Here is a 144179-nt window from a genome sequence, read left to right on the forward strand (position 1 = left end):
CACTTCTCAGGACAGCTGACATTGTAGTTGCTGGTACTAGGGGGCGATTCACCTTTCAACTTTAAATGGTGTGACTGATTACATGTGAGTCTGATTTGTTAACTCTATATGTACTCAAATTTTCTGCAGGTGTTAAATCTACTAAGAGCCACTTTTGTACTACATGTAGTCCCATTTTATAAAAATTGCAGGCAAAAGCTTTATAAAAAACATTAAAAATAATTAATGGGTTGGTTTTGGGCTTGTAGTTTTTACTAATGGAATAACATTTTCTTTTTTCCATAAACAGGGCACTTTCCGTATATCCAAAGACATCTTAAACAAGGAGTTGAATATTTGTCAGAGTTTCTGTAGATAGGAGTGAAGTACACCTCCACTTGTACTATATGGACCCAAACTTTTTTTTCTCTTTTGTTCCCTACCTTACACTCAGTGGTGTAAGTATAGTCTGACTCACAGAAACCTATACAGAAAGTAGCAGGGTCATAAATAAATGAATGGTTCTAAATGCAAGTTAGTGTCTCAACATTTTTGAAACTGAGATAAAAATAATTAACTATGTTTGAGTGTGCATTGTGATGGATGGCTGGGTATCATGCCCTACTGGGAGACATGGAGGAGCAGAGAACCAGGAAAAGGGCAATTTATACCCTGGGACATGAGAAGACAGCCCCCCTGGGTTGCATCAGGTCCACTGGCTTGGGGCTCTGAAGCTCAAACCTGTTGGGCTCCGTGGACACGGCCTGGGGGCGCCTGGACAGCTCAGGAAACAAGATCTGCAGCACCTCCGACACACCCGGTTAATCAGGAAGCACCTTGAGCACTTCCGGGTATACTACAGAAGGAGCCACCTCATTATATTCAGGGAGCCAGAGTTGGATGGAACAGGAAGAAGAGGCAGAAGACTTTAAGAAGAAAAGGGACTGAGATTAATTGAGGGTTGGTGCATTGTGTGTTGTGTGCTAAAAGAACTGTAAATAAATAGAGTGTGCATTTGAACATTGTGCGTTCCTGGTGTCTGTCTGCCATATTATACAACTGGAATACTACAGATGAAAATGTGTTTTGAACAGTATATGTTTTGACCGAAATGCTGCAATTTACTTTATGGTAAATCAGAGCAGGTACTAGTTAAAAAACTGTCCACCCACACATTTTACCTGAACCGAAAACCACAGTGAATATGGTTCCAAACAATTACTGGGATTGATGTAGAGCACTGCAATTTCGACAAACAACTCAGGGGTGCAGTGGATTTGTTGGAAGAAGGTTGTGTAAACATATTGTATGAAATAAACACATTTTATTTTCTTTGCTGCCTAACATTGCTCCACTTCATCCAAACTAGTTTGGTGTTGAGGTGTCACCCATTGCACAACTGCTCTGGGGACCTAATTTGGGATCCTGAGGTGCAGCAACGAGCTGTATCAGCACATGCCCCAACCTCTCCTTTTCATCAGATGGTCTTGACTAGTTTTCTTCTGCATACAAAAGGAGTCTACATCAAATACTTTATTATCATTTAAAAATGTTTTAGATTTCTAAGCATATTTACATTTCTGCTGCACAGTGGATATTCCAGGGACATGACTGCTATATATGTTGGCCTTGGAACAAATATTTATTGAGTTATTGAGCAGATACCGGTGTTAGGGTTTGTTTGCATCTAGCTGACAAGCTACTTATCAACATATGTTGACTGAAATGAAAACAGGTCTGCTTTTCAAAAAATCCTTTACTATAATAAGACATGGCCAGGGTTAACATGTAATATATCAGCACTGAGTTTACTGAGCAGTCTTATAGCCTGACAGATATTCTCCTGTGTCACACTTGTAGGACTCATCTGGTCTTGGATTCAAACTGGCATAAATAAAAATAATAATACAGCCTCCATTTTCATTTTTGGGATTATAAAATTAAGATAGGAGGTCTCCAGGGAAGCCCCTTTTAATGTCCCTTATGTGAAAAGGCATAAAAAATAAAAATAAAATCAAGAAGAAAGCATTATTCATCGGTCATAAACAATACATAGGCCTTTGTCTTAGGTCAGGGTTCTGTCCTTGATGCCAGCAGTGTCCCAAATGAATGCCAACTTCTGGTGAGTGATAGGTTTATATAAGGCAGGAACCAGAAGGAGAAGAACTTAAGAAAGTTCAGAAGAGTTGAGAAAGGTCAAAAGAGGCATCAGGTACTTTCTGTCAGCCTCTCCCCCATTCTAAATAAGGAAATGGATGTGATGCTAGTGGCTGTGCATTACCTTTATTCTTCTCCCCATTTATCAGTTTACCCGTGATATACTCCCTATGCTTGTGTGTGGGATAGTACTTAACTTGGAATGTGTTCAAACTACTGAATGACTCTGTGGAAGTTTATAAACCCATGCAGGTAAATTTTTGTAACAATGCAAAACTAAATAAACCGCCTGAATGCTGAGTTTAATTAATTTTTTGAAATATGTTATTGTATTTGATTTTTTGGTTAAAATGGATTGTAGTTTGATTCTTAAATTCAACAAAATCAAATAAATCAATTAACATTAACACAGTAAAATATTTTTTTCTACATAAGAATGAAACAACAAAATTTTAAGATGGACTATTCTTTTAAATATCCACCTAAATGTAGTTAATTAATATACCAGCATTACATCTGATTTAATTTTGATATCATTATGTGGAATCACTCCTTGTGGTCTTTTAAAAATTAAATCAGAAAATGTGAAAATGAGGTTTTCACATTTTGATTAATTAATATTGATGTAGACTTCTAATTATGACTATTGTAGTTATTAATGGCGCCATCATTTTATACAGCGTAAGATTCAGAAATCCCAGCTTACACTTTAATTATTTTTATCTCCTTCATTTCCTGAATTTATTCTAAGGTCTATTGCAGCTCCGCATTTCACACAATTTTGACCCCTCTACAAATAACTTAGAATGGGAGGTGAAGCCCAGTTATTTCTATCATTCGGAGCTGATCTTTAGTTTTGAATTACCACATACAGAACAGTGTACAGCTCATCTGCAGAAAACTCAGCACAGATCATTCAGCTTTACATTTCTGAATCAATGAGAAAGTTAATCCTTTCCAAATATTATTGGTCTCTGCAATGAGCCTTTCAAATACAGAGATGAAGATAAGGAAAATGATCTGGAGGTCTTCTAAGAAAAAATATTGCAAAAATCAAGATGTCTCTTTAAAACTCATGACTGGACCAGAAAAATGCTACAAAGACATGGCAACCTTAGATTGTTGTACCAATTTAAGCCAGCAACAGGTCACTATCAGGATTTATTTGGTTCTCAGCCCCTAACCACTCCTTTTGCCTGCAGATTGCTTTTGGGTCTTTACATCAATGTTTTCTGTTATATAGTAGTATACAGTATAACAAGCACCATTTACTAGATGAAAGTTATAGCATAATGAAAATTGCATAATTAGATCTGGACTACCCTATAGGTTTATTATTGCTGTCACATTTACAGGCTACAGTGAAACTTTTCTTTGCATGTGCTGATGTAAAAGCCTGACGTTGAGCTCCTTGAATGTTGATGAGATATTTCTGTTTTCTACTGGTTTTGATCTTTTTTCCCATTTTGTGCATTTTACTGTTGCTTCATATTTTAGTATCTGTGCCAATTCTTATTTAGCCACTTTATTGTACTGACAGAAAGATGGGGCATTGCAGGTCAGTAGAACAAGTATAAGAGGCCAGAAGATGAGCATATAACAACCTTTCCTAAGTATTAATACCAATAATCTAACTATGCAAAAGAATTTAGTTTCAGAGTATCCAAAATCTTGGACACAGTGTATTGTGCATGAGAGTCTTATAAGAACTCCAAGAAATGGTGATTTGCTCTTAACGAAACCAAGAAACCACTCAATTACCAAAGATTCTAATACTCTGACATTCAAAAGACCAATCCCATTTATATATATTGTGGCGGACGGATGGGGCCCTTGCCCATCTGGGAGGCCCCTGTGATGGAAGGACTGGGGGAAAGGGTATATTCAGAGCAATACCTCCTCCAGAACACTAGAGGGCAAACCCCCTGGCTCACAGTGGAGCCATGGGTTTGGAGCATAGAAGTTCAACCCTACTGTGGCCTGCAGCTACCACCAGGGCATGTCTAAATAGTTGCTGAGCCCTGGGTTGCAGCACTTAATAATAATAAATAATAATAGATTTTATTTATATTGCGCTTAATATTTAAGAATCTCAAAGTGCTACAAAAGAAGAATAAAATTAACAAACAAAAAAATCTATAGAAATAATTTAACAGAAAGCCTTTCTAAAAAGATAAGTTTTTAGGCTTCGTTTGAAGGCATCAATCGACTGTGGGGCTCTCAAGTAGTCGGGGAGGGAATTCCACAGCCTCGGCGCCACCGAAGAAAAGGCTCTATCACTCATACTGCTAAGTTTAGTTCTGGGAACTTGAAGAGTGTTGGTATGCACAGAGTGGAGGGTGCGTGAGGAAGTATGAGGGATAAGGAGTTCCTGTAAATACAGGGGAGCAGATCCATAAATGCACTGATGGGTAAGGAGGGAAACCTTGTACTCAATTCTAAGTGGTACAGGGAGCCAGTGAAGGGTTTTCAAGATAGGAGTGATGTGGTCATGCTTTCGCACCCTCATCAGGATCCTGGCAGCGCTGTTCTGAATGTACTGGAGTCTCTGGATACTCTTGCCAGGAATCCCAATGAGGAGCGCATTACAGTAATCCAGCCTGGACGAGACAAAGGCATGGACAAGCCTCTCTGCATCTGCCAGGGTAATTGTTGGACGGAGTTTAGCAATGTTCCTGAGATGGTGAAAAGATGACTTACAGAGATGTTTAATGTGGGTGTCAAAAGTTAGTTGAGAATCCATTTTAACACCCAAGTTTGTAACAAATGTAGAAAGAGGTATCTTTTTTCCAGAGAAGGTGATACTGGTGATGGTAGTGGAACGAAGCTGGTGTGGTGTGCCAACTAAAATGGCTTCTGTTTTAGATGTGTTTAGCTGAAGAAAGTTGAGCCTCATCCATGCCTCTATTTCCTCCTTTAACCCTCCAAACAAATAGTCAGTGCAGATGTTGGCAGAGGAGCAGTAGAGGAGGTGGGAGTAGTCCTAAGATAAAGCTGAGTGTCATCGGCATAACAATGAAAAGAAACCATGTCTGCTAATGACACTTCCAAGGGGGAGCATATAAATGTTGAAAAGGATGGGGCCCAACACAGAGCCCTGTGGAACACCACAGGTAACATTATGGGTGTGAGATTTTGCGCTGCCAAGTCGACATACTCAGTTCTACCGGTCAAATAAGATGTAAACCAATTTTGAACAGTTCCTGAAAGTCCAAGGGTGTATTGCAGACGGTGAAGAAGAATATCATGATCAATTGTATCAAAAGCAGCTGTCAGGTCAAGGAGAATGAGTAAAGAAGGAGAACCAGTATCTGCTGACATCAGAAGGTCATTTGTGACCCTGACCAGGGCTGTTTCGGTGCTATGGCCAGGGCGAAAACCAGACTGAAACTTTTCAAACAGATTATTCAGTTTGAGATGATCACGAAGTTGTACTGCAACTATTTTTTCCAGAACTTTAGAAAGAAATGGAAGATTAGAGATGGGTCTATAGTTAGACAGAACTTCAGGATCCAGGGTGGGTTTTTTTAGTAGAGGTCTGATGACAGCAGTTTTTAGTGCTGAAGGAATATGGCCAACCAAAAGGGATTGGTTTATAATCCTGGTGATAAGTGTAGAAATAGCAGAAATGTTGGCCTTCAGCAAGGCTGAGGGAAAAGGGTCCAGGGAACTGGTAGACGGTTTCATTTTCCTGATGGCGTCCTCCACCTCTTCCCGTGTGGCAACAGAGAAGGAGCAAAGGGGCTGGACAGTCTCAGGCAGCAGGTCGACAGTTGAGGTTAACAGAAAATCCATGGTAGAGAGGTTTAAGCGAATGTTATAAACCTTTTGTCTGAAAAAAATTGATATGCAGATTACACCTCTCATCAGTGGCCTCGGAATGAGCACATGAAGGAGGTTTAAGAAGATGATTTATAGTAGAAAAAAGTTTTTTTGGATCCCTGGAGCTATTTGTAATGATGGTAGAATAGAATCTGGACCGTGCAACCTTCAAAGCTTCCGCATAAGCCCTCCTATGTTCCCTATAGGCCTGTTTGTGAACAGTCAACCCAGAAGCCTTGAGCCGTCGCTCAAGGACACGTAACCGCCTTCATTTTTCGCAGCTCGCAGGTGTACCATGGTGCTGAGCACGAAAATGAGACGGACCTAGGCGTTAAAGGGGCATGAAAGTCAAGGAGACTGCTTAGAGACTGGTTGTAGAGATCAACGAGGTCATCAACAGAGCTGGAACTGGTAAGATCAGTAGAAAGAAGTTTAAGGTCCAGGGCCAAGGCATCCACATTGATGTTCTTCAAATTTCTAAAATGAATCTGCCGTTTGGTTTGGTACGAGGGAGAAAAAGGGTAGCTCCATTGACACTACTTTGTGGTCTGAAATACCAAGATCATAAACCTGTAACTTACTAATTAAAGCAAAGTTTGAAATAACCAAGTCAAGTGTATGACCCTAGAGTGTGTGGGGACATCAACATATTGTTGTAAGTTGAGGGAATCTAACAACTCAAGAAAATCAACAGTGAGATAACCTTTAGGATTATCAATATGAATATTTATATCTCCCAGGATTATGATGTTGGCAGAGGTGGCACACAATGTTGTGAGAAGATCAGTCATTTCCGGAATAAAAGCAGAGTTAGGTTTTGGAGGTCGATAGATAAGAAGAACAGTCATGGGAAAAGGGGGCTTGCATTTAAATGCAAGACACTGCAGGAAGATGTTACAGGTAACGAAATAGGGGACACCCCCATTACCTGACGATAGATGATGGCTAAACCACCACACGCCCAGTGCTGCGAGCTGCTTCCAAATAACTGTAGCCAGATGGACATGCTTCATTTAAGGCAGAGTAAGCCTCTGACTGGTGCCAGGTTTCTGTTAGACACATGAAGTCAAGTCCCTTCTCCTGATGTGTTCTTCAATCAGTGCGGATTTATTGCTGATGGATTGAGTATTAAACAATTCAAATTTGACCAGCGATTTTGGATTAAATCTCAGTACAGGTCTTAAAACATTAAAATCCACTCCACGCAGCATGGAATCCGCTCCACAAAATAAATCCAGCCGGGGATGTAAGGATCTCGCGGTATTTCTCACAGTGGCTCGGTTGTTTCCCGCAAGAGTGAAGAGATCTCGCGATACTTCTAATGTTTATAGTATTTGAAACAACGGTGCTCTGATGACGCATCACACGTGCGACAAGTGACCAAAAGGATGGAATGTTAGTAGCAGAGCACTTTTGCTGTTTATTGAAAATGAACTTCCGACCAGAGCCTCTATGAATGTAACGAGGACGGCGAAGAAGTCCAAGTTCTTTAATGATGTGGATGTTAATTCCAGGAGTGGTTACAGGATTTAGTCGACGAAGTTGTAAACTGGAATAGCTGAGCACCATTCCAACTGAAGAGGGAGAAAAAGATACCATCCAGATAATGCCGCAAAATCCACAACAAACGGTAAAGCAGAATTTCCCGACGGCAGGTGAGTAGACACAAAATCTTGATAAAAATCCGTAGAATCCACGGCAAACAATAAAAACAGAAAGTCCAGACAACAGGTGAATAGACAACAAAAATTTGATAAAAATCGTAAAATCCACGACAAACAATACTACAAACTCAGACTCAGAGGGAGAAGCGGAATATTCAACACCAGCGTCCTCTCCGTCCTCTCCAAACTAACTCCAATCCAACCGGAAGTGCTGGTGGAATAAGATCTGGGAGCACCTGCAGCACTTCAAGACCATTCAAGACCAGAGTTGGGAGGAAAAGGACAAAGCCTATAGGGAGTACTAAGGGGATGGTGAAAAAACTGTGCTTGCCTTGTGTGCTGTGGAAGGCAGCTGTGTAAATAAATCAGGTGCTATGTGGACTAGAATTAGTATCCTGCTTGTCTGTGTTGGGGTTGGCTTGGCTGTACACACCCAGGCATCACAATATATTGTGACATGCGTGCACTTGGGGAACAACTTACAGGCTTAGTTGATGACAATTTTACCCCGGGTTACCTGAGAGCACTAAGTGGTAACAGTATCTCTTCTTTTGCCTCTGTAGAAAGGAAAACTGATGTGCCACCATCTATGATGTTGCTTCTGGGAACAACCCAGCTGTATCTGCCTCTTCCTTCCAGGAAACATCATAATTGGAGCCATCACAATCTTGGGGCAGACAACAAGACTAGTCTCAGTTTAAGCACCTACCACACATTTTCTTTTGCACCTTTTGTGCCCAATAAATATATGGGGTTTTATGAGCCTCTTTGTGTTCTCTTTACAGTGGCATAGTCTATAGGATCCACATTGCCAAAATGTTCCAACAGATGGCAGTAAAGATATAATAACTACAAGTACAGCTGGGACAACAGCAAACCCAGATTGCAGAAGTGGAGGTACGTAGCCAAATTTCCCTCCAACGAGATCTACAAATGGTACCCTTTCAGGGATTGTTACCTTTACACCATTATTGAAACTTATTTTTTAATTTTTGAGAGAACTGCTGCCCGTCATCACTGGAATCACACTGAGTGGGCAAACATATTGGCGCCATTCTTATGGGGAACAGCTCAGTGTGCTTTTAATGACCTGTAGGCGACAGAAAAATCGCCCATTTCAGTTAAGATTTGAGGACGCTGATTGGCTAAATTTTATGTCACATCTTGAATATATTTATATCTTGAATCAGCATTTGACTAAATTCTACAAAGACCCGCCTCCTTTGGCGATATCTCGATCGCCTCAGCTGAAATTGAGACGTGCTGACAGGCAGAGAAGTTATATGGTGATGGTGAAAACATTTATTTTTACAGAAGATTTTCTAATATATCACATCATATAATTATACATTTAAATAATTTATATAATTATTATTTTGTGTGTGTGGTTCAGGAGGGCGGCGCCTAGCGCCTCTATTGGCCAGCCGCCACTGCTCTGCATCTGCCAGGGTAATTGTTGGACGGAGTTTAGCAATGTTCCTGAGATGGTGAAAAGATGACTTACAGAGATGTTTAATGTGGGTGTCAAAAGTTAGTTGAGAATCCATTTTAACACCCAAGTTTGTAACAAATGTAGAAAGAGGTATCTTTTTCCAGAGAAGGTGATACTGGTGATGGTAGTGGAACGAAGCTGGTGTGGTGTGCCAACTAAAATGGCTTCTGTTTTAGATGTGTTTAGCTGAAGAAAGTTGAGCCTCATCCATGCCTCTATTTCCTCCTTTAACCCTCCAAACAAATAGTCAGTGCAGATGTTGGCAGAGGAGCAGTAGAGGAGGTGGGAGTAGTCCTAAGATAAAGCTGAGTGTCATCGGCATAACAATGAAAAGAAAAACCATGTCTGCTAATGACACTTCCAAGGGGGAGCATATAAATGTTGAAAAGGATGGGGCCCAACACAGAGCCCTGTGGAACACCACAGGTAACATTATGGGTGTGAGATTTTGCGCTGCCAAGTGCGACATACTTAGTTCTACCGGTCAAATAAGATGTAAACCAATTTTGAACAGCTCCTGAAAGTCCAAGGGTGTATTGCAGACGGTGAAGAAGAATATCATGATCAATTGTATCAAAAGCAGCTGTCAGGTCAAGGAGAATAAGTAAAGAAGGAGAACCAGTGTCTGCTGACATCAGAAGGTCATTTGTGACCCTGACCAGGGCTGTTTCGGTGCTATGGCCAGGGCTTAAAACCAGACTGAAACTTTTCAAACAGATTATTCAGTTTGAGATGATCACGAAGTTGTACTGCAACTATTTTTTCCAGAACTTTAGAAAGAAATGGAAGGTTAGAGATGGGTCTATAGTTAGACAGAACTTCAGGATCCAGGGTGGGTTTTTTAGTAGAGGTCTGATGACAGCAGTTTTTAGTGCTGAAGGAATATGGCCAACCAAAAGGGATTGGTTTATAATCCTGGTGATAAGTGTAGAAATAGCAGAAATGTTGGCCTTCAGCAAGGCTGAGGGAAAAGGGTCCAGGGAACTGGTAGACGGTTTCATTTTCCTGATGACGTCCTCCACCTCTTCCCGTGTGGCAACAGAGAAGGAGCAAAGGGGCTGGACAGTCTCAGGCAGCAGGTCGACAGTTGAGGTTAACAGAAAATCCATGGTAGAGAGGTTTAAGCGAATGTTATAAACCTTTTGTCTGAAAAAATTGATATGCAGATTACACCTCTCATCAGTGGCCTCGGAATGAGCACATGAAGGAGGTTTAAGAAGATGATTTATAGTAGAAAAAAGTTTTTTTGGATCCCTGGAGCTATTTGTAATGATGGTTTAATAGAATCTGGACCGTGCAACCTTCAAAGCTTCCGCATATGCCCTCCTATGTTCCCTATAGGCCTGTTTGTGAACAGTCAACCCAGAAGCCTTGAGCCGTCGCTCAAGGACCGTAAGCCGCCTTCATTTTTCGCAGCTCGCAGGTGTACCATGGTGCTGAGCACGAAAATGAGACGGACCTAGACGTTAAAGGGGAATGAAAGTCAAGGAGACTGCTTAGAGACTGGTTGTAGAGATCAACGAGGTCATCAACAGAGCTGGAACTGGTAAGATCAGTAGAAAGAAGTTTAAGGTCCAGGGCCAAGGCATCCACATTGATGTTCTTCAAATTTCTAAAATGAATCTGCCGTTTTGGTTTGGTACGAGGGAGAAAAAGGGTAGCTCCATTGACACTACTTTGTGGTCTGAAATACCAAGATCATAAACCTGTAACTTACTAATTAAAGCAAAGTTTGAAATAACCAAGTCAAGTGTATGACCCCTAGAGTGTGTGGGGACATCAACATATTGTTGTAAGTTGAGGGAATCTAACAACTCAAGAAAATCAACAGTGAGATAACCTTTAGGATTATCAATATGAATATTTATATCTCTCAGGATTATGATGTTGGCAGAGGTGGCACACAATGTTGTGAGAAGATCAGTCATTTCCGGAATAAAAGCAGAGTTAGGTTTTGGAGGTCGATAGATAAGAAGAACAGTCATGGGAAAAGGGGGCTTGCATTTAAATGCAAGACACTCGCAGGAAGATGTTACAGGTAACGAAATAGGGGACACCCCCATTACCTGACGATAGATGATGGCTAAACCACCAGCACGCCCAGTGCTGCGAGCTGCTTCCAAATAACTGTAGCCAGATGGACATGCTTCATTTAAGGCAGAGTAAGCCTCTGACTGGTGCCAGGTTTCTGTTAGACACATGAAGTCAAGTCCCTTCTCCCTGATGTGTTCTTCAATCAGTGCGGATTTATTGCTGATGGATTGAGTATTAAACAATTCAAATTTGACCAGCGATTTTGGATTAAATCTCAGTACAGGTCTTAAAACATTAAAATCCACTCCACGCAGCATGGAATCCGCTCCACAAAATAAATCCAGCCGGGGATGTAAGGATCTCGCGGTATTTCTCACAGTGGCTCGGTTGTTTCCCACGCAAGAGTGAAGAGATCTCGCGATACTTCTAATGTTTATAGTATTTAAAACAACGGTGCTCTGATGACGCATCACACGTGCGACAAGTGACCAAAAGGATTGAATGTTAGTAGCAGAGCACTTTTGCTGTTTATTGAAAATGAACTTCCGACCAGAGCCTCTATGAATGTAACGAGGACGGCGAAGAAGTCCAAGGTCTTTAATGATGTGGATGTTAATTCCAGGAGTGGTTACAGGATTTAGTCGAAGTTGTAAACTGGAATAGCTGAGCACCATTCCAACTGAAGAGGGAGAAAAAGATACCATCCAGATAATGCCGCAAAATCCACAACAAACGGTAAAGCAGAATTTCCCGACGGCAGGTGAGTAGACACAAAATCTTGATAAAAATCCGTAGAATCCACGGCAAACAATAAAAACAGAAAGTCCAGACAACAGGTGAATAGACAACAAAAATTTGATAAAAAATGCGTAAAATCCACGACAAACAATACTACAAACTCAGACTCAGAGGGAGAAGCGGCGAATATTCAACACCAGCGTCCTCTCCCGTCCTCTCCAAACTAACTCCAATCCAACCGGAAGTGCTGGTGGAATAAGATCTGGGAGCACCTGCAGCACTTCAAGACCATTCAAGACCAGAGTTGGGAGGAAAAGGACAAAGCCTATAGGGAGTACTAAGGGGATGGTGAAAAAACTGTGCTTGCCTTGTGTGCTGTGGAAGGCAGCTGTGTAAATAAATCAGGTGCTATGTGGACTAGAATTAGTATCCTGCTTGTCTGTGTTGGGGTTGGCTTGGCTGTACACACCCAGGCATCACAATATATTGTGACATGCGTGCACTTGGGGAACAACTTACAGGCTTAGTTGATGACAATTTTACCCCGGGTTACCTGAGAGCACTAAGTGGTAACAGTATCTCTTCTTTTGCCTCTGTAGAAAGGAAAACTGATGTGCCACCATCTATGATGTTGCTTCTGGGAACAACCCAGCTGTATCTGCCTCTTCCTTCCAGGAAACATCATAATTGGAGCCATCACAATCTTGGGGCAGACAACAAGACTAGTCTCAGTTTAAGCACCTACCACACATTTTCTTTTGCACCTTTTGTGCCCAATAAATATATGGGGTTTTATGAGCCTCTTTGTGTTCTCTTTACAGTGGCATAGTCTATAGGATCCACATTGCCAAAATGTTCCAACAGATGGCAGTAAAGATATAATAACTACAAGTACAGCTGGGACAACAGCAAACCCAGATTGCAGAAGTGGAGGTACGTAGCCAAATTTCCCTCCAACGAGATCTACAAATGGTACCCTTTCAGGGATTGTTACCTTTACACCATTATTGAAACTTATTTTTTAATTTTTGAGAGAACTGCTGCCCGTCATCACTGGAATCACACTGAGTGGGCAAACATATTGGCGCCATTCTTATGGGGAACAGCTCAGTGTGCTTTTAATGACCTGTAGGAGAACAGTGGCGACTACTATGATAAATTGAAGGCTGAGGTACCCCTGCAATATGGCATCACTCCAGATCAGCAGGTCACTTTGACCCCAAAAAATGAACTAGATCGCAGGGTTATGAAATCTCCAGTCATGTGGGTTGTTGGTTAAAACCCAAAGTTAATACCAGTAAGGAGATCACCAAATTGGTCGCTTGTTATTTCCTAGTTCGGTCCCCACAAGAGCATTTAGCCAGGTCGGTGTGGAGGCAGGAGTACAAATCTATGGATAGTCTCATATATCAGCCATCGAGTGTCACTTGGTCACCTCCCAGGTTGAAAAAACAACTCAGCACACTGAACATTATAAGCTACCCACATAGAGAACCCTCTGCGCGAATCAAAGCATGCAGTCTGACCCAAATAGAAGCGCTCATATCCACCTTGCTGCTATAAGTGTGGAGAGCTTGGACATACTATGCCCAACTGCCCCCACATTGGCGAACCCATGGACTGTAGCTGGGCAAAGGGAAAGAAGTACTGTTTATTTGCTAATCCTTTATCTTTAAACTAGGATGAGGTGGTGAAGGTGGTAAATGGCTTATTTGATTATGACTGCAACATTTCCATTGTCGGTCGTGACAGTGGGAAAAAGGCATGATTAGCCTGACCTGTATTCACGGTGAAACATTAAATATTACCAAGAAAATTATGGTGGCTAAAATACGCAGCCCCCCCTACCTGATGATCCTCAGACGGGACTGGTCAGAAAGTATAAGCGAGATTACGAACACCACCTCTAAAAAAACTCTAAGCCTGGTTATTGAGGGAAAAAATCTATCATAAGTTGTTCCCACACCGTGTATGCAACCAGAAGAAAGCCATGTTAGTACAGATTCCCAATGGGAGGAGACTGACATAACTGTGTTGTGGTCTGATGAAGTAATCAAGGCAGATGACGGGACAGTCAGTGACGTAACTCCATCCTTTGAGGTCACATCAGACCCTCTCTGAGAAATGCATTTTTAATAAAGACAAACTCCGGGCTCCGTTAAACAGGAGCGATGGAGCAATGATTCCTAGAAATTTACTCTGAATGTAGTCACTCTGATTGATGGACAACATACCAATTATCCCTTGCCATAGGGACCACAATTTGTTTTAAAAAATTATTTACTTTATCGGGTAGCTGAGCATGAGGTGATTTTGCAGTGACTTCCAGCAGCTTATTTTTTTACCTTACGTAAACACTATGTTTTTATCCTAGGACATACAAGAAGATTTGAAATACATTTGTCACTTGTTGTCAGACTTAAAAAGTAAAATAAAATGTGAATAATGTATCCTGTAACTTCTCAACATATGTTTTGGCATAAATGTGGAGTGTATGAACAAAACAATTCTGAGAGGAAGAGACTTGTTGACAAAAAAGCTTTCATGCTCGTCATTGTTAAAAAAATGAATTTGGCAGACCATCACAATAGTGGTCTTGTGTTCTTGAGTGGAATCATTTTAAACTAGTGACAGAAAGAAATAAAGAAAGAAAGAAGAAGAAATTTGTGTACTGGGTATGCTGTGCAAAGGACTGTGTAAAGGAAGAACTGAAAATACATTGTGTGTGCTTTTGGACATTGGGTGTCATGCGTCTGTCTGTTGTTGGGCTGATCTTCCACATCTTTTACCATGTTCATCATTGACTGCACTAAGATCAGTAAGTATGAAGTCCAAGTGTAAATGCAGAATATGAATCTTTGATGACATGTTGCACTTCATGGCTTTGCATGCTTGAAGCACGTTGTCAACCAGCTGGACATAGTTAGGCATTCTTCAAGGACTAAGAAAATTCTCACCAACATCCTTGAATGCCTTGAACATCATTTTCTCTGGCCCTACTAACAGATTTTCTAACTGCTTGCCATTGATGATATGTCTCATTTGTGAACCAATAAAAATACCATCCTTATTTATGGCATTGGTTATTCGTGGAAACATTTGCTTCAAATATCAAAGTCCTTCACCTTCTTGTTCATCGCTTTCACCAAATTTTTTTATCAGTCCAAATTTTTCATGAAAAGCAGGCAAAACAATCTTTGTTACGTTGACAAGTGGTATATATACCACACTTTTCTGCAATGGAACCAAATGCTTACAGAGTGGCCAGTACTTTTTGATGTAATGAGACTCTTAAGTACTGCTGTGTCATTTGCAGATTAGTTGGAATTGTTATACTGTATAGGTACATATGATATGAATGAAGATCACAAAAATAGATGATTGCTATAAAATGGTCCAATCCCTGGATTAAGTACCAGTCCACAGTTCATATTACTTATTACATGTTTTAATATTATGAGAGATATGCGAAATTGCTATGTTTCAGATTTAGGTGTCTGGAAAAACGCAGTGCAATTGTAAATCTTTTCTGTTTTGTGGTTGAGTTTATCTTGCTAGTTATGATTAAGTGAATAAAAAATAAAGCTTACTGCAATTCAGTATAATAGCCTGCTTTATGTAGATTATCATTAGAGGCAGTATTGTGTGTTATATGCAGTTGCTTAGGTAGCACAGTCATGTTAAATATGCAGATAAATGGCTCTTAGTTGCTACAGTTACCCTATTAGAATAATAGAGAAAACAAAGATCTGGCATGTTTAGCTTTATTCATTCAAACCTTTTGACAATATCGTTTTATAAATATAAGTTTCACCCTGTAGAATTAAGTAAATCAAATGAAAGTAAAGCTCATTGCAGAAGAACACAATAATCTGTCTCACTCAAAAGGAGTTTGTATCTGTAGCATGTCAGCTATATGTAATTTTGAGCATGCAGTTTTCTACCAGTTTTATGCTTCCTAGTTACTATGGTTACATTTTTATTAGATAAAGGGAAAGAAATGTTCTGGCATGCTTTTTATTTTTTGTTTCAAATCTTACATCACTCTAACTGCACATTTAATTATTGATATACAGATCTTGATATAATTTATCCATAAGATATCAGACAAATTTGGCATAAATGTCTTTGCAAGATTTAAGCAATACAAATCTCTATTAAGTTCGAGTTTAAGTTTTTTGTCATGTGTACATAGTACAATGAGATTATTACTTTCATGTCTACTCAGAACAGTTACAAAATACAAAACAAATAAAAAAATGCACATAGCATGAGACACATACTGTATATAAAATTGTATACATATACATATATATATATATATATATATATATATATATATATATATATATATATATATATATATATATATATATATATATATACATAGAAAAAGAGAGAGACTATTTTTGTGGTATTATTTTGTATTATATATTTTGTAATCTTGTGAACTGAAATGTAATGTTAATTAATTGTTAATGTTTTCCAAGCCATTATGTTTTATTAAACTCCTGCATTTAATTTGCACAACATGTTTGATGCTAGCTTCACTTTTATATAACTACTCAGCACTCACAAGTATGTTATTAAAGAATACCAGCACTTTGTTAACCTTTGATGCACTGCTTAATAAAGAAAAACAATGAAAAATAATTAATTGATCCTTATATATATATAGTCATGCATACGAGTCAGAGGGTCACCCTACAAGTTCCTCTCAGGTATACAGTGTGATGGACGGCTGGCAGCTCATCCTGGCCGATACATCCAGGATGCTAGATGGCGTCTTCCCTGCAGCTTAAAGGCGCCCCTGATTCCCGCAGGGCATTATGGAAGATGGAGTTCGGCTTCACAGCCCTGCTGGGTACCATGGGTTCCACAGTGTGATGCTGCAGGGAGAAGGAGGGATTTTTATTTTCCCTATAGCCCAGAAGTACTCCCAAGTCACAGAAGTACTTCCGGGCTGGAGAAAAATGTAATTCTCCATCTGACCCGGAAGTGCTGACAAGTTATGTGAACTGAAGAGGAGAAGCACTTCTAGGTTAAGGACTATATAAATAACTGGCAGAGACCCAGCAAGCGGAGCCAGAGTTGGGAGGGAGTGTGATGGAGCTGCTGGGAGGAGAGGAGGTGAATTATTGTATTTAGTATTGTGTGATTATTATAGAGTTTACTTATATATGGTGGTGGAGGTGGTTTTGGGCACTTTAAAGAAGAAAATTTAAATACTTCTGGTTGCTTTTAAACCTGTGTCAGCATCTGTCTGTTGGGTTTCAAGGGGCAACAGCGCCCTTAACTGTCCGTTGGCTGACAACAGTTATAATTCTGATCGAGGTGTGCTGCCACTAACTCTGTTGTCTTCATTTTCCACAGTGCTGAGAAACCACCCAGTGAGGGAAACTGATTACACTGTTTCTGGTAACTGGGCTGGTAACTTGGTCCATAAAAGCAGGATCACCCGGAGAGAGTCATCACTTCACAACTGAGTGATGAGAAAGATAAAGCCCAGAGCTAACAGGAGACTGCTATTTTGTTATATTCTGATGCCATCAAGCTTTTGTTTTCTCTTTTCTCTTTATATATATATACTAGCAGAATACCCGCGCTTCGCAGCGGCGAAGTAGTGTTTTAAAGAAGGTACGAAAAAGAAAAGGAAAAATTTTAAAAATAACGTAACATGATTGTTAATGTAATTGTTTTGTCATTGATATGAGTGTTGTTCTCATATCTATCTATCTATCTATCTATCTATCTATCTATCTATCTATCTATCTATCTATCTATGTTCTATCTATCTATCTATCTATATTGTTCTCATATCTATCTATATATATATATCTATCTATCTATATATATATCTCTATCTATCTATCTATATATCTATCTATCTATCTATCTATCTATCTATCTATCTATATATATATATATATATATATATATAGCAAAATACCAGCTTGGCAGCGAGAAGTAGTGTGTTAAAGAAGGAAAGAGAAAGAAAAGGAAACATTTTGAAAATAACGTAACATGATTGTCAATGTAATTGTTTTGTCACTGTTATGAGTGTTGCTGTGATATATATATATAGCAAAATACCGCGCTTCAGCGATGTCATGTGTTAAAGAAGTTATGAAAAAGAAAAGGAAACATTTTAAAAATAATGTAACATGATTGTCAAAGTAATTGTTTTGTGTATTTGGTGGCAGCGTCCAAAGTTGTTTTCGGTGGCTGCATCAGAAAATGTACCACAACGTCTGACACGCCTCCTTTTACTGTTTTCTCACAGCTTGGATTGCTGCTGTCATATATATATACACACACATACACACATACATACATATATATATAATATACATATATATATACACATACATATCTTCATATCTACATATCTATATACATATCTACACACACAAATTATATATATGTGTGTATGTATGTATGTATGTATGTATGTGTGTGTGTGTGTGTGTGTGTGTGTGTGTGTATATATATATATAATCTAGATAGGGGTGTGTGTACTTGTGTGTATGTTTGTATGTGTCTATATGTGTGTGTATAGCTTTGGTCACTGAGTGCAAGGGAAAAATAATGAAATATAGTCTATAAGTTATTAAACAGTAAAACATTAACGTTTTAAGAAGTACAGGTACATTGAGCACTACTGGAGTGGTTGCGGGTAAACTACATTTTAAAGACTGTGTAACAAAACAGGTAAGTAACTAACAGCAGCTAAAATGTATATGGATCATCTCTCGGTAGTAGATCCCTTTTGAAAGGCGCTACACGACGGCTGTGGTATAGAAATTACATTTTCTATGTGAACGTTCAAATTTGTGCCTCTGGTAATGTGCCTTACCGGCAATTAAAGAAAATTATTTTTGTGTCCTCTGCCGTGTTAAGAGAGAAAGGCTTTGGTTTGGGATAAAAGGAAAAAGGTGTAAAGAAAGGAAAGTTGCCTTTTCTTTTATATAGTATAGAGAGATGTGTTCGCTGACGTTATGATCGCCTTTTGGCGACAGTCGCGGTGGGTCTTGTGTAGACTGGTGAGACGTCCCCACCATTAATCGGCTGTGATGGCACTGTGAGTCCTCCACTCGTATGCGTGTGTTCATAATCCGAGCTGAGGACCTGATAATCGTATCGTGCAAAAGAAAGTGTGAATCGCCTTAATATTATTTTGCCGTGGTGTAGAAAAGGGGTCCCGTGTTTGCACTTGTCTGGGCTATAGCTCAGGGGGCGGATGAAAAAAATTAAAAGTGCTCACTTTGACTTAAGGCAGAAGCGCAGTCAGCGTCTCAAAGGCCGGCACAGCTATGCACGCGCTGGCTGCTCGACTTTTGCTGGGCAGGAGACCCCTTTTGTACACACGCTTCATGATATCAAAAGTCTCAGCGCTCTTTGGAGGTAATTCATATATTATATATATAGCAAAATGCCCGCGCCTCTGCAGCGGAGAAATAGTGTGTTAAAGAAGTAATGAAAAAGAAAAGGAAACATTTTAATAATAACGTAACATGATTGACATTGTCATGAGTGTTGCTGTCATATATATTCCTGCCTAAATAAGTCACCATCGCTTCGCTCTTACTTTTTTACCGTTTATTTAATCATGGCTAGTGGCGGAAAAATTATAAAATGGAAGGAGGATGGCTTTACCAAAACAATTATTGATGGCGAATCGATTATTCATAAAGCTTGAATTGGTGATCTGTTTTTCTGTGTTAACCTCATATTTTTCATACTTCTTCTCAAACTAAGGTGGTGCGAGGGTAAAATGAATCGGGATCGCTGATCAGTGTAATCGTTGTACCAGGAAATCATGCATTGACAAAAGCTCCCTTTGCTTGTAATGCAAAGTGTGATTAAATGCATTGTTTTTCAACGCGTTATGGAGCACATGCATCGAAGCTTCTCAGCTGTGCTTGTGCTAAGAAAAGGAAAGATTTTAAAAATAGCGTAACACGCTTGTCAATGTGACCTTTTGTAAGTAGTGTCTGGAGGATTCAGTGTGTTGAAACTCTAGAGACAGCGTGTGTATTAACTTGAGGTAAATGAGAGGAGAGATGATGACGTGACTCCCCCACCCGCCTTAACTGTCAATCCCCCACAAACACAGTCTCTTGGAATTTGCATAAGCACACCCCTTCACCTACAATTTTAACTTAGTTACAAAGTGATCAAAACTCTCGTTTATATCCTGCGTCCTCTCATTAAACTTGTATCCCGCATTACCTGTGGGCATGTGAAACGCCAGCGTAGCCTGTCTATGAACTTAATTTAAAGTTTAGGTTTACACCTTGCTTTCTTTCCGAGGTAGCAGCACTCATGAATATGGTAGTATATGCCTCTCGCCGCTTCTTATTGTTTCGCTGCCTTCTCAATTATATAATGCATGTTTTCTTAAGCGCTTTTTGTAGGTCTTCCTGGTTTTCTACGTACTGCGTTGACAGTCAGTTCACGTGATTACGTGGGAGGCGTGATGATGTCACACGAAACTCCGCCCCCTACGTCTTTGCAGCTTTACTCCATTACAGTTAATGGAGAAAAATACCTTCCAGATATGACCATTAGGCGTGGAATTTCGAAATGTAACCTGTCCAACTTTTGTAAGTAAGCTGTAAGGAATGAGCCTGCCAAATTTCAGCCTTCTACCTACACGGGAAGTTGGAGAATTAGTGATGAGTGAGTGAGTGAGTGAATGAGTGAGAGTGAGTGAGTGGCTTTGCCTTTTATTAGTATAGATATATATATATATATATATATAGTATATATATATATATATATATATACTAGGGGGCTCCACCCCCTGCTTGCTTCGCTCGTCTACCCCCGAGATTGTTATTTTCATGGGAATTGTTACATATGCATTATTTTCACTTTTACTTTTAAACTTTTATAAAGACAATATTTTTCCTTTATTTCCTGCCCTGGGCGTGGTTAAATCTTTTTCTTGCAGGACATATAACGTTGCTCTCGTTGTGAAGGGGGGGCTGAACGCACACTAAAGAGATGCGCTCGGATCATTTGCTGGCTTGCTGCAGCTGCTGCTCGCGAGCTGCGTGTTCTGTTTGTCATTGTTTTAAGAGCTGAGAGCACATGAAGTGTATCTGCCAAAACAGGTTAGATGTCCGTGAACTTGTTTTAAATTGTTTGTAAGTAGGGTGTGACATGCAAAAGTCACCGTTTCATGGGTCCTGCTTCCTAAGGTTGTAATGTCTAGTCTCACATGTCATCAAAGTGTCTCTCCGAGATGATCAGGTCTCATTCGCTTTGCAAATTCAAGCACCCCCCACCCCCTCTACCGGAGGTGTGCTATGGTCCTGCCACTTCGCTTTTCTCCTGCTCGCAATGTGAAGGGGGGAAGCTGAATGCACGCTAAGGACATGCGGATGGATCAGCTTCTGGCTTTGTTCTCCTGCTGCCAAGGTGGTGTTCTGCTTGTCGTGCTGCGCATCAATCATTTAAATGCTTGTACAGCAGCTGTCCTTTTATCTCACTGCCTTGTCTCGCGTGACGTTAAAGTGTCTCTCGCAGGATGTCAAATTGTATTCCGAGAAGATCATGTCTCATCACCATGGTAAGATTTTTTTTTTTACAATAGAGAGATAATCAAAACAAAACATTGTTTTGTTTGAATTATTTCCGGGCACATGTTGCCTGCCATCCACAGTAATAGCATAAGAAATTCAGAGTTTGTTGAATCAATTTACAGCCATGGGGGTCCAAAGTCTGTCATGGCAGTATCGGGTACATTATAGCATCCACCCATACACACACCCACACAAGACTGCCAGTTAAAATGCATATATTTGAACTGTGGGAAGAAAACCAAAGTACACAGAGAAAAACTCTGTGATGACCATAGGGAGAAAGTGTAAACTCCACACAGACAGGCACCGGGCTTAAACACAGAATGATGAATTTGGCATTGTTTGTTCATTAATGCACTGAATCCCACTTTGTTCAGAACTTCCCATAAGAATGACTAGCTTCAGTGTTCATGAGAAGAGGTGTCCAGAAACTCCAGAAACCATGTTAAGTCTTGAATTTAGATTCTTGGAGACGGTGGCATCCTTAATCATGTCAAACAGAGATGATAGTTACATTTAGCATGTTTCTAGGGAAGCACAAAAAAGTGTTAAATGCAGGAGAAATTTCAATTAAGCATGTTGTCTTTTGTAAGAGCCATTTTCCTAGTTATATAAGATTCATAAATATTTTACAAGATGACAAAGCATAATCTATGGGAGGTTCCTATAAACTCATAAGTTGTGTAAAATTGGCATATTTTAGCAATTTCTATCTGCTCTGAATAAACCTTATTCTTCAGTTAGTGACTAGCCTTGCCATGTGTAAGGTGTAGAAGGCATATGGTTTTAAACCGTGCTCGTACCAATGGGCCTACAGGCCTTTTGAGTGTGTAAAGTAACTCGTAAAACAGCACTTATTTAAGTGTTGAGCCGTATGTTTAAAGTGTACAGAAGAAGAAGCTAAGAATCTTTAAGTATATAAGAAGCTAAGAATCTTCAAGTAAAGGAGAAGTAAAGAACTTTTAAGTACAGAAATAACTAAAGTTTCTCAAGAAAAGCTACATAGAGAAGATACATTTTTCTTTTATTCTTATTTTCACTTATCACTTTTTTATTCTTGTGTGGATTATTTGCTTTTAACTTTCACTAAATTTTTTTAAAACAAACTTTTCGAATGAGAGATTTCTTTCGGCGTGCATTTTACCTGTGCTTGATTTCACCTTATACTTCGGTGGGTACATCTCTGATTTATTAGAGTGCCATTAGTACAGGTCTGTGTTTGTTGTTTTTAAATTTTTCTTATAGCTTTACTGCAATTATTTTATGATTACTAGTTTTGTTCTAGTTTGAATGTACCCTGATCTCTTTAATTTGTGGAATTATTATTCATCTTTTTGTTGTTTGTGGTGGGCTGGTGTCCTGTCCGGGGTTTGTTTCCTGCCCTGCACCCTGTGTTGGCTGGTATTGGCTCCAGCAGACCCCTGTAGACCCTTTAGTTAGGATATAGCGGGTTGGATAATGAATCTTTTTGTTGTTTCAGATTGTTACTCCTGTTCACGAGAAACCTTGTATTGGTGATAGCAACTTTGGAATCAATAAATCATGAGAGCCTTGACCTCAACTGCAGTGAGGCGTGTAATATCTTGCATTTGACTTTTGAAAACAAAACAAGGCTATGATTACTGTATACTACAACTTGATTACAACTTTTTACACTATGATTACATCTTTTTTTTTCTCATGACAGAGAGCTGTTCCCTTATTTATCAAGCATCTTAGAATTATTCCCCGGAAATACATTAAAAGTCTGACTAAGATAAGAATTTGTCCCACCCCAGAGTAGGACATGAGAAGTAGTTATGAAGCAACCTACGTGCACTCAAAGCAAGGAATAGGAGTTCAGGTGTGAGCATGAATGACCAGGAGCCTCATGCATAATGCCATGCATAGAATTCACACTAAAACATGGCGTAAGGATAAAAGCGTAAATATTCGTACACACAAAAAAAATCCAGATGCATAAATCTGTACATTTGACAACTTCCATGTTCTTCCGCTCCATAAATCCCAGTTAGCGTGAAAAGTAATGCACTTGCATGCTCCTGCTGCCACTCCTCAAACTCCTCCCAGAATTACACCTCTTTGAATATGCAAATCAATATAAATAGCCCTTAAGCTCAGTGTTCTATGAAAAGGCAATGGCAAAAGCACGGGGAAAATAGAATTTCAGCGAATACCAAGTGGAGGCAAGTAAAAACATACTATTTGTTGGTTTAAACAGTGGTATAAACAAGAAAAGGAAGTTGATCGAGTGACATAGCATTTCGGAGAAACTCGAAAGCTCAAGTTCATAAAGTTGCACAGTGCCCAAAATAAAAAAGAAGTTGTCAGATATCAAATTCGCAGTGAAAAGCCAAGGCATGAAATGTCAACTTTAATCTCGAAATTTCCACTTTAATCACGTAGTTTATTTTTTCATTAAAGTAAAACATCATAAACTTCATCTTAAAATCGTTTAATTTACTAGTGTCTCAAATCCCATCATAACTAAAGTAGCAAGTTAAATGCTCTGTTTTGTATTTGATCTTCTATGTGCTCTATGGAGTGCACTACGTGCTTCTTAAACGGGCTTTCTCTTCCTCTGACAGGACACAGAATCTATTACATTCATGTCATTACAATTATCTGAATAATTAAAATAATGAGATGTATATGTGATATCATTTTCATGATGATAGGACTTAAAGCATGTTATTAAACATGGGAACACGGTGGCGCAGTGATTGTTCATGCCTCACGCAAGATGCTTGCTGCGCCGTGTGTGACCTTCAATGAAATAATTTATTGCAGCAGTACTGTCTCTTTCAAACGTACTAACCCCCAATTCCTGTCCTTACTTATCTTTCTCCAAATACCCAATCGCTACACAATCAGCTCAGTAATAGATGTTAAGCCATCTGTAAGCTTAGAACGCCGATTCTTCAAAACTTTTAAGGAACATTGAAATATCTTCATAGTACGTTTTTAATTATTCTGTCCTTCCCAGCCCCTGCAAGAATACAGTACAAAGCAGGAACAATCCGTGAACGGGGCACCAGCGCTGCGACACCGTGTCCTCACATGTTTAATTATTAACAATATAGATTATTTAAATGAAGTTAAAGTTTTATCTCTATAATATGATAAACATATTTTGCTGCATTTATCTTAAAAATGAAATCATTATCATATTTAAATACGCGCTTTATAAAGTGGCTCAGGTCGTGGGAAAGAGGGGTCCGTTCATCGGATTAGTGCTATTTCAGCTGTGGAATGGCCAAATGGAGGAGGCAGCTTGATGGATGAGGTCTCCAGGACTCTAAAAAAATTCAAATCATATTACATGATATCATCTACTGTTAAATTCTACTCCATACTTCTAAAATTTTTATTTTTATACTCTATTGAAGATTTGTTCTGTTCTGTGTATTGTATTGTACTGTATTGTATTGCCCCCTTCTTTTTGACACCCACTGCATGCCCAACCTACCTGGAAAGGGGTCTCTCTTTGAACTGCCTTTCTCAACGTTTCTTCCATTTTTCCCCTACAAGGGTTTTTTTAGGGAGTTTTTCCTTGTCTTCTTAGAGAGTCAAGGCTGGGGGGCTGTCAAGAGGCAGGGCCTGTTAAACCTCATTGCAGCACTTCTTGTGTGATTTTGGACTATACAAAAAATACATTGTATTGTATTGTATTATTGTACAATATTATAACTGTATCGCAAGTTTACAGTGAGGTGATTGTACTAATAAGTACAAACAGTTCTATAAGGAGCACTTGATTGAGTGCGTTTATAGTTCTTGGGATGAAAAAAAATTGAACAAATGGTTGGTTTTGACATTTCCAAATGCTCACCATTGCAAGGCTGCATTTTGCCTGTGGACAAATAACATAATGTTACAAACACTTTCATTCCATGCCCACAGCACATGACCTCTCTGTGGAGATGGAGTGATCATGTAACATACAAGATGTGTTACAAATATTACTGCATCTCTGTCAAATCAATATCTTTTTACAAGTTTTTTGTTATCCAGTGTTTACAAAACATTTCACATTCTAGTAATGTGTGTGCCAGTCTCTGCATGAATGCTATCTTCTGGAAGCTCGTAGCGAGTTAGGACAGTTCATGAGTTCACATAAATCCTGTTGGAGGTAGGAGTAGTCGCCTAAATTAGGTAAATTGATAAATTGATGTTACTCCTATTCCTAAGAGTAGGACCAAATCAATATGAGATTTTTGCACCAATACTTTATAAATGCAGGCATTGATCTCTTTAGAAAAGTGTGATCATAAAAAATTACATAAGTGCACCTCTTATAGGAATTTACATTACTTTCGTAACTACTGTTTTGCATCTAAAACCTCAACATCCTACTGTCATCAATCTTTACTTCTCTGTTGCATCTACTGGTTTCAATGAACAGACTCACACTGTCATTTGAACACACAAAGAAAATGTGCTTAAAGCAATAGTTTTAAGCACATTTTCTGTTTCTCTTCCTTGCTGTAATGAGCTGAAAAAAACAGCTGTTCTGAACTGAAATAATGTGACATAGTACAGAAACTAGCATCTATTGGATCACATCAGTCTGACAAAATAGTTTCATTCATTTTGCACATGGATTGATATCACTACTTGTTTTGGATATGAACAGTCAGACAAACAAAAAATGTCAGATATAGGGCAAAATTAAGAATAGCGTCACTTTGCCTGCATTGTAAACATGGCCTTAAAAGAATCCTTTGATGAAGATACCTTTTCTATGTCATCAACAGCATCCAAAACAACATTAAATGCAGGAAAATACAAAATCTAGCAATGTTAAATCAAGGTTCTACTGTAATTTCTTCGCAAAGAGACAGAAAGAGAAAGACAGATTAAGCTGAGTGAAAGTCCTTCAAGCTGTGGAACCTTTTCTCCATTCGTGGATTCTAAAGGCTCTCTATTCAATTAAGGTGATAAGAGTATCCATGTTGGAAGCTTCCACCTTCATTAAACATGGAAGATGCAGACCTTTTAAAAATTATAAGGTGAATCACTGAACATTTAAAAAAATGGTTCTAATCATCATTCAGTCAGTAAGCATGAGATCTACATCTAAGGATGGTGGATATCAGAAGTTAGTAAATGGCACAAGAGCAACATCTATGAAGTGATAGAGAAGGAATTCTAGCGCACTCTTGAACCTTGACCAGAGTTCAGAGACCTAACGTTTCAATTATGTATCTGAACATTTGCCATAGTCAATATAAATGGTAAATAACAGAATACTATGGTGATAAAAAAGAGATAAACTAAAAAAATGCAATGTTGCAGACTGTAAACCTCCTGCACTGCAAAGTAAGCTGAAGAATCTGATTGGTTTAGCAAAAGCATACTTACTTACTTACTTACTAGCTAACTTCTGTCTGATACACAAAGTCCGCCAATTACAGCCTTTCAGATGCAAAACTCATTTAACCTTGTAATGGAATTATTGTATACTAGCTTTTACCTGTGACTTCGTCCGCTTGGGACACTGTTTTAACATACTTTTTTTCGGAAATATATATATGCAGTTATATTTATTGCCCGTGACTTTCTTCACATGGAACTTCTGACGCCGTGGGAGTGAATATATTTAATTGTTTTTTTAGAGGATTTCCTTATAAACAATATTTTTTGTTTCTTTATTGGGCGGCACTAAAATTACCAGGCTCATGCGTAAACTTACGCGTGAGCAAGCTACCTAAAACTGACCGTGGGAGAAACAATCTTCCCTTAAATCTACGCCAGCGTATTTCAAAGTTTGGCCCTAGGGCTTATTTATCGTCATGGTGAAACATACTTTGAGGGGAAATTGTAGTCTCTTAAAGTCAAAGGGGAGGTCAATGGATATTAGAGGAATGCGCGGCACAAACACTTTTTCTCCTTGAGCAAACCCGGTCAAAATAATTGCTTCGATTACATTTTTATGCAGGGCTTTGACATGCAGTCTAGTGCCATTACACAGTTTCGGTGGCTTTAAATTCCGAAGGAGCATTACGGGTGTGCCCTTCCGCAGAGTAAGCCTGTGGTATGGAAGACCCGGTGGTTTAAGGGAATTTAAAAACTCTACCGGAAAATTAACGGCTTCATCTGCATTACAGACAATGTCTATCGACTTGTAGACCATTTCTTCTCCGTCAAAGGACTTCAGCAACATGTCATTAATGAACGCAGCTTGATCGTTTTTTGGTGTCAAAATGGCCCGTTCACAATACCGTTCTATAGGCTTATTCTGTATTTGAGCATCCCCTTCCTCGTTTCACGCATGCGCGTCATGTCGTTCGCCCCTCTTCTCAGTGGCAAGAAATGTATTGGAGTGTCCCAATTCACCCCCTTAGAGATGGAATTTCAAAAAATCCTTTCTTAGCGGTTATCCATGCCATTATAGGAATGCACTGTCAAAATTTCAGCCCTTTAGGTCCAGCGGTGGGGTTTGTGCGTTGTCTGTCAGTCAGTCATGGAACTGTTTTATATATATATATAGATTAAACATCCTTTAATTTTACTGAAATTGTGTTTGGCTGAGTTGTGTCTGGTGTTCGAGGCTTTGGGGCGTTCCCTGGTTTGGCACAACTTAGCCAAAAACGTTTGCATAATTATTGCAAAACTGAATAGCACATAACCTGTGGCACATGTGTCACATTTTAAATAGATAATTTTATCGACCTGTAAAGCAGAAAAATACATATATAAGTAAATAGCAAACAGTAAAATTTAAATTTCACATTTAGTTAAGTAAGTCTTTATAAACAGTTTTAAATTATTTACACAAAGCATTTAATACATACATTAGTCTGATATATACTTTGGTTGCTTTTTTGTTCTTATGTGCCACAGCATCACTTTTAATACAACCAGCGATTCATACCTTTTCTAGAAATATTTTTGTAGTAATTAAATGACAGATGTTATGTGAAGAAATTTTAATTAATCTGGTAGAATTCTTTCAGTCTTTTCTGTACTACCTCACACTGTGCTGTAATATCTATATCTATTATTTATTTTATTACATATTTATTGACTATATTTATGTATCTAGATTGCACAATACCATACATTGCATCAATGTTCATATTGCTTTCTACACATTATATTGCTGCTACTTCTTTGTCTTGTCTTTGCTCAATGTTTTGTCTTGTTTGTGTTTTTATTTTCATTTTTAATTTTCATTCTAATTTTAATTTTTATTTGCACTTCATGTTGTTACACTGTGGACCCTGAGCTTCGCAATTTCATCTGTCTGTATAGTTGTATATGGTTGAGATGACAATAAAGTTCGCTTTGACTTTTGTAAACACATAATGTTGAGCTTCCTATGGTATTAGACAGATAGATACAGCACTCAGTTTTGTTTTCATTCTCTTCTTTTCTTCAACCTCCAGCGGTTCAACAGTGCATCCCATAGCTATATGGGATATAGAGGGTATAAGATATGCCCCTTCGGCTTTTAAATCCTGGTTGAAGACTCACTACCTCAGTTTAGCATATCCTGACTAGAGCTGTTGATTAATTGTACAGACTGCACCTCTGTTGTTAGTCATTAGCACTAAAACATAAGTAACATGATCGTTATAATTTGTTACTAACCCTCACCTATTCTGTTTCTCTTCTCGGTACTCAAATGTGGCACTTGGTGCCACGGCTCACCTGCTAAGTTGTTTTGCCTGCCTAAGGTAAAGTCATCACTGATGGAGGATTGCAGGAATCCTGGGGTAGATGGGTCCTTTCATCGGAGAGGCTGGCCCAGCACTGTTTCAGCTGTGGAATGACCAAATGGGGGAGGCAGCTTGATGGCTGAGGTCTCCAGGACTCTAAACAAATCCAGATCATATTATGTGATATCATCTACTGTTAAATTCTGCTCTGTACTTGTAAAATTTTTATTTTTATACTGTATTGAGGATTTGTTTTGTTCTGTGTATTGTATTGTATTGACACCCTTGTTTTTGACACCCACTGCACATCCAAACTACCTGGAAAGGGGTCTCTTTTTGAACTCCTTTTCCCAAGGTTTCTTCCAATTTTTTTTCCCATACAAGGGTTTGTTTAGGAGTTTTTCCTTGTCTTCTTAGAGTCAAGGCTTGCGGGGCTGTCAAGAGGCAGGGCCTGTTAAAGCCCATTACGGCACTTCTTGTGTGACTTTGGGCTATACAAAAAATAAATTGTATTGTATTGTATTGTATAGCTAAGCCTGCCTTTTAAATAGCGCACAACAGTGTATAGAAAATCACATTGGCCTGACTGTAGAATATGTGAATGATGTCACTACCCATAATAAAGGAGAGTAGTCTCCTAAGCAAAAAAAATTCTGCTCTGGTCTTCCTTCTAAAGTTCCTCTGTGTTACCAGACCAGTCCAGAATATCATTGTTGTGGACCCCCAAGTACTTAATCCAGTAAACCACTCCCACATCCACTTCTTATTTAATTTCTTCCTGTTTCATAATTACAGATTAATTCTCTGATTTTATTTTGAATTTTTTGTGCTGTCACTTCACATTAAGATTTTCCACATTTCTGAACATATTTTCAAACTAAATTAAAACAATCTTTTTGGTATTTACTTCTAGGCAATGCACTCTTTTTATTTTTGAAGATTTACAATTCAATAAAATTTATACTTATTAAATGTACATCCACTTAATAACCTAGGGTGTTGCACAATAATTACAAATGTAACATGGCAAATAGATATTTTAAAATATGTTATGTTTTGTGTAATTTATACTAAAAAACATAATGTTGAAACATAATGGAATATTATGCAATATATAAAGTGGTATACTTTAATTTTTTGATGTGGTTAGCATGTGGGTGTTTGGTCATATAATACAAAACTGTTACTAAAACAGAAAAGTACTAAAAGAATGTTTTTTCGAAGTTTAGCAATGAATGTTGTTTAAGTGTAGGAAAGTAAGGTTACTTCATTGAGTGAATTATGTAAAAAAGTGAACTTGAACTTCTTTTTCTGAGAAGCTTTTTCTGTCTGTGGTGATGATTTTAACTGTATGTATCTTTTTTATTTTTAAATATTCAGTATAATCCTTACCTTGCATCTCCAGATGGGGGCAATTAATTGAAATATATGCAAAAGTGTCTTGAATGATTTCATTCCTAAATTGGCAACTTGCAATCCTCTTATCTGTTCTTTGAGCGTTCCAGCAGCGTACCTGTGAGGTCCCTTGAACAGTATAATTAACGATGCTTATTTGCAAGCAGTTTTACCTTATATTTAATGAAAACAACCTTTAAGTCTTTTCAGTACTCTAGAATATCAAGCCAAAAATGTATCTTTTGATTAAAAAATAAATTTTAGTTTGATTTTAATATTGCATCCAATGAAATCACTCATATTTCACAGATTGCTTAGTATATTAAACATTTACAAAATACCGTGAATGCCTGTTAAAAATAAGATGTTTCCTTTCATTTTCATGCATATATTTTACCTGGGATTCATATTCTGTATTATTCATATGCAATTAGTAGTTTAGGACCCTTCATATAATTGACTAATTTCTGAATTAACTTATTTACAGTGATAATTGCTCACTTTTGTAATATTTGCATCCACAAGGTTTATTTATCCTGACTTGTAAACATCTGGTGTGATTGCAGGAAATACCTTATGTGATAACTGTCATAATCATTTTCTCATTGTGCTTGTTTGAGTAATTGAGCCAGCTTTGCTTTCCATTCTTGCTCAATTCATGTACTTTGTCTTGAGTGGTTTACAGCTTTTATAGTTTTAAATGATTATATAATAAGTTACTGTATTTTATCTGCAGAAATTAAAATGTATTTATGCTTGTGTTATTCATGGTTCTTCTCATTATCGCATCATATAACATCAAGTGCATCAAAGCCTATAATTAACATATGTTAAATGTAAAATCTCTATGTTTTGGATGTTCAGAGGCCACTAATAAAAACACCTAAGTAGAAAGCTTAGATTTTTTTGAGATTTTCCATAGCTGATTTTACACCACATCATATTTTAAGTATAGTTTTTAGTTATTTCCATTACATATTGAAACCATAATCTCAGCTTCTTCAAGATCAAGTCTAATGTAATTTTACAGTGTCAACAAGTTTTTCACTGTCAAAAAAACTACCGCATTTGTCAAGGTCACTAAGAGAATATTTCAAGTTAAAATACACTTTACTTGTAAAAAATTTACCAAAGATTTTAGGGTAAGCCTAGGTTGTGTTAAAGACACACAGTCATCATGCATTTTGATTATTGCTTTAATTTTGGACTTTCCAACATGGTAATTAGGGTAATTACTTCTTGCAAATTTACTAAATGCTGGAATTACACCTCAATTTCTCTTAACCTACAAAGCATATCATTTGGAATGATCTACTTTTCGGAAGACATATTTGCACTAATCAATGTCTCCTCTATATTAAAAAAATAAATCTTTTTTATTTTCTGAAGACATTCCCTCTGCAGTGATAATACCTAATTACTGTATATAATTACTGCCTGCGATGATTACAAAATGACTGCTGACCACAGGGTGTTTACCAGGAACAAATTCTGAAACAAAGCTTGATAGGGAAGAAAAAATGTTATGTGAGTGTCTATGCTAATTAGGGAACAAAATTAATGATATTAATTTTGTGCAAATGAGCATATGCATAGTTTTCGATAAATGTGGTTTACCGAGTGAAAAAAGCATAACAAAATGACATTTTTTAATCTAAAATAACTCCAGTTGAAATATAACAGAAATTGCAAGTGTTGCTCTTATATTGGGCTAAACAAGCCATAATTCATATACAGTATGTTTAGATGTACTGCAATATATCCATTTCTATTTCACTCTGTTGATATAGCTATTTTCTTTCTGAGTATCCTGTTTTCTTACATACACATGCTACAATGTACAATCAGAATTATATTGTTTATGTGTAGATGGCATTTATTTGCTTATACAGTAATTTGCATTGGTTTTTGCATTTTATGCCTGTACTATGAATGTGTAAACAAGTTGTGATGCTTTGCATCAAAAAGCTATTGGTTGATGTATAATCTGTATTAGTTGTTAGGGCAACACATTTCGTGTTTGTATGCTATTCATGTGTTGTGTACAGGAAGAACAATAAGCTTTGAGCAAATTTTAAGAATCTATTATAAAACAAGCAATTTTAAGCAAAGGAAATTAACCATAAGATTTAATGCCACAGGGTGGATTTACTTGCCCAGGAAATCAGAAGAAGCAATCATGTTGTTTCCAATGTAATCTGATCAAAATAAAGCTTTTATTCTCAGCATTATACTTTACTGGTTACATATAATGTATCCAGAAACTTACTAAAATTTACATTCGGTCACCTGACTTCCTCTTATGTATTTCCTATGTTGTCTTTAAAGTCTGTTATGTACTTGACTTATGTTTCATTCTGTCTTACTATTACATCTATTACATAGGCATGAAACAGCATTAAAACTGATGTCTAGTTTTAAACCAGTAATAACATAGATCATCCATCCATCCATTATCCGACCCGCTATATCCTAACTACAGGGTAACATTGGTCTGTTGGAGCCAATCCCAGCCAACACAGGGCGCAAGGCAGGAAACAAACCCCGGGCAGGGTGCCAGCCCACCGCAGGGTGCGCGCACACACACACCAAGCACACACTAGGGACAATTTAGTATTACCAATACACCTAAACTGCATGTCTTTGGAATGTGGGAGGAATCCGGAGCACCTGGAGAAAACCCATGCAGACACAGGAAGAACATGCAAACTCCACGCATGGAGGACCCAGGAAGCAAACCCACTGCGCCACCGTGCCGCCCAACATAGATCAATAATTGCAAATAAGATTTTCATAGACTTTGCAGAATTAATATAAGAAATTTGCTAACAACGGTTCTAAGAAATTACCCTATTTAGTATAACCTACACTGTTTATCATGTATATGCTTTTGGTGTTCTTATATAATAATTCAGAAATAGATGATTTTGCAGTAATCTTTTTATTTGCATATGTATCCTTTTTGTGTAAATGTTTTATCAAGAATATGTTTGCTGAAGCTATAGCATATCTCAGCATCAATGGAAATAAGAGGGCTGACAGCTCTTAACTGAACACCAAATTATCACAAGGCACTCATTCTAGTGCAATTCTTGCATTCTGTAATAAAACCTCTCCATTGCATGTCAGTTGCCTATGAACATACATTTAAACTGACTTGAATATCTAGATTTCAGTGTGGCTGTCTCTGGTGGAAAAATTAACTAACCCTTTTGTTAGCCTGTTTGTTTAGCTAAAAACTAAGCTGTCCCAATATCTCATCCAGATTTTTCTTAAAGGTTGTCAAGGTTTCTACTTCAACTAAATGTCTTGGTAGTTTGTTCCAGAGTCCCACAGCTCTTTGCATAAAGAAGTGCTTCCTGGTTTTGGTTTTAAATGAACTTACTCTTAACTTCCACTAACATTTTCAAGTACGTGATTGACCCTTAAGCTAAAAGAATGCTGCTTGATCTACTTTATCAATGCCTTAGAGAATTTTAAATACCTGGATTAGGTCCACTCACAGTCTCTACTACACTAGACTAAACAGGTATAATCCTCTGAGTCTGTCACAGTAGGACATGTCCTCAAGTTCTGGGATACAGTTGGTTGCTCTCCTCTGCACAGCTTCAAGTGCTGCTCTGTCTTTCTTGTAGCATGGTGACTTGAACTGCATACAATACTTCAGATACTGTCTTACTAGTGCATTATATTGTTTGAGCGCAATGTTCCTTAAATTCAATAGTTTTATGTTATAACTTAACACTTTATTAGATTTTTAGTTGCTTCTGTGAGTTGCTTACTCAATGCAATGTTGTGTCATTAGATACCCCAAATCCTTCTCATATGTTGCTTCCTGTATGATAGTGTCTCCCATCTTGTATTATTGATGTTCCTTTTGTCCACATGTAGCACTTCACATGTTTCTACATTAAACTGCATTTTTCAGGTGTTAACCCAGTTGTGAAAAACTGTCTACGTTTTTCTGAATTCTTTTTGCTGCTTCCTCAGTGTGTGCCATCCCTCCAATTTTAGTGTCATCTGCAAATTTGACAAGTTTACTAACTATAGCCAGAATCAATGTCATTAATGTAAATCAGAAAAAGTAATGGTCCAAGGACAGACCCTGAGGGACTCCACTGGTGACCTTGCTCCATGTGGGGCATTCTCCTCTTATGTGTACTCTTTGTCTCCTGCCAATTAACCAACTACAGATCCAGGTTTGTAGGTTAGGTCTGATGCGTATAACTTCTAGTTTTAGGATTAATCTTTGGTGTGTTACTGTATGAAATGATTTTTGAAAGTCAAGGTAGATTATTTTGTATGCTTTATTTTTGTAAACTATTCTGGTTGCTTCTTCAAAAAAATCTAAGAGATTGTTTTGGCAGAACCTTCATCTCATTAACCCATACTGGTTGCTTTTTAGAATATTATTTTCGTTTAGGTAAGTTCTAATTTATTTCTTATTGTAGTTTACATAATTTTGCATGGTGCAGAAGTGAGACTAATTGGTCTGTAGTTACTAGGGTACATTTTGTAATATGTTTAATATGTGTAATATTTGCAATAAACTTGTTTTGAGCTTGGAAGATCTCTGAAGTGACATGAACTGTCATTTATAATTACTGAGTTTTTGCTTTCCTATTTGATTTTTTGTATAGGGTGGTTCAGATCTAATTATGCAGTTTTCATTACACTATACCTTAATAAGTTTATTACATTGAAAATCACCCGAAAAATCCCAGACCATCAAGAAGTGTGCAAACTGATGACTTGAAGAATAGTCTTTGCGGCGACATGGAATTGTACCCACATAAATCAAAGTCATCCAGATGATCTAGATCTGCATAATTAGATCTGGACCACCCTGTATATACTTCCTTATCCTCATAAAGTCTGCTTTCCACAAATTATAATTGTTTGTTTTAGTGCACTTTTATTTTCAAAGATTATCTCAAATTTTACCATGTTGTGATCACTGTTCACTTAAAGTATCAGTAACTTCTGTTCTTGTTACTCTGTCTTTATTGTTTGATAAGATCAGAATTAGACAGGAGTCACCACGTGTTGGGCTTGAGACAAACTGGGTGAGAAAACATGTTTTTTACAGTTAAAATCACCCATGACTAATATGCCCTCTTTTTTGCACATAAACCTTATTTTGATTAAATGATAAGTTATTATATAGCATGCCAATATTTTGTGGCCTGTAGTAAACTCCAATAACCAGGGGTCTCACGAATAAATGGTGCATATACACAAAAATGTTGTGTACGCCTATTTCCACGCTCACATTGCAATGTATAAAAAGTATACTTGGCATAAAGCCACACACATTTTCATGGCAGCACAATCCATTGCATACGCACGTTTTCTGCTCAGTTCTGTACATGTATATTGTACATATGCTTTCATATTGTATATTTTTCATTGTTTTTATTGTATTATTATTATTATTTTATCATTTTATAGGAAAATAAGTTTATGGATTATTTGCATATTGAATCGTATTGTACCATACAATAACAATAAAGGAATAAAATTCAATTCAATAGAAGAGAGCACATATTTACAGATGATGATGACTGGCTTCTAAGTCGATTCAGATTTCCAACAGCTATCTTCTTGGAGCTCTTGATATTATTTTTAAGATGAAATGCATTAAAGTATGTATATTATGTTATACAGAAAATTTTGTAACTTTATTTAAATAATGTATACTGTTAATAATTAAACGTTTGGGCACAGTGGCGCAGGGGTAGCGATGAGCTGGTTTCGCGTCCAGGGATTGTTTCTGCCTCGCACTGTATGCTTGCTGGGACTGGCGCAACCCTAGATGGATAAATGGATGGAATAATTAAACATGTACTACGAAGATATTTCAATGTTCCTTAAAAGTTTTGAAGATTCTGCATTCTAAGCTTACAGACGACTTGACATTTATTACAGAGCTTATTGTGTGGCAATTGGTTACATGGAGAAAGAAAAGGAAAGACAGGGATTGGGGGTTGGTATGCTTAAAAGAGACAGTACTGCTGCAATAAATTATTTCATGGAGGGTTATGCATGTCCCAGCAAGCATCTTGTGGGAGGCAGAAGCAATCTCTGGATGGGGCATCAGCTCATCGCTACCACTCCACCACCGTGCCTGTTTGTTTAATACATGTTTTAATTCATTTCAGCATGAAAATGATATCAGGTATACATTTTAGTATTTAAACTGTTCAGAGAGCTGTAATATAATGAATGCAATGTATTCTGTTTCCTGTTGGCATAAGAGAAAGCCCATTTAAGAAGCATGTAGTGATTCACACACAAAGAGCACATAGAAGAACACATAGAATACAAAGCATTTAACGTGCTACATTAGTTACAATGGGATCTGAGAAATTCCAGTAAATTTAGCATTGATTTTAAGATGAAGTTTACAACATTCTCTTTAATGACAAAATAGATGAGATTAAAGTGGACATTTCAACTTTTTTTTTCAATGTGTCCGTATTTTATTTCTTTTCTCTGTACCCTAATATGTCTTTTCATGGCGACTTTGATATCTGACCATTTCTTTTTTATTTTGGGCACTGTGCGAATTTCTAAACTTGAGCTTTTGAGTTTCTCCACCACTCTGTTCACTCGATCAGCCTCCTATTGTTGTTTAAACCACTGCTTAAGCCAAAAAATAGTATTGTTTTCCTTGCCTCCTTCCATTTGCTAAAATTCTTGGGAGGAGTCAGGGCAGGATGGCAGGCGCACGCATGTGCGTTACTTTCACGCTGACTGGGATTTATTGACCGGGAGCTGAAGTTTGTGGAAATTGTTTTAGGCATGGTGATGTGTATCTGAATTTTTTTGTGCATTTCCACTTTTGCCCTTACGCCATTTTTTTAGTGTGAATTCTATGCATGGCGATATGCATGATGCCCCAGGTCATGAATCACTTGTATTGACAACAGCATTATAAAATCTCACAGTAGGAACAAATAATCTTCTAAAGCGTTCTGTTTTACAGTGCAATGAGAGATGACACCTGCTGGTTAATGTCTCTAATGCACCAAAATATTGTGGCTAGGGTGACTGCTATTGTCAAGGATAGCCTGTGTCTTTTTCCCCATACATCTTTCCACCTCAAATTCCAAGTGAGTCACAGCAAAGAACAGCAAAAAAGAAAACACTAGCAATAACTGTCTGATAGAACAAAGACAGCATTTTGCTATGTGTGTTTTTTATTCGTAATTTAACTTAATCCTGATACTCTATATGTTCAATCTCCTCATAATAACTATTCATGGTGGCTCTAAAATCCGTACTGACCCCTACTCTCTTTTCTGTTTATTTTTCCGGTTTCTTTGTGGTGGCGGCCTGCTCCACCGCCACCTACTCAAAGCTTCATGATGCTCAAACAATGATGGACGGATTAAAAGGCAGAAGTCTACATGACCATCATCATCATCAAGCCCTTCCGTGAAAATCCTAAATCCAAAGAGGACTGTTTCATTTATATTAGGTAGAATGCCCAGAGGGGACTGGGCGGTCTCATGATCTGGAATCCCTACAGATTTTATTTTTTTCTCCAGCCGTCTGGAGTTTTTTTTGTTTTTCTGTCCCCCCTGGCCATTGAACCTTACTCTTATTCGATGTTAATGTTGATTTATTTTGTTTTATAATTGTGTCTTTCATTTTTCTATTCTTTAATATGTAAAGCACTTTGAGCTACTGTTTGTATGAAAATGTGCTATATAAATAAATGTTGTTGTTGTTGTTGTTGAGTGATCCGAGTCTTCTCAGGAAAAGAGCCCTAAATTAAAGTCTTGCCCCATTCCTGTACAGTATAGGAAAAAGGACTGGGTCAGGTGTAGCATGTAGAGAACTGCATCCTCAACACCAATGTGCTCCTGGTATGCAAATTGTAGGAGATCCAATGCATGCTGAACTTGTGGTCTGAGGAGACGCCAAAGCAGCTGCTCCAGTGTCTACATAATGTGTGATGTGTGAGCCGCTGGTCTGTAGTCATTTATGTCAGTTGGCCACCCAACTTTGGGAACTGGCACAAGACATGATGTTTTCCTTAGAGCTGAGATCCTCCCACCTTGAAGACTTTGGCTGAACAATATCTGTAGAGGCCCAGCAAGTTGATTTGCACACTTTTTAATCAGCCTGGAACACATACCATCCAGGCCAGCTGCCTTTCCAGCTAATATCATTTATTTATTTAATAAATTTAATATAATTTATTCTGTGTTTAAATAATGCTGCTAAAGCCTCACAAGTTTCACTAAATGATTATAGGCAGCATTCAGCTGAATCAGACTGAATAATTGAAAAAAAAAAAACCCTGGATTCCCAGCATTACCATGTATAATTTTAGAGAAATAGGATTGCTTCTAAAGGCGGACTGTTGTGTTATATGTGCTTTCAATATTTCATAGTTTCAAAACAACTAATAAATAGTAAAGACATATAATATATGTTAATTTTTTTTTATTCATTCCCGAAACTAAGCTAATTAAAAAAAGAAAAATCTCCATTTTAAGTAACCAGTGCTCCTATTCTGTATGTCATTGGCTGGTTGCAGTTTTTATACAAACAAAATACAGATGAAAATAAAATGCATATCAATATTGAAATAATCAGATATAATATATTATTTACCAGGATTGACCTAGAATTTGTGCACTGGTACATAACTATAAAACCTTATTTGTGGTATGAACAGAAAAATATACATAACCCTACAAGTTCTTATTTTTTTATATAAATACAGTTTTGTGACCAAAATATTTGACTTATTAGTAAGTAATTTCCTCAGTAAGTGAGCAGCTGTGCCCCAAAAAGAGAAGTCTGTATGGCACAATAGCCCAGGCTAACAATGACAATTTCAGAAAAATACCATAACGGTCTAACATTGATATCAACATGTTCACTGCAAAGGTACACCAACTGTCACCTCGCAATGCTGAAAAGATAGATTTCAAAAAGATTACATAATGATCAGACAAAAGAGTTGCCATGGTAATGATAATGAAATATTATTAGTATTAACAGCATGTCTAATGAGGCTATGCTATGCTAAAATAACAAGGCTTCTTTCTTAACCATTATGGCTGTTGGAACCACTCTAATATTGAAAGACAGGATATTCCAGATTTTGGACTCCCCTAAATAAAGGTTTTTAATTACATTCTGACTAAAATTAAAATTACATTTTAATCAAATTCTGCTATTGATAGAATTTGATTTAATTTGAATATTAAAGACAAATGTCATTTCAGTTGTGTATAGAATACTTTTTTTTTCTCTCAAGAATGGTTATAAGAAAACTTTGCATTTCTTTTTCACAACCATGTAATCTCACATATGCCTTGCTTGGTATCTACAATGTACACTTTTCATAATAACAAATTCTGCCATTGAAACCATTGAAAAGTGAAAATATCCCACTACAACAAAAGGTCAAAAGTAAACAAAAAGAGGAAATTTTGCAGATATTTTTGTTAGTGGTAGGTACCACCATGTTACTAAGATATGATGGCTGGAGGTGTGCGACAAAAGACATTGCATAAAGAATGGTATAAAGTTTGCCATTGGTCACTTCCTGGTCTCCTGAGTTTATGAATACAATTGGAAAAAAGCAAAGTTCCTAGTACTTTTCTCTTATTGTTCTGGTTTTGGTTGTGACTTAAATTTGTGGACGGCGTTTTGTTGCTTTAGCTCTGGTTGTGTGATCTTTTGATAACAAAACTGACTTGTTTTAACAACTTTTCATTGTCTTAACCCATTCATTAAAACCTTGTCTGCCTTTTTTTAGTAAGTGGCATAACAAAATAAATATACAGCAAACCTACATAAGCTTGGTCAGTCAATTTGTCTGTTCACATTGCTCTCTTAACAGTCCATAGCTATGTGATGACAGACTGACATAAATAAGAAACCAGCAGTGATGCATCATACACAACAAAATCAGAGTTACAAGTAGCATGGATATGTGAACATGATGGGCCTTCAAGCTTATTATAAATGTATTCCTATCAGATCATTCCAAAGTTTAGGGCTTCTAAAGCTAAAGACTTTTTCTATAGCAGCAATTTCGATTATAAGGGTTGATTGCTTATTACAGTCATTTGTATGAGCTTTAGGATAAGCAACCTAAAATTGGTTGCATGCAGTAGTTATACAATTCAAAGACTATAATATTACAAGTAATTTAAAGCGAGCTCTAATGTACTTACTAGAGCATTGAATGAATCAGCCAGAAGTACAATCAACTGCAGCCATAGCTTAATATTTTGAAAATAATAAAATAAAATGTAATTTATTAATTTTTATCAAGTTTAATTCAGAGTCATGCAGTAGGTTGTCTGAATCTTTCCCAGCAGCATAGAGCAAAAAGCATACACTCTAGATTCTCTATTATTTTTAAACTTTGGTAAAACATTTTTGTTAAATTCCACAATATAATTTTATTAAAGTAAGATGACCTTTGTAACTGTAACATTAAGATCAGTATGCAAATTACCCCATAGTAAACAAAAGGTCATCAGTGCTGGCTGAACATTTAAATATTACTCTGGTGCTATACAAATAAAAAATAAGTTAAACGTGTAGAAATTAGAATATGTATATCTTATGTTGACAAATCACATGATACACAGATCCATAGCTTGCAAACTTCTTACCAGATTCATGAAGAAAAGCTAATTTTCATGGCACATGTGCACTTTAGCTATTCTCACATTGCACAATGTTTGCTCAGAGGGAATGTCAAACTTGATGACTTCTGCTTGTAGCAGTGCTACCATTAAGTAGAACTGCATCTCCCAGCAGGCCTAGCAGGTGCTGTTGGGGTCAAAGGTGGCCAGAGGGGTTAAAAGGAGGGCAGGGGTCGAAGAGAGAAAAAGTTTTTGTTTTGATTGTTTTGTGCTTGTATTTATCTGTGGAACTGCCTGTCGTTTTCCTGCTTTACATCTTCGTGTCCTGGATTGTGTTGTTTGTTGCGGTCTGGAATCATTTGTCTACCTGTTTACTGTTACTGAGGACGTTGTCTGGATTCATTGGCTTTCACGGAAGAAGGAGCGCTCCTGAACCATTCATCGGTCATCATACTTCAGCAATTACCGGTAGGACTGTGTTTTTCCATTTCCCTCGCTTCATACAAATCACTGGACAAAACTTCACTGCTGAGCATTTCATACATGGACTTTACTGTGTGTTTGTCGTGTTTCTGTTAATTGTAATATCGCCAAAGGGATCAGGGGTGGTATTATTGTTTTCATTTCGTTTAAGTTCCCAGTGCGTTTTCTTTGTCTCTGTAGTGTGTGGGTGTGTGTCGTGCCAAGGCTGGGGTTGTCCCTGGTAATCCTCATATAAAATAAATAAATCACCGTCTTCCACGACGGGGTGAATCTTAGCGGCTTCTGGCCGCTACATGCTGTTGATCTTGTTGCCAGGAGATGTCAGATTACTCAACTAGGGATTGCAGAGGATAGCAAACTACATGACTCCATGATGATTTCCTAGAAGGTTTATATTTTGTAAGTATCTTCAGCTTCTTCTCTTTTTCATGACAGCCAATTTTCCCTGGTGATGTTGTACAAATTTCAGGTTAAGTCAAATTTAACCACAATCTCTGTCCTTTTTTATTTTTTCCTTTCTGTTGAGGTACATAAAACACAAGACATATATGACAGACAAGCCTCTCTTGTTTACAAGGTCTAAAACACACCATTACATACATAAATACATGCACTGTATTTGCAGGTTAGCGCTCATTGTTTGGAAGCTCTTGCATGCACAAAGCCCACCACTATGACTTATGACAAAATTAAACCTGTTTCAGTTTGTCTAGCTGAGTGGAAGACTGCTTGGAATGAGTCACTGGAAATGTCAGACTATATAAATGTCAGTCAAGGATGAGCGCTGCAACTGCCTCTGACTTGCTAAGATTATATAAATGTAGTATTGTGTAAATTAAGGTAATTGAGCATGAACTAATCTTTCACCTTGCCACAGACCAGTGCTGCAGTTCTAGTTAGTTAAGAAGCATGTCATTTCAAGTGTAAAGCAATGTTTCTCTGGAATATGTACAGTGTTGGTATCATAGCAAGACTTTCTACTGTAACACTCTTCAGCATCAAATAAAACCAAGACAAGCACTAGCGGCAGTCTGAGGGTTTCTATTTATTCAGTTTCTTTGAATGCTTCTGTTCTTTTTCCTGAATTATCTAAGGACTTGTAAACAAAGGGACAATTTAGAATTTTAGGCTTTAGGGGATTAATTAAAATACTATTATGCAAGCTCCAAAAACAAACAAGTCAAGAGAATTTATAAAGGGCACACACTGCAAAGAAATGGGTGTTAGAGGTTACAATAAACATTCAGCTATTCAAAATGTTTTAGCTCCATATGATATCAGTTTTGGAAGCTTGCTGATAGATTTGAAATTAAATTCACACATAAATGTAAAGAAAAGCCTGTTGGTATATGTAGTTGAACATTCACACTTTGTAGCTTGATGTGTCACTTAATCAGATCTAAATACACAGTCATACTTTTATCATTAGAAGTTTGAACTGGCTTGATATTAAACAGATTAGTGCCTCTTACAACACTGGTAAGTGCTTTCAAAATATGCAGAATTACAGATTTTTATAACCATAGGAATGTCAATATACTTGTTGGTGCCAGTACATAGCACTTTCTAGTAAATGATTACTTTTTTATTTATGATAGCTTACTATTCTTATTTGAATCTTTCAAATACAATATGATTGTTACCTTTTAACATACTCTTCTTATCCTAAACCCGACTGTAGTGATACAACCTATTAAGGACATTAGATCAGAAATTTAAATATGTTTGAAATAAAATACACTGAAAACTAGAAAAGCATCAACCTATTCTCAAATGTTTCTCTAGATGATAAAGAACAAGAAAGATTGACAAATGATTAGCTTTACAAAAAGACTTTTATGACAAACTGAAATTAACCTCTTGACAAGAGAAACAGAGCAATACATTTATAAGTTTTAATTTTTTTATTTGAAATTCAAAATGAAAATTTATTTTAAAAGTCAATTTTGTAAAGACCTAAAGAAAAATGTACAATGGTTCTATCTAACTTTCTGTTTTATTGCAGAGATGCAAATATATGCACACTCAGACTTTGGGAAAGGACAGCAGTTACTGACTGCTTAGCTAGTCATGGAATTGAACTTGTGCTCAAATCCTCTTTGTACGCCCTGCCATGTGCCCCAATTCCAGTTCCCTTTCCAACAAAGTCAAATTCAATTACTTTAAATTCACCAATAACCCCATAGTCCCGATCTGGTATCATCATAGAATGTGCTTATTACATACAGCACCCCTATATAACAAACACATTCTCTAGCCTTCTTTATATCTTATGTGAATGCACTATGTAATCACTATAGTTTGTAATTCTATTTTACATGTATCCGTAAATTTGTTGCAGCCGTCAGAGTCTGCACTCAGAAGATCTCTATGCAAAAATAAACAAATTGATAAACATTCATATTCATCTATGCATCATTTGAACTTCCATCTTATAAACAGAAACTCCCAGCCATGCATTATTTTTTTCTAAACGCAAGCTAGAATCTTTGTATAAAAGTTTATATGCTTAATTTCTTCACCTTTCGCCAATTCTAGTTTTCAAGGAATTTTTCTACAGATGATCACAGGGAAAAATAAGAAAGGGCTCTTTAAATTAGTATTTAATATAAGAAATGGGATTGTGCTTTTCATAAAATTTATTTATCTTCAATTTGTGCAAAGAATGATATAATCCACCAAAAAAATTGCACGTCATACACAGATATCTTGTTTAAAACAGAAAATGAAAATGTGTCAAGGAGAAGATCTGAAATGCGCTCAAACCTTACCTTTTCATCTAAAATGATTCCTAACCTCTTAATAGCAATATCTGTAGTAACACCAAATAGAATAAGAAGAAAATATAAGAAAAAATCCATTGTGGTATTGTAAATTACAGTGCTTGCATAAAGACTGAAAACGAGCCTAACTCTCTTACTCATTGGGAAGCATCCAACCATCTTCCAACCCGTTATATCCTAACTAGGGCTGGGCGATTTGGCCTAAAATCAAAATCTCGATTAATTGAACATTTTAACTCGATTACGATTAATGAACGATTATTTTATTTATTTATTTTTTTTTTTGCCCTCATAGTTCACTGACAAGTTTTGTACAGTAAATATGCTCACATATTACAAGTGAGAGATTTTTGAATGAAGGGTGCATTACTTGATTTTAAAATAATTGAAGGAAACACTACTATCTGTGATTATTTATTGAACATCAATGTTGAACAACTGACATTAAAGCACACATTGCCTAAAATGAACAATCACTTTGTTCTTATAAAAAAAGTAAAAATAAATAACTTGCACTTTTGGAAACAAAATAAATTATTTTCAATGTTTTTCTTATTAAAAGTAGAAAATAAGCAGTATCTCTTCCAAATAAAATAACTCTTATATATCCTGCAAATAATATTTTAAACAGTGCATTTCTTGAATCTTCTGTAAACAAATATTTTAATGTGCAATGTATCAATGTAAACAACAGATTGTTGTAATGAAAATCGCACTCTCTAAACACTGTTGCATGAGGTGATCTTAGCGATCTTGTCATGTCACTATATGAACATGAATTTATTCTAAGTTCTTACTAAGAAACACGAGCATGTTAATCTTTTCAGGTTTCAGGCAGAACCTGAGGCATGTAACAATGTTTCCGTCCGAACTGAAAACCCGCTCTGATGGGGAGCTAGTAGCTGGCATGCAGAGATACTTTTTTGCCACCTTACTTAGAGTGGGAAAGTGTACATTGTGCTTCCTCCACCACCAGTCCAGTGGATTTGCCTCACTATCCAGCATGGGGGACACCAAATAGCTGCTCATCTCTGCATCGTTGTCTGTCATAAGGGCTGAAAGTTTTTCTTCCGCGAGGTCCCATTCAGAAAGCATATCTTTCAGGCCTTGCGCAATCATATCTGCCGTGTGATTGGCTGGAAAATATGCCATCTCAAGGCATCTCTGGCGCAGCTTCCAATCATCGTCAATGTAGTGCAAAGTAAGGCTCAAGAATGGGTCCATCGTCCTACTTGACCAGAGATCAGATGCGGCTGCAAAGTGTTGAACATTTTTCAGTTCAGCAGCTACATTTTTACATGTCTTGTACATGTCTGGCAGCGCAGTTTTAGAAAAATGTGATCGCGATGGCACAGTGTATCTTCTGTCAAGAGTTTCAACGAGGTGTTTAAACCCGCTTCGCTCCACTGTAGCCAAGGGAGTCATATTCTTTACGATATAATAACAAATAGCGTCAGTTATTTCTTTCGATCTTCTTGAACTCTTCTCATACTGTGTGGCATTTGTGAACGCTTGTGTTATCGACATCTGCTTTGCGGAGGCACTTGTTGCTGGGCGCTTGTCAGTCTCTTTTTGTTTTTTTTGAGCCATGCACTGTTCATATTCAGTAACGTGATTGAGCTTCAAGTGTTGAAACAAATTGGTGGTGTTACCTTTGGGCGTCGAAACTGTTTTTCTACAGTGTCTACATCTGACTTCATTTTGTTCGATGTCATCCTTACTGAAGCCAAAATGTGTCCAAATGACGGAGACTGCGTTTTTCTTTGGTACAAGCTGCTCTTGTTGCTCAGTTGTGTCAGTGTTTAAGCTCTCCATGCTCGACATGTCAGCAGAAAAATGTAACGGAGCGGGTCACGTGACTCCACACGCGGTAGTGTTTTTAAAGGGAAAGTAATCGAAATAATCGACCTGGAAAAATTTGATCGATTATAGGTTCTGAATGTTGATTTCGATTACTTTTCGATTAATCGTCCAGCCCTAATCCTAACTAAATGGTCACAGGGGTCTGCTGGAGCCAATCCCAGCCAACACAGGGCACAAGGCAGGAAACAAACACATCAAGCACAGAGTAGGGACAATTTAGGATCTCCAATGCACCTAACCTGCATGTCTTTGGTCTGTGGGAGGAAACCCACGCAGATACAGGGAGAACTTGCAAACTCCACGCAGGGAGGAGCCAGGAAGCGAATCCGGGTCTCCTAACTGCGAGGCAGCAGCCCTACCCACTGCACCACTGTGCCGCCAACATTGGAAAACAATGTCTTATATTATCTTAATGTAAAAAAAGAGAAATATTTGAAGTTTATTTTTCTTATCTTTTTTTTGAAAATTAACAAGAATTCATTAATGCCATTGTAAGATAGATTGTCTGTTCTAAGGATGCATGAGGAACCACTCTGGGCTTTTTTTTGTGGCCCTCCGATGTGGGTGGGTAAAGGCAGTTGTGTGCATGTGTTTTTTTTTTGCCCATTTATTTATTTTTTTTTTTGGAGAACTATGACTACACCAGTTTTGTTTATGTAACCATATCTTCGATTGAACTGTATGCTTATTATGTGTTTTGTTCTCGTAGGTGTAAGTTGCAGTGTGAAAACACCTACAGTCGACCTAGCTAATAATGAACTATCTATTATGAAGTAAATAATCAAGACTTTATTGGCAAACACATTTGAGTTGCTTATTGGTTCCCCAACCTGCTCTACTGTATTTGTGATATCTTTTGAAGACTGTTAAAACAGGCAGAAATTTCCTAGGATTAATATTTCTAAATATAGGAAATCAAACTGTTTTAAGGTTTAAGCGTGCATTTTAAATCTCTGTATGACATTTTGGGAAGGCTATATTAACATTTTTTTCTAATCACGATTGATAACATTGAACATTTCAGTTTGCTTTTGACACTTTCAATGCCATAGAGTGTAATCTTTGACAGGACCTCAAGTAATACATAAATTGAATGTTATTTCTTGATGTGAAAGCACAACTACATTATGGTTCCTTGTTTTGTAATTTATTTTGAAAGCCTGACAGTAATACTCCTTTTACTATTTTTCATCCCTATTCATTAACAGGCAGTCTTCTTGTCTCTCAGTTTCTTCATATCAGAAACATTTGTTTTCTACTAATCTTAAGTATACTGTTCAAAGTGAAGCTTTCCCTTAAAAGATTGTTTTACTGCATACAGTTATCAACACAGACACATGAATCTTCAGCTCTTTGCACTGAATGTAATCATTGTTAGAGGATTTTTATGTAAGCGCCGGCATATAGTGTCAATATTTCTTTGTCTCATTAAATGTGTAACAGATACATCACAGATTAATTGCTGCATTTTTGTATTTTTATCAATTGCAAGTACTTTTTATTGCATCAAGAATATAAAAGGGTGTTTTGTCATTGTTTTCTCCATATGTTTTTAAGTGGGACAAAATTATAATTAAGGACAAGGGGCACAGGGGCTAGGACAGGACTATTGGGACAATTGTAATGCATACTGGAAACAATGACATTGGACATTGACAGTCAAACTCCTGGAGACTTAATTCGTAATCCTTTTTCAGGTCCCAAAGCAGAGGACCCCGGACTGCAAGGATGGTTGTGTCCGATACACCTCACATGCTGCATACATCAGACAAAGCCTACAGTCGTCTCCTAAACCTAAACATGTGGACGAGAACCTTCTGCAAGAGCAAAAACATCAACTTTGTGGAAAACTGGGATGTCTTCTGGTAGAAACTGCTTTTCCACAGACATGATGGCCTGCATCAAAATAGGTTCTGCACTTAGGTGTCCTCCCCAACAATATCTCAAAAGGTAATTTGTCTTCCTTGAGAATGTACTGTAGCTTTAGTCCTAATGTTAACTGTAAACCTGTGTTAGGATATAATAATTTTGTAGTGGGTTCATCTATAGATGTGCACTATAATAACGCACCATAATTTAACAAGAAAGTCTGGACAAAGCGGTATAAACATAAATAACTTAATTGCCATTTCAAGTTGCCCTAACACTCCAATGCAGCTGTGCTCTTCCAAGACCTTAAATTTGTCTTTACTAAATGTTCGAGCATTAACCAGTAAAACTTTTAAGACTTTAAATTAACGATCTTACAAGTGACAGGAAAATAGACTTTCTTGCTCTGAGTGAACTGTGACACAGCAATTGTGCTGTAGTGTTAATTGAAGCAGCATCTCTAAATCATAATTTCTTTCAATCTGTTTAGTGAGTATTTTCTCAAAACAATTAAAATATAAAGATACAAAATTTGGTACTTGTGTCTTTGAAGTATCTTGCTGTATCTATTAAGTGTCCCAGTCTCTCATATTGACTGTTTATAGACCTCTAAAATCTAATGCGTCTTTTATTGAGGAATTCTCAGACTTTGTATTTATAATAATAACTGACTATGAAAGGCTCCTAATTGTAGGTGAACTTACATTTTCACATGGATAACCAGTGTGACTCTAAAGCAAGAGAATTTATGAACTTACTGTATCTTTTTAATCTTAGCATGTCAGCCAGCCTACACATAAGGGAGGACAAAGGCTGGATTTAGTCATTTTAAAAGGACAGATAATGGATATAGGTAAATCTGATAATTTTATCACTGCTGCATTTTATATGATGTAGAAATACTGGAAATTAAAACTAAACACAAGTGTATTATTAAAAAAATGTTATTTTGATGCATAGGTTTGCTAACAATCTGAATAATCAGTCCAAATGTTTTGCTTGCACTAATAAAGCTAGCAGTGTAACCAGTAAGGTGGAAAATTTTAATGTTATAGTGAGGTCTGACATTGACATAATGGCCCCATAAAAGATAAGAAATCCTCCAGCAGTAAAATACTGGGGGTGTCCCATTGTAATTTCGTTATAACGAATATGGGGAAAATATGTATACTATTGTGACTGGGGACACTGGCAATTCGGCATTTCTAATGGCAGCAGCCCAAGGACAGCTTCATAGCTAATCTGCTGCATCTTACCACGTAATGTGCTTGTCACATGATGTTTAGAACATTTAACACCCAGCCTAAACTCATCTTTCTGTCACTCATGCGAATAACTCTGTTACCCAAGCTTGACACTACCTGTATAAAAAAAACAACACTTCTTAAACTGTAAAAATATTTTATTTAAAAATGAGATGTTACATGTAATTTTTTATAGAAATACAGACATGTACTCAACTTCACTCCTGCTGAGCCTCGTTGAAACTGCCCGAGAAGAGAAATTTCACTAAAGACTGTCACTTTCTTTTGGTCTAACAAGAAAGAGACTGCCTGTTGCAGGGTTCCTGAGATTCAGAGAAAGTAAAGTTGTGGCATTAAGTATTTTTTGCATCACATTATTATGTTCAGTGCCCATTTTTGGTTGTAAAAAACATTCGTTATACTGAAATTTACATTTAGTTAAAATTAACACTAGAATTACCAGGGCCAATGAAAAAACTCATAATTCCTGCCCACCTTAAATCCCTTCACACCACTCCGTCAGCGTCTTTTGTCTTCTAAATATGTTGATAAGCCGAAGCAGCCTACTATACTATCCCCCCCATTGCCTCCGAATGGGCAAGAAGTTCTCCCAGTTCCTGCCTTGATTGATTATCTGGGAGAGATCTACCCAGAATTGTAATGGGAAATAATTTGATGTGTGTTTTGTGTCTACAACAATATATGTAAACGCATCGTTAAAACAAACATTTTTCATGTTTTAGTAATAATTAACAAAATGTAGACATGAACGGTATAATGTGTGAGGGCTGATGGCCAAATATGAAATAAACACTTTTACAAATGGTGCCAGTACAAAACGACAGATTGTGTGGTTCTGTGATTACATCTGCTGACTTAAAATCCAGAGGTTGTGAGTTTGAAACCAGCTCCTCCACAAATTTACTGTTTTCAGTTGTGAGCTGCTCTTATTGTTAATATTATTCAATAAAAATATATATTTGATTTGTGTCTGTAACAGCCACTGTAAATTTATAGTACTTGTTAAAGTTTGCGTTTTTGTTCACTTTTATTCTCTAAATCACGATCATGATACACCCCCCCCCTTCCCCACAGAACTGACGTGGTTACTGGGAATAACTGTACATGTGAGTGGTGTTTAAAGACAATGGAAACTAGCTTTTAGAAATGCCATACATTTAAAGCTGATCTGACGCTGTTCAACGTCGCACTAATACAATATTATTTGAAAACGAACGAGCATCAGATTAGCTGTAAATGTATGCCATTTCTAAAAGTAAGCTTTTTTTCAGTTTTATTCTCTGTCACGTTCACGCTCTTCCTTGCCCCCCCCTCCCCCTTTGATCAGACTGTAACTAACAGCGCCAGTATAAATTCACACCCGATCTGATGCTGTTCAATTTCAAGTAATATTGCATTAGTGCAATGATGTTTTTTGATAGGTACTGTTCAGGTCATAAAACAATTTCTTCAAAATGTCACATATATTTGTCTCTTTCTGTTTTTCTCTGGTGCTGTGTTGACATCAGGCACCAGAAGGTGTGAGCTTAATCAGTGCGAGCCGGAACATGCAGGTGGCCGGTTGCTGTGTGCTATAACACACTTGACTTGGCGATGATCAACGCACATGTACTGTACAAGGCACGTATGGGGACCACTGAAAAAAGAAGAGTGTTATTTGCTCACCTTGCAGAGAAACTTCGTCGTCGCTTCTTACAAGAAAAGGCGATGGAAAAAGCAAAAGAGGATACAACATCGACAAGCTTCTGTTCCAAGAAAGGCACTTCCCCCAGGAAAGCAAACTCAGTCAGTCAGTGTCAGGCTCCCCTTCAGTGTAATAGTAACCACAGTACTGCAAGATGTTATATGAATGAATATGAATAATATGAATAATGTTGCATCAGTGCCACAATGTTTTCCGAAATGTACTATGCAGGTCATAAAATGAATAACTCCAAACATCATATATACCTATGTCTCTGTTTTTTTTGGCAGTGTGGCTTTAACATCATGGACCATAAGGTGCATACTAATTCAGTGTGAGTAGGAACACTCAATAAAACTGAATAAAAAAAATTCAAGTGACGATGAGATACGAATAAGGCAGATTCACCAGCGTTTGTGTGTCAGCTTTTATCCCTCCAGATCAGAGAATTTCCAGTTCCATTTTCTCAAAACATCACTCATATGTACAGTTATTCCCAGTTTCAGATAAAAAATAACCACGTCAGATCTTGTTCGGGGGGTGGGGTGTTGTGGGGGGTGGTGGTTGTTGTATTGTGATCGTGACTGAAAGAATAAAAGTGAAAAAAAGCAAACTTTTACAAGTACTATAAATGTATGTTTTTATTGTATAATATTACTAAAGTAAATTTGCAGGGGAGCTGGTTTCGAACTCGCAACCTCTGGATTTTAAGTTGGCAGTTGTAACCACAGGACCATGAAAGGTGTTGTATTGTACTTGCACCTTTTTTGAAAGTCTATTTGATATTTGGCCATCAGCCTTCACATACAAGGTGGTCCAGATCTAATTATGTAGATCCAGATTGTTTGGATGACTTTGATTTATGCGGGGACGATTCCAGTTCGGCGCAAAGGCGATTCTTCATGTTGTCAGTTTGCACACTTCTCAATGGTCCTGGATTTTTCGGGTGATTTTCTATGTAATAAACTTAGTAAGTTATAGCGTAATGAAAATAGCATAACTTTTTCAAAGAAGTCTCCAAACTGCTAATTGATAGTGCACTTGACATAGTTAACTTGCCATTATATAATGGTGTCTTCATATATTGTCTAAAAATGTAGTTGTTAAATCCCTGTTCAATATAAATAATCGAGACTCTCTTTCATTGACAACTTTAAACCTAACTTTAACCTACCTTTTCTAGGTAAAATTCTAGCAGTTAAATACTAGTTAATTACTTGATCATATGCTCTATTCTTCATAAGCTTCATTCAGGTTTTTGAATGAATCACAGAACAAAAACTGCACTAGCTAAAAGTAGTAAAAGACCTGTGGTTTAATGTGGACACGGGACACATATTTACTCTGTTCTCTTAAAGCTGAGCAAAGCATTTGATATTTCTGTATACTGTATGCTACTTTGCAGTAAATGCTATTTTTCACTGTGTCAGGGATGCCAGGGGTAACGACCCGGCCGGGACACTGTGAGGGACCAGATGTGGGTCTGCGCCCACCCTGGATCACGTGGGGGCTGCCTTCCTGGTTGCTTTGGGGGCCACGGGTTAAGGGCATGGAAGCCCCACCCTGCAGGGTCCCGTGGTCACCGCCAGGAGGCGCCCCAATTCCTTGGGGACCTGTTCCCTCAGCACTTCCGCCACACCAGGAAGTGCTGGGGGGAAGATTTAGAAGGGCACCCGGAGAGCGTGGTCAATGAGGGAATGCTGGGAGCCACCTGGAGCTCGTCTGGGAGAGGATAAAAGGGGCTGTCTCCCTTCATTCGAGGCTAGAGTTGGGTGGAAGAAGGACGAGACGAGAAAGGAGAGTGGAGGCGGCCTGAGAAGAAGGCATTTGTAGCCAAGACTGTGTTTAGGGTTTGTGCACTGATTTTGGACTGGGTCTGAGTGACCATTATTGTAAATAGTATTGTATAATAAACGTGTGGTGGTTGAAGAACAACATGTCCGCCTGTCTGTGTCCGGGTCGGCTCCACATCTGGCGTAGCCGGCAGGATGCTCCGCCTGTTCCAAGGCGGGGACCTGTATCAAGAAATTTTGTTGTGGACGGCCCGGCGCAGCAGGGGACCCACAGCCCCGCGGGGTAAAGAAACCCCACGGACCGCCAGGGGTCCGCAAGAGGGCACGGAAGGAGTGCAGAGGGCTCCCACGAGTGCGCCGTTGCTGGAGGTGCCCGGGACGGCATGGCGTCCAGAGAGGCCACGGCGAGGAGGTTTCCTCAGTTGGACGAGTCCAGGGAGGTGAGTTTCCTGCCTATCGTCAGCCGGCCGGGTGTGTTTTCTTTTTCAGGCAGGGTCTTCCTGGATCCACATCACTGCTGGGCGCATGCCGGTCTGCGGGGCTCCGGCAGCACGGCGGCAACCGCGACGGCTGCGGAGGAGGAGACACTGCAGCTCGAGAGGTGCCGGCAAACACGTCGCCACCGCAGAAGTGGAGGCAAGATGGCCGCGGACCAGAAGTCCCTCCCCCTGACAAGCACGCGATTGGACGGTGTGTCTTGTGTGCCCGCCAATGACTGCAGAGAGGCAGGACCAAGGAATGTCCATCACAGGCAGTGGGGAGACCCGATTGGGCCAGAAGAGGAGGCCCACAGGAGGTTGCCGGCATCGGAGGCTGACAGACAGGTAGGCTCCGTGTCGGTTAACTTCCTGTCTTTGCTGGCTGCTCTGTTGGAGCTGGAGGCGTGCCTTCAGCCTGTGGAGCAGGGGTTATTCCAGGTGCTATGTGCCCTCTGGGCCGAGATGCGGGTACTGGAGAGGAAGGCAGTCGCGTCCATAGTGGACCTGCGGATGGCGATCCGACGGCGCGGCGCTGGATTCTCCAGCCGGAGCGACACAGCGGGGAAGGTAGGTTTCGCCGTCCCCGTACAGCATGAGGGAGGGTTTGCTGAACATGGCTGTGATGCCAATGATCAGCTTCAAGTAAGCAGCCCTCCGACAATAGGTGCGGTGCAACGAGCTGTGCGCGCGGCGAGGGGGGAGTCCATGAGGACGCTGCCTGGACACGGGCTGCTGAGTGCCCCGGGTCCTAGTGCCCTCCACCCCGAGTTGGCCGCGGTCTCGCGCCGCACTGTAGGGACACAGACGGGAAAGAGGCTCTTTCTTTGTAAGAGCGTCCCAGAGTGACAGGAGGAATGGCAGGCTGAGTGCTGGTTCCTCTGATATGTTGGGATGTGGTGGAGAGAGTGCAGGCGGTGCCAGCGGTTCCACCACCAGGAGGGACATGGAACCCGCGGAGAGGGTGCCGAACAGGCAAGGGCCGGGATGCTGAATGGAGGGGGGAATGCTGCTAGTGCGTGGCACAGGAAGGTTGCCCAGGCAGCGGTTCTGCCCCTGTGTTTTTCTCTATTGCAGGGATGGACCCCAGAAGAGCAGTAGGACCCCCTTCGTTGGGGACCTGCCCTCAGATGTCAGAGCGCCTGTTGAGGGATCTCTCTGCTGGTGTGCGGGTGCCACCACGGCTGGAGGAGGCTGTAAGGGAGTGAGTGGCTCAGAACAAAGGGGCGCGGAGGCCTTGGAGAGGGTGCCAAACAAAGGGGCCCCGGGGTGCCGGTAAAAGGGGGGAGCGCAACCTGTGCGGGGCACAGGAGAGCACCGATTGGAGGTTCTCAGGCCGTGTCTCCGCCCCATCCCTGTTTGGAGAGCAGGGCCGGACCTCGGTGGTCCTGAAGTAGGACCCGCTTCGGGGGTGTGCTGCCCTCGCGGGACGTGTCGCTCTTCCCGAGTGGTCTTCGCTTGCTGTGGGGCACTGTCAGGGATTCCTGGGGCAACAACCCGGCCGGGACACCGTGAGGAACCAGATGTGGGTCTGCGCCTACCCTGGATCACGTGGGGCCGCCTTCCTGGTTGCTTTGGGGGCCACAGGTTAAGGGCATGGAAGCCCCACCCTGCAGGGGCCCGTGGTCACCGGCAGGAGGCGCCCAATGCCTTGGGGACCTGTTCCCTCAGCACTTCCGCCACACTAGGAAGTGCTGGGGGGAAGATTTAGAAGGGCACCCGGAGAGCTGCCGGGAGAACAGCCGGCACTTCCGCCACACTGGGGCGTGGTCAACGAGGGAATGCCGGGAGCCACCTGGAGCTCATCTGGGAGAGGATAAAAGGGGCCATCTCCCTTCATTCGAGGCTAGAGTCGGGTGGGAAAAAGGACAAGGCAAGAAAGGAGAGTGGAGGCGGCCCGAGAAGAAGGCATTTGTGGCCAGGACTGTGTTTGGGGTTTGTGCACTGATTTTGGACTGGGTCTGAGTGACCATTATTGTAAATAGCATTGTATAATAAACGTGTGGTGGTTGAAGAACAACATGTCCGCCTGTCTGTGTCTGCGTCGGCTCCACAACTGCTAATACGAATTAAAATAAGCCTGCAATATCTTACCATATCATGGCCAACTATTTGTATGTCATACAATCATATGCTTTGTTAGTCTAACAAGATTTTTAAAAATTATATTTAAAGTTGATAACTACACCTTTATAACCTAAATTAAACATATAATTTAATATATCTGTAAATATTTGAGAAAGAATTTCCTATTTGATAATTTTTTAATCGGGTCATAATAGTCAGAGCTGCACTTAACTTGTTTAGCTGTCATATGCTTTGATATAATCAGAAAAACAAAAATTTTATGACTTGCCTTGTATTCATAACTTTTTCATCCTCCCTTGCAATATATGAATTGTTATCTAGCAGATCCAGTGTTTAATTTCCCTATGGCTAAAAAATACATTTCTTTGAAATGACTCAGAAAGAAAAGTAAAAAGATTTATTTTAAAAGAATGCTAATAACGCTCAAGAAGCCCTAAGGTAATTCTTTTACAAGCTATCATGCAATTATTATTATGTCTTTGGGAAAAATGTCTGAAGCCCAGTGATGGGAGCTAGTCACCTTGTCAAAATCTTGCCTGAGGAAAACAAAAACTATAGTGTTGTATTTTCAAATTACCAATTTTATGCAACAATGATGAAAGGCCACAGTAAAGATTTGCAATAAAAATGCATGAGATGGAGCTATATGTTAAATTTGACTTGAAAATGTAAAGTTTTTAAATTATTACTTATAACTATTTCCTATAACTTATAACTATTTAAAACGAATTCAGACTTTTTTTTTCTGTGGTTATACTTTCACTAAGTACTGGTGCTTTACTTGTGGTAGATGTGCCATTAAACAACATGGTAAGGTATGCTGAACACTTTATAATTTGTTTTAACTTCAGGAACATGATAAGGGGAAATATTAAATGTAGTGAAAGGATTTAGTATGAGAAAATTACAGTAAAAAAAGTAGTTTTGAAAACCTAAGTTATATTGAAGAAATTATTAATGTTTAAATTTAAGAGCATTTAGCTCAGAGGTTGTTTTCATTAAAAATGGTCATTTATGCGTATGTTTTTATTACAGGTACCAGCACTCTTTTTGTTTTCTGTTGCCATTTGAAGTTATATGTTAATTCTGGTTCTACCTTAATTATTTTTATTGCTGCCCAATAAATTCCACGTTGATGGACTCTACCTAGAGTACAAATATAAAAAGAACAAGTTAAATCTTTCCTTTTATTGTAAATTTTAGCATTTGTCTATTAAGAGCTCACTTTCAATAAACCTCAGCAGAGAGATCAAGTTGCTAATGCCAGAACTGAGAAACACTAGTAAAGATCCACCCATTTTCTGAATCCCTTTTGTCTAGTTCAAGATCAGAGACAAAAAGCATATCAGTGCAGAGTTGTGTGCAATGTAGAAACCAACCCTGGAATAGGCGCCAGTCCTTGACAGAGCACCCTCATGCCCACAGACGTGAAGATTAACTTAACATTTATATCTTTCAGAAGTGAGAGGAAAAGCATATCCTCGAATAATAATCCATGATGACATAGCAAACATGCAAACTCTTAGCAGATCTGAATTTTGACTCCTAGAGCTGTTTGCCAACTGCTTTAAAAACTGAAACCACAGGATTGCCAAACTTAGAAATAATCAAACCCACATTTCCAACACACCCATATGAGGCCAGCCTAAAATGTTCAGTGAACCAGAGACATGTCACTGGTTCCCGCCACTCCAGGGGTTGGCACTGTGTATGAATGCCCTTCCTTTTCCTCTCTCTGCAGACCTTCCTGTCTGGTCGATGATATGATTGATTGTATGATTGATTGTATGATTGATGGCTTTAACACCACTGACTAAAGCCTGAAGATCCACCATCTTAGACAGTCATGATTAGACTCCAATCTGAAAAGATATTCTCAATGCCTGTTGTAAAATGTGCTTCTTTTTTTTTTAATTTTTCCACCAATTATACTAAGTTTACCTTTGGGTGCCAAAATACTTTATGCTGTTCCTGTCTTGTTTTTACACTAGTCAAACTTTGGGTCACTGGGATATAAGAGAAAAAATGTAGTATCTGGGGAAAAAATTCAAAGCTTTTTCAGGTCAAAAATTAAGTTAGGTTAAAGAATCCCTATGTTTTTAATAACAAATGTCAATTTCAAAATATATTATTCAGTCTGAAGTACTTTACTTTGTACTTTGCTGCCTAAACCAACTCCTTATATACATCCACTTTGTACATTTTTATTTTTCTTCTACCTTCTGGAGTGCATAAAAGTGCTGAAAAATGGTGTAATCTATCGTGCTGAAAAATGGTGTAATCTATCCACATCTGATAAGTAACAAAGATTATACAGGCTTCTCCTGGTTTATGATGTTAACTGTTCCTGAAAACTCCTTTGTAAGAAGAAATTTCACAACACAAATTCCTAATTAGCATTAATTTAAATGGAAAATATTTGTGTGTGTTCCCATGCCTGAAAAATTAACCCTTTTTTAAGTAATACCATTTGCAGTGAACTTGGAATGAATAAAAAAATTAATCAAGTGTTAGCTCCAGCTGCATGCATTTGGGAATTCTCTCAGACTCTCTATATTCATATTTGTGAAAACACAACTTTATTGTAGTTCTCAAAACAAAAAAGGTTTTTGTAAAGTGGTTATTGGAAATTGAGGGAAAGATACATTTTATAGTAGTGTAACCAGTAGGGGGCACCACTGAAGCCCAAACTTCAGTCCCAATAATGTCCATTCAAATAATGGATTTTTTAATTCAATAAGCACAAAAAAAGAAACACGGTCCAAAACCATGCAAACAATAAAGTTCTTCCTCTCCTTCCATCTTCAGTTGAGTGTTGCCCTGATTCTGACTCCACTAGTTAAGGCAACAGACTCCTTTTATGCTAAACCTGGAACTGTTCCAGGTGACATGGCATGACTTGTGGGGAGTGCTTCCAGCTTGTTTGGAAACCAGGGCAGCCCTCCCCGACAGTGCTCCCTTGTGGCATCCAGGGACCCCAACAGCGCTGCACTTACAGACTCTAGTTCCAATGAAGCCCTGCGGGTGTCCAAGCTGGAACACCTTCAGCGGGCCACTGAGACCTAACATATGGAGGACAGAATTCCTCCAGGCCTGGCACCTTCCATTTTATCCTGAAATAACGCTGCCATTCAGCTGGGATACCTGTTTGTCCTCCGTGGAACTCACAGAAGGGAATTGGTGCTGTGTTATGCATCATCAAGGATAACCTTTCTAAACAGCTGTGATTATTCTTAGGTACAGTCTGGTCAAATCCTTCGAATGATGGTCTCCATTGCTAACTGGTCGTCATCTGACTTCTTGATTAAAGTGCCATCCAAGCTGCAACTCGCTGATCTTAAATTATAGTATGTAAATTATTCCACTTATAGTATGTACTGCCTGCTAGATAAAATGCATGTGGAGAAAAATCTTACAAACCAGCCTTTGTAACTGAATCAAAATCATATGTAAATAAAGTTCAGAAACAACCTACAGGCTTGGTCCGCAATAAAAATAAAATCCTACAGTACTTTTTTATATCCTTTGCTTTGCATCCCAATAAATACAAGTTATCGGTAATATACTAACAACCCAATTGTGCTTCACTCACTCAGAATAAGGAAACAATGTAGGAAGTATTTCAAGATAGAGAAGCTTTTATCTATGGCACCTCTGCCTGAGGACACCTTTTTCCGTCCTCTCAAACATATGCAGTTTTTAATGCCTGGAAAACATCGGGATTAAATCACTTAGAGATCTGTACATAGGCAACGTCTTTGCATCCTACGAACAATTACACTCCCAATTTAACTTTCCAGCAACACATTTCTTTCACTACATTAAATCTGAAACTTGGTTAAACAGAACCTACCCAATTTTCCTAACCTCCTACCTACCCCTATGCCAGAAAAAAAAAAAAAATATATATATATATATATATATATATATATATATATATATATATATATATATATATATATATATATATATATATATATATATATATATATATATATATATATATATATTGATCAGTCTCGAGGACTCAGGCAGCATTTCCGTAATATATAAAAGTATTTTATAGTCCCTCCCATTCAAAGATCCAAATGAACAGTGGGAAAAGGATCTCTCACTCACCATTTCAGAAACAGAGTGGAAAGTAGCAATGCACAGTTTTCACTCGAGCGCCATATATGCAAAGCATAGAATTATTCAACTCAATTATATATCGAGCGCATCTCTCTCGTTTAAAATTGTCCAAAATGTTTCCAGGGCAAGATCCAACCTGCGAACACTACAATCAAGTTCCGGCCTCACTAGGCCATATTTTTTGAGAGAGAGGGTTAGGAGCATGCACTGATAAAGTGCATTGCCACACCCACCACATGACAAACCAACTCAGGATCCAGATTAGGACCTGAGTGCAGCCATGCAACGGGTGATACCTCAGCACCACACTAGTTCAGATGGATGGAACAGTGTGAGGTTTTTTTGTGGTGGCTGGAGTGCCAATTCTGCCACCAACCCCCAAGTTTTCCCTGCAAGTTGGAGGGCCTACATGTAGGGATGGATGTAGATTAACGTCATACCCAGGACGGAGCAATTTCAGATTAAGGGCCTTGCTCAAGGGCCCAACAGAGCAGAGTCCCTTTTGGCATTTTACGGGACCTGTACCAAATTAACATCATTTTGGACCTAAATCTTTAAATGCCTTTCAGACAGCCTTGTTGTCACAATCTCTCCAAATCCACTAACAGCTGTGTTGGCGTACTCCCAGATGGGTTTAAAGTGGAGAAGGACAAACAAACTGTAAGTGCATTTACTACATTATTGGCATGTAGACTTATCTTGGTCAACTAGAAGAATCCTAACTCTCCTATTCAAAGTCAGTGGGTAACTGATGTTATATATTATTTGAAACTGGAAAAAATCAAATTTGCACTTAGAGGATCTATACAAAACCCGGCAGGATCTAATCAATAACATTTTTGAATAAGCTTTTAAATTAAGGAAGCAGGGTCTCTCCCCTCTTTTACTCCATTTATCTTTATTCATTCAATAATTTATCTATTTTCTTATTTTTACTAGCATAACGTTTTACACTGTTGGCCTAGCTCTCTTTCCCAGGGGTGGTGTTTGATTTGTTTCAAACCTTTTTTTTTGTAAAATTTAACTTATTTGTATGGAATGCTATTATTTTTTTTTTTAATAAAATCAACATAATAAAAAAATAACCTACAGAGACCAATTTAGACCCAATAATCTTGTGCATACAAAAAAACAAATTTAAAGCAATCTCCTATACATAAGAGCACTTTAAAAATTGTTAAAAAAATTCACTTGTGATAAAATAAAACTATTCAGAGAAATTAAATAATATAATTTAAAATGTCTGACCCCTGTTAACATACGACCACTGGCATAGTAATTAATGCAAGAAAGTACCCCTTTAACTTAGGGTCACACAGTGTGCATGCTTCCATAAATCATTAAATAATTTTGGAGGAGGAGAACATAAAATGATAATTTAACAAATTTCAAACTACTTCAGAAATTTAGATGATTTTATATCCTTTGAGATACTAATATTAGACGTTATAAAAGAATCATGGACACTTACATTACAAATTTACATAGCTCCAAGGTTGTATTCCTCATTAAGAGATAATTTATCAAAGTTTTATTGAACCTAACTAGGTGATTTAAACTTTCAAATGTAGTAGATGTAGAAAGAACCTCCCTCAGCAAAGGCTTTTAATCCCTCTCAGCAAAGTTAAAAGCATTCTTTAAAACATTATTAATAACTGTAACAGAAGAGTGTGCCATTGTGTCATGCCTATACACCTGAAATTAACTAGAAAAGGCAAAAATGAAAAAAAAAAAAAAACAATGGTGCATTAATTAGAGTATAGGTGAAATTAGAATTTAGGTAAACTTTAACAAGTGTACTATCACAAAACAAGGTTCCATAATCATACAGGCTGTTGAATAACATTCTATCAGGTGAGCCCCCCAACTACCCATCTCTCTCTTGCAATTTTTGACTATTTAAAGGAAAGTTTAGTATTTTTCAAGTCAAAAGTTATTTGTTCACAGTCATGGCATATAGTCGTTTGCCATATGGAATTGTGTTCTAAAGGCTGGTGTGACATGGAAGCCCCCCTGAATTGAATTGAATCAAACCTGGTCCACCCCAGATCTCTCTCACTTCTTCCCTTTATTTCTGTGAATATAAAATGGCAATCCCTTAAAATTAGGTCCATTTATTTCTTATGTGCTCACTGTTTGGTGCAAAGTAGATAAACATGTAGGTCCCTCCTCAAATCTGCATTCATATACCTCAAATTTTTTATAAACCCAGTCTCTCTATAGGAGGTGAACCTATCTCATTCTCAGGCTGGGTAGACCGCGGCATTGTCACTCTCTGTGATATTTCTGATAGCTCCACATTTTCTATTTCACCATTTTCATTCTTCTTTTATCTCCCACTTCAGTCAATCATCAGGGGCCTCATGTATAAACGGTGCGTACGCACAGAAACGTTGCGTAAGAACTTTTCCACGTTCAAATCGCGATGTATAAAACCTACACTTGGCGTAAATCCATGCACTTTTCCACGGTACCTCATACCTTGTCGTACGCAAGTTCTCCGCTCGGTTTGGCAGACTGGCGGCACCCAGCGTCAAAGCAGTGCTACTGTTCCTGTGTGGTTACACCTTATTTTCCTGACGCGGCTTTATAAATACACCGAAACTAACCGCATATTGTTTATTAGTGTAATGCATCTGATTGTAATTAACTTGTAACAATATAATGGTAGAGGGAACAGCCATAGTATTGCAAATACCATAACTGCTTTAGCGTTGTTACTCTCACTTCTTCTTCTTCTTCTTCTTTCAGCTCCTCTTGTTAGGAGTTGCCACAGCGGATCATCTTTTTCAATATTTCTCTCACTGCACCACTCAGAGTATTTATATCACTGTATCTGAGTGTGAATCACAGCAGCAGCTGATCGGAACGGGAATTATCGGTATACAGCTTCAAGGACACGCTGTCTCAGCCACTGCAAAATGTTTTAAAGCCTTTCCTGTACGGACCTCGCGGTTCAGAAACAGAAATGATATCATTTATAAGGTGAAATTCAGCAAAATATGTTTATTAAATTATACAGATAAAACTTTAACTTCATTTAAATAATCTATATTCTTCACTGGGAGTGTCGTTAAGGATAGAATAATTAAACATGTACTACGAAGATATTTCAATGTTCTTTAAACGTTTTGAAGAATTGGCGCTAAGCTTACAGATGGCTTAACGTCTATTACAGAGCTGATTGTATGGCGATCGGTTACTTGGGGAAAGAAAAGCACTGACTGCAGTGACGGCTACGCCAATATATATTGAATATAAAACAGAAAGAGAAAATAACAACACAGCTAAAACACAGCGACAAATTTCGGCAAAAGTTAAATGCTTGTGTCATGAGCACGAGGCGGCTATGCAGTGTCCGCAACGGACGTAGCCATCCACTGTGCATAAGCTACCTTACTGACGGGCGGCTAAGGAGCCACCGATTCTTCCTCTGCCCAGTGCCACCACAAGCCTAGAGCCGCCCCTGATTGTACTGCTGCAATAAATTATTTCATCGAAGTGAAACATATGTTTAATAACGTGCTTTAACTCCTATCATCATGAAAATGATATCACGTATACATCTCAGTATTTTAGTTATTCAGAGAACTGTAATATTACGAATGTAATTGATTCTGTGTCCAGTTGGAGGAAGAGAGCCGGTTTAAAAGCAAGTAGTGATTCACACACACAGAGCACATAGAAGATCAAATACAAAACAAAGCATTTAACGTGCTACTTTAATTATGATGTGATTTGAGAAACTGGTTAATTAAACGATTTTAAGATGAAGTTTATGATGTTCTACTTTAATGACAAAATAAACTACGTGATTAAAGTGGAAATGTCGAGATTGAAGTTGACATTTCGTGCTTTTTCCTCACTGTGTGCCTTTTTTCTCTGTACCCTAATAAGCTTTCATATGACACTCAGACAGTGGGCTTACAACTCGGCTTTTCACGGCGACTTTGATATGTGACTTCTTTTTTATTTCCGGCACTGTGCGATTTGTGAATGTGAGCTTTCAAGTTTCTCCAACACGCTATGTCACTGGATCAACTTCCTTTTGTTGATTATACCACGGTTTATTTGAACAAAGAGTATGTTTTTCATTTGCCTCCACTTGGTATTCGCTGAAATTCTTATATTTTCCCCCGTGCTTTTCCCATTGTCTTTTCACAGAAGGCTGCGCTTAAGGGCGATTTATATTGATTTGCATATTCAAATAGGTGTAATTCTGGGAGGATTTGGGGTGTTACATAATGCGCGTGCACGAGCGTTAGTTTTCACGCTGGTCGGGATTTATGTGGCAGAAGAACGTGGAAGTTGGAGTACGCACAGATTCCTGCATCTGGATTTTTCTGTGCGTAAACACATTTCGGCTTTTGTGCTTACACCATGTTATAGTGCGAGTTCTACGCACAGCGTTATACATGAGGCCCCAGGCCTTGAGTAATTCCTCTGTCTTTTCTACTCTCCCCTCACCCTCTTCTAACTTTTGCTCTATTCTTATTTACTCAAACAGAAATGTCCCTGCTATGTTTGCCTTTTCACATAAGCCTGTCTCCAAGTCTCAGCCCATTGAGTCGGTCTGGGAACATCTGTTTATCACTCTTGATTGAAACTTCATTTTTAAGAACATCACTTTGCCTCTAGAAATCTCAATTATCAGCACACACAATTTACATTTTGTGCATTTTCTTTAAATTACTCCCCATAAGTGATTTGCTATGGACCTTGCTAATGATCCTCTTTGCTCTTCTAAACCCCCACATACCTTTTTACATCTGTACTGGGAATATCCTAAACTTTAACATTTTTGGCGAGCTGTGTTGGTTTCTTTCTTCTGTCCTCTCCTATAATATCCCATTTATTCCAAACATTTACCTTCTTTTGGATCTTTCTGCTCTTTCTCTTTCCTCTCTTCAGTGGGGATTGTTCTTTTTGGGCACAATCAGTGCAATATTAGCTCTAGCTTCAAGTTAAAAATCTCCTGACTCTCTATCTCAGAACTTTTGGAAATTTTATTTGTTTTTCTATTTTTTTTTTAAGGAATTAAACAATTTCTTCATATTCTTCATAATCAAACTAGAGCAAAAAAAAAATCTGAAATTAAAAAAAAAAAGGCAGGAATGAAAAGAGACAAAACCTAACAAAACAGAATTTGACTCCCACCCAAGAGAAAGCAGGGAGAGTCCAAGAGCATAAGCAATAATAATTGGGAAAAAAAGCAAAGTAGAGAAAAAAATGTCCTTTTCCCCTCTATATAAATGCTTATTCTAAAATTGTATTAATGCAATTTTGCCAAAATGTTTTGATCAGATCCTATAAGAGAGAATTTGATTTTTTTTTCCAATTTGAAATAGCATAGAACATCAGTTATCCATTCACTTATAAACGATGGGCTGGGATTCTTCCCTTTAAGCAGGATAAGTCTATGTGCTAATAGTGTGGTATAGGCAATTACAATCACATTGTCCTTCTCGACTTTAATACCATCTAGGAGTACACCAAACACAGCTGTAAATGGGTTACAAGTGATTGTGACACCAAGGCTGTCTGATAGGCATTCAAGGATTTTTGTCCAAAATTATATTAATTTGATGCACTCCCAAAACTTGGCCCAGTGAGGCTGGAGCTAGACTGCAATGCTCACGGGTTAAATCTTGCTTTGGACACATTTTTCACAATTTTAAACAAGATAAATGTGATTAATGAAAGATTTTAAGTTGAATTATTGAATGCTTTGTGCATATAGAGCTAGAGTATATTCTATGCGTGATGCCTTCCACTCCTTTTTTAAGATATTAATTGAAAGATCCTTTTTCGCACTATACCCTAGGATCTTTGAAAGTAAGGTACTTTGAGATGTTTTTATATTGCTGAGATGCTGAGTTTTCAAGACTGATCAGTAGTTCTTTTGGAATAGAGATGGGTGGGGGTGTGTGGAAAATTGGGTAGGCTTCTTTTAGCAAAATTTCTGATTTGAAAGTAGTGGAAAAATTGTGTTGCTGGGAAGTTAAATTTAAAGCATAATTGTCTATAAGATGCAAAAACATTATCTGTTTACAATTCTCTAGGTGTTTTAATCCAGGGTATTTTCCAAAGATTAAATACTGTGTAGGTTCGAGAGGGTTAAAAAAAGATGATTATCATGCAGAGGTGCAAAATATAAAAGATTCTTTGCCTTTAAGTACATCCTGCATTGGTCCAATTTTCTGAGTGATTGATGGATAATTGTATAATTTCTATATTGACAATACTTAGTATCTACTGACGTACAAAGCCATTTAAAGAAGTACTGCAAGATTTTATTTCCACTGCAAACCAGGCTTGTGTAAATTAAGCAATTTGCAACAATTTCTTTGTCTTTATAGTTTGAATATTTGTCACCCAATAATAAAACTGAAAATTAAGTAGCACCATGCCACCTTCTGCTTTAGGTCTAGAGTCGTCTTTTGAATGCATGGATGTGTCAAATTCCAGATGAATTAAGTTATAATTGAGTCTAGTTTCTTAAGAATGATTTGTTAATATATAAAGAGATGCACTGAAATAGAAAAATAAGCTTGAGAAGGATGTTCATCTTGAGAGTATTGATTCCCCCTCCTAATTTCAGTTGGAGGGTTGACCATCTGTTCACATCTGCATCACTTCTTTATATTTACTTGTGATGTTTACCCTTGAAATCCTGTTTCTACAATTGTATGCTTCTCAAGTTATTTCCTGCTAGAATTAATAGTGCTACTGACTTAATTATTCCTAACAATTATATATACAACTTATTTAGACTTACCTGGATAGGAGCTTTACTTAATAAACCACTTAGTTTTTTCTGTGTACAGCTGTGCCTTCTCTCCTTGTGCTATTTAGGGTTGTCAGATGGGGTGAGGGCTGTAAGATAAGTGTCTTATTTTGTATTGACATTTTCATGCTAATGTTTGATTAACTGTGACTTGTATTTTTTGTATATTTAATACATATTCAATAGCAAAAGAGCTGAACCTTTTTAGTTTAAGTAAAAGAAGATTATGAGGTGACATAATTGAAGTGAAAAAAGCAAAACATTTTTGTGAGATTCAGCCATTTTAAAAGGAGACTGCCTGCATGCTTCACCTCACTGCTTGTCTCTTTCCACAACCTTTCAGCCTCAGGGATGTGATTTCCCCAGCACATATTTTTCACACTGAAAAATTGGCTCCAATCACTGTTACTAACATCAATGAATGTTAAGCCCAGATGTAAAATGCTGTCTCTTTTATGTAGACATGTAGATAAAAATCTGCAAAAAATGTCACCTTTAAAGTCATTCACAGTCCTTCACTACATGTCATGAAGAAAATCATGGTGCTCCACTTATTTCAGTGATGACCTTTGGAAAGCATTGGCAGCAGGGGAGCAATTATGTATACATAGATTTTTCAGCAGGATGGGACATAGGACATCACCAGCACCAGTGTGCAGTAATGCTATAATGATCATTAAAAGTAATTCAAATGTTATTTAAATTGCTTTGAGTCACAAATCAGAACTACCTCATCATATTATAGACTTCATTATATGTCTACTGAGAAAAAGAAGTTACTAAATTACTTTTTCTAACTCAAAAACTTCCTTAGTGAAAGATTGTAAAATTTGGTGATTGGTTTGTTGTGCTTCGATCCTTGTAACTGAGGCTTAGTAACTTAGCTCTATTGCATAAAACTGCCAGAGTATTTTTTATTGTGCGCACACCACTTAAAGTGTCTAATGCTGAGTGTTGATTGTCGATGTGAAATAACTATCGACATACAGGTGGCCTTGGCTCTTTCAAAAACCTAAGGCTTGAATAAAAAATGCAATCTTGTGTAATCAGTTCAGATTTATTGTCATGTATACAAAACACAGTGGAACTCTTCTGTGCACGCATGACCAATATGCACCACATTGCCACTGTGAATCTTGTTCTGTTTTTCACATACATGAGGTAATCAGCACATAGCCTGCACCATTAGAGAAGCAAGAAGTAAATGGGGACCCAGAAGACCTGACAATGTATGAAAATGTGACAATAAATATTTGTTATTCTTAACATGATGCTGATACGAGGCTGTAGTCTGATACAACATGGAACTTGACTATATATGAGGTGCTGTTTTAAAAAAATAACAATACAGTACCCCAGCAAAAAAAAGGGTTATGTTCCTAGAGCACCTGTGAATTGTGAAAAACCGCAAATTTTGGATGTGGTTAAAAAAATGCCTATTTTTATAGTTTAAACCCTGAATATGCCTCCAAAACACTTTAATTTAATTTCAAACTCAGCTTAATGCATCACCTAAAAAAAAAAGAATGTAAAGGTAAACCTGTATACTGTACTGCTATGTCTCCCGCAGTGCTAGAATGTAAAATACCGATTTTACCGCTATATGTACTGTAATTCATGCATTGCCAGAAGCCTTAGAAGGTGCAGGGCATTTCGGCGGCATCTTGGGACTTTAACCCTTAAACTTAAAACGTTAATGCATCCCTGGACGCCAAATACTTTTTTGCTGCACTCTAAGTAAACGTCACAATTCACAAAGAAAAACTGAAATTTTAATGGGACACATTTTTTTTTCATGCAAAGAGCCTTACATTTACTGCAATACTGATCATTTTACAAACTGCTATTAAACTGTAAAAACTAAAAAATGACTAGAACAATATGTACAAGGTGCAACTGATGCCATGGATGAAATTCAGTAAATCACTGAGCCAGCTGCGCCTGGACTGGCTGCACTCAAGCACACAGAGGTAAGCGCTGATGCTTGCAGGCTAGTCTAGTGCAGCGGCTCAATCCCAGGGACAGTGAGGCTGCAATGCTGCATGGTGTCACGCTTGGGTCACACAATTGGACAGAAATACAAGAGATTGTAAAGACAGGAACTTTATTCAAACACTTCAAACAAACATGTCTCTTTCATAAGTAAAACAAGCTCAGTGTGCAGTTAGTTCTCGATTAAAGAGCAGACAGACATCATAGGGGAGCACAATGGGAGCAGAGGATGTCTGGGGGAACAAAGAGAAACAAATCAATCAGCCAAAAAGGACAGGTGCTCTTCAGGTTTTTAATTATGCAGAGCATCGCGCGATAAGCACATCACATGATTGAGCAGCCACACGTAAGACCAGCAAGTAAGGGAGCAATGTGAAAGTAGTCTATCAGCGTTTTTTAAGAGGGGTTTTTTGAGGAGCATCTGTGTCTTCTAGGGGTGCGTTCAGCCCCCCCTGCTCACAAGGGGCTGGCAGTGGTCATGAATGTACGGCACTGACTGATCAGCTCCTGCATGCTCGCAAATGGCATTGGGAAATGACTATAGCCGATTGTGGTGGTTTAAGGGTTAAGAAAAACAAAACGAAAAGCACAAGAACACTCAGCAGGAGATGCATCACAGTCAATCAGCAGCAAGGAGAAATGAATAATGCTGTAGCGGTCCGGTGCCGCTAAGATTCACACAATCGAGAAGACAGTAATTTATTTATTTTTATGGTGGAGATTCCAGGGACGCACCCAGGCTTGGCCCAACCCGCATCCACTCACAAACAGAGACAAAAACAAAGCAATCTGGTAATCAAACAGAAAATAAAGAATGTAATAAAAGCAAATGAAATAAATGAAAACAATGATACCACCCCTGTTCCCCTTACGGCGATTGCACATTAAATACAACAAAGCACAAACAAAACACACACAGTAAATCATGAAAAACGTTCATGAAAAATGACAACGGATGAAATGTAATGATGAAAATAGTCCAGAGATCTGCACGTTGAATGGGAATGTAAAGATAGGCCTACTGTTAGTTCCTGAAATGGTGAAGATGGGTGGATAGGTTCAGGAGCGCTCCTTTCTTACAGTCCTAATGTACACAGGCAGACGGCAGACAATCCAGGACAACACGAATTAAGTACAGGTAACCCAACAGAAGGCAGCCAGACAAGAACTTGAAACACAAATTTAAAAAAAAAATTTTTTTTGTTTTTGGTAACCAGCCCCGTTTTTAAAAGCCACGCTGACATCCTTTGACCCCAACAGGCACATCACCCTCAGCAGAATGATGTATCTGAGCCACTGCAGGGACTGCTGGGAGTTGGGAATTCTGCTGGGAGTTTCAAATTCTATTGGCTACTTTCACCTTCTCAAGCCACATTTTCCTCTACAGTTGCTTCCTGTTCTCTCTACAGTACAGTATTGCCACGAAAAAAGCCATAAAAATTGCAGAGGATATTTGCGGTTTCCACTAACAATTATTAGATAGGTTCTAAGGAAAAATCTGCGAATGACTGATGCTGCGAACTCAGAACCGTGACTTTGTGGGGGTCTACTGTAATAAGATTTGAGTGCACTACTGCTGTTAAAGTATGTATGTACAGTATGTGTACCAGCTCTTATATATAATTTTAAAATAAATGTGTATTTTATGTTTCATTATTGTTTTTGTTAGCTTTAAATTATTATTTTTAATATTTTTGTGGGTTTTGATTATTATTGGAAATTGTGTACTGTCCCTTTAAGTTTGCCTGTTCTAGATATTTTTATGAGTGGTTCCCCAAGAGATGTGGCCACTCTAATGTCACTCTAACGTACTACTTCGTTGTAGCTATTAAACGCAGAGAAAAGGGAACTCATGCAGAATTTTCATTGTAGGCTGCTTGGAGTTGTGATGTACATATTATTTTTGGATATTTCTGTTTTTTCAGACTATGTTTGCTCTGTCTTTGAAGGCAGTTTTTCTGGTTAGTATCTTGGGATGTGTTTGCATTAAGGAAGCCTTTTAGACAACACCTGTCTGGTCTTTTGAGCACCTTTTGTTATTCTCTTTTTATTTGAATAAGTACTTTTTAATTTATAAACATTTTGGTTGCCAAATCTAATAGGTTTAAACTGCTGGTGCACATTTTGAATCCCACAGTCTTAATGGTTTGCAAACTCAAATCAAATTTCACAGGATACTGACAATTTTCTGCAGAGTATCATTTGTTACAAAACATGCCAAAATATAACAGTTGATGATTAGGGGAGACAAAAGGAAGAAAACATGCAACATGAAGCTATGATGAGCTATTGCTGATGCACATGTGGAAAATATGTAATTTCAATTACCACAGCCAGTTTGAACGTATAAAAAACAGGAAATGTATGCCTGCCTTATGGAAATAGTACCATGAATCAATGATAAAATATATCACTTCCAGTTTCCTTTTGTTGTTATAAGCATACCTCAGAAATGCAAAAGGCATGTCTTCTTAAATCAAACTTCTCATCTTGGCTATTAAAAAATCAAATCAAAAATTTTATTTGTCACATAGTTATGAACACATCACAATATGTTATGAAATACTGAGTTGCTAAACTCGAGCACTGAGCATAAGAAGAATTTAAAAGAATAAGTAAATATCAATAAAAAATAAGTATTTACATTGTAGCAGTAGCGTACATTATGTCAACATTATACAAATCTACTCTATATATAAAATCCTAAGCCTGAAAGTGCCACGATTTTATGTGACTTTTTTGTCATGCTTTAATTTGGGCTTATTTTAAAACTTAAATATATATGTTTGGTAGCATTCTTTTCAGAATTTATCGAACTTAAATGTGATGTTGTTAGATTTTCAGATTTCTATTCCATTTTTAAATGATGAACTAAAAAATATCAAGAACTCACATCCCGCAAGATGAGACTTAACCAAGAGTGGCAAGAGATTTAACCAAGCCCAGGGCCAGAAATAAAAGACAAAAAGTAGGGCAGCTGCTGTATAGGCTTTTAAATGTTCGAAGCGCTTTGTGAGATGCACATCATGTGGCATGGCAGCAGCAGCAGCAAGCCAGCAGCTGATGAAGCAAAGAGGAGGTAAAAAAACAAAAAACTATATTTGTTTCCCATTGTATCAGCATTTAATGGGAGGTTTCGGAGGAGCGACCGCATCTCCTTGGGGTGCGTTCAGCCCCCCTATTCACAGTGGCTGGCGCATAGCGCAGGCCAGGGGAGTTGCCGAGCAAGGCGAGCAGGGGGTAAACTGTAAATTGTTCTGACATCACCAATTATGTTCTAACTGTTTGGCGATTTCTTGTAATTATAACATAAAAATCTTAATGCTACAGCCGATGCTGCTATAGGAATCAGGAAGTCAGTTGTGTCAGGAAGTGGGTAGTAGTTAACTCTTGTGAAGGCATTCCCTGTAAATTATCTCCTTTTTATAGTTATGTGCCTTTTATTTAAGTAACTTTGGTACAGGGTTAAAGTTAATGTTATATTTGTAAAGTACATTTACTGATCTCTTCATCATTAAGCTCATAGTTATAAAATGCTGCTGTACTTACCTTATAGTTGTACATGATGCTTATACAAATAGTTATTCGTGCTTTATTAGTATTTATTTTTATGGTTTCACACCATTTACGCAATTAAACATTCTAAACATCACTCAGTGGTTCTTAGAGTTATTGCATGAAGGTGTTTATCTTGCTGGATAATTGAACAGATTCAGTGAGGCCAGTACATAAATACTAAATAAATAACTTAAGCTTAAATAACTCAATATAACAGAATTAACTTCATGTAGCTCTTGACCCTCTCCTCATTTAGGATGCGAATGGATTTCGGATAGAAGCTCCTCCTCAGTCTCTCTAAACTGGTATTCAAATAGTGTTTCCCTGATCACAGCACAAAGAAGAGGCTGTTATTGGAATGGCCGGTATCATTGATACATTTTTTTACCCTGGTTCGACATTGCTTGGTATGCAGTAGAAGCCTTGGAAGTTGGGGAGTGCGCATCCAGTGATATGTTCAGCTGACTGCACTACTCTCTGTAGATCCCTGTGGTCCTGCAGTGTGCTGTTTTCCAAAACAGGAGATAATATATCCTGTCAAGATACTTTCAATGGTGGATATGTAATTGCTCCTTAGTAACTGGGAGGGCATACTAAATGCCTAAGGTGTCTCGGGTGTAAAATGTCATACCTTCTTTGCCAAAGTGTCAGTATGTTTAGGCCAGGTTAAGGCCTCTGTGATGTGGACACCAAGGTAGATAAAACCGTTCACTCTCTCCACCTTAATGCTGTTAATTCTGAGGAGTTGAAAGTTCCTCTGTTGTTTTATGTTAAAATCTACAATCAACAGCTTGGCTGACATTCAGGAGAAGACTGTTGTCCTGACACCACTATGACAGGCTCTCCATTTCATGCAGGTAGGCCTTCTCATTGTTGCTATATCAGGCATACACAAGCGGTTTCATCAGCAAACATGACAATGAAGTTAGAGGCATACTCCGCCATTCAGTCATATATGTAGAGGGATTAGGACTCCGAGCACAACCTTGTGGAGGTTCTGTGCTGAGAGTGAAGGTTGATGAAGTGGTACCCCACTCAAACCACCTAAAATCTGCCAGTCAAGAAGTTAAAAACCTAGATACACAGTGAAGTGTTCAGATGCAGGCCCTTGAGTTTAGTAATGATCTTAGAGGGGTTTTGGTTTTAAAGGCTGAACTAAAGTCTATAAACAGCATTCACACTTAATTCTCACTCCTATTGTCCAGTAGGGCTATTACTGTATGTAGAATCAAGGTGGCATCATCCATGGATCTACTGGGGCAATATGCAGCTGTAATAGATCAGTTCTTTTGGCAATGATGTACATATGAAATTCTTGATTAACATCTTGTAACACTCCCATGCTAGGGGGGGACCCAAAACAAATGAGACTGGCCTCCGTGTGGCTGGACAGCGAGTGGAGGGGGCTGTATCAAGTCAGCGCTTGATCTCTCATCTCTTACCAGTCAGTAGCCAGATGGACCCCTCTGTGAAACAATCTCATCTGTCATGCAGTTATTGTTTTTAGAAGTTGTTCTCGTGACCCTGTCGAAATTGTGATGTTGAATTTCACGGAACAAAGAACTTGTTTGAAATTTAGTTTTCTACTTGGCAAAACAACAATGGAATCGTTCCAAATGCTTCAGAAGGCTTTCAAGGAAGAAGCTCTGAGTTGTGTGAGAGTTTTCGAATGGTTTTCGTGTTTCAAAAATGGAAATGTAAGCATCGAGGATCAACCCCTTTCTGGACACCCTTCAAGCAGCCGGAACGATGAAATATTGCAAAAAATCCGCAAAAGAATCAATGAAGACCGTCATTACACAATTGATGAGTTGTCAGAAGCTACAGGAGTAACATGGAGCTCAGTTTAGCACATGTTGACTAAAGACCTGAGCATGAGGCATTTGTCTCCCGTCTGATAACACTCAACTCAATGTGTGCAAAGACTTGGAGCTTGAAAGTGACCTAGACTTCTTGTCCAGGGTCATAACAGGTGGTGACAGTTGGTGTTAGAGGTATGACCCTGAAACAAAACAAACATTGAGGAAGTGGAAGAATCCTGATTCACCAAGTCCTAAAAAAGCCAGACAGGTGAGAGTGAATGTGAAAATGATGCTGATTTTTTTCTTTGACATTAGAGGTATTGTGCACAAGGAATTTGTTCCAAGGGGTCAGACAGTCAACCAAGTGTACTATCTGGGGGTCTTAAGACGGTTGAGAGAGAGAGTGCAGAGGACAAGGCCAGCTTTGTGGCAGTCGTTCGAATGGCTCCTTCACCATGACAATGCCCTGGCACAAAAAGCATTCCAAATTCACCAGTTTTTGACCAGTCAGGGCATGACACTAGTCAACAGACTTGGCCCCCTGTGACTTTTTCTTGTTCCCCAGAATGAAAAGGGACTTGAAAGGGTGCTGATTTAACAGTGTGGAGGACGTGGTCGCCACTAAATAGCATCCTGGTTGAGGACTTCCAAAAATGTTTTGATCAGTGGAAAAGGAGATTGGACAAGTGTGTGTCTTCCAATAGGGAGTACTTTGAATATGCCTCATTTTTTTTGAGTCCCCCCTCATATGTGTTGGTACCAAGGAACAATAATCCTTCAGACAGGTTGGATTTGGTTTCTTAGGTACAGGGATAATGGTAGATCTTTTATAGCTTGTTGGTATGAGAAACTTTGAATACCGATAGAAACCCTTAAGCCTATGAAAAAACTCATAATGCCGGACCACCTTAAGTTTCCTCACACGTCCTCATAAGCATCTTGTTTTGCAAATGTGTCAATCAGAACCAGCAGCAGGCAGCCTGTTATCCCACTACCTACCGACGCAGTTCAGTCATACACAAAGTTCACCCAGCTCAAGTCTGTTTATCTGGATGTGAGGTTCCTTGAATTGTATAGGGTCAATAATTTATCATTATTTGGAACACATACATTTGGTGTATGTTCTGTGTCTGCAATGAGCTGTGTAAATGTAGGATGACAGGAAATATAAGGCAAGAAATGTTGAACACATAACTAGAACAGAAACATTCTTCTTGTTCTAGTAATAATTGGCAAAATGCTGACATGAAGTGTATAATGTGTGAAGATTTAAGTCCAAATATTAAATAAACACTTTCACAAAAGACACATATATAACAAAACAAGTGGGCCTTTTTCTAGAATTTAACCAAAGTAAAAGAAATTAGGATAGGGTATGACACACACATGCACACATATGTATATGTCTGCTTGGCTTGTGCAGAGGTTACTGTTTTTAAGTTGAGAGGTTGCAGGATTGATCCAGGGTCCTTCACGCATTAATTGTTTTGAGTAGTGAGTGGCTATTATAATTATTATTATAGAATAAAAACATACATATGATTTATTTGAGTCTGTAACAGCCAGAGTAAATATATGGTACAGTACAATCCCTTTTAACCGGCCACCTCAGGACTGGACCCATGGCCAGTTGCTGTTTTGGCCAGTTAATCCGACACATACCTATTTTCATGTATAAAAATATTTCTAAGGTATGTACTGTACCTCTTTGACGTTCCTGAAGAAACCATATCCACAAGGCTTCATTCACGATTTCGCACACAGTTTTTTTTCTCCTACAATGGCTAGACAGTGTGGTGTAATAGGTCCACAGCTCAAGTCAAAAAGGCCACATTTTAAATAAATAATCGCCGCACTCAAGGCTTAGCAAGTATGTGTGGCCAATCGTAGCTTAAGTGCCCAGGTGAGGAGTCGTCTGCATCCGTAATTGTTCCCGGGAACTGCTAATTGCCACATCTGATCCACATCCCTGTGATAAATAAAAGCGCGAGGCGGCTAGGGGGAGAACAGGAAAGAACGAGAGGTTAATGGAGAACAAAACAGATGGAGGAAAGCCGGTGCAGGACAGCGAGCGAGAGCAGATTCGATGGAGCAAAGGCAGGCAGCTGGGAGGTGAACCCCTGCAGATGAGTGTTTGGCCGACACTCGGTGGAGCTAAAGAAAGCGGTCGCTCCAGCTGATCGATCACAGAGCTGGAGTGACTGGTATTGAAGACAACTGGCCATTGAAAGGCAGCGGCAATCGTGGAGGCTTTGGGCTGGTTTAGCCCCAGCGTGAGCACCCTGGCCGCTGGGGAAACAACCTAAGTCTCGGTCCAGATGGAGGAAGCCCGACGTAGCCAGGGTTTGGAGGGCTACCAGACCCGGGTGGAATGTAGCTGCAGCTGCAGGTAGGATGATTCCCCTGTTGCGAAGCCCGATGGGAGAAGCAGGGGAGCCATCAGGTAGAAAGAAGAAGGCACCGTGGAAAATCATAAAGGAATATGTAAACGGAAATCTCTCTGAGTGTAGAAGCCCTCTCACCTTTCAGGAAAGAAGGAATACATATACTGCATACAAATACAGTAATATAAAGAAGAATTCAGAATTTTAAAAAAAAAATTTCATTTTATTTTATTTTAACGGGCCGGTTAACCCATTGGCCAGTTAATGCGAGGCCAGTTAAGAGGGATTGTACTGTACTTGTAAAAGTTAGTGTTTTGTTGTTTTTATTATTCACTTTTATTTTCTCAGTCATGTTCACGCTTCCCCTGATCTGACACTATTAGTTTTCAAATAATGACATGCTATAACAGAGGTAAACTCAGTTGAGGTTAAGGGTTCTACATCTGAAAAAGAGAACAGAAGCCTTCCCTGCAAGAAACGTCCACTCACACATAAGGACAACTCAGCTGCACCAGGCATAAAAATGAAAGATGACACCAATTGTATGCAGCAAGAGGTTGGGTGTCATCCTGCTAGTGAATCTGCAATTCACACAAAAAAAGAAGGCTGTCTGCATTCCCAGTATCAGTGTGTGTTCAGATGTGTTGCATTCACATTTAAGCAGGTACAGAAGTTATTATGCTCATCTACCAGAGAGATGTCAGCACTCACTGTGTTGAGGCAAGTTGATTTATAGTCTGTTATTGTCCATATTACTTACCACATGACAGTCGAAACTGCATAAACAGAGAGACATTCAGCAGACTCGTTTACATGATCCAGTGTTGCAATGCGGAATGTCTTGGTAATACCTTATTTTTCCTCTTATATCATCCATTGTGGTTCTGTGCTCTGAGGTGGTGTGATATGGAACTTTACCATTATATGCAACATTATGTAAACTTCTTGCTGCTGGTGCTCTCCCTGAAACCATACATTTCTAGATGGTATACAATATGATTACACCCTGAAAAATATTGAGTGTTTTATTGCCAAATGTTATTGGCAAATTATGCTTTATTAATAGGATTGGACATTTCTTTATATTAAATAATCAATCAAATGCCTCTTGGACCCAGCTACAGGTAAATTTATTGCACCACCAAATTACTATATATGAAATTCTAACATTTTAAACAATTATTATATATTTGCTGACATACAGTCCTTCATTGATGAAACCAAATTTAAACTAAAAATACTATACACTAATACTTACTGACCAACTTAAACAAAATAAAGTGTCATGGAAGTTTTACCCTTATGTTAAAATGGGCAAGCTTTGTGCATTCAAGCACGGTTTTAGATATTACCTGACCAAAGCACTCATTTGCTTAAACTTGAGAACTGTTTTGGACTTTCAGACTGCAGACGTTATGCAAAACTAAACATGTGAACACATCACATGTGAATAGGTCGGATAACAAAATTCCGTCATGCCTGTCTTTCATAAGTTGTAATTTTCCTCAAGACTCACTCCTATAAGACTAATATTGTTTTCATGTGCAAGTGACCATTTAGAAATGTTGTTTAAAAATGTAATATTTGCTTTCGTGGATATGAACTAACATTCAGTGTTTCTTGTCAATCAAGCCTAATTGTAATGATTCTTTGCCTTTTTGTAAATTTTTTTAACTTACATTTTTGTTGAGAACTTGGTTTTTAGTACCATGAATCATGCGGTTTTCAGCTTTTTTTTTTAGTACCATGAATCATGCGGTTTTCAGCTTTTTCTTTGTATTGTATTTTTTACATTGGCACTTTTAATTTAAGATTATGCTTTTGTATGTCATTCCCTCTGTTACGAAAGTGGTCATCACCATTTTTAAGTAGTGGTTGTCAAGATATGCTTTCTTTTGCTACCACATTTTCTTTTCTGTATAAAACAGTGACTTCTGATTCTTATAACCCCCCAGCTGGATCAAAGACATTGAAGTAAACTTCTTAATATTAGTTGATTTGTCAGACTTTTCAGTCAGTATTAGTTTCACCTTGGTTTTAAACAATGCCTAATGTGGATATAAATAAGCACTGGTCTTCTGTGTTTTTACGACCGAAGTGGGACGTGGGAGCTTTGAAGGCTACAATCCACCATTATTTTTTAAAGAGATTATGCTTTTGGTGTTAGGTTCCCCTTGAAGTATAGAGTGTCTTGATACACTGGCAATCAATCTGTTCTGATGTATATCACCCCACCCAAAAGCCCTGGTTTTAATCTTCTGCTGTCATAGGATCGATTCTACTTTTGTCCCTTGACCTAAGATGTTTTGTGATTCTGCCTTCTGGGTTTTGACCTAATCACATTTCTAGCTATTCTCTTAATTTGTGCACAGTTCTTTGTTTCCTTGCCTTCTTTGTACCCACAAAAATTATTCAGACTTTTAATTACGCGGCCTTTTACACTAATAAAGTTATTCCTATTGTGCCATCAATTGTTTTAATATATTTTAACAGTGCTGTTAAACTCCGAATGAAAAAGTTCATGTTTGCATCCAATGTTTGAGCAAGATGCAGAGGACAGGAAGACAAGGAAAAAGATGCTCCACTGTGGCAGCCCATAATGGAAGCAGCCAAAAGAAGAAGAAGAAGACTGTCAATTAAAATCGTGACTGCCTGTGTAGTATTTTTTAGGAATTAGCTCATAAGTTAGGTGTTGTTTTTGATAATGGGCTAACCTTTTGCACAGAGATTACTGTAGTGTCAAGGACCAGGTAGCATACACAAATTAACATGGATTCTAAGAATACAAGACACAGAAAAACTACTTCATCTGTTTGTTTTAGGAAGAATTGATAATTAATACTCTGTTCATAGATTTTTCAAAACAATTCAATTCCCATCTGGAAGTCCGTTTAAAAAATATGCTTCATGAAGTGTTAAAGGTCAGATTGTACTCTTTTTTTAAAATTATGTATATTAGCTCCAAGTAAACTTTTGGGTCAGTTATAGCCCTCATTCTAACTTAAGACATTTTATAAAGTAGAGGAAACTGATTCCCATGATGCTCTGTGTGAAACAATACCTGCATTTGTCGCTTTAATGCATTTCTACCTAATGTCAACAGACATAAAAATGCAATATTTGATTTACCTAAAATAATTCTGGTTGGTTATTGATGTTTTAACATGGCATGGATAGGATTCTTCTTATAGCTCAGCATTAACAAATCGGATGAGGTTTAATATCCTTAGCCTGTCAGTTTAAGACATTCCCTTTACTCAAGACATGCAAATTTAAAACAGTAATATGAAGTCATCAGTGACCGTAATTCCATTTATTTATGTAACAGAATGTTATTAACGTGTTTACTCCGGTTTGATCATTATATTAAAAAATATGCAGGCCAGTTTGTCATTAATTTCATGTAGAAAAATGATTAATGATCATTTAAATATTTTTAAATGTATTATTATTTATATTTAAACATTTTTAGTAGTGAAGCCATTTTTATTCTGATATAGACACCACCATTTTGTTCTCTCTACTGCAGCGTTGACATGTACTTCCTGGTCATGCAAGATTTCAGAATAAATGGTTGCTCTATGCATTGCTTCGTTTCCAACTACAATTTAAACATATTTTTGATTTATTTTCAATGTTACTATTTTGGTTAACATTTTAGGTTTTGGTGAAAAATAGGTTTAAAAAATATTGTCTGGTCTCCTGGCTCCCTTCATAAAAAAATCTGTCTGCATCCTTCTACAAGGCATAATAAAATTAAGAAGCAGGTTGAAAAAATATGAAATCCAAAAGGCAAAGTATTCAATCAGAAGGTCAATCAAAGAACAAAAAAAAAACACAGGAACTTTAGGGCAAATCTTAAGTTGACATGAATATACATGAAAGGTTCAAACTGCAAGAGAAAGGTTGACTCCACAACTGACTATACTATCTGTGCATAAGCAGACACTTAACAATATTAGATGATGAATAAACCTTTAGTAATGGTCACATAGGTGCTTGAGAGGTTTAACATTAGGTATCGTTTAGGACAAAATATGACATATAGACCCGGAAGTGGAAATATTATTTCCTTAGTATGAGATAAAGAGCACAACTGAGAATTTCCTTACTACATTGTAATTTGTCTTGGGGAAATGAAAGGATGGTCCTGAGTTTTAATCACAAGTGAGTAGTAACAGGTAGTAATAGCACAAATATTTATATAGAAAGAAAGGGTATTGTTCGTGTGGCTGGAATGATTTTGAGAAATGAAGAACAAAAAACAGCTTATCACTTAGACAATGACACACATGGATATGATTTTGGTGTTTGTTCCATTGCATAGGTCTGATCCTGGTTGGAGATTTGATGTAAAGAACACAATTGTGCAGGACTTCCCTGATTGTGGATATATGTGATGCAGTCAGACACTACTAGTGGGCTTCATAGACAACTGAAGTAATATTTAACCCATAGGAAAAGGTTAAAAAAATGCATCCCCATTGCCAGTGGAAAATAAGCTTTGAATGAGCTTAAGAAACAACATTTGCCAGTTGAGAGGAAAGCTAGCCAAGGTAAGATAGCCGAGGTAAGATAATGAAAAGCTGTGGGCATAAGAAAAGGCAAGATGCTTCATTTTTAATTAGGGTCATTCATCTTGTATATACAGAAGCCTAAAGAAGGTATGTATAGTAAGTATGTGTTATTTTAAGTTGTGTCTCCTTATTCCTGTGAAATAAAACATATATAAAATATCAGAAAGCACCATTAATAACTAAAACATGTTATAGCTTTAATTCTCCTACATCCAGGTATTATTATTAACTTGTTTTTGTGTTTGAGTATTTTTCTTATAAATTATAGTTACACATGTTTTTATTATAACTCACGTCAGAATACATTCCTCTAGATTAATAATATAGAAAAAGTAAAATTCCTAAAGTCTTATTTTTATTTCTCAACTGAAGCTTTCATTTTCTATAAAATACCAGAGATAAACTGCCAAATAACAGCATCTAATGCTTAAGAGTTTGTTTGTACCATTAAAAAGGTTCCATTTTGATGAGTGTCAAAATTCATTTTATTCTACTTGTGGTTTTAAATCCCATCCAAATGTTTTTATTTCTTACATTTTTTGCTGGTTCTAGGTTATTGTTTGATTATTTTGCTGGCTGAGAGATATATTGCCGACTCAGCATATTTGGCTTCTTTTATAAATCTCTCTAGTAAATGCTGGGTTATCTTTTAATAATGTCTTTAATACCTGAAAAGGCACTGCTTTAATGGTCATGCTGGTTCAATTGATTAGTCATCCAAGTGTATTCCCCTCCAATTATATGGCAAATGAATAAGCTAGTGGTTCTACAGCAGGGGAAAAAGAATGAAAGAAAAATAAGCATAACTCTGAATTAATGTGTTGCGATATAAAAAGGGCTGGTAATGTCCTGTGCCATACCTCTTTTTAACAGCCAATTTAAGCCAAGATGGTATTTCTTTATTCCAGGCTCTCATTCTAAATGTTAATTTTACTGTTCATATTTACCAACCCCATATTTTTGTTACCTGTAGTAGAACAATCTGGACTATTTAAGTATTCTTGCTTCATTTCAACAAAACATTATAGCACAAAGTTGTATCTTACAAGTTTCATCCATCTTTTTGCAAGATGAAACTAAAACAATCAGATTAAAATAAGACTTTAGAAAAATAAATACACTCCAGTCTTTCATATCTATACTGTCCAGCCATTCAACTCAGTGATTGACATTTTGATTCACTTCATTGATTAAATTCATGCAAACTACCTGCTTTATTGAATAAATTATTTTGATTCATTTCATTCATTTAGAGTCTGACGTATATATAATTAATTGTATTTTTACACAGATAATTAGTTATAAACTGCTCAAAGTCCTGCTGATGGGTTGACCTTCTAAGGCAGAGTCCAGTTCTCCTATAGTGACTTGACTTGCCCTTGAGACTGTGCTGGAAGACACAGCAAACCTTCTGGCAATGGCACGTATTAATGTGCCATCCTAGAGAAACTGGACTACCTGTGCAATTCTGTAGGGTCCAGGTATCACCTCATGTTACCAGTAGTGACACTGACCATAACCAAATGCAAAACTAGTGAAAAAACAGTCAGAAAAGATGAGGAGGGAATAATGTCAGCGGCCTCCACCTGTTAAACCATTCCTGTTTTGGGGTCGTCTCATTGTTGCCCCTCTAGTGCACCTGTTGTTAATTTCATTAACACCAAAGCAGCTGAAACTGATTAACAACCCCCTCTGCTACTTAAATGACCAGATTAATATCCCATAAGTTTCATTGACTTTATGCTATACTCTGATTAAAAAGTGTTCCTTTAATTTTTGAGCAGTATATATTTAACATATAAGCTTGTAAGCCATTGTCCTTTTTCTGTACACACAGCATTATAACACATTTAAGGTGCATAAATAAAAAAAGATGTATCTTCACAGAATCAAGTGAATGAGCGTTGTGCAACACATAATGGTTTGTTTGCAGATCAAATGAAGATCATTAGATTTGTTCTCAAATAATGACTTGTTCGTGATTCAAATGAATGAGAATCACACTGGTTCTAGAGTAATATCTTATTCGTGAATCCATTGAACGGTAACCATTAGACTGATTCTCAGGTAGTTAGTCATGCTCAAATGAAATGAGACCAGACTTATGATTCAGATTGTTCTTGCACATGCGCTTTAAACATCTACATCATGAGCATATCATATAAAAAATCGAACGTTTGGGTGGAACTTGTACAGCTTTGCCTATATTCTAGAGCCAGCTCTGAGTGAGACAGTGCTCTTTATTACTTTAATGGCATAGGTGAAGGCCCTAGTCTGAGTGAAATGTTAACGCACTGCTAATTTTATACACTGTGATAAAGGTGCTATATAGCGCCCGACCTGGCACAGACTATGCAGAGGCACGTGTTCACACTCAAAGGGCTTTTTATTTTTTTCTTCAGCTGTGTGACACGCCTTCCCCGTGCCACACAACCCAAACACAGTCCAAAGCACCAAATACATAAAAACCAAACACTTTCCTGCTCCACCACTCCTCTCATGAATGAATTACTGGTCTTCTCTGTTGCTTTCAAGTTGCAAATGTTACAGAAGATCTTCTAGAGAGTCTTTCACGTGAAGATCTAAACATTTACTTCAAAGAAAAACCTCATGGCCAGCAGTACATCAAGAGGCCAACATTATTCTTTTTTTTTTAAGAAATTTTGTTGAGCAAACAATGGAGTTATTATCACTTTTTCTTTGTTCATTTTGTTGAGATTAAAGACTCCTGAAGCAACTTTTATGTCAGAAGTGTCCATGCCCAGATGATATTTGAGATCAAGCAGGGGAGAAATATAAATGATAATAGGGAAAAGGAGGACGTTTATGATATGAAAGTGATGACAACATAAATATATATTTATAGATGTGGAAATTTGAAGAGTAGAAACTTGGGCTTGGTCCTTCTCAATTAAAATTTTCCATAATTCAATAAAAGCAGTTTGAAATGTCACACCTCAGCACAGGACAGCTCATGCATCCATCAAGGCTGTTGCCTCAACATGTTCCCCTCACCATATGAATCTTTGTGTAAACACATATTTATGTATGTTTGTAATTTATACGAAGTCTATATTAATTTACAAATGTTTTGATAAACCTTTCAGAGAATGATAGTGTGTTACATGTTAATTAGCACACACAAGTAAAAATTTCACAGTACTCATGTAGCACTTACTTAATTCAATACAACACAGTGTGAAAATACTCCATATCAATAGATATCTGAGCAGATATTGTTTCTGTGTTTTATCAGGAAGTAAAGAAGTTACCTAAAAGTTTAACAATGAAAATATAAGCGGTCAGATATTTGAGCAATGCTGTCTTTGATTACTAATTTCATTTATGTTAAATAAAAGTAAATATTTCCATTTATGTCAGGCTTCATCAAAATTCATAATTCATAAACAGTTTATTGATAACTAATGAATATTTTCAATGTCCTTTTCTTGTATTTTTTTGAACAGGAGCTGCAGTTTTCTGCGCAGCAAGATAACTTACAAGACAGCTGCACATCTCCCTCCTCTTCTGAATGCAATACTCTAAAAAATGCCAGTCTTTCACCTACCCCTCAATCCAGTGAGCAAGGATGTTCCAGAAAACTTTTAAGAGAAGCCAGCCCCTCTAAAATCATTCAACTACCAAGCCCCGAATACATATTTCATAGTGACAGTGAGTTGGAGCAGGTCAGAAAACACTGCAGCGCATAGGGAAAGAGGAGCATTGTATTCTTTCAAAGGATCTTCTGTGTAGATTAATTAGAAATAAAGTAACCAACTGAGGACAACAAGGGAAGACAAATATACCTTCAAACATGAGGTTTCTTCAATGGCAAAACGTATAGTCAAGTATTATCCAATGCTACGTGTAGCTGAAGATCAAAATTCATGGTTGAGTGTAAACAACTAGTTTTTATTGGGGTTTTAGACTGAGCAGTCACACCTTGTATTCACTTGCACACTTTTTAAAAGAGTATAATCTCATAACAGGAACCTGTGTTTAAACAATTCCTGAAAAGGCTACAGAATATCCACACCTCAGAAGCAACAGGGCTGTATGCCTCAAATAAATAAAGAGATGTCTCGGCATCACCACTGACAAGCCTGATGCTGCTGAAGTTGAGAATTCAGGCGAGGTCGATTCCACTGCATCATCTGGGAATTCTATTGCTTCAGCGACGCTTGTTAACGTGTCACCTTCTAGTCGTACCCAAGAAGTTACAGCAGAGAGAATGTGAACCATCTGGTAAGTGCACAATAGAGATGGTCATATCCCATCTTAGTTCAGACTGTTTAGAAAACACAACTGATTTGATTATTCATTTATATGTTTTTGCAGCTGTAAACACAATAGTTGACAGCCACTAAATACAGGCCAGGCACTACAAAACACTACAGGACCTTTACAAGAAGCCAAAGCCAAATACATTTGCAGTTACCCAGCTCCTTGATCATGAATTTAATGCACAGATGTCATTAATAGATTCTATGGGAGGCTTACCCATGCTTTAAAGAACTGGATCAGGTAAGTACATAAAACACAGACATTTGACTGAATTATTTTTGAAAATGGTTCCTTAAAACAAAATATGTGCTTGTTTTATAGGTAATAAATGAAATAATTCTTAGTTGGAATAATCTTAACTACATGACAGAAGTTAAGGGCAGATGAACCAGTTTTTATGGAAAAGCACAGCTTTATGGTGTAATTAAGAAGATCCTGAAGCCTCCACATACAATATGCATGATGAGGATAAAATTTGTCATGCATATTTTATTCAAACTCATTTTATAGTTAGTTATGCACCTTACTCAGTATTGCAGAATCCATTCATCCATTTTCCAACCCGCTGAATCCGAATACAGGGTCACGGGGGTCTGCTGGAGCCAATCCCAGCCAACACAGGGCACAAGGCAGGAACCAATCCTGGGCAGGATGCCAACCCACCGCAGGACACACACAAACACACCCACACACCAAGCACACACTAGGGCCAATTTAGAATCACCAATCCACCTAACCTGCATGTCTTTGGATTGTGGGAGGAAACCCACACAGACACTGGGAGAACATGCAAACTCCACGCAGGGAGGACCCGGGAAGCGAACCCGGGTCTCCTAACTGCGAGGCAGCAGCGCTACCACTGCGCCACCGTGCCGCCCTTGTATTGCAGAATGATAGGCCTAAATCAAAGTCAAATTGAAGTTGTTTAAAGGTATACTATTTTGCAGTTGATGCTCAAAGGGTTGCACTTTTTATGCCATTTTTTCCATAAAGACATAGTCTATATTATAGTAAGCCAAACTTTGAGAAATTGTTATGCAAAATATTATTGCTGCTCTCTTTGCCAGTAACTTGATTTGTGAATTCCAGGTTCCCTTTTCTTCATTGTATTAGAAAGTTGTATTGTGTTATTCTGAAATAATGTTTTGCCTTTTCAAAAAGCCATTTATTAGCATTGTAAATAGTTTTGTCTAGCATCTTCTTAAGACACAATAGAATAATAAACTGACTGTCACTATCCTTTATTAGGTATAAATAATGAAGGAATATTTTAAAGAATACTTAAAACTTTAAATATGATCTATGTAAGGTTCATTTCAATTGTTCATTCATGTTTTAGCATATCAGTAGGTAAAAAATAATGCATCATACAAAGTATAATTTTTGTTATAAATCATTCTTAATTTAAAGCTTGCTGTATGTTGTTGTTTTCAGGAGAAGGAGAATGTTTGAGTTATATTAGAACATAATACGAAAGATATTTAATAGATAATATTTAATTTAATAATTAAATTTTTTCTTTTTTTTTCATTAGTGAAAAATGCCATCTCCATGTTTAGAGCTCTGCCATCCATGTTTACTTCACTTTCTCTACACCCAAAAAATTTGGGAAACAAAACATGACGCATTAGTTCATGTCCTTAAGGTAAATCTTTGCAGTTTTACATTGTTTAAAGGAAAAATAAAGACAGTTACTGCAATTCTATCCATCTGTGACTGGCAGCAATTTTCAGGGTTGTTTTAAATGTTAGCTACAGGAATGACATTATACATTAAACAGCTTGAATAAAAGGGCTCAACAGAATATAACAATCTCCAATTTTTAGTGATTTCTTTGCTATTTCAATTATAAGCTGCTTCTGTTAAAATTAGCACATTAATTCAGTGTTATAAATAGGTAAATGTACAAAGTATAATAAATGTGTATAGGACTACAGAGGATAAAATAAATTCAGCCTGTTTTCTTTGTTGGTTTTTGTTTGTCTTGAAGACCTCCGAGAATCCTGATGCCTTTCTACAGCAAGGACCACTGTCTAGCCTTGTCCTTATTGTCGACCAAGATAACTGTATGCTGGCTATTGGAAGTGAGCCTGTGACAACTTTCCCTCAAGAAATGTTGCATGAAGGTATCACGTACCTTATGGCATACCATTATGCACTACATCTAACATATCTTAAGTGCATTGCCGTTGTTCTCTCTGTAATTTAAACTGAAATATTACTGGACACAATTCATGAGAAGGATGTAACTGTGTCATACAGGAAAGCCTTAGCTGAATGGAAACAGCTTATTGGTCAGTAATCACTGTGGCACTACTTAAGCCTGGCCAACATAATTAACTTGATACATTTTGAAGCTAAATGATTGGTTAAGTGTAACTGTAAATTAGGTAAAGTGTGATTTAGAAACCATTAATAGAAAGTGTACATACATTCCAAATAATTTGAAGGGAAAATACAAAAATGCTAGAAGAAAAATCGTGTGAGCCAAATGTAGAACAGGAAATGCATGTCTGTGATGTACTATATATAATTACTATAATATTTGAAAATCAATTAGATAAATTAATTATAAATAATTAGATTTTTTGAAAGACCACTGGTTGCTGAGGTTAGTGTCCACTGTCTCATGGCACCAGAATCCTGGCTTTGAATCGCAGTTGAGGTACACAGCTGGAAGTTTCTCCCCATGTCTGGGTGAGTTTTCCTTCCACTTTCCAAAGAATTGTATTTTAAGTGGATTGGCAACCAAGCATTGGGCTTCTGTGAGTGAGTGTGACTCCATTACATTAAGTATGACCTGAGATTTACCAGGGTTGGTTTCTACCTTGTGCCTGATGCAACTGAATTTGATAACAGACAGGCAGATTGTTGCAACACATGTACAGATGATTTTTAACATTCAAAAAAATATATACTTTTATACTAAAATTAAAAAATAAAAATCACATTTAGCTATTTATTTCTCTATAACATTCTTCAAGTTTTATGTATTCATTTAATCTCCTTTCTACCATCAAACAACTCCATATATAACATGCTGTGGTTCTGAAACAAAGGTGAACAGCAATAGGTATATATTTTTTCTCATTCTCCCTGTTGTTTCTTTCTAAAGGACTGTAATGTTTTATAATCCTTTGAAAAAAGCAGAACTGTGGCAGTCTGACGTCTGTCATCCTGAGCTTAAAGAGTGATTAGAAAATGTGTTGATGACAGTTTTTCTAGATTCATGCTGTCAAGATGAGTGGCCGTGTAAAAATAAAATTACGTGTAAAACATTCTGCTGCAGAAAGTTAAGTAGTGACAGGGATTCAAACAAAGAAACAGCATGTGTTGTCAAACAACAGTGACAGGCCCTATTGCTAACCTTAAAAGGAATATAAACAGCTGTCCTGCTGTATGTGGAGCTTGTCACAAGGCAAGTTCTTGAGCTTAGTTACAGCTACCAGAACAATGCTAATAGAGCTCTATCTCTGACCAAGCCTCACTTAAAATTCAAGACAGTAGTGGTCACCAGTGGAAGCAGTACAGATAAAGATGCATGCATCTCAAAAATGATACTCTTGCTACACAATGATAAAAAAATAAAAATTTAACAAAGGTATAGAATGCAGGAAAATGGTAATCAATATCCCAAAAAAAATTGAAAGACTCAAAGTGGAAAATACAGGACAAATATCCAAACCCAGTTTTGAGATGTAAACACTGAGAATCTTAAAAACAATATACAGTAAAACCTCAGGAGTCCGGGCCAAGTCTGTGACAGATAAAAGAAAAGACGGATAACAGAACAGCTAATTTAAAAATGATATACAGTAGATTAGTTTAGTGATTAGTCATATTTAATTACAAAAAAAATCAAACTATATTAACAAAATGTAATTATAGTATTAACAAAATTAATTATTTTATATAATATTGTAATGACCAGCATAAGCAAATACAATTCAGAGATACTGGAGTTTTCTACATTTTACTTGGAGCCTTTGTTCCGTAACAAATGGTCCCCCATCTTAAACTCCATTATCTGGATTATGGAACAAACCTCCAAAACAATACAAGAAAGCTTCCTCTACCAATAATTATCTTCTGCCACTCACTGCCTGTCTTTCTTTATACTCCAAACACTGCTGCTTATTGTCTCCTGACTCCCTACTCAAAACCTCCTTATGCCGTACCTTCCTTTTTCTCCTAACTACTCCTGTCACATCCTGCTGGTCTCACCAACACCTATTTTAGCAGCAATCCAAACTTTTCGTAGATGGTTTCCCAACCAAGTACTTGCCAGGCCCAAACATTCTTACCTACAGTTGGGCTATCTCTTCTGAAGTGAATGTGGCATGGCTGCTGAAAGAATACATTGCAAAGCATCTCCATGGATAAATTGTGCATTTGAGTTATCTTTGGAGATCCTTTGCACTTTGTTCATGGCTACATCAATGGGCATAGCCACAAAAACCAGCTGAAATCTTTATGAGCCATGTGCACTGGCATCAACCCTTGCTACATTATAATTCATACTTTTACTTTTTTACTCATGCTGCACCTGCAAGGCATGTAGCACATATGATACTGCATGCTGTGTGGATGTTACAGCCTTCAAATATAGGGGACACTCGAAATCACTTTTCTATGTGACATGATCACAAAGAAATATGTGTGCTTGTGCATTACTGTCTGTAACGTGTTATGAAGCCCAGAAAAACTTGTCATGTGTTGTTTATACAAGCTAAATGCAATCATTATTTTATTTTCCTCCAGTAAGTGGCCTTCTCTGTGCTGTAAGTGGAGCTAGTAGTCAATGAAGAACACACAGGAGTAACTAAATGGGGTTCAAATGGGGATTTTTTTTCTCCTTTACAGATAAAGAAAAATTGTAATAAAGGTAGCCTGGATATTTTTAATTATGCCTCATTGTTTTAAGCATTGTGTGTTAAACCAGCAGGCACATATAATAGAGATTAATTCTGCGAGTCCTCATGCTAAACCATTCTGGCTTAAAGAGATGGATTAATTCCTCATTTGATGTAGATTGAGTGCAGATTGCTATTTCTGCCAAAAACCATAAGTTTATAAATTGTATGTAAATTGTTTTTTGAATGTATTTTCAATAACTGTCCAATAAAAAAGATACATTTATGTTCCAGTATTTTTGAAAGCCACTGTCATTCATGGGCCGTGAGAATTGTCCTAACTTTGCCCTCATTACGGCACACCAGCCTATGGTGAAAGAATCTGTCAAATTATCCAAGGAGAACGTTTATGAAATCTTCATAAAGTGATCTTTGAATGTGACTAAAGAGATTATGAAGAAGAATGTGGTAGCTGTGGCAAATGGAGAAGATAAATGTTTAATTAAAGAAGTTATGTCAAGCCATTCAGAATGATAATTGGCAATATTCAAAGAGCTTGTGGAGAGCCATTTAGTGAAGCAGGAAGCCTAGACAGACATCAGTAGTCTGTCTATGGCTTGGATAAAAATGGATGAAGTCAAACTGGATACATCTACATCCTACAAAAAGCCACTGCTGGAAGAAATATTTGGAACTGAATACCATTTTTACAACTGAAGTCGGTATTGGTAAGGCCAAGGATATGAATGGAACCCTACCAAAATTGTTCAAACTAGTGAATGTTGTTTAGTGAATATAGTTGATGTGCCACTTCATGTAAGTTGCTGAAGCTAGAAGACTGAGGTGGTGATTCCTTTTTTAAAAGGCAACAAGAGATTGTACGTTTTGTCAGATTTTAGGTACTGTATGCTTTGTATGTTAAATGCTTTGAAGAATGTTTATGTATTCAATTTAAGCTACTTCAAGAGTATGGTATTACAATTGCTGGTGTATGCAATTCTGTTTTTGTGCTTTTCATGTAGGAGTTGTGCTTGGATATTTGCCATTAAGTCAGGTCCAGTAAATGTTGTCAGGGGTAGACTTAGTAATTTGGGGGCTCTATACAAACACAGGTATAGACACCCTCCCCCAAAACACCTATTATTTCCATTAAAAATGGAGCATAAATCATACTGTTAGACAGTCTCTCAGCTATCCTGACTCTTCCTATCACTGTTGCCTCTGATAAGTTAAGTTTTAATTTAGTTTTTTAATATTTTGGCGTGCATTTTGTATTTATTTCTGATTACCATGTGCACCATTAATTTATTTGCATTTTTTTTAACTTTTTCACTTATTTAGATTTTTAAAATCTGTTTATCACAAAATTAAAATAAAGAATTAGTTTTTATTAAATTCTTCCTGTTGATCTTATTAATTTAGACTGCACTAAAATAAATTTTATGATGTCAAGACTTAGGGGAAGGGTAAGTTGGAGGGCCCCCAGAAGCTGCACAAACACCTCTGGATTGAACAGTCCATTTTTCCCACAACAAAGGGGGAGGTACTTTCAAGCAAGTGCTAAAACATGCACTTACATTTGTTTTTTATTAATAAGCTCAGGAAATGTAAATAATACTCACCAGTATATGTGTAACTTTCGTTGAAAATGGTGCCTTTTAGGGGGCTCCCTTCTATCGTGGAGCCCTGAGTGGCTACTTACCTTGCTTAAATGTTAAGTCCATCCCTGCTTCTCAAAGCCCACCCTGTCAACTTTGGATGGATATTACATTTTTCATTTTGGTGTGTATTCCATGTTGCATGCAGTGTCACTGAAATAAATAAATAAGGAACTAAATCGTATTTCATGAAACACTTAATTATTTATGCTCACTTGTCATGTGTTTACTTATTTATTGTCACATTTCACAATGTATTTATTTGTTTGTATATTTATTTAATTATTTATTGATTAATTTAATTTTGTCCTAAATACTTCTCAATACATTTGTAGTGGGACTTTACCAGTAGTGCGTCTTGTTTCCTATTTATAATATCCATGGAGATGGTATCAAGGCACATGTGGGGATTGTGGAATATCCATTTTGGTCACCTCAGTTGTTTGTAGTTGTTGTTGATCTGTCTAGCATGCTGGAATAGACTTCAGCTCAGTGTTGTTTGATATGGATGAAAATTGGCACCGCTACCAAGTTTATGAAACAGTCCATCCCTTCATTTACTTTTGTAAAATTTGTTGCAATTTATTCTTAGAAAAGGTATATGTAATAATTGACTGAAACAGGGAGTGTGACATATTAACAACTTTATTAGGAGGTCAATGTAGACTTACCTCTGACAACTTTACTATAATCATGGATATCAAACTTTTTCTATATTCAGTACTGTTGGAGGTCTATGTACATATCTAATTTCTCTAAACATAAGAGGTTATAAAAATTTTAATTCAACTGCTACTCTCAGTTATATCAAATGAAACAAATATTAATGAGCAACAACTATCCATCCATCACCCAACCCACTATATCCAAACTACAGGGTTATGGGGGTCTGCTGGAGTCAATCCTAGCCAACACAGGGCACAAGGCAGGAAACAAACCCCAGGCAGGGAACACACACAGGACAATTTAGGATCTCCAATGCACCTAACCTGCATGTCTTTGGATTGTGGGAGGGAACCCACACAGACATGGGGAGAACATGCAAACCACACAGGGAGGACCCGAGAAGTGAACCCAAGCCTCCCAAATGCGAGGCAGCAGTGCTACCCACTGCGCCACTGTGCAGCCAGCAACAACTATATTTCAGAAATATACATCACCCTTCCTTCTATTTGTATATTACTTTAAATTCTAAATAACTGCAGCATATGAAAGAAAAAATGTTTTCTCAGTTTACATCTTTCTGTCATATTTCAGGTGTGAATGAGAGTCTGATTAATTATGCATTCTGTGGATTCTGTCTTTATATCCAATAAATTAATGACCTACTGAGAAAGCAACATATTTAAAGCTTGAACACACTCGTAAATGACTGACACAAACAGAATTGAGTGTTTACCAGGTTGAGGAACAGCTGCTAAATCTTCTTAAATTAATTCAAACTGTCCATCTCTAATATTCTGTAATGTAAAGTGAAAAGGATTAGATGCTTTCAGTTCATTGAAACTGGCTGCCTGTTTAAAAGGTTTGTTTGTGGTATGAATGTAATCATGTGCTTTCAATTTTATAGTTCCAGCTTTTGTTAAAATTGCTGATCTCCAAATTGAAGCTGTACAGGAGTATAGAATATATATGACATCACATTGTATTTGCATTTAATATGATATATCTTAAACTGCATTTGAAAAAAAAGTGAAATATTTTATAATTCCAAATATATCTTTATAATATAGTGTATTAAAAAAAAATTTAAGATATCTGACATTTTGGAGAGATTTGTAATGCATTGTTATTTTTAAATATATAGAAGGAAATACTGAAAACAAATTACATCTTCACTGTCAATGATTTTTAATATACTGTTGTGTAAGTGGTGAAGCACTTACTACTAAACTGGACTAGCTGTGACAAGTGATGTAACTATACATGGCTTATTTCTCTTTTGGCATTGTGATTATTGGCTGTGCACAGTTCTTGCATTCTTTATGCCTCCTTATTTGTTGGAGCAGCCACACATTCTGCTAAATGTTTCATGCTACATTATTCCTTTGTCTGTAGCACACACTCTGCTGGTTCCCTGAATGATTTGTTGCACTTCTCCTAATAAAGGAGATACATTTTTTTCATTGAATATGGCATCATAAATTCTTTCTTACTCAGGCCTCTGCTAGTAATTTCAGCAATATGCAGAATTTGTGTCAGGTTTTCTGCTGGGGAAGACTGCACAACAGGAGCTGTTTGCAATAAATAGTATGAACCGATATGTTCCCTGTCTATGTCCATGCTGTCTATGGCTCTGCATCTTTTGTTAATGCTGGGTGTTTGTCCATCTTCTCAAATTCTTTACAGTGTCAGGAAAATGTCAATGTCTGCCTCAGGTGAGGAGTCAAGATTTTGAATTTTTTAAAAGCAGAAATCTAGTTCATTGTGATCCTTGATTGCTATCTTAATATTGATTGTTATATTACACAAAATTTGAGAACAGGCAGGAAAAAGTGATGAAGCATAAAAAGTAGCTCATATGTTCATATTGTCAAATGTTTACTCAATGGTTTTCACCTTCTAGTATGCTCCTCTTTCTGTTTAGATACAAATAAACATTTTATTTTTGTTTTATTATTTTATTTTTAATTTTATTTAAGTTCAGCTGTAGATGTGTTTTATGATTTTTGTCATTTATTTGATCTGTTCAATTGTTGCTATTAATTTTTATCTTTTTACATACACTATTTGAAAATTGTCCGTTAGCTCCTTTCATTCAGTTTTTTTTTGAAAATGTACACAATAATTCTCAGTCTGGTCTCTGTGTGTGTTTGGTTTATGGTGCTTTTGTATGTGTTTTAAATAGTTATTATCTTGTGAGGAAACAAGGTTGGTGCTTTTTGTTGTGTATGTTTGCATGTGTATTTAATTGGTTTATCTATTATGTATTAATTGACTGTATATATTTGTGCATCTTGAATTAATTATGTGTTTCTATTTAACCTTTTTGCTATATATTCATTTTTCATTTACATCCTTGTTTCTTTACTTTCATCTTTTTAGGTTATATTGTCTTTTGAACTGTCAATTGAAGAAACAGTGTGCTGAAATTTACATTGAAGCAGAATACAGTATTGATTTGTACTAGTGTGGACTTTAAAATTTAAATAAAATTATATGGTATGAAATTATGATTGGTTCTTTTCAGTAAAATAAGACTTCATGCAGGTAGTGTGATATAGTAGATAACCTCATCATAGCTTAATGTTATCCCATCTGGCATTAATCGAAATATTACTTATATAAATAATTTTGTTAAAGTATTGGTTCAAAAATTTTTGTGCTCGTCCTTTAGCTTTGTTTTGGTTCTGGATGTTTTCACTTGATAAGGGGCCTTGTCTCATACCTCATACAGCTCATATAGTACCTAATATTCCAAGTACAAGATACAGTGCTTAATATGTGTGAAGTTTGTAAGGTAAGGAAGACTGATAGTTTGATGTAAATTTCTTATACTAACTTAATGTAGTACCTGAACAAAGGTGATGTGTTTCCTGTTGATTAGCACATGAAAGTAAGAATTTCACTGTACAGGTGACAATAATGGCCCTAAAAACTCTAAATAACTTTTTTGCAGGCTCTGCTCTAGAAGTGTAGCAACCTGCTGGTGTATTCAAGACAGTTGTTACAAATTAATAGATGTAAAGCATATCAACCTGTTGTTTGAAATCCCAACCATGAAGCTTTCATTGTCTGTAATTATGTACCTTGTATAGCAGCCTCATGCAGAATGTTGTATTATTTTGAATAAATTAAATATTTATGTAAATTCAGTATAGTGTGGGTATAGTGTATAGTGTTTTATGATTTTTTAGAAAGTACATCATCTCATGTAAAAATAAATAAGAATACATATTAGAAATGAACTGTTATTGATAATGTTGAGTCAGCATAATCAATGACTTATTATCGGTATTGCATCAGTCACTTTCTACCAAGTTAGTGCAGAACAGAGTGTTGGCACATTTAGAGGTCTTACTAATTTATTATCATTGTAAATTGTATGAGTATAAATTAAAAGTCAGTCAGTCATGTTCTAACCCGCTATATCCTAACACAGGGGTCTGCTGGAGCCAATCCCAGGAACAAATCCCAGGCAGGGCGCCAGCCCACCTCAGGACACACACAGTGGACAATTTAGGATCGCCAGTGCACCTAACCTGCATGTCTTCGGACTGTGGGAGGAAACTGGAGTACCCGGTGGAATCCCTAGCAGACAAGGAGAGAACATGCAAACTCCACACAGGGAGGACCCGGGAAGCAAACCCAGGTCTCTTTAGTGCGAGGCAGCACCACTACCACTGGGCCACCGCGCTGCTCATGAATTAAGAGTGAAATTAAAAATATATAATTTTGTTAGGCAATGAGGAATTATTACTGTGATGCTCACAGCAAAGTAACATGCTAACTGTTCTTTTACAAATTCCTCTTGGGCTTAACTGAATCCTGCGGTCAGTGTTGGTTGGTTTGGAAACTAGAAAAGAGTGAAAATGTATTTGTAATTGGCAAGGATTTTTACATGGAATATACTTGATCTATAAAACCAAGAAGCAAGTGTCATTAGAAGTACTAAACATTTTGACATGCTTTTGGACTTGAGTTAAAAATAACATCCAGGAATAAGCACCTAAAATAAGGAGATGTTCCTGTAGATCACTTATATGTTTTTAAATAGCACATTTTCATGTAAGTGTACATCAAAGTGCTTTACAAGTAGTAAAAAGAAACATTAAAATTAAATTATAAAAGAGTTAAGATTGGAAGAATTACTTGCTTATGTCTCTTAAAGGTAAAATGGTAAATGTAAATGTCCAATTTGACAACACACTTTGATTAGAAGGCCAGGAAGGAGAGTAAAACTAAAACTTCAGGTTATTTTTGGATAATGTTCTGATTATTTCTCTTTTAATATTTATATTATTTGTTTGAAATATTGAACATCACCTTTGAGTCAACTTGGTACTGCCATTTTGTTGTATACTTTCCCTAGGCAGTGCCATAGAGTATTCTTAAAAGTGGCCACAATATATCACTGGTCATAATCACATATGTGATGTTATTGTTATGCAAGTTTTTGAATGTCAAAATTAATCTTTGTCAGTGAGATTTTTTGGTTAGATACTGGGGATTTTTCTTGTAATTGTTTTTACTGAAGGACATGTCTTTTTCACTAACACATTTTATCTTACACCTTGATTTTGTTTACTGGGCATCTTGAACGTTTGGTAATGACCTCCCTAGCATTTTGATTATTTTTCCTCTCACTCTTCATCTTCTAGTCCATATTTTCTTAATGAGTGAGAGAGGTGCAGAAAAAGAAACACAGAGCTATTTTTTCTAATCCAATTTCTTTATCATTTGCTGAAAACAGAACTTCTTGTTTAATTTTATAACTTGTTAGTACCTTTTGGTTAAGAAAACAAGAAACAATTAAAAAGTGAATGCATCATTTTTAACCTAAATGAAGCAATTAAAGTTTGAGAATAATAACAAGTGTGTAAACTGAAAAGAAGTACAGTTGCCTGGGCAAAAAGTGCTTCAGCAGCAATAATTTGCATCTTGTTACTAAACTGGGTTGGAACAAAAAACTGCAGCTCCCACAGCCCTTCAATTACCCACGGCAACTCTTTTTAGCTTCATCTAGGCACACTGGCTTGCTGGTTCTGTCATGATTTGCTTGCTGCCTCCATATAACACATGTGGTAGGTAGCCTTCAGTAAACCTAAGGTAGTAAAAAGCACTAAATATAATTAATAATTAGATTACATGTGTTATGTTATGCTTTAACTGAGTATACAGCTATAAATGTGATTTTCCTGGGTACTAAGCTGCTCTTCATTGTACTCCCAGAGTTCAATCACCAGGCACATATTGTGGAGTGCAGGTGCACCTCTTACATATTATACCTGAAACACACCTTCTACTATGACTGAAGTGTGGATTTTCAGTTGTGGGAAGAAAGTCTCACAACTCCTGAATGTGCCTCACATGACAATACCTCTTCAGCCTTTATATGTTGTGGCCTGAATGGGGCATCACTGAGCCCAAAAACCCCAGGCACCACTATACCAACACAGCTGGGTTCAAATAAAGAGATTCTATTGAATAAAGTATGTTTTACACTAGAATCCCTGAAGCCTACGAAAATACTTGTAATCCGGGGTCACCTTAAATTCCTTTGCACCTCTCCATTAGTGTCTTTCGTTTAGCAAATGTGTCGATCAGCACAAGCAGCAAGCAGCCTGCTATCCCATCCCCCCATCTACGCAGCTCAAGTCACACAGAAGATTCTTAGAGCTCAAGTCTGTTTTTCTGTGTGTGACGTGCCTGGAATTGTAGAGGGTAAATAATACAGTATATTATCATTTGGTATACATAGATTTCATGTGTGTTCCATGTCTACAACAGTCTATGTTAATGTAGGATAACAAGAAATGCAAGGCAGGAATTGTTAAACACATAACTAAAATAGAAATGTTTTTCATGTTTTAGTAATAATTGATAAAATGTAGGCATAAAGTGTATAATGTGTGAAGACTGAAGTCTAAATATTGGGTTAGGGTACAATGCTAACATGACCACTCAGGTGGTGCACAGGTAAGAACTGCTGACTGATAATTAAGAGGCTGAGAGTTTACTTTTCCTCAATTTACCATTTTGAATAGTGAGCTGCTATTATTGTTACTATTATAGAATAAAATATATATTTGATTTATTTGAGTCTGTAACAGCTGGTGCAAATTTATAGTACTCCTAAAAGTTACCATTTTTTTTTTATTCAGTTTTATTCTCTTAGTCACGTTCTCACTCGGCCCAGTCTGACTCTGTTAGTTTTCAAATAAAGATGTGCTATAACAGAGATGAACTCAGATGAGGATGAGGGTTCTACATTGTGGAAAGAGAACAGAATCCTTCCCCTCAAGAAATGTCTAGTCCCTCATAAGAACAACACAGCTGCACCAGGCATAGAAGATGGCACAGTTTGGATGCAGCAAGAGGTTGGGCATCATCCTGCCAGTGAATTTGATACACGCATGTCCTTCAATGAAACAACAGGGCCTACAGAACTTGCCAAGGTATTGTGCAAAGTTCTGTTTGTGATTATGTTTTGTGATGATTTTTGTATTAAAAAAACATGTATATGTTACTAATATAAAAGCCAGATCGAATGTTATGTACCTACTGTATTTACCTTGATTTATTTATTTATCTTCGTGCAGCGTAAAGTCACAAATAGACTGCAGAGCTTCCAGTGTTGGATCGACACAGGCATGCTGACAAAGTACATGTGCAATGCCACTCCTTATTCAGGAATAGATTCCAGTCGTCCCATTATGAAACCGTTTCTGGAAAAAGGCAGAACCATAAGAACAGTTGCATAAAGTGTGACAGGAGCTTCCAACTGCAGCTAAAATCATTTGCTTACTGAAGAAGCATTGCACACTGTACATTTCCTGTCATCCTAAATTTACAGAGATCGTTGTAGACAAGGAACACACATGTGTTCCAAATAACAATATATTACTTATCCGATACAATTCCAGGCACTTCACACACAGAAAAACAGACTTCAGGTCTAAGAATCTTCTGTGCGACTTGAGCTGCATTGGTTGGGTGATGGTATAGCAAGCTGCTTGCTGACTGTGTTGCTTGACACATTTTGAAAACAAAAGACGCTACTGAGGAGGTGCAAAGGAATTTAAGGTAACCTGGGATTACGAGTTTTTTCATAGCCTTTAGGGATTCTACTGTTAATAGACTCCTTCTCACTCCTCCCAGCTCAGCATAATATAAACAGATGAGAATATACTTGTTCCTTTTTCCACATCTCCAAGGCAAGCCTTGTCCACCTTCTCCTGACTGCAACTCCCAGATTGCGGTGAGACAGTTTTTTTATGCAGGATCTGGGAGTACTTCTGGTAGCAGAGTATTGCACAATACATTGACACCCAGTGTATAGGGGGCACTGAAAGGCAGTCTCCATTTGTACTTCTGTTATTATGGTCTACTAGTCCGGAAAAGTATGAACAACAAACCCTGCCAGAATTCTCGTCCATCCACATCATTCTATAAAGGCTTCCAAGCCAGATTAAGGTACCATCGATTCCAGCCTGTATGCTGGCTAACCTGTGTCATGTGTGACAATGTCAAATGTCTGTCTGTCATTCACTGCATGTGTGATTTTTCTCATGGTTAGAGTGTGTCTCCAAGCTTAAGATTTGAAATTCTAACCATATAAAGTATGTTTGTAGTCTTAAAAGTTCTCTCTACTTATTTTCTGGTCTACCTACAGTATGATTTAAGATTGCTACATCTCAGTGGGCAGAGCCACAGATTTAAAAGTTCCATTCATAAAAGAATAAGTGTATTACTTCAATATTAACAGATGTAGACTTCTACATATAAACCTATACAGTTCCCAAAATGAATGTTTTTTTTTTCAAAATGACCTGGGTTAGCAACACTGTCATTGTTTATTTTAAACAAGTATGGAATCCCCTCCGTGGATTATTATTTATAGTGCTTTACTTTTTTCCTTCCATTGATTGTTACATGGCTATATCTCAGTTATTACATTAAAAGAAACTTTACATCACCATGACTTGGTTTGTAAATAACTGTTTATTTCTTTCCTTGATATGTACATTGTAACACACGTGCGCAAGGGAGGCAGCTAATGGGCTTGAGTAAGGGCAGTTCCGAATCATACCGGAATGTGGCAGAGTGCACTGACTCTTTTTCTCCTTTGCCTGCAGACCATTCACAGGAGATTCCACCTTGCCTGCTTGACGTCACTTCCAGGACCAAGCCTAAGCACTTTGAGCTGCATAATTTGTATGAAAATGTGCTGTATAAATAAATGTTGTTGTTATGGAAGAAGACCTCGAACCTATGACTGAAGACTTTCCTCAGCCCGAGCCCTTAAATCTCACTTCCTGTCTTCGCCTTTAAAAGCCTCCACCTTTTCCCTATTCCCTCAGTTCTGTTCTGGACTTGGTTTTGTGCAACAGCAGTGCTATCATTTAAAATGACAATCTGCAGCCAGGAAACCAAATATATGGGTGGCTGCCCCAAACCTTGCTATGGCTCTTTGTGGCATAGTCGGCAGGAAGGAGAAGTCCTGAAAGAGAAAGGGACAGGACTAGGGCCCACGATTTATCGCGGCAAGAAATCGTAAATTCTGGTGCATGTTTTTTTAAATTCTGCGGCGTACCGCAGTGCGGCAAATGCACCAGGCATAAGACTAATTCGTAACCCAAGCAAAGTAAATGCAATTTTTCTTAATCTTAATCCCTAATAATAATCAATCATAATTTGTAATACTAACCAAATAGGTATATCAAAGAGTTCACATCTGCACATTTTAATCCACAGATTTGCTTTAGGCAAACGATGCTGAAACATACGTAGGCATAGTATTATTCTCAACAAACAATCAAATAATGTTTCTAAAGTTATTGTTTATTTATTGTTGAAGAAAACGGCACTGTAAGCTCGTAGGTTTTCTTGTGAGACAGAATATCGCAGTGGTGACAACACCAATCCATATTTTGAAAACAAACATTCCACATCAACAGAGGAGATCGGCAACGCAATGTAAACTTTAGCAAGAACTGCTAAGCGAGGCAGTCTGTCTTCTAAGGCACGCCAAAAAGCAGCGATATCAGCTGGAATTACTTCACAAGATGCTATGTCCTAATAAGCTTGCCATTCATCTGTTGCAGCCATCATTGTTGGCACTGATGGTGCATGATCAGCAAAAATATTCTCACAGATCTGAATAGGTCTATTGCCGGCTGCTTGATTCCCACAAAATATTCTTCAAGTTTAGCAGCAGCATTGTGCTTTGCATCTTCACAGCTGCTGGTTGCAATTGGAAATCCGGACGATTTCAGGCAAGACAGTAAGTCAAGACAATTTGTTGTAGACATCGACAGCCATGAATGACTGTGCCTCAAAAGAAGTCAGATTGTTCATAATTGGCTGGCAGTGAACAGATACAAATTCAAGTTCAGCTCTAAGCTCGTTAAGTTTATCAGTACTTTGCAGCAATGCCGACAGCTTCCTTAACTGGACTGTAGCTCCACCGTGTTCGATTTCAATATAAATATGCCTCAAATGGTGAGATTTCATTCAGATTTGGTATTTTCTGCAGCAGTTAGGTTAATTCCGCAGCGTGGCGTTTTACCGCTGCAAAAGCTTAAATTCAGCAGCGTGCCGTTAAATTCCGCGGTCCGCCGTAAATCGTGGGCCCTAGACAGGACCTGCAATGTACCCAGGTGGGAGCGTACCGGGGCCGAGTTTTCAGGCAGGGATGGTGTCCCATGGTTTGGCGAGACCCGGTATGGGCTCTGCTACCGGCATGCTTAACTAGGCAACCTAGAGATGCCATGGAGTGTGCGGGAGTGGCTCAAAGGTGGGCTGTTCCAGAGCGGGGAGGCAAAAGGGGCTTATTATGCTCTCTTGGAGGAGAGTGCCCACCTCCATATGAAACCAGAGCCCCAATTATCTGCTAGGGGTGCCCCAGACTGGCAGGTGAGTAAAATAAAAAACTGGAGGTTGGACACAGAGCTGCAGACAAGCGTGGTCCTTCTGGGCAATGGTAGGGCAGTGGTTAAGGCCATCTGAGAACAAGCCCTACCAAATAATAGAGCAGGTAGCCTGCTATCTGCTCCTGAAAGCGTTTTCCCGTGGCTTCACCCAGCCGGTCTGAGGTAAGCAGTTTAAGAACATGTCAGAGCTCATAGAGCTTCTGGAGACACAAAGGACAGCCTCACAATCTGAGGGATCAGAACTGCTCCTTTGTTGAACTCAGCCGGAGTACATCCCAAAAGCCACAGGGTCCTCACTTTGTGTTGGAAAATGACCTTCTGTATCGCGTAGCTGAGCATGATGGGCAGGAGAGATGGCTACTGCTAATTCCGCGAACCTTCCGGCGGAAGGTCTGTGAATTAGCACACGCCCACCTCCTAGGTGGCCATTTGGGCACCGAGAAATCCATGTAGCGGATCAAGCTCCGCTTTTATTGGCCGGGAATCAGTGAGGAGGTTCGTCGCTTTTGCACTTCCTGCCCGGAGTGTCAATTGCAACAGATTCCTAGGAAGGATCGTGCTCCTCTCGTTCCTATTCTCCTAATTGATGTTCCCTTTCACAGAATTGGGGTCAGTTTAGTCGGACCCCTAGAGCACTCAGCCCGAGGACACAAGTATATTTTAATCCTCATGGATTGTGCTACGAAATACCCCAAAGCTGTTCCGTTGCGCTCAGCCACTTCTAAAGTCATCGCACAGGAATTAGTAGGGGTATTTGCACACGTTGGCATCCCTAAGGAAGTCCTGACGGACCAAGGGACGCTTTTTACCTCAGAGACGTTCAAGGAAACTGCCAAGTTACTTAAAATAAAGCATTTAAAGACTGCGGTATATCATCCTCAAACCGACGGTTTGGTAGAGAGGTTCAATTAAACTCTCAAACAAATGCTTCGTAAGGTGTTCAACGAGGATGGAAGGAACTGGGATCAGCTCCTCCAACTCATCCTTTTTGCCTATCGGGAAGTTCGAGAAGCCTCCACGGGGTTCTTCCCTTTTGAATTATTGTATGGGTGACAACCCTGGGGCATATTGGATATCTTAAAAGAAGGATGGGAAGAAGAGGCTCTTCCCTCTACAAATATATTGGAATATATCGCACAATTACACAATAAATTTGGTAAAATTCGACCCTTCCTTAAAAGTCACATGGAAGAGGCTCAAGCCGCACAGGTCCGATATTATGACCATGGCACGTCTTTCCGGGAGTTCTTGACGGGAGTTGGAGGTTTTGCAATGACTTCCGTCGACTTAATCAAGTCTCCTAGTTTGACGCTTATCCAGTAATTGACCTCCTCGAGAGGCTTGGACAGGCTCAATATTTGACCACGCTGGACATGACAAAGGGGTACTGGGAGGTTCCTTTAACAGACTCCGCAAAGGTATATATGTACGTAAGTTATGAATTTTGAAATGAAATCTGCTTAACTTTTGTAAGTAACCTGTAAGGAATGAGCCTACCAAATTTCAGCCTTCTACCTACACGGGAATTTGGAGAATTAGTGAGTCAGTGAGGGCTCTGCCTTTTATTAGTATAGATTACATTTTTACTGTTTGATTGGGGGCGGCACGGTGGTGCAGTGGTAGTGCTGCTGCCTTGCACTTAGGAGACCCGTGTTAGGTTTCTGGGTCCTCCCTATGCGGAGTTTGAATGTTCTCGCCGTGTATGTGTGGGATTCCTCCAAGTGCTCTGGTTTCCTCCCACAGTCCAAAGACATGCAGGTTAGGTGCATTGGCGATTCTAAATTGTCCCTAGTGTGTGGGTATGTGTGTGCGTGCCCTGCAGTGGGCTGGCACCCTGCCCGGGGTTTGTTTCCTGCCTTGCGCTCTTTTGTTGGCTGGGATTGGCTCCAGCAGACCTCTGTGACCCTGTAGTTAGGATATAGTGGGTTGGGTGATGGATGGATGTTTGAATGGGTTAAGGTAGCTGGTTGGTTCCTGTGAACCCACCACCATTGATAATGCTACTGTAGTGATCTGGGCAAGTGAGGACAAATACACAGAGCAAGGGGTTAGTGCAAAAAGGTGAACAACATGCTTTTATTAAAACTCCAAAAACAAAAAGTGTTTAAAAGTACAGTGCTCGAATCTTCAATAAATAAATCTATACTAATAAAAGGCAAAGCCCTCACTGACTGACTGACTCACTCACTCACTCATCACTAATTCTCCAACTTCCCGTGTAGGTAGAAGGCTGATATTTGGCAGGCTTTTTCCTTACGGCTTACTTACAAAAGTTGGGCAGGTTTCATTTCGAAATTCTGCCATAATGGTCATAACTGGAACCTATATTTATCCATATACTGTAATAGACTGCAGCTCGATGGCCATGGGAGGCGGAGCTGCATGTCGCATCATCACTCTTCCCACATAATCACGTCAATTGAGTGTGAACGCAGTACGTAGAAAACAAGGAAGAGCTCCAAAGAGCGCTGAAGAAAAAACGCATACAAGCATATTCATAAGTGCAGCTACTGCGGAAACAAAGCACGGTGTAAACATACATATTTATACACATACATATCTTCATATATATATACATATATACATATCTACATATACACATATATATATACATTCCTATCTACATCATATATACACACACATACATACATACATACATACATACACACACACAAATTATATATATGTGTGTGTGTGTATGTATGTATGTATGTATGTTGTGTGTATATATAATGTAGATAGGTGTGTGTGTGTATATTGTGGAAAATGTACCCCCAGACACAGACAGACCGACACCAGGATGTCCAAAACACACTTTTTTATTTTCTAACTGTTTCTACACCACAATGTCCTCACACCAACTCTCTTCACTGTCGTCTTCTTCTTCTTCTTTCTCTTTCTTTCTCTCTCTCTTGACCTCCTTCCTCCTCCTCACAAGCTTCGTCTCCTTCCTCCCAACTCTGGCTCATCTACTGGAAGGAGGTGGCCCCTTTTATTATGACCCGGATGAGCCCCGGGTGCTCTCCCTGACGTCACTTCCTGATGTGGCGGAAGTGTCAGGAAAGCACCTGGAAGCACTCCGGGTCTTCTTGGAATTATTTCCAGCAGCACTTCCTGGTGTGGCAGAAGTGCTGCCATCCAGGATTCCCTCACTGTCCGGGTGCCCCCTGGCGGTGACCAAGTCCTCTCACGAGCGTCCCAGCTCCCTCCTTGTGGCCCCCAAATGTATATATATATATATATATATATATATATATATATATATATATATATGTATGTATGTGTCTATATGTGTGTGTATAGCTTTGGTCACGAAAAATAATAAAATGTAGTCTATAAGTTATTAAACAGTAAAACATTAACGTTTTAAGAAGTAAAGCTACATTGAGCATTCCTGGAGTGGTTTCGGGTAAACTACAATTTAAAGGCGGTGCAACACAACAGGTAAGTAGTACTAACAGCAGCTAAAATGTATATGGATGATCTCTCGGTAGTAGATCCCTTTTGAAAGGCGCTACACGACGGCTGTGGTATAGAAATTACATTTTCTATACGAACGTCCAAATTTCTGCCGGTGGTAATGTGCCTTACCGGCATTACCAACAATTAAAAGAAAATCATTTTTGTGTCATCTGCAGTGTTAAGAGAGAAAGGCTTTGGTTGGGGATAAAAGGAAAAAAGGTGTAAAGAAAGGAAACTTGCCGTTTTCTTTAATATAGTGTAGAGAGAGAGGTCTTCGCTGACGATATGAGCATCACGGTGGGTCTTGTGTAGACTGGTGAGACGTCCCTGCCATTAACTGTCCGGGATGGCACTGTCGGTCCTCCACTCCTGTGCGTGTCTTCATAATCCGACCTGACAACCTCATAATCGTATACGTGTAAAAGAAAGTGCAAAGTGCCTTAATATTAGTTTGCTGCGGTCTAGAAATGGGATCCCGTATTTACAGTTGTCTGGGCTATAGCTCATGGGAAGGGGGAAAAAAATTAAAAGTGTTTACCTTCACTTAAGGCAGAAGCGCAGTCAGCGTCTCAAAGGCCGGCACAGCTACGCACGTGTGCGCGCCGGCTGCCCGACTTTTGTAGTATTTTTGCAGTGCAGGAAACTTTTGCAGACAAGTGTTCTTTCACTTAAGGCAGAAGCAGTCAGCGTCTCAAAGGCGGCAGAGCTACGCACTCTGGCTGCGACTTTTTAGTATTTTTGCAGTGCAGGAAACGGCACTTTTGCAGACACGTTCATGTGAGCAAAACTCTCCGCGCTCTTTAGAGGTCTTGCTTTCTCTGTGTTCATAGTCAGTTCACGTGAGCCGCTCGGAGTACATGCATCAAAGCTTCTGAGCTGTGCCTGTGCTATCTCATGCGATCTTGCGATGTCCACGGCGTTATTTAATGTTAGCTAAGACCCGGCACTTAAAAGTTTCTCGCTTCAGCAATTTTAACTCCGTTACAAAGTGATCCAAATCTCGTTTATACCTCGTGTCTTCTCATTAAACTTGTATCTCGCGAATAAAGTATTCTGTGTTTTTCTTCAGCGCTCTTTGGGGGCTTTTCCTTCTTTTCTACATACTGCAGTCACAGTCAGTTCACGTGATTACGTGGGAGGCGTGATGATGTCACACGTAGCTCCGCCCCCCATGGCCATCGGGCTAACGTCCATTACAGTATATGGAGCAAAATAGGTTCCAGTTATGACCATTACGCGTAGAATTTCGAAATGAAACCTGCCCAGCTTTTGTAAGTAAGCTGTAAGGAATGAGCCTGCCAAATTTCAGCCTTCTACCTACACGGGAAGTTGGAGAATTAGTGATGAGTCAGTGAGTGAGTGAGTGAGTGAGTCAGTGAGGGTTTTGCCTTTTATTAGTATAGATTAATAAGTCAAAGGAACTGGGTTGAGTGAGTACCTCTAGTGTTGTACCACTTTGCACCGACCATTGTAGGGATATACAGTACAGCCTTAAAATCCTATAATGGATAAACATCTAAGACACTGGATAAATGAAGGCAGAAAGAAGCCATAAACAATACAAATTTGTGGCAATACTGGTGCATTCTGTTTTCATTATAATATAATCATAGTAATTCTACCCAACTTTTTACTTTATGCAAATCAGCTATACATAGGTATAATTATAAAAAGCAGCAAAATGTGACATTTTATTGTTTTTCAGTTTTTCAAACCTAACTCTGACTTTAAATAATGTTTCTTTGAGTATGTCTTTCTTCAACATGGATAAAACAATGGTTGAAACAATGAAGTAAAATGATCAGTCATCGAGTCTGTTGGCTAACCAAATTATGTTGCCTTTTTCATATGTAATTGAAAGGATACAGGATCTGAAGGCTTTGTTTTATGCTTCATTTCCTTCTAATTTATGCTTGCCACATGAAAGGCAATCACGCTTCATAGCTTATGACAGATTTTGCACAAAATACAAAAGAACGTCAAGGGCAAAGCTTCTGACTGACCTTTGTGAAGCCACCAGTGCTCCATCACCTACTGACTTGTGATTTTATTTCAGTCCTCTGTCTGTTCCAATTCCAGTTAATTGTGTGGTGAGCAATTCTGGTTGAGGGAATGCGGGAAGAAAGCAGCTGCTGTGAGAGTCAGTTCTTAATAAGTAAAAGTGAATCCTGCAGTGCAAGTAAATTTAGTTTATAATTTCTCATTCAAACATATATGAATAAAAATGTCTAAAAATGCTAATATGACCCCATAAAAATTATACATTTTGTTTCTCTTTATCCTTTATTGCATTTTTAAATACACAAGAGAAAGAAAAAATTTAAGTTTTACAGACTTATAAAAACATACAGTATGTGAGAGGTGCCTGGTCCTATGGCTTGTTTTCACTTTACATATTGTGCATTTCATGGGTCAAGAGAAGCCTGTAGAATACCTGGAGAGCCAAAGAAGAGAATTCTTTAGATCTTTGTTCTCTATCCTGTCTAAACCTTTTAATAAACCACATTAAATGCTTGTGATTGGAATAGCAAGGCTTTGGCACATTAAATGTCGAAATATTATTTTTGCCTGTTAGAGCAACTACTACTGACAAAAAGTTAGTGTGTGTGGTACACAGATTGTTGTTTGTTCTTACTTTGTGACAAATAGACATCAGCTTTTACTTCACTTTCTTCAGCCTCAATTTCGAAAAATGTAAAGACTGTCTGGTATACACATTGTAAATGATGTCTACAGTTTAGTGTATTTATTCATCCTTCCACCTTCTAAACGCACTTATTCAGAGCAGAGTCGATGGAACTTGGGGCCTACACCAGCAAACATTGAGTGCAAGGCAGGAACAATCTCTGGACATGGTGCAACCTATCAGATGGTGAATGTACAATCACAATCAGGGGCCAATGTTGCATCACCAGTCCACCTAACCAGCATGTCTTTGGAATGTGTGCAGAAACTAGAGAACCTGGAGGAAACTCACGCAGGCACAAGGAGAACATGTAAATTAAAAATAAGCACTCAAGACCTAAACCCTGGTCTCATGGCCATCTATTAGATTGCATCTGTCTGATTAACTAATTTGGACTTATAAGTGATGTGACATATGTCAGATATAATTGTGAGTGAGCCCAACAGACGTGTACAGCCAGTAATCCTGCAGCATATCCTGCCAGTTGTGATTAGCTGCAGGATTTCTTTTCATTTACTGTATATAGTTCAGATGATGAATTGCTTTGGTTGTCATGAACTTGGGCTTCATGAGCACAATAAGTCCCAAAATTGATCCAAAATGCCAACAAGAAGTCATCAAGCCTTGGCTAAACAAAGGAGGCTGTAATCGGCACAAAAGGCAAAGGAGGCGTTGCCTAAAAAGGTAATCCAGGAGCAAATAATGTCCCTATACACAAATCCAAAGAAATTTTGAAAAATGAGAACAAAAGGTCAAAATTCAGGACAAAAAAGCAATAAACACTAGAACTCACCAACACCATGAGCACATTCAATGAAGCGCAAGGTGCTTCTTGTTTGCTCAACCTTTAGGGCAGCCACTTGATAGACACCAAGACACATGAAATGTAATAAAAAAAGCATAGGCACATATAAATTAAATAATACACAAAACTAATAAGAAAAATGGATAATGCATATAATAACAATTAGTCATATTATCAACATAGACAAAAGAATCGAAAATGGACAAAAAGCAAATAAAAAGGTAAATTTGCAAAAATATCCAGGGGAACTAAAAGGCTGACTAAAAAAAACCTTTACTTAAAACACCTTCTAGGCAGCAGGTCATGAGTAAACCTTTATTCAGATGTTTGCATTTTCTTGCACCCACAGACTTAACAATTCCTTCTTTGAAGTACTAATAAGAGATTCTGTGTAGTTTATAATTCCATAAGAGTTAAACAATTTCATATGAAAGTAGCCAGCAGGGGTGGGGATGTGACATAAAGGAGTTTGATGTAAAACTGTGGCAGGCAGTGTGGTTGTAAAGGTTAAGGCTTTGATCTTCGAACCCTGAGCAAGTCACTTTATCTGCCCATTTTCCAATTGGAAAAAGAAATCAAATGTAACTAATTGATCAAATCAAATGATGAAGTAACCTAAGATAAAGGCCCCAGCCAAATGATTATAAAACAGCAGATGACAATTTTAGAAAGTCGAACAGAAGATTCGATCACTTATGTTAATGTCTTTTCGCAAGATTCTCTTGGAATAATGTGATATTGAGGGGTTACATTTCACAACTCTCAAAGAATACGACAAATGGTTATACCAGAAAGTCTGCATGTTATTCTACATTTATTTAATTTTAGGTTTTTCTAAAACTATTGAATCTGTGTTTCATCAGTAAAAAAAAAAATTGAACTCTTATATAAACTAAACTGTATTTAATCCACAAGTATTTGAGCCATTATTATGGTGATAAAGACAAAATAATGATAACTATACCAAGACAGCCTCATAAACATATTAGCAAAGGTTTTGAAAAAATGACAAATAACCTACATAAAACAAAATATCAAAATACAGTTTGAAAGTATTGGCTGTTATTAAGAATTGCATTCTGCTGCTTAATATCAGAAACACTGTAATAGTTTGGTTTCATTATTCTTTCAGTTTTACTGACTTTGCTATGATGATTATGACTACAGTAAATACAATTTCACTTTAATACTAAAATCCACTTTAACACTAAAATAATGTAGTGATTATTTTATTCACTGTTTTATTTGAAAAATGTTTACCTGCTGGTGGGTAAGGCAGGATCAAGCATGAGCCAAAAACGTACTAAAAGAACTCTCCAAGTCCAAAAAAGTTAGTTTTAAAAAGGTGTAGTGAATATTCAAAGCAAACAGTCCACACAAGAATAGAGAAAGGTTGTTACACACGTAGAGTCAGTCAGTCATTTGGCAAAAAAAAAAGGTTTCTTCTTGTTAAACTTCAATTGTTTCCACAATTAAGGTTGATTTAGTTCTCTGTGCTTTACTTCACATGCAGTACCTTCTAAACATGCAGCTCTGCACAAACCAATAAGCACGTTAAGGCATGATTTGAAAATGTCTGTCCTCCTTGCCTTACACACGGCAAGGCAGGTCACTAACTGAGAATAATCTTCAATCAGAGGGACAAAAGATAGTTAGAATATTCCATTTCAATTCAGCTTGTTGGGGTTATAAGACCCTCTCAAATACTATTCACTAACTTATAGGCAAACATATACTGTAACATAAGTAAGAAAATACTTCTATCAACGTAACATGATCTTAAATAACTGGCAAATGGCTCTTAAAAAAAGCATGCTTATTTATTATTTTGCTCAGTATGCACATGTTAAGAGAATACAGTTGCTCTATGTCTTCCCAGCTCCAACTCATTTGGATAAGGGATTGTGTTCCCTTTTATTGACGACCCAGGAGTACTTCCCATTAATTGGGGAACGCAATTTGAGGAACCCATGGACCCCAGCTTGGCTGTGGTGATTGACTGTACCTCCAAGAATTCCCTGCTGGTTCCCGAATGGGTGCTCATAAGGGAGGGTTGCTGCCATCTAGCACTGGGGGGATTAAATGTCCCTTTAAAACAGTACTCTTCTTCTGTCCATGTCTGGATGGGACATTTGTCCATTTATTTGGGGCTTCCCGCTCGGGTAAGGAACCATTCATTCTGGCTGGGATGTCTGTCTACCCATTAGGGCCGCATAGTCCAGATGTGACCTCCTTCTCTGTCTTGGCCGGGATGCCTTTATGTTCCCATTGGGGTAAGAGATCTTCCTGGATCCTGGCTGGGATGTCTGTCTATCCCATGTGCTACCTACAGTATATAAAAGAAATATTGTCAAATCATTCACTTTAAAACATTTTCCAAATAATCTTAGCAAGTGATCTAGAAGCTGTAAAATTCCATATTAAATGTACTTAAACATATACATTGAGAGATTAAATTAAGTAGTTTATCATTAACAAATTAAGCATCATCAGTGTCACTTTTTGGTCATCTGTGCTAACCAAGGATGCAACACCATAGATTGTATATGAAATACTGCATGCAGATGTTGTACAATGTATTTTTCAAATCTGCATCTGTAAATGAGTGGTACTGGTCATTTAAGTGTCCCAGACTGAGTATAACTCAAAATATGAGTTATGAAAGGAATGTCAGGCATTTAGGACAGTAGGGTGCTGGACCCTATGATGTGCTGGCTCCCTGTCCAAGGATTGTTCCCTTGTCTTGTTCAGGATGCTGCTGGGAATGTCTCAAGCTTCTCTATGACCTTGCTCTGGATAAGCAGGCTTAGAAGAAAGATGGATGTTAAGCGTTTATCTTTCTGTAGACTTGCCACTTGTATACAAGATTATTATTAAAATGTATTTAAAATCAAGTATGTCTGAAAAAGATTCAAAGTTACGCTATATTTTATGCTTAAATGTCAGGTTTTTGTCTATATAAAAGTAATACTTTTTGTAAAAACAAAAAAATGACTTTATTATATGGTCTTTGGAATGGGACATTGAAGCACCAAATCAAATTTACATTTTGGTTTCCTTTGCACAAGAATGGAAAGTGCCAGGCTGCATTGCAAATTTGTGACTTTTGAAACTTCCTGGGGATAAATGGGGAGAAACATCAAAGTAAATTTAAAAAAGTAAAAAGGGCCCTGTCTTGCAAACTCAGGAAAAACATTATACAGTAAGTACGGTGAATAAGATATTTTCAAAACTTACATTGTATGAATGGAAAAGAAATACATGATCAGAAACATCAAATGCTTCTTTTCCTGTTATTTAACTAAGTGTTATGCAATTAAACAGTCCAATTAGTAAACATTGTGTTGTTATTTTATGTCAATGAAAGTTAAAAAGTCTGGTTGTGTTCATGTGTTCATATCTCAAATGGCTTGCACAATTACCATGGAACAATGTGAGGTTGTACGTTTTTTTAATTGGTTATTTTTTAATCCTACAACCTGATCACTTGTGGTTATTTTGGAAATATTTTTCCATGTTGATTATGTCTATGGCATGCCAGACAATTAAACATTCTGTGTTTATAACTTACCCTATGGTGCAATAAATGACTGAAATTGTATGATACATACATATTTGGTATCCAAAGAGAAGTAGAGCATTTTTACACTTGTAAAAACAATCAATATACAATATGTCTCTTCAATTTACAGAAAAGTCATTTTTCAAAGAAAGAGTAAAAAAATTAAATAAAATAATGTGTAACACCCCTACAAATAGAGGTGGATTTAATGATTTGGGGGCCTAAAGCAAAAATAGGATTAGAGCCTTCATAAATCTCATTAACCACACTTTTCTGTACATATTAGTGTAAAGCGGGGTGGACAAGCTTTTCTGGAAGTGGGACATATTGTTAATAATGACTCATGCGGTGGGTTATATAAAATCAAGGTGTACCTCTGAGCCCAAGCAAACTAGTATAGGTGCTGATATCAAACATTTACTTTAAAAATGGTTCTTCTAAATAACAACATTTATTTATATAGCACATTTTCATACAATTGATGTACCTCAAAGTGCTTTACAAGATAAGTTTATAAAACTAGAGGCCTCTGCCCCCTGCTCATTTCGCTCGCCAACCCCCAGGCGGGCGCTACGCACTTGCCATTTCGCGGATCTGCCGCTCGTGTATGGGGAAGCGGATGTACAATTAAAACAGATTGCTATTTTCATGGGAATTGTTACATATGCATAATAGAACTAACTATTTTACATTACAGGGAGTAATTAACCATAGTAAAAAACAGTAAAACGTAATAAATTGAAAGAAAATGATGTTTCATGTTGCATTAGAGGTATTCATTGCATTATACATTTTTGTTCTGTTTGGCTTTGAAAGTAACACGCAAATACTTTTTAAACTTACACTTTTACTGTAAAACTTCAGTAAAAACAATTTTTTAAACTTAAACTTTTTTTAACTTTTCGGCAATATCACATTGAATTTTGATTCCGTGTTTGGACTTACATTGTGACAATGCCACATATAACTGCCCATTAGTGAATATGATTTCTTTCTCTGTAATAAATAAACCGACTTTTTTAAATGTTTGTCCCTGTGATTTATTAATTCTCATAGCAAAAGCTATTCTAACCGGAAACTTTCTGCGGAATGTTATCCGCAGAAGATGTACTACATTACCTTTCTTGTCACCTGTTAAAATTTCAGAATGTCAGAATTTGACCAATTTTGAATACAACTAATCTTCTCCTATTGAATAGCCCATCACTCAGACATAAATTACATAATAACATTACGATACATCCTTCTTTCAACAGTAATTAGGCTGGTGGAAGACCGGACAGTGTTAACGGTTGTAGATATTCTACAGGATATTGTAAGTTGATATTTTCATCTTCTGCAACATCACCCCAAACTGTTTCAGCATAGTCTTTTGATATGCATTTAACCAATTTGCTGTGTAACCGATACTTTCAAGTTAATTCATTTGACTTCATTGTTTCTCGGTGCTATGATTGCCTGTCTACTCATTTCTTCTGTTGATAACCCTGTGGACACTTTTTCTATAGTGTCGTTTCTTGTGACTGAAGACAGAGATATAATTAAAGTTAGTAAAAAATCTTTTATTAATACACACCAGGCAAAGGTAAAATGACAGAGAAGCACAGTCCTAGGACACCTGCCCTTCATCTGCCCTGAGGGGTCAGTGTCCCAAATCTTTTATAGGGCAAAGCTTTGTCTTATGACTTTAGTTGCACAAGAATTTCAAGACATTACATCTTTACAACAATTTGCTTGGATCAACATTTTTAAAGTTCATCAGTTGGTCACTTGTGGTTTTTTGTCTGTTAGGAAAACAGGAAGTTGCACTTGTCATATGCACTTAAGATAGGCCTGTGTGTTTTCTGTCACGTACACCAGATTGATCAATACTGATCAACTTTTTATTATTTTTCCACAACCCTTAGGGATGAAATTCTTTAATAAGATTTGGACATAATAAGTCTTCTTTTATTGGGAACTTAAAATGAGGAAAACGTAAAAATTTGTAAGAGCTGAGGGCGCAGGAACTGTGTCTGACAAAAGCATTCATACGAATGAGAGGTAGAGGACCGTGGTTGAAAAATAGTTGAGAGGAGGGCTGGACTTAAAAAAAATCTCTTGGCAATAGTCTCATATTGCGGTACTTGAAAAAATCTCTTAGCAATAGTCTTGTCTCAAGATTTTAATATACTGTAGATATATAAAAATATAAACAAAAATTAGACAATACTAAATACCAAAGAATAAGGTAAGGTATGATGGCTGAGAGGACAGAAAATACAAACTAAAAAATTCCAGAGGGGTGGAGAAAAAAAAATCTGCAGGGGTTCCGAGGCCACAAGAGCTCCCAGCCCAGGCTAGGCATTCTGCCTAACATAATAATCTAAATAAGTCCTCATGGTTTTCAGGCTTCACATAGAAGAATTAGATTATGATGGTCATGTGGACATCTGGCCTTCAATCCATCAATGCTGGGACTGCATGGTACCTTGATCAGGTGGTGGTGGCGCAGGTCACCACCATAGAAAACCAGAAAAAGAACAGCAGAGAAAGTAGGGGTTAATACAGATTGCGAAGCCACGATAAAATGATAATTCAATGCATACACAGAATATCTGGGTTACACTAAAATGTAGCTTTGAGAAAGCCATGTTAAAATAATGAGTTATTAGCAGTTTTTTAAAATGCTCCACTGTATTAGCCTGGCGAGTTTCTATTGGTAAGTTATTCCAGATTTTAGGTGCATAACAACAGAAGGCTGCCTCACCACGTCTTTTAAGTTTAGCTCTCAGAATTACAAGCAGATACTCATTTGAAGATCTAAGGTTATGATCTGGAGTGTAAGGTGAAAGACACTCCAAAATATAGGATGGAGTGAGATCAATTAAGGCTTTGTAAGCCATGAGCAGCATTTTAAAGCCATCTCTGCATGACATGGGTAACCAATGTAATGACATTCTCATATCAACTGGAGAGATGTGCTTGGATTTCCTTTTCCTAGTTAAGATTCTGACAGCTGCATTCTGCACTATTTGCAACCGATTGATGTCTTGAACATAAAGCTGCTTGCTTCTGCACAAAAAGTGACTATCAAATGAAGTGTTGGATGTTGTAACAACGAAAAGATGGGTATCTGTTAGTACGCTTAAATACATGCTTTGAAGTAATTTAATTTGTTTAAAGACCTGCACACAACTGAAATTGATGATACTATGTTTTCAAAGCCTGGAAAAAAAATTCTAAGCAATGTGCAGTCTGTAAAAATACTGAAATAAACTTTGGCAAGCTTGAATTTGCCCTGTTGCCCAGGAGATCAGTTACTGTCAGCTTCAAAATGTTTGGCACGTTGTCCACATTAACAGCAAAAGGAGCTCAAAAAATGTAAAAAATTATCTCACAGTCACCTGAAATCAAAATTCAAATTTACAACAATAGATAACAACAGGAATAACCTAGTTCTATAGATCTGGTTTTAACCTACACACATTTACATTTGTAAATGGTATTCTTTTATGTACACAGCCACAGTGACACCCGAAGTTTTGCTTTCAGGATGCTGTTACCAATTAAATCTATCATTGATAAAATCAGCATACACAAACTCATATTCTTTTGAAATGAGCATGCAAGACGACAGCAAGCAACCAGCTAAAAAATCAACAATTATCCCTCTACAGAGCATCCCTGTTCCTATGGTAAAAGATTGGTTTCTTTGGATGACACCACTTGGCAACTTACTACGATTACACCAGCAAACTCCAGAAACGTTTTAAGAGCACCTCATGAGGTACACAATATTAAAATACGCTGGCTGTTTGCACCTGCAGCACAGATTATCCTTTGCTCACCTAAATTGTACGAGGCAGTGCTTTCATTAATACCATCAGAAGTGTGTGACACAGTGGCAGTGGATATTTGATTTCTTTTCTTTTTGTCTATTGCATTTTTTGCCCCCTGTAAGTGCCTGTAAGTTGTATGGGCATCCCAAGCAGGAATGGGGATGGTTCCTTGCCTGGACAGAAAGCTTAAGAGGCCATACTCAAATGGGACTTCCCAAGGGGATGGACTGACAGCCTGGACAGGAGGTCCAAGGCTCTGAGGCCTGTTTATTCCCCCTATACACTAGATGGCAACAGTCTCCGATATCGGCACCCATTTGGTAAGCAGCATGGAATGCTGGGAAATGTAAGTCCAGCAGAGCAGCCCTGATGGGGCCCGTGGGTCATGCAAGAGGGAGCTACAGGGAGATGTACTCCCTATCATATGGGACTTCTGTGTGACCTGGAAGTGCTTCCAATGGGCAGCAGTCCTGGCACTGGAAATACTCCTGGGCCCTCTTATCCAGGCATGTTGAGGTGGGAGGAAGGAAGGCAACACTCGACTGAATGCGGTGGTGAGTGAAGAGGAATTGTGACGAGAAAGATTGCCTGTGCTTTGGCAACATTTTGGAGGTATTGTGCAATAAACCATCCTTATATATAGTAGAACTGGCCCAAGAGGTGGTGTAGAGATGACTGTATGGTGTTATAATGCACTGCTTTGGAGAATGTGGAGCTAAGGCATTGGAAGAACCAGTTGACTTAGTGATCAATCTAAACCTGCATTGGCGCAAATAACCATAAGCTTGACTTGTTACTAAACAATATGGTTGTAAGTGCTTAAAATGCACTTGTTGTAAGTCATTAAAATTGAAGGCCTTCCAAATATTGTGAGGCTTATATTTCAATGCAGGGTGAGAAGCTCAGGGTAAAGCTGCAGCTGGTGTCAGATATGTGAGCTTAGGCATTGTCTATGGAAGGAGTCTTTTGAATAGCCAGGTGTAAGTAGGCCAAGGACTGGTTGGAGGGTTCTCTTGGCTAGCCTTGAAAGCTCTTACAAGAAGTAAAACATGAAACAATGAATGTAGATGTAAAGGATGTAGATAAAGATGTCTGCATTGATGAATAATTTAACAAGAAACCTTGTAAAGTACTGAGAAGTGCTTAATAAGCAGTACAAAGCAATTCAACAAATGGAAAACATAAGAAGCATAGTTATATACTCTAATATTCAGCTGAAGTTTAGAATAAAGAGAGCTTGATAACTTGTGAATGAAGGTTGTGGCAGGAAATCTTCAACACTTGTGCCTTTCTTCACTTAGGCTACATTGCAATATCCTTTTAGTCCATGAAACAGAAGATTTGAAAATCAATCTGGTATGTTCTCACTTTTTCATATGTCACCCTTAGTAGTCTTTCTTTCTAACACTGCTTTCTATTAGAGGTGAAGCCATTCCATTATGATAGGACACAAAACATCTTTTTTTATAAAGATTATAAAAACACAAAAAACTTTTTGCATGGGGAAAGCCAAATCCTTTAAAGTAATGATAAGTTTACTCTAGTTTTTTCATCCATCCATCCATTTTCCAACCCGCTAAATCCGAACACAGGGTCATGAGGGTCTACTGGAGCCAACCCCAGCCGGGAACCAATCCTGGGCAGGGTGCCAACCCACCACAGGACACACACAAACAATTTAGAATCGCCAATCCACCTAACCTGCATGTCTTTGGACTGTGTGAGGAAACCCATGCAGACACAGGGAGAACATGCAAACTCCACACAGGGAGGACCCAGGAAGTGAACCCAGGTCTCCTAACTGCAAGGCAGCAGCGCTATCTCTGCACCACCGTGCCACCCCTCGAGTTTGTTGCTTATTTTAAATCTAAATATAATACAGCTTTAAAACAGATAATGGAAGAATCTGTCCAACCCAATAAGTTTTTAATGTTAGCTCTTTGTGTCAATAGTGTAGTTCTTTGAAGTTAGACAGCGAAAAAGAAAAATGTTCAAGTCAGATAGGCATTAAGGGCATATAGTTTTCTGACCATTATTTACATAGGTCAAACATAGGTCCTTGTGTATGCGATAACAAGACATGTAACCTAGATACTTAAGCCTCAAGCAGAATACCATAGACAAGAAATTTACCTTTTTCCTCTTTTTTATGTATATATTCAACTTTTTTCCTTATTTTGTGTAAACTGCTTTGAATTTCACTAAAATCTTCTGAACAAAGACACTTGGACTGTGGAGGATTTTTTTTAGTGCAATAAGTCATACTGGAATGCCTTTCTGGTAGCTTCAATTGTTGACGCATTTGAACAACTTTGAACTATTTGGAAACTGTCCACAAGTGCTGCTACATTAAGCTTTCTTGCATTGGATTTATTCTTCACTGCTGATCAGTTTTGGGGACAATATTATACCTAAAGGAGGGTTAAAAATAAGGCAGGTGAGATTAAGGCTAGGGAAGGATTTAAATATTTGACCGGAAACACTATATAGATTTTCTTTTTTAGTTTTTTTTTGCTGAGTTCTACTGCTGCTATGGATTCAACATCCCAGATCCAAATACAGTATATAATCAATGGCAGTATTTAGTTGTCACATGTCATTTTCCTCCATGTATTAAAATTTTCTTTCCACATCCTAAAAACGTACATGTTATGTAAACTTGTAATTTATTGTCCCTGACTAAGGGTGTGCATGAGTAGGCCCTGTGCCTTATCAAAAGCAGGGTCATGGCCTGCACATGGAAATGCAAAGCAGAGGTTCCCATCAGCCTCCCCCACAATTCAAGGTTGAATTTAGCAAGTCTGAAATGTTACCTTATGTTACAAATACCGTTATACCAATATAAAACTTGTTAGCTCAACAGATTAAAATAAAGTCCATGAACAAAGAGGGAAAACTCTAGGAGGGAGTAAGAAAATAACCTGTTAGCTTTTTTTAAAAAACTGAATGAAGTGCATGCATTTGTTGTTTTAGAGGCAATGATATAAGAGTTTAGAGTCTGAGCAGTATTTCTATTTTAAACAGAACATGTGTTCATAAAAAGGAAAATCTATAATGTCAGTTGTGTGGTATCATTGTTTTTTATCATGAGATACACATTATCACAAAGCAGAAAGTGTGCTGGTTGGGGCATTTGTATTGAAGAGTGAAATATGCATTGGCTCTGTTGGTTTTTTTCCCTTTGTGTAAATAGGTGTATATAACACTCCCAAACTTATTCTATGGAAAGGTAATTTAACAAGACAGAGATTAATCATTTTTTCTTCAAACCAATTTCAAATTTGTCTGTGTAAGAATTTAGAACTATTGCACTTAAAAAAACATCAGTAATGTCAAGTCTTTCAGAAAAAAAAAACAACTGTATAATCCAAATAGGCATTACCCAAACAAGCATTTGAACTCAGACCACTGATACTCTGGTAGAGCAGGGCTAGTCTTTTCACCATCAGGGTACTGCAAGAGAGCTGAACAAAATATAGCAGAAATATATATAGTGTATTACAGGGTGAACATCTACACTTCAGACAATGTCATGGTGTCTTACATAAAATAAAATCTGTTAGAGACTGGCACGATAATGGTAATGTTTTTTCACTTTATGAATTATGTAGGAAAATTAAAATTTAATATGTGTAAGAATGTTGTGAGAATGTATTAAATTCTTGGAAATTTTAAGTGTCTTATACTGACATGTTTTATTCTTTGAACCTTCCTACTTGATTATGAAATGAACTCATGCCCCACAGTACCTTTCTTTAAGCAATAATAAAGGCTGACATATGTCTTTATTCTGACCACATCCCTCTCTGTAGTAGTAGATATAAAGTACATTCCACTCCATTCCATTTTAATGGTCTGAGTTTTATAGCACTATTAAGTTAAAGCTAATACTTTAAGCTTAATTGTTGTTATTGTGGTAATATAGATTCAGCTATTCTTCCATGTTCCAGTCCATCTTTTTCATAACAGACAGAGGAATAAATAAAAGGAAATAAATATTGCCACCAGGTAGGATTAAGGCATGCCATGTATTTTGACATAATTGTAAAATTATATCAATTTATATATTAAAACATTTATTTCATTTTTTAAATAATTAAGAAATGCATTTGATAAAAGTTACTTTAAATTGTTTAAAAGTAAGTCCATACAGTTTATGTTTTAAATGCAGCAAATAAGCACACTAAAAGTAAAGCATCCTGTATTGTGTTATGACAATATGTTATTTTATGAGATGTTATGTTATTTTATGACAAGTTATACCTAAAATGGAAGATTTATTATTATTAAATTTTAGCATCAAAAACATGATAAAAAAAAACAACATACATCATACATACCCAAGGATTCTTCAAAGAAACACAGTACCAAAGGAGTCTAGTCTTTGTCTCAGTTCACTAAATAGCATCCATGTCTTGCGGCCATATAACAAAACAGGAAGCATCAGGACTCTAAAGACTTGGACCTTTGTCCTTTTGCAGAGATATTGGAGTGTCACACACCCCTTTCCAGTGATCTCATGACACCCCATGCCCTCCCAATCTACTGACTTTATAGGAAGAGTCACCAGAGACATTAATGTCACTACCAATGTAAATAACCCTCTCGATGAAGCTGACAATCTCTCTCCGGACAGACACACTGCTGATGGCTGTGCCCACAAGGTAATTAAAGGCCTGGATCTTGGTTTTTATCCAGGACACTCGCAAGCCCAGACACTCAGACTCCTCACTCATTCTCTCGACTGCCCCAATCAAAGCCTTCATTGGTGCCACAAAGACCACAGCATTGTTGGCAAAATCAAGATCAGTGAATCTTTTTTCACCCACAGATGCCCCACAGCCGCTGGACCCCATAACCCCACCAAACGCCCAGTCAATGCAAGCATTGAACACAATAGGAGTAAGAACACACCCCTGATGAATCCCAAAATTGACTGGGAAAAGCATAGAGGTTCTGCCTCCATTTTGCACAGCACTCACACTACCAATGTACAGGCCGGCCATGATAACCAAAGGCATTTCAATCAACTTAGTCAAACGCTTTACGAAAATAGACAAAGGCTTCAAAGAACTCTGCTAATATTCGTATTTGTGCTCGATGAGAACCCTCAGTGCCAGGATGTTGTCAATGGTAGACATCTTAGGTGCAAAACCAGACTTTTTGAGGACGTCCCTAGCAAGGACCTTACCAGGTACTGAGAGCAGTGTTATCCCCCTGTAGTTGCCGCAATCCAGCCTTTCTTCTCCAGATAGGGATAAGAAGTCCTGTTTTTCAATCAAGCATTGCTTGCAATGCCAGGATGACAGTCTTACCACCAGTCTGGAGAAGTTTGCCCTAGATAAAACAGAGCCCTGCAGCCTTCCCTACCCTTAGCTGGTTCACCACCTGTGCAGCCTCAGTGAGACAGGGTAGTTCACAGCTAATTGGAGGATCAGCTTCGAGAACTGTGGACCCAGATACAGTATGTCTGCCCTAGCCAGAGGATTAGCTTTAAAAAGCTGCTCAGAGTAGCCAGCCCTCCAGCATCATGCCCTGACTGCAACTCTCCTCTGTAGGCTTACAGATTCTTTTAACAAACGCCTCCTTATCTGCCCTCAGAGCCACCAAAACCATCCTTCTCAGTTCCCGGTTCAGACAGAAGTTTCCATCAAGTCGTGAGCTGAGACTCCTCTTGATGATATCCAGGGTGCCCGGCGAGATGAAATACCTCCTTCTGGGAACACTGGCAACACCAACACAAACCTGAGCAATTTTCCAGGTCTTATCACAGGTCTCCCACATTACATTAGGATTGACAGTCACACCCAAGTCAGTAAGTTCCTCACAGAAACTGCGTACAAGCTCATTAGAAACAGCCTGATCTTGGAGTCAGGCAAGGTCCAGCCTCATTCTCCTAGTAGGCAGAATAGACCTAACCTGGACCTTCAACAAGCCTGTGGTTAGAATTCACAAACTGGGCAGTTCTGTATACCCTGCAGATCTGTAGGAGCCTCAAGTGTCTGCCAATAAGGATGTGATCAATCTCATTCTCAGTGCCACCAGTATTAGAGTGCCAAGTCCAATGATGTCAGGGCTCAGGGCACTGGAATCAGGATCTAGCAATTCACAGTCCCTGAATTTGATAAGTCACGGGACATGGAGCCACTTTCACCAAAGCCGCCAGACCAATGGGCCAGTCGTGTCAGTGCCAGTAGTTGCATTGAAGTTACCCAAGACAGTGGAGTGTCATCTTGTGGGACCCCATCAACCACAGAGTGAAGCTGCAAATGAAATTTCTCCCTAACCAAGACATCACAAATCGCGGTTGGAGCATACACTAAAAGAACAGACAAGGCACACAGAGAGTGCCTTAATCTGAGTCTCATAATATACTTGTTGAAAGGAGTGACATCAGAAACCATCATAAGGAGCCATTCCTCAGCTGCTCCTTAAGTATGACAGCCATCTGAAGAACCAGAACAGTAAAAGGTATACCTACAGAGAACTGGCTAGTTCCAGGTCTGCACACTTCAGAGAGTGCCACCACTGAAATGCGGAGTTTACAAAGCTCCTCAGACAGCAGAGGATGATGAACATCATGCCAGAAGGACAAGACGTTTCATGCACCTACCTGGGTGGGCCACCTCAAATTGGGACCTGAGTGCTGCCTTGAAGCGGGTGACACCTCAGCACCACACCAGTTCTGATCTTCAGCAGATTTGGCCCAATTGGCTCTTCAGTGGTTTCAACTCTTCCAGGGATGAGGCTCCTGAGGGCTTTTCTCCGTCCCCTTCATAATGTGAGCAGCATTCCTGTGGGCAGCTGCACCAGAGCTACTCCCTCTGAGAGCTCCATGAAGTTTTTACAGTGGCTGGATTGCCAATCCTGGCACCAACCTCCAAGTTTTCCCTGTAAGTTGCAGGACCACTTGCAGGTCCAAATGCAATTTAATGTCATACCCAGGACTCATATAAAATATTACATGTGGGAAATAAAATTGTGAATTTTGAATACATAATGGAAGGTCTGAAAATTGAAAGTACTGTATAGAAGACGGAATTAGGAGTTATAGTGGACTCATCACTAGCAACATCTGAACAGTGTTCAGAAGCTATTAAGAAGGCTAACAGGATGTTAGGTTATATAGCACCATGTGCAGAGTACAAGTTCAAGAAGGTTAGAATGCACTGGTGAGGCCTCATCTGGAGTACTGTGTGCAGTTTTGGTCTCCTGGTTACAAAATAGGCATAGATGTGCTAGAAAATATCCAGATAAGAGTCACTAGGCTGATTCCAGTACTGCAAGGGATGAGTTATGAGAAAAGATTAAAAGAGTTGATCAAAACTTTAAATCACATATTAACCATATAACTGCATTTTTCCATTTATGGAACATTGCAAAATTTAGACCTCCTATAACATTTCAAGATGCTGAGAAATTAATGTATGCTTTTGTATAGACCTCCTAAATACAATGCACCTTTACTTGAGGAATTCTCATATTTAGTGTCAATTATAATTGCCAGCTATGACAGGTTCCTAATAGTTCCTAATTCGCAACTTTAATTTTCATATCGATAATCAGCATGACCCAAAAGTAAAAGAATTAATGAACCTCCTGGACTCTTTTGATTTGAACCAGCACCTTAGTCAGCCAACACATGAAGGAGGGCATACATTGGGTTTAGTAATTACTAAAGGATTAAAAGTTGATGTGAGGCAAATCGTGGATATTGGTTTATGAGACCATTTTCTCTTACTATTTAATATAGAAATACTGATAAATAAAATTAATGAGAAGCATATTGTTAAAAAACGCTTTAAAGTTTACAAACATTTTAAGCAACCAGTCTGTTTGTAATACTGTACTTACTACAATAGTGATAATAAAATAAATAGTAAGGTGAAAAAATGTAATGTTAAAGTGAGAGCTGCTGCTGACATAGTCGCTCCTGAAAAGACAGTTAAAAAATCCTCCAGCACTGTTACACCATGAAAGACTGAAAGAGTGTCTGATTTAAAGAAAGTATGCCGGAGAGCTGAGCATAAAGGGAGAAAAACTAAATTGATTATCCACTATGAGATATTGACAGCTAAAATAACAGAATACAACAGCATAGTCCATCTTGAGAGGCGGTGCTATTTCTCTAAAATTATAAATAATGCTAGTAATCCGAGAATTTTATTCTCTACAATTGATCGTTTGTTAAACCCAGTTTACTCAATGGAATGCCTTCAAAAAACTTCCAGTGAAACCTCTAAGGCTTTTGCTATATTTTTTAATCACAAAATTAATGATACAAGAAATAATATAGTACATCCTCCCAAACCTGATCCTCTTTAACCCTGGTATTCCATTTTAAGCAAATTAAATTCTTTCACTAAGATACAGTAGATTTACCTAATGCATATAAAATAATTTCTCAACTGAGATCCTCCTCCTTGACCTAATACCAAACAATTCCAACATTTGTCTTCAATGCGCCGTAAGATGGTTGCACCGACAAGAGCTCCGAGTCATCTCAGCAAAAAGTTATTATTTATTTTCTTACTACTCACTCTCTTTGTGCGTACAACTTTATCACCCTTTCAGTATGATCGGCAAACAATTTTGGAATTACGTTTATCAGCCAGTTTGAATTTTACAACAGTTTTTGATATCGCGGACACTGTACCACCTGGAGTCTCTGGACAACAAATTAGACAAGCTGCGCGCACGGATAAAGCACCAAAAAGACATTACAAACTGCTGCGTTTTGGCGTTCACAGAGAAGTGGTTGGAGCCCAGCGTATCGGGGAGACAGAACGAAGGACTCAGGCAAGTCGAGGGGAGGGGGTGTGTGCTTTATGGTTAACTCTTTGTGGGCTACGGATGTGTGCGTCCTAAAAACGCACTGTTCACTTTTTCTCGAGTTGCTGACCATTAAAGTTAAACCCTTTTACCTCCCGAGGGAGTTCAGCTCAGTTCTCCTTTCAGTTGTTTACATCCCGCCACAAGCTGATAAAGCTTTGGCTATGGATGAACTGTATGATGTTATCAGTGGACTAGAGAACGCTAACCCAGAAGCAGCATTTATTGTGTTGGGAGACTTTAACAGAGCAAACATAAAGAAAGTTCTCCCTAAATACTCTCAGCACATCTCTCTCCCCACAAGAGGTGATCAGACACTGGATCATTGCTACACCTTATTCAAGGACTCCTACAAACCCCTCCTCCAACCAGCTTTTGGAAAAGCAGACCATTGGTCTATATTGCTGCTGCCCGCATATAAACAAAAACTTAAACAGGAAAAACCGGTTTACAGGGACATCTACAAATGGGACAGTGAGGCTGAGGGGGTCTTACAGGTCTGCTTTGAAACAACTGATTGGCAGATGTTTGAGGATGCAGCTGATGGCAACATCAATGAATTCACAGACTCTGTCACAGGATATATCAGCAAGTGCATTGATGATGTTGTCACTAAAACCACCGTTTGCATATATCCAAACCAGAAACCCTGGGTAAATGGGGAGATTCGGGCTAAGCTCAAGCCGCGGACCTCTGCCTTTGGCTCAGGGGACTCTGATGCATACAAAGCAGCCAGACATGACCTCCGGAAGTCCATCAAGAAAGCTAAACAAGACTACAGGGACATCGTGTAATCAAGCTACCACAGCTCTGACACCAAGCACCTGTGGAATGGACTGTGCTGCATCACTGACTATATAAAGAAAAACACAGTCAGTGTTCAGCCCACTGCATCTCTTGCAGGCGAGCTCAACACTTTCTATGCTCATTTTGATGCAGCCAACAAAGAACACATGCTATATCCTCAAGGGAGCAGTGAGTCTGTCACTCTGATCCTTGAAACGTCTGATGTGAGAAGGTCCTTCAAAAAGGTCAATCCTTTCAAAGCTACGGGACCAGATGGCATCCCAGGCCATGCCCTCAGGACGTGTGCTGACCAGCTAGCAAGTGTGTTCACCAACATCTTCAATCTCTCCCTGAGGTAGTCAGTGTTCTCCACTTCCTTCAAGGCATCCACCATCATTTCTGTCCCAAAGAAACCGGTGGTCTCCTGTCTGAATGACTATCGTCTAGTTGCACTGACATCATTCATTATGAAGTGCTTCGAGTGACTGGTCAAAGGTCACATCTGCTCCTCCCTCCCCGACACGCTGGATCCTCTCCAATTTGCTTACAGAGCAAAAAACAATAAACACTGCCCTCACCCACCTGGAAAGAGGAAATACATATGTAAGAATGCTGTTTATAGATTACAGCACGGCATTCAACACCATCATCCCCTCAAAACCCGTCTTGAAGCTTGACAATCTTGGGATGGGGACGGCCATCTGCAGATGGATTTTCTCTTTCCTCACAAACAGGCCTCAAGTGATGAGAGTCGGCAAACACACATCCTCACCACTTATTTTAAACACAGGAGCGCTGCAGGGCTGTGTGCTTAGCCCCCTCTTGTATTCCTTTATCACCTACGACTGTGTTGCAAAACACGGCACAAACACCATCATCAAGTTTGCAGACGACACAACCATCATAGGCCTTATCACTAACAACGATGAGATGACCTATAGAGAGGAGATGCTGGCACAGAGTAATTGGTGCCTGAATAACAACTTGCCTCTTAACGTCAGCAACACCAAGGAGATGATCGTGGACTATCAGAAACAACAAGGTGGAGAATACCAGACCATTTATTTCAGCGGCATAGAAGTTGAAAGGGTTAACAGCTTCAAGTTCCTTGGAGTAAACATTACTGAGGATCTCTCGTGGACCCTTCACATAGACACGGAGGTCAGGAAAGCTCGCCAGCAGTTCTACTTCCTGAGGAGACTAAGGAAGTTTGGCATGAATACCAACATCACCTCAAACTTTTACAGGATTGTAATCGAGAGTCTGCTGACGAGCTGCATTACCATCTGGTATGGGAGCTGCTCTGCCAGCATCCGGAAATCACTACAGAGAGTGGTGAAGGCAGCAGAGCACATCACGGGCAAGAGTCTCCCTGCCATTGAAGACATTTACCTCAATCGGTGCTTGTGTAAGACAAGCAGCATCATAAAGGACCACAGCCATCCAGCACACCAGCTGTTCTCCTTCTTACTGTCTGGCAGATGATACAGGAGTCTGGCTGCTCGGACTACAAGACTTAAGAACAGTTTTTTACCACCAGGCCATTCAACTCCTCAATAGCAACACCTGAACACCCACATACAATTACATCACACCTACATTGCACTACATCTACATTGCACTACTCACACACAAACTGTACCTGCACACACTTGGAATACTGACTGGAACATGCATCTGCACTTTATGGAATATGCATCTGTACTTTATAAAACATTAACTATACAAAAACTGTCGTTTGTGCTTGCTGCTCTTTCAACTCATATTGCTCTAAAACTTCTTTTAAAATGTACACATTTTATTTTATATTGTTAGTCTATTTTTAACTTGTAGATTTTTAAATTATTTTTAGCTTTATTGGAACTAGGCTGAGTGACTTGTTTTTCTCATCATACACATTTCATTGTAATGTTGACCCTGTGTTAACCTATACATGACAGATAGATATATAAATAAACAAGTTTTTTCAAAGAAGTATTTGATGTGCTAATTGATAGTATTCTTGACATAGTAAACTCATAGTTAGATACAGGGGTAATCCCAGACTGTCTTTTGGTAAACCCGTGCTCAAGAAAAATTCTCGACTCCTCTGTTTTTGAAAATTTTAGACCTATTTCTAACCTGCCTTTCTTAAGTAAAATCCTAGAAAAGGCAGTCATTATGCAGCTAAATGATTACTTGAATAAACATTCTGTTCTTGACAAGTTTCAGACAGGTTTTAGAACAAATCACAGTACAGAAACTGCACTAGTTAGTAAATGACTTGTGGGTAAATGCAGACAGAAGCAGTTTATCTGTTCTCATCCTCTTAGATCAGAATGTCGCATTTGATACCATTGATCACAATATTCTTATAAATCGCCTTAGTCATCGGGTGGGCATCTCTGGTAATGTTTTAAATTGGTTTGAGTCTTACTTGAGAGGTAGGAAATTCTTTGTTAGCTGTGGTAATTATACTTCAAAGACACATTATATCAAGGTTATTATAGTTAATGAAAAGTAAAATCAAAACTGAAACTATTATTAAAAAAACATTTTCGTAAACTGAAATAAAATAATTAACAAAACCAAAATAAAAAACTAAATCTAAACAAAACTATTAAAGTAGCTGGAAAGACTAACTGAAATAAAATAATAATTTACTAAAATAATTTTAGTTTTCATTTTTAGATGAATATTCTTGCTGTTAGTTTTTAACCCTTATAATGTTTAATTCTAAAACTGAAAGTCATCCACCACGAGCCACCCGCACATATTCATCCATTAAACGGCAGCTGATGGAGGAGGGTGGGTGTTCACACAGCATTTGCAGTGACAGAGCGAGCTGAATGTGTGTAAAGCGGGTGGAATAAAAAGTGATTTACGTGCTGCCTTCCTTTGCGCTTTTTGTATATCAAGATGTAATTCAAACGCCTGAAACTGGAATGTGCTGGTCAACAAAAACTTTACCGCATGGACAGAAAAATCACGAGTGAGTAACGTTTCAGTTTACTTCTCAGGTGCCTGCTTTTCGTTGACAGTAATTCACCTGCCACCTTGAGATATTGATGAATCTTGACATTTTAGACCTCCCTGAGTCTGAAAATACAGTTTTTTTGGAATCATGTATGTGTGTTTTGTGTGTATAAACACCATAACTCAAAAACGCAACTAAATAAATGAATGAAATTTTGTATGTGCCTGTTACATCAAATTTGTAGATCTGTATTAACTTTTAGGCCAAATCCATCAACTGGAAGAGGTACTTTACTTTTTTTATTCATGCAACTGCAGAGTTCGATTTATTCATATTTACTTTTATAATCATTGTTTAATATATTATGAATTTGATTTGTTGTTGATGGTTCTTTAATGTATATAATATAATCATTGTCTTGTGGTTTATTCCTCAAATATCCATTCCCATATCTGAGTACACGAGAAAGTCTAGGGGAGACCACTCCCGATTTTTTAAAATTAAATGGCACTGATCGAAAGACTGACTAGGTCATCATACAATATCAGCATATTGTTGCTGACCAATCACTTTTGCTTTAAAAACTTTGTTTAACAATGAAGCGATACAAACCTTGTAAAATTCCTGAGTTGGCAATGTCTCTACTGAACTACAGGTAGGTAGGTGAAGAGTCTGCCAAGTGATGAAAAGCTAAATATACTAATGTGTTTTTGTATTTATGCTATATTTATTAATTTGCCTCTTTTAGTTATTATTCATCATTCTTAATACCAGAAAAATAATCCAATAGCCGAATTATGTTTTAAAATATCTGTTCCCATTTTTTCTATGTTTTTCTCTCTTTCAAAATAGATAGTTGAAATCATCATATTCTTTTTATTCTTAACACCCGCCATATCATAAATATTGCATACCAGGTATTTTTCCTGCCTTGCAAAGACCCCTAGTGTTAAAAACTATAAAATTGTGTAAAATTATTCGTATTCAGTACCTGGTTTTGATTATGCTTGTTGACAAAAACAAAACCAAATAGTAAACTGTGTTGTGTAGTAAGCTTCCACTAACATTAAACTCATATCCAAACCTGTTAAGTGTACAGTTCTGTCTCATTGTGACACAAAAACCATACCATAATTACTAAAACTAAAACTGAAACTAATATATATAAAAATAAAATAGAAATGTCTTTTTAAAATAAAACCTAAATTAAAACTAAAAATACACGATGAAGGAAAACTAAAACTAAACTGAATTTCCAAGTACGGTCAGAAAAAATATAACAGTAAAAACTAATATAAAATAACCTTGCATGATATTCTATATGGTGTTCCACAAGGATCTATCTTGGGTTCACTTCTCTTTTCAATCTACATGTTTCCATTAGGTCAGATTATCTCAAGGCATAACTGTATTTATCAATAGCACCTGATAACCCTAACTCTCTTGTCTCACTGACACAATGTCTTACTTGTGTTTCTAAATGGAAGAGTAGTAATTTTCTCAAATTAAATAAGGAGAAATCGGAAATCTTAGTGATTGGTATAAATAAATATAATGAGGGTATTAGAAATAAACTTGATCCATGATGCTTGAAAGTAAAGACAGAGGTAAAGAATTTAGGCGTAATTATTGACTCTGACCTAAATTTTAAATCCTATATTAATCAGATTACTAGGACATTTTTTCACTTAAGAAATATAGCAAAAAATAGGCCCCTTATAACTTTGCAAGATGCTGAAAAATTAGTTCACACTTTTGTTTTTAGTTAACTAGATTACTGCAACGCACTCCTCTCAGGACTACCGAAAAAAGACATAAATTGATTCCAACTAGTGCAGAATGCAGCTGCCAGAATCTTAACTCCAGTTTTTATATCACTACATTCGTTACCTGTGTCATTTAGAATTTACTTTAAAATACTGCTTATGGTTTATAAAGCCTTAAATAATCTCACTCCATCCTATATCTCTGAATGCCTTTCACCTTACACCCCAAATTGTAACCTTAGATCTTCAAATGAGTGTCTGCTTATAATTCCAAGGCCTAAACTTAAAAGAAGTGGTGAAGCAGCTGTCTGCTGTTATGCACCTAAAATCTGGAACAGTATACCAATAGAAATTTGTTAGGTAATACGGTGGAGCACTTTAATAAACTACTAAAAACCCATTACTTTAACATGGCTTTCTCATAGCTTCATTTTAGTGTAATTCTGATGTTCTGTATATGCATTTAATTAATCTTTTTTATCTTTTCATGGCTCCAAAATCAGTAGTAACCCCTGCTTTCTTTGCTGTTCTCTTTCTGGTTTTCTGTGGTGGCGATCTGTGCCACTACCACCTGATCAAAGCACCATGCATTCCCTGAATTGATGGATTGAAGGCCAGAGGTCTACATGCTCATCATCGTCTAATTCTTTCACGTGAAGTCTGAAAATCTGAGGACTGATTTAGATCACTGTATGTTAGGTAGAATGCCCAGCCTTGTGAAGTTTTTTTCTATCTTCCCTGGCCATAGAACCTTACTTTATTCTTTGTTAATTAGTATTGAAAAATTTGTATATTTTTTTCTTTCTTCATCTTGTAAAGCACTTTGAGCTGCATTATTTTTATGAAAATGTGCTATATAAATAAATATTGTTTTGCTTTTATTCGGCTATATTCCAGTAATGCACACCTACCGTGACTATATTAGAATGACATAAATCAGTTGCATTTAGTCACCAACACATTACATTGGTTACTTGTCAGTCAGTCATTATCCAACCCACTATATCCTAACACAGGGTTCCTGGGTTCTGCTGGAACCAATCCCAGCCAACACAGGGCACAAGGCAGAAATAAATCCCTGGGCAGGGCACCAGCCCACCACAGGACAATTTAGAATCACCAATGCACCTAACCTGCATGTCTTTGGAGGAAACCAGAGCACCTGAAGGAAATCCATGCAGACACAGAGAGAACATGCAGACTCCACGCAGGGAGGACCCAGGAAGCGAACCCGGGTCTCCAAATTGCGAGGAAGCAGTGCTACCCACTGCGCCACCATGTTACCCTTGGTTACTTGTGCCCTTTAGAATTGACTTTAAAATACTACTAATGGCATATAAAACCTTAAATAATCTTGCTCCTCCCTATATTTTCAAGTGCCTGCACTCCTACAATCCAAGTCATAACTTTAGATCTTCTAATAACAGCATGCTTATTATTCCAAGATCCAAGCAGAAAAGAAGTGGTGAAGCAATCCTAAACAGTTATTCTCCAAAAATCTAGAATACTTTACCAATAGAGATATAACGGAATAACACTGCAGATCTTTCTAAAAAAAACTCATATAAATCCACTTTTTAAATTTGGCTTTATAGTACCTACATTTTTCTTCAAAGAATCTGTGATCATTATTAATCTTTACTTTTCTCTGGTTTTTTTTTGCGAATGCCACCAACAACTAATGAAATTCCTATGCAGCCACCTGTGATGTTTGAATGAAAGCAGATACCCTAACTTGACACATCAACCACTAGACAGAATCATCTAAGACAAAGCCTAAAAAACAATAAGGTACTACTTAAGATCACTTACGTTAGGTAAATTCAAGTGTGGAAGCGCACATAGAGATAATGTCTTGGTACTCCTCCTTTCAGCACTTTGTCTGTGTACATGTTGCTTTTCATCATAATGACATTGTGCTGGACGAATAACATCTACGGTCGGCACAATCTCTTAAAAATAGGACTGTGCACCGAACAGACTGTTACAGTTGAGTTTCTCCACTTCCACAATATTCCGGCGGACATAGCCAGGTGCCTGGGCTCCCTGTGAATTATCATCCCCGCAGGTAGAAGACAGAGTCAACACAGGAACATTAGTAAAACTCAGGGCTGCAGGGATAGTGTGCTGGCGAGGCTATGGAGGCGACCACAAAGGCCAGCTCTTCCTAGCATTTTTTTCACTAATGCAAGATCTCTCATAAATAAGATGGATGAATTGAAGCTACAGGTTGCAGCAAATAAGATCGTGAAAGACTGTTGCATTTTGCTAATCAAAGAGACCTGGCTTCATTCACTCATTTCAGATACAGCTATCAACTTAGCAGGCCACATAGTACACCAGCAGTACAGGACTTGAGAATCTGGAAAGAGAAAAAGGGGGGCAATTACACCTGTATGTCAACAACAGCTGGTGTACAAACTCTAAGGCTGTAAATAGTCACTGTTCCCCAGATTTGGATTTGTGACTTAAATGCAGGCCCATACATCTTCCCTGAGAGTATGATGTAGCCATTGTAACTGCTGTGTATATTCCACCCAATGTTAACACTAACTCAGCTCTTAGTTTTTTATATAGTACCATTAGCAGTCAACAGAATTTGTATGCTGAGGGTGTTCACCCCATAGTGGGGGACTTTAACCATGTTGATTTAAAAACAGTGCTCCCAAAATCCCAACAGCACATTAAATGCACTACTAGGAGAACAAATACACTAGACAGGTATATTCCAATTTCAAACAGGGCTTCAGGGCTAAATTACTAACACACCTGGGCCAGTCTCACCACATCTCCCAGCTTTTAATTATGCCATATACCCCCCTTAAGAAAAGTGCTCTTATCACATTTAAGACTGTTAAAGGGTGGCCTGATGGGGCTTCTCAACAGCTGGAGGATTGCTTCGAAAGAACAAACTGGGATATTTTTGAACATCAAGAGTTTGCAACTGTTTTGGGCTATATTAACTTCTGAACGGACACTGTCACCATGGACAAGTGTATCCAAGTCTATCCTAATCAGAAGCCCTGGATGACGAAAGAAGTACAGGATCTGCTCAGGGAAAGAAACACCGCTTTCAGGTATGGTGATAGGGCACAATACAGCATTGCTAGAGCCAAATTAAAAAAGGCTTAATAAAGGCCAAGGCTGCTTACAAAAGGAGGACTGAGGACTAATCAATACAAGGCAGGTGTGGTGGTTGTTCAGCACTTTACTGGCTATAAATCCAGCAACCCCCCAGCTTCTGATGGTGACGCTTTGCTGACTGAGCAGCTGAACCACTTCTTTGCCTGCTTCGAGGTGAAGTTATCAGAGACATCTACATCATATCCACCAGCCCAAAACAGCCACATCCTCACAGTGGAGGAGCATGAGGTGAGGAGTACACTAAGGGTGGTGAGCCCATGGAAAGCTGTGGGAACTGATGGTGTCTGTGGAAGAGTGCTGTTGTACAACTGGCTGCTCTTATTCATGTTCACTATTCCACCCTGCCTGAAGTCCTCTATTATAGTTTCACCGCCAAAAAAGACTACTATCAGCAGCCTAAATGACTATCGTCCAGTGCCATTTACCCCTGTGATCAAGAAATGCTTTGTGAAACTGATCCAGACTCATTTCAAGCCTCCCATCCATGTTACACATACACCAGTACGCTAACAGGGCAAACAGATCAACAAAGGACCCCATAACCACATCTCTCATTGCTATACTTGGGAGTTATGCTGGGCTGTTCTTTATAGACTTTAGCTCTGCATTTAACACCATCTTCCGTCATAGACTGTTGACCAAATTGACAGACCTGGGACAAACCCACTCTCTCTGCCTCAGAGGGTAAGAATAGGCCCCCACTTCTCCTCAGCCCTCAGTCTTAGCACTGGTTCTATGTTCATAGGGTTGCGTGTTCAGTCCTTTTCTATTCACCCTCTACATCTATGACTGTATGTCCACACACTCCAGCAATGACATCATCAAATCTGTGGACACACCACCGTAGTATGGCTAATTTCTGGAATGGAATGAGTCTGCTTATTGGGCCAGAATTTAGTGGCTGTTTGTGAGGTGCAGAGACAACAACCTGGTTCTTAACACCACCGAAACCAAAGAGCTAATCTTTGACTTTAGGAGAAAGAAAACTGATATTCAGCCCATTTTCATTGGCAGGGACCGTGCGGTGAGGGTCTCGGACTTCTGGTTCCTGGGTGTGCATATAAAGGAAGACCTGACGTGGAGCACTAACACCACAAAGTTGGTAAAGAAGGCACAGCAGAGACTTGGAGACCTGAGGATCCTAATGAAGAATAATTTCACTCAAAAACTGCTTATGTCCTTCTTTTGTTGCTATATAAAGAGAATGAGATACGGCATCTGTTTATGGTTTGACATCTGCACAGTTTCAGAGAGGAAAGTGTTTCAGGGGGTCACAAGCACACCCTGGAAGATCTTTACAATTCCTGTTGCCATAAAAAGGCTCAAAGCATACTTAAAGAGCCATTCCATCCCAGTCACTGTCTGTTTGAACTTCTGCCCTCAGGTAGACGCTTTAGGAGAATAAAAACATGCACAAACAGATTAAAAAACAGTTTTTATTCAAAATTCATAACTGTGCTAAATGCTGCTCATATTGCAAAACCTTAAATTATGCAATGAATGAATATCAGCAGAATGTGAAAAATGTCTTGTATATGTGGTATATTGTATATATTATAATTTTTATAACCCCTTTTTGCTTTGCATTGATAGGTTGACATCCAATTCCGTTGTATATGTGCAATTTTCTGGCATACGTGCAATTTCGTTGTATATGTGCAATGATAATACATACAAAGACTAGATAGATAGAGACTTGAAAAACAATAATTTATTTAAGGACTCTACTTCTACTAATTATGTATCTATGTCAGTATTGATTTTTATATATTTATAATTGTATTCATTATTATTTGTATCTAATTTTAGTAAGATAACAACTGGCAAACTTGCAACTTGGAACTTTTTAACTGTACAAACTGAGTATGATCCGAGAGATAAGATTTACACCAGGCATGTGGAATGTCAGTGATACCAATTGATTTCAATCTCTCCAGTTTGTTTTTGATAGGAATGGTAAATTTGAGATGGGAAGATAATTACAGTATTTAGGTTGCAGGTATCTGCACCAGATTTCTTGAGAACTGGAGTTATCACAGCTATTTTGAAAGATAAAAGAAGGCCAGAGATAAGGGAAGAATGTACAATGTCAGATATTAAAGAAGTAAGAGGAGGCAAACAACCAAATTTTAACCAGATGAGTTGGAAGTGAATCCAACTGACAGGTAGTGGGCTTAGATTTTCTAATAATACCAGATATTTCCTCCACAGTAGTGAGTTTAAAACTAGAAAGAAAAGAGGACGGAGGATCATAAAATGTCCCATGTGCAGAGTTTCCAAAAGAGGTCTGTTGGATATTTCCAACCTTAGCATTAAAAAAGTTCATAGAAAGTAACATTGTTCAGTGCAGTAAAACTGAGGTGGAAGATTGTCAGGTGGCTGTAGGATGTTGTTTACAATAGAAAATAAAGTCTTAGTATTCCTTTCAACAGACCTAATTAGTATATAATATGTTGTATTTACTGTAGAAGAGCATCATTGTAAAGAAATGGCACATGTGTTCATCATACATATTCCTTTGGACAGCCAGGCCCGTCTTTGTATAAAGGTGATCTGAGCAGCAACCTTTTGCTTAAAGTTGCCGTCATTCTGGGGTAAACAATGGGGCAGAGTGGATGAAAGAGGCAGTTCAGGTTTTCAAAGGAGCAAAGTTACCTAAAAGGCTATATAGTCCATCCGTCCATCACTTTTTGCTACATTCTTTGTATGAAAATGCACTATAGACATAAATGTTTTTCATTTGCAATATTATTTTTTATGTCAAGTGGCATAGAAAATAAAAGTTAATGTAAAGTAAAAAGCAGCAATAAATCAGATGCCGATTTCGCTTGGGTATTTGGATTTAACTTTTGTTAAATGCATGTTACATATTGTTTTTTGCACTGTGTCTGCTGTGAAACAATGTGGTGCAAAATATGCATATACAGTAGCCCAGAATGGGGCTAAGTAACTCTTAATGAGGCACAAGATCCTTTGAAAGTATTTGATGGAAAAATTCCAAAATACGAGTTAAAATTTAACGTTTTAATATTAGTTTTTAAAATAATTAATTTATTAATAGAAATGAAATGACTAATTTTGATATGTGTTTTCATTGCTGGCTGTATGTTGGTTTCTGTTATGTCATGTGTGCATGATCAACTTGGACAATTTGCACAAACAGAATTATTATCATAAGATGTTGGAACTTGAATATAGAACTTGTGCTCTGCTATTTGCATGGACAGCAAAAATACAACCATTTTAATTATTTCTCCTGCAGGTTTTTTAATTAGAAGGACTTTTGATAGTAAATGTGACTTTTTCTGTAGCAGTTGCACTCCATATATCAGCTTGCCTTAAGTGCATTATGATGTTAATGGCAGGCATAGCTCTATCAAATTTTACATCAAAAGAGCACAAACTGACACATTTTGCCATCTGTTTAGTAATTGGCACTACAACTCAGCAGCATTCATTTGTGATAGAAATACTTTTAAATCTACTCCCCAAACTAGTGAGAAGTGAACGCCGCCAAATTTAAACAATTTGCACATGGCAATATATAAATACACATATATAGAAATACAATATATTAAAACTGGTTTGTAAAGTTTTTCATAGTGTTATTACATGTTAATGTTAATATAAAGTACATTCAGCTCAGGTTGTGGAAAACTCCAACTTAAATGCATAAAGATTCTAAATATGATAAACCTCTGGGAGCTAATATTTCTACCTGGCACTTTGCTTTGTACTACATGGCAGTCCATCACATGATGGAGTGTGATGAAGATCAAATGCTGGGTTGGTCACTGATGATATCTCAGATTTATTGTGCAGCCCCATTTCAAGGCTATAAGGAAAAATAACCTTTTGAGATTCTGAGATTAATATCGATAAAGAATGAATGTTTTCTCATTTCTGGTTCACAGTGTGCATTCCCTATGCTATAATATAATGAATTTCAGAGCTATAGGCATGCAGGTTTTAAAACCAGTCTCTCCACATTGACTCACTAATGAAAGCCATTTTCACACTACACTTTAAATAGCTCAGTATTATTTGTTCGAAGAAACAAGCTGGCACATAGCAATTTTTTTATTCCCTAGCAATCAAAATTATAAACAACTAATTTAATATAATCCTTTTAAATTTTAATGAATTTTGGCAGCCACACATCTAAATCAGTGGGATCCTATGCCACACTTGAATGAAAACAAGAATTTAATTAAGTACCAGGATTTTTGAACATGTAAAGAAAAACCTGTATATTCAGGTACTTACAGTAGTAGACATTATCAAACATTCTTCTTATGCATTACTTCTCATGTGTATCTACATTTTATGAAATCAGAAAACTATAAAATATTCAAATCCCAGCTTGGATACTGTTTGTTTAGTATTTGCATATATCCCCAAAGCTGCTTCCTAAGAGTCTCTACTAATCATCTATTGCAATAAGAGCATTCATGAAGTTAATGGGTGGATAGATTTTCAGTTTAATAATAAATAAAATCAGCATAGAAATGAAAATGAATATTATGGTTGCTCCTAACAGAAACACATAAAGAGATAACTAGGACTCTGAAGCTGTGAGGCATGAGAGCTAACCAATGCACCACTCAGCAGAATGGCCGATTGCAAAGTTCAGGGCAGAGATGGAAGAATCACAGGTGCCTTTAACTCTTTCCTTACAAATTTAGATTTATGTTTTACTTCTTTCCCCTCTTAGAAGCATGCTGCTCTTAAGTCCCTTACATGTTTTCCCTTGCACTAACCATAATTGTTGGCTTCTTTGCCTGTGTAAAGATTTTGTTAATTGTATTTGAGTTAGACAAAAGTGAACTAATTACATAGACCTTCCTTTTCTTCTTCTTATTCTTTTGGCTGCTCCCGTTAGGGGTTGCCACAGTGGATTATCTTCTTCCATATCTTTCTGTCCTCTGCATCTTGTTCTATTACACCCATCATCTGCATGTCCTCTCTCACCACTTCCATAAACCTAAGCTTAGGCCTTCCTCTTTTCCTCTACCCTGGCAGTTTTATCCTTAGCATCCTTTTGCCAATATACAAAGACCAAGAGATGAAAAATGAAATAATTGGAAATTAGAAAATATTTTGCCAAGAAATTTGCAGCGGTCAAAAAACCAAAGGGAAGTCTGGAAAGATAATTAAAATCTGGAAAAAATTGTTTATCAATAACAAAGTAAAAACCATACCAGGGTTTCAGTTAACTAAAATTAATGTAAATATAAGAAATCACTACCAACAGATTTTTATTTTCGTAGATAATATCTTAAAACTAGAATGCCACATATGCCACAACGCCATCTTAAATACTTGAGACCATCGTCACATAGCCAACAAGACCAGCAACTGTACCATTTCTAATATACAATTGCAGATGTGACTTCTCTTTATTTCTGCTTTTTTCTTTTGTTAACTATTTTGGATTTTCTTAATCAGATTTCTTTCCATATTCATCACAGTACTAAATTATTAACTATAGAAATTTAGAATCACCAAATGTCTGTATCGTTATTTGTCTCTTCATTTCAGCACCTCCACTTATCCCCCTTTGTCATCTCCTCATTAACTCTCCAGCATTTTGTTTCAGTTTATAGCTTATGGTGTTTCATAACACAGTGTAAATATTTCAGTATATGATGCATATATTGTTAAGAATTAATATTAAAGCCTGTTATCAGAGCACACACAAGCCATTGTATTAATGCAAAAGAACACATGTGGGGAAAAGTAAGTACCTACGAGTACAATAAATGTCAAAAAATAAATAAATATGTCAATTAAAGTAAATTAAACACTTGGCTAATGCCACCAACAGCGAAACCTCACACTTTTGTGCTGGATGTTTGGAGCAGGATGAAAATTTAAACAGTGGCTTGTACTACAAGGAAAATGGTGTATTTCAGATTCAGATACCAAAGAGTATATCTTAACTGTTATGATTTACTCCCAAATGGGAAGACCAAAATCAAAAAAGCCTCCCAAAAAAAATAAAGACACTTAACAAAATTTTTAACAAATTTGATACATTTTTGTAAAAAATATAATCCAAAATGATTAAAGTATTCATGAATAACTAAGCCAAATTCCTGTTTTTAAAACTGACTTAACAAAGAATTTAACTGTTATGTTTAACAGAGGCAACAAGAAATAAAAATCAAGTAAGACCCAAAACCCCACTAACAACTGGACAAATATGAATTTAATTCATAACCACTAATTAAGGAGGTTAAATATACAATTATAAATGAGTATAAATTACATAGATTGATTTGAGTAAATGGAAACCAAAAACAAATTCAGAATGTTTTAACATCATCCTATACTTTGACAATAAGATGAACACATAATATCAAAACACACCAAGCTTGACAAAAGTGATCAATCACTTTTAGTACTAACCTTAAAGGACAGACTCTTCCAGATTGAACCACAAAACTTATCTGATATAAGATCTATAATTCCTTACATTCATTACAGAGCAGAAATTCCAAACATGACACCCAAAGCTTTATCAAAAATCCCTTTAAGTCTTAGCTACGTTTTTCTTCCTCCAAGTAATGTTAACACAAGATTCCCTAATACTTAATCTTTAGCAAAGACAACAAAAGTTCAATGCCCCCAGAATTAGACTGGAGCTAGTGCAGTGGTTCTCAAAGTGTGAATAAGCTTATATGTATAGAAAAAGTCTTCTATGCAATACTTGAAAAATTGTAAATTGCACAGTGAAGTTTACAATATAACATCTGTTGTCACGGTTTTATTAGGCTGTAATGTGCGAACTGCCTCTATGGTTGCATAGTTAGTAGCATAAACTACAATTACTTAAAACTGCTGTCTTGTTTCAAAAGTTCCAAAGAGGAAAAAGATTACAACAGCTTACTATGTGCACCCCTCCCTAGACTAGTCATTTTATATCATTTCTAAAACTAGGCTACCTAATTTAGCTAGAAAAAATTAGTTCATAAACAAAATGCATAGGCGATTAAAGACTACTAAGGCTAAATCTTCTACTGAAAATTCCTGCAGCAAGCCTAATGCAGCAGCTGAGACCAGCAGTTCATATGGGACTGAAAACTAGTTTATATTGGCTTCTCACATGAACTGAGATCAACAAACAAGCAACCTAGTGAAAAAATAGCCTTTGACCAACAGGTTTACTCTCAAATTCAGTGTATGGTGAGAAGTGAGGTGTTTTCCAATAATAGTATGAAACCATCACTACTAAGGACACACTTAGAAATAAAACATCTACAACATAGTGTAAGTATAACCCTTAGATATTTTTTGAAAGTATCATCTTGGCTTTGATCGAACAAGTGGATGCTGCATTGCTACCGAGCCACAGCTATGGTCTCTTTCCTGTATCTGAGACATCATTAGTTATACTGGATTAAATCACTGGCAAGTGAAGGGACAAAAGCAGTTGCTCAGTATCCAAACTATGAAAGTTTTTATTAAAGTGAATATGTGCAATGCAAATAAATATGTCATTTTAAAATCACAGATTTTATGATAAAGGACTAGGAGAATAGCAGTGCCCATTGGAAAACCAAAATGACCTTGCAAATAATATTTAAAAATGATGCATTTTTAAATAAGGTTTCCAAATGAAAAGTAAATATGAACTACAACAAAAAATAAGAACAGTAGCAGGAGTTTTAAGTTTAAAGGTCAATTCAACCAAAAGGCTTCCCTTCTTTCTTCCAAATCAGTGGCACACATAACAGTTTTGCACATAGCAATGCTAACATCTATGTCCGCTTGGGATAATGAGCAAAAATGGCAGCAACATTCACGCACAGCTCCTGTCACTGCATTGTCTCAAAAGCTCATCCCTTCCTGGAATAATCCTCTCATCTCCAGCCATATCCTTGATCCTTCTCTGCTCCAGCAGAATCAACCAACAGGTCCCCATGGCTTCTAGGACACCAACTTTCCATTCTCCTTTCTTTGAACTTTCCTCTTGCTTCTGCTCCACATGTTCCCCCATTCCAGCACTCAGCCTACTCTTTTAATCATTAGAGGTAATTAGCACCCACCCCTCCATCAATTACACAAGGTTATGCACTAATTGGACACAGGTAAACATGTTTAGCTGTGACTTCATCTAGCCCAAACAATGGAATGTTAAGTGCATACACCAGTAGACCTTAATTAACAGACTCTTAAAGCATCATATACTGTATGGTTACTTATCAAGTGGCTAAATCAGGCAACAAAGCTTAGGAATTTACACTTGCAGTTGCTGCATATATTGCAGATACAATGGTAGAAGAGACGGCACAGAGAGCAAAAACATTGTGCCATTATCAAACAATGCTGGCTCATGATGCATTGATTACATGGCAGATAAAGTTCTAGCACAGGTAATGCAGCACATTATGGGCAAGGATCATTTTGCTTTACAACTGGATGAGTTATAGACATAGCAAACTTGGCTCAACTCCTAGTATATGTCAGGTACTATTATGAAGGTACAATTAATTTGTCATACATGCCAGACTCTAATAACAGGAGAAAGATATTTTGATAATCTTGACAGTTTTGTCAAGGTGCATGGTCTAACTGGGCCAAATATGTAGGGATTTCTACTGACAGTGCCAAATCAATGTCTGAATAAAAAAGATAACTCTGACGAAAGATTTGGATTGATTATACACCATTTAAGAGAAAGCAAAGTGAGACCATTCTGCTGCTGGTCACCATTGGTTTAGCACCTATCTGATGATGTAGTACAGCCTTAGATCTTTCTATTGACAGCTTAAGACTAAAACTGTCGAGATTTTAGCAAACCTGCAGAAAATGTGCTCCAAGAAGCAAGCCCAATCATCACATGAATAATAAGCAGAATAAATTAAAAACTAATAGGAACATTTGTTATCTTGTAAAGTCCATATAGCCAACATCACGTTTAAAGACAATTTTTCTGGTCAACCAGGGTAAATCTTATCTCTGGATCTGTCACCTCCAATTTTAAATTTTTACTTATTTTTAAAATTTTTTTTTTTTTTTTTAATTTTTAATTTTCTTAATCCATGCATCATCCTCTCTTCTCCAAATATGGCTAAACCATCTGAATATGCTCCATCGCAAAACTTCTGCAACACCTTCAACACATCACATGTTACAAATACCCTCGTTAGTTCTACATTCTCAGAAAGACACACCAGCCATTCATCTTAGCATTCTCATCTCAGTACACCGAATTATTATTTCTTTTATTTCTCCAACTTTCACAACCCATGTCTCACTTGTATACACTATAGCTGGGTTAACACAGAACTTGTACGCAATATCCTTCAGGAAGGAAACACCTTTGCCTAAAATAACGCAAAAAGATCCCAAAACATATTCTACGTTCTCTTATTCTGGCAGCAACTGCAGTGGAACAACCTCCTTCAGCACTTAGCATATTTCCAAGATAGCTGAAATTGTTAAATAGTTCAAACCTACGACCTTTGACCTTAAGAAATTTCAAACCTATATTGTGCCTTAACTCTCCTAAGGATTTCTTGCATACAAATGGCTCCTTCAATAGTCCAAAACAGCCTCTGACACCATGGAAGCCTATGGATCCACAAGTCTCAACCACTGCATAAAACAGGGCTCACCCCAACATCTCCTCGACACACTCCACAAGGATATTTGCAATTTACTGGACCTGTACCCTGCCTTTTGGAAACCTTGACACACATTATTATGGTCTTAGCTTTGTTAACTTTGAGGCCTCTTTCTTGAAGGCAGTGTGTCCACTAGGTTAGTTTTTCCTTTGTTTTTCTTAGAGTTGTTTGGCGACAAAGATGGCATCTGAGGAACCTACACATTGATGGAAGTCTCATTGATTCTCACTTTTGTCTCACAATTTTGTCTCAAAAACACGTTGGGCAAATTTCAGTGCTTATTCCAAAAGTTTAATTCCATTGTATTAGCCGCAATCCATAGGGTCTCCTTTGCCTTTAAAAATAGTGACTATTTCACTATGACACCAACTTTGAGGGATTTTGCCCATAGAAACAATGTTATTGCAGACTTCTGTCAATGCATCAGTTACAAAGTCACCGCTTGACTTTAGTATCTCTGCATCAAAACCAGCTGGGCCAGTAGCTTCTCCGTTCTTCATCCATTTCAGAGCTTTAACAATGTCCTATGTGCTTATTAACTCCACAGGTCCTTCAACAGGTTGATGCTTTAAATCATTATTCCAAACATTCTCTTGATTCTGCAATTCATTAAAATATTCTTTCAAGAAACAGACACCAGAA

General features: G+C 37.9%; 2 long non-coding RNA genes across 2 annotated transcripts; both read left to right on the top strand.

Annotated features, from left to right (window-relative positions):
- Positions 1 to 41588: 41588 nt before the first annotated feature.
- Positions 41589 to 84722, top strand: LOC120523504. The gene is made up of 3 exons (XR_005632640.1): positions 41589 to 41628; positions 47987 to 48239; positions 84163 to 84722. It is a non-coding gene; the product is annotated as an uncharacterized LOC120523504 (long non-coding RNA).
- Positions 84723 to 84730: 8 nt separating this feature from the next.
- On the top strand, positions 84731 to 87478 carry LOC120523503. Its single transcript, XR_005632639.1, has 4 exons — positions 84731 to 84940; positions 85034 to 85219; positions 86514 to 86624; positions 86970 to 87478. It is a non-coding gene; the product is annotated as an uncharacterized LOC120523503 (long non-coding RNA).
- The last annotated feature ends 56701 nt before the right edge of the window (positions 87479 to 144179 follow it).

The sequence above is a fragment of the Polypterus senegalus genome, chromosome 2, assembly GCF_016835505.1.
Source record: "Polypterus senegalus isolate Bchr_013 chromosome 2, ASM1683550v1, whole genome shotgun sequence".
NCBI lineage: Eukaryota > Metazoa > Chordata > Cladistia > Polypteriformes > Polypteridae > Polypterus > Polypterus senegalus.